The sequence below is a fragment of the Cuculus canorus genome, chromosome 27, assembly GCF_017976375.1.
Source record: "Cuculus canorus isolate bCucCan1 chromosome 27, bCucCan1.pri, whole genome shotgun sequence".
NCBI lineage: Eukaryota > Metazoa > Chordata > Aves > Cuculiformes > Cuculidae > Cuculus > Cuculus canorus.
Genome location: NC_071427.1, coordinates 5,207,728 through 5,328,009, shown reverse-complemented (window position 1 = coordinate 5,328,009; position 120,282 = coordinate 5,207,728). Strand labels below are relative to the sequence as shown.

Genomic DNA, 120,282 nt, shown 5'->3' with positions numbered 1-120,282 from the left:
CCCTGGGCTGGGCTGTCGGACTGCGGGAATGGCACCAGCACTGCTGCAGACCGAGCAATCAGATTATTAATTTCTGCTCCTCTCTGCTGCACAGATGAAATGTTTTTCATGCCGGGAACTACTACTCAAAGCCTTTGATACCCAGGTTTCATTTCAGGTTTACAGCAGGCAGCGAGGATGGAGGTGGCAGGAATGGAATCCCACTCTGTTCACTGCATCGTTCCCACTCCTTTAAAGATCCCCGTTTTGGAGAATAACGGCCAGTTTGGAAAGCCACTCACAGCCCGCGCGCTCCGACACACAGCGGCTCTGCAAAGCCCAGGCAACACACGCCCGAGAGAAGCCGGTTACCCACCCACAGGAGCTGGTTTTCTGCTCCTGCTGTTCAGCCATCCTTGCTGACAGCCTACCGAGTAAAAAATCCTTCCCAAACATCAGATCTGGCTGTGATCGCAGACACGGCTCAAGCGTTAAGTATTATATTATAATATAAGGAGTCTCCGTCACCAAGGCTGTTTGCCAGAAAAGCTCAGACTGATCCATAGCCGCTATTGCTGCCAGGCTCGGAAACCGTGCGGTCACCAAGCTCGGAAGCGGCGCAGTCGCCGGCCTGACACGACCCACGTCCCCAAAGGATTGTGTATTATTTTTTACATGCTCTCTGGAAGTGGGGAGTCTGCCAAGAAGCCAACCGAGGCCCAGCCCTATGCCTGATAAACATCTCTCCAGCTGGATTTCCCAAGCTTTTGGGAAGGTTAAGCAATCCTCCCTTCACAATGTCTGCAACTCTCAGAGCTATCGCTACCTAGAACGTTATTCTGCAGAGAGTGGCACTTCGGAGCCCGGTGCGATGCGACGGAGCTGGGGGCTGGAGTCGCAGATTGTACGCTAGTCAGAAATCAAACCTGTCCCTCCACGACACGGCACAAAGCCCCAGGTGATCGTTTATTCTAAATATCACCTATCCTCAAAGCGGTTTGAATGAGGATAATTCCTAAATAAACTCAAGAAAAGCAAAGCCTGCAACTGCCAGCAAACAGCTGCCGCGTGCGGGGGCGACTGCTGACCACTGAAGCAACAAATCCGAGTGCCGGCCAGGGCCGGAGGTAACATTCTTCCACCGGGTCAGAGGTAACGGCAGCGCCGTGCGGCACTGGAGGCACTGTGCTCAACGGTCACGCGAGATAGCGCAGGAGGTGGTGGTAGTTACAGGATTCAGTCTCTGTTCTGGCAGTTGAGCCTTCAAAATAACAAACACCGGTGAGATGATAGCAGTGAAAAGTTAAAACAGCTCGTGGCTCTGAGCCGATTTCCTAGCAGGCTGCTCGGTATAGGGACTGCTGCTGGCGCGGAAGGGGGATATTTTCTTCCCACTTCGAGTAGTCCCCTTTCAGATCTTTCTAATTGGACTTCTAATTTATAAGTACCAAAAAATTATGGCCAACACATAGCTGATGGCCACATTCAGCTTCAAATTTGTCTGCAATGAGGCATCAAGGCTTTTGCAAGCTAGAAAAAGGATTTATTTCAAGTGATAAAGGGGGAAAGTATTAGAGACAATGAAGCATTAATGTTGTATCATTCCAGCATCTCACGCACAAGACCATCCCAGTGTTACATCCAACCTCTGCTCTAAGAGCGGAGCTCGGCGCCGAAACGCCTGCAGAGAGAGCAGTAAACAATCAGAATTAAAAAATAATTTGGTGACACAGCATTTGCTAATGAAGCGCAGTGAAACGTCAAACATCACAGCTGAGGGAAAACAACCGGGAAAAACAGAGGTGTCTATAAATGGTTTGCTACAACTGTAAATGTCTATAAAGCTCAAGCGAAGGAATAAGTTTGCTCAAACAGAATGAGTGTTTACATGGATGTGTGCTGGAAGAAAGAGCTGTGCTCCCGAGCACAACCCCCCACGTGATAAACCATGACTGCATGGCACACGGCACTGCGAACAGCCGGAAAAACGAACTGAAATACTTCGTGTACTGAGGACAGCGAACGTTTTTAACACAGCTGTTTTTGTAACGAACAAAGAACAACTCTGAAAGAGCAACGCATCTTCAGGACACGATCAAAGCAGCACTCGGACTCTCCCATGTGCTCAATCCTTATGACAAATGGTGCTGACCCACATTGCCCTGCCCAGGGCTGCAGAGCAGATCCCAGAGCTCCGAAAGCCCCTTGGGAGTCCAGAGAACCACAGGGATGGCAACAGTCAAACACTGTCCACACCTCAATGGCAGCACCTTCCAACCAAGATTCCAGCAACGACAGCGTGGATGATGCAGAAGGGTTTGCTTTTAGCTTATCCCAAACACTTAAAAACATCTCTTATGCTGTCACAAAAAAAACTGGTTTAACTGCAGGCTCCAAATAGTTCTAGCAGTAGTAGTGCTTTAAATTCATTCTCGTTTATCCCATCTCTGCTTTATTACAGTGACCTCCTCAGAATACGAGTCTGACACAAACACGCCCAACCGGAATCATTTGTCTCAAAAGGGAAAGGCTGGGGTTTTTTTATTATTTTTTCAGCTTCGTTTGCCCTCATCTTACAGCGAAAAAGTGTTTGTGCAGGTGAGGTCTGTGCCACACGGAGGGTACTGCACGTACAGCTCCACAGTGCCAGGGTCACCGTGTTTTGTTGATGCAACAACACTAACAGAACAGACAATGAGCAAGTGAGAACATTTGCACGTACAGAAAGGGAGGCAAACATCGCAGCAGGAGGCAACTCGAGCCCTTCTATACCAAGACTAAAGAGCAGAAGACTGCCAAATCCAGTCCCAAATACCCATCGGGGGAAAAGGTAAGCGCGAGAAAAGCTTTACCTGTCGATAGTCTGAACCTGAGCAACTCTGTGGCAGCATTCTCTCCTGCACCCTACAGCTATGTACGTAATAAGGGTGTAATTAAATATCCTGTTGGCAGCAGGGTCCCACCTCAGTACCGTAAAGCCGTGGAGACAGGAAAAACTCTAAGACTTCAACTGCTACTGATACTCATATTGAGTAAATGCCTTTTAGGGATCATAACGTGTGCCACAGCAGCATTAAACCCAGGACTGTATCTCTCCACTAATGAACTTCTTAGCAGCTCAGTGTAAATTGTCAACTTTATCCCAGTTCTCTCCTTCGTGGGAAACAATATAAAAGAAGGAACCAAATATCCATGTGTAGAAAGCCTGCCCGCAAAACCATCCACTGAACCTAGCAGCCCTTGTACAGACAGGATGGGTGGAGAGGAACGGATCGCTGATGACTGCCATACCAACTGGGCTTTCCAACAGCATTGGGGCACTTTGAGGAAAAGAAATGTCATTTGAGTTTGGGGAAGATTCTGATAAAGAGAATCATGCTGATGAATATAAAACAAACTACGATTAACATTATCCACAGGAGCCAATTGACCGATTTCTTCGCGTGCTGTTCAAGGCGGTCCGACTCATCCTTGAGCTTCTCAAAGTTCTGGTCCGCCATCCTGAGCGAGTGCGACAGCGTCTGGGGAGCAAAGAGAACACACAGGGTCGAACTCGGATTTAGGAGTTCTGAACCATCCCTTCCAACAGAGAAAAGGTTCGGTTGCACTACAGAAGCAGACAGGCATTGCTTCCAGGTCTCCCCACTCTCATCTCCCCTGGAACTGAGTTCCAGGCACAGTATTTAACACACTAGCATTTCAACCTTCTGAGCTGCGCAACTGAGAGTTCAGCACGTTAACGTGCGCTACCTGGTTATCTTGCTTTATCACGTTCTGCGCAGCCAGAGTGTTGTTTTTGAGACTGCGAGCCAAACTTAGCATCTCTTCAGCTAACTTCTCCTGCATGTCCTGGTGGTGCTGTAACACGGCATCCAGCTCGACTGCTGACTGCTTCTCATCAGACACAAGGCCTCTGCAAGAGCATGAGGAAAACAACTGGGGATTTGTGCTTCCTTGGGGGGTGATCTCCCAAGGTTCCCCCAGACTCCGCAACTCTGACAATAAGAACAGTTAAGTCATAGAATCATAGAAGAGTTTGGGTTGGAAGGGACCTTAAAGCCCATCCAGTTCAATGCCCCTGCCATGGGCAGGGACACCTCCCACTGGATCAGGGGCTCCAAGCCCCATCCAACCTGGTCTTGAACCCCTTCAGGGATGGGGCAGCCACAGCTTCCCTGGGCAACCTGTTCCAGGGCCTCCCCACTCTCATAGGGAAGAAATTCTTCTTTATGTCCAGTCTAAATCTGCCCCTCTCCAGTTTATCCCCACTGTCCCTCGTCCTGTCACCACAAGCCTTTGGGAACAGCCCCTCCTCAGCTTTCTTGCAGCCCCTTCAGGTACTGGAAGGTCACTCTCAGGTCCCCCCGCAGCCCTCTCTTCTCCAGGCTGAACAACCCCAACTCTCTCAGCCTGTCCTCATCTGGGAGGTTCTCCAGCCCTCGGATCATCTTTGTAGCCTCCTCTGGACCCGTTCCAACAGCTCCATCTCCTTCTTATGCTGAGGATTCCAGAACTGGACCCAATCCTCCAGCTGAGGTCTTACAAGAGAGGAGCAGAGGGGCAGAATTACCTCCCTAATCAACCGAAATCATTATATTTAGGTTTCTGCCAGCAGGCGCTTCACCCAGGTACGCCTGAGATTTAAAGGTCACTGGGAAAGCAATTTCCAATACACAGAGCATCAGAACGAGATATCCCGACTTACTTCCGTTTCCTGATGTTTAACTCTTCAGAATCTGAGGGAAAAAAAGAAGAGCATTAAAATTGCATTTTAGTATGTTATAAATTCCCACGCAATCACAGGCTGAAGGAACAAGTTCTCTGTACGAGATTTTCACATGCCCAAATCCTACTCATCCCTCTGCCCCAGGGAACAGGGGTTTCAAATGCCCACCTGCTTCCCACAGGGAAAAGACATCAAAGGTATGGTTGAGAGAACAAACAGATGAATCACATCCCTGGGGGCACGGTTTAAGCCCCTGTGTCTTGGTGTTCTCTTTCAGGACACGTTAGATTGGCCCGGCTCCAGCCACTGTACCAGTAGCTATGGAAACCACAAAGTAATTCCTACCCACTCCCTAATGGATAACGTGGCTGTGTATTTAAGAGGAACTGAACAACGCCTACTCCGAGCGCCTAAAATCACATGATTTGCTCAGAGCAGAAGAGAACAGGAGCAGCAATAAAGGTAAATTGTCCTTGCTAATTCTATAATTAGAATGTCGGGTTCTGTACGAAGTCTAGGTAAATAGGTTTCTGCAAGTCCCTGCTCCACGCCGATAACTGCACCGAGGCTTTCATCTGTTAGGGGTTCTGGGTTGTTTTAAATCTACTATCTTGAAAAGAAGTGAGGCACTACATTAAAAGCACGTTTTAATCATTCTCCAATACCTGACCTTCCTCCTTCCGTCCCCGTAAAACTCAGGTTAACTACAACTAGAGAAAACAACAATTAAACTCACCGTCGATAGCCAGGGGGTCCTGGGAGACAGAAAGAGAAACAAAACAGAATATTACAACGGGACAGCAATAACAAACGGCCCTCCGGGCCTGGCATAGTGCCCATTCCCAGATTTAAACTATCCAAACCAGAACAAGGTGACTCCCCGCCCAGGCTGGGACACGTCTGAAGGCAGAGCCACCCCCGGCAGATGAACGCAACAAGAGAATCTATAAAACAGTAAAGAATCAGCAGCACCAAAACATACCGTACCAAGCAGCTCGCTCCTCATCTTGCCTGTGCAGCGAGCCTTTGTCTGCAGATGAACTGTTTTAGTAGCAGGGGTTCTCTCTTTGGTTGTGGTAGGGGTACGTCCAGGGGCCAAGAACTGATTTGCCAGAGCCTTTTCAGTTGATGAAGACTGAGAGGAGAAAGAAGCATAAAAAAGTCGTGAATATCACATTCTGCAGTGTACGATCACCTGGATGCGTGAGACCAAGAGCAGAGAACAATTCAGTCTTTCCAAGCTGAACCAGCAGATCTTACCAATTTCTCAGCTTCTAGAAGTCCCTTTAGGAAATCCACTTTGCGTGAGTATTCATTCAGCAATTCTGGGGCAGGCTTGCTGTTGGTATTGAAAAATAACAATATCAAACCCAGAAGTTAGCAGTGTTTTCTGCTGTTCAGGCGACTCTCTAAATAAAAGAAAATAAAATACCTCCCTACCTCCAACAGTGAGTTCTATAAAGCAGCATCTTTTAACAGGAGCCAGAAAAGTCACCTTTTCCCAGCCCCGTGGCCGGGACAGCGTGCAGCAGGGGCACTGCTGACAGACGGGAAATGTCTGCGAGCACACGGAGCTGGTGGCTCCTCGCTGAGCTGTGCTGGAGCTGCTCTGTGAGCACCAAGTCTCCCCCAGTGACAGGGATTTCCTGAGGGCAGCGACCTTCCAAGTCTCTGAAAGGGCTCCAAGAAAGCTGAGGAGGGGCTGTTCCCAAAGGCTTGTGGTGACAGGATGAGGGGCAATGGGGATAAACTGGAGAGGGGCAGAGTTAGACTGGACAGAAGGAGGAATTTCTTCCCTGTGAGGGTGGGGAGGCCCTGGCCCAGGTTGCCCAGGGAAGCTGTGGCTGCCCCATCCCTGGAGGGGTTCCAGGCCAGGTTGGATGGGCTTTGGGCAGCCTGAGCCAGTGGGAGGTGTCCCTGCCCATGGCAGGGATTGAATTGGATGGGCTTTAAGATCCTTTCCAACCCAAACTCTTCTATGATTCCCAAGGTAGGAATCTCTCTGCCTGGGTGTTCTCTCTGCCTTATAGATAAGAGAATAAGGAATCCCCCAGCCATCCTGGCTCCCAGAGCGACTCACCCTGCCTGCTGCTTCAGCTCATGCAGCATGACTTCCAGCGCGGCCACATACTGCGGACGAAAAAGAATTTCAGCAAATCGGGGACAAATGTTCTGTCTGATCCACCAGAGGCTGTGCTGCCTCGGGGAGCCCTGCACGGGCCGGAGAGTTGGATGGGGAGGGATCTTGTGGGGTTCAGCAAAGGCAAAAGCAAAAGGTCCTGCAGTTTGGGAGAAACAACCCCACAGATGGAAAAAAGTTTTGCTGTGAGGGTGGGGAGGCCCTGGCCCAGGTTGCCCAGAGCAGTGGTGGCTGCCCCATCCCTGGAGGGGTTCCAGGCCAGGTTGGATGGGGCTTGGAGCCCCTGATCCAGTGGGAGGTGTCCCTGCCCATGGCAGGGGTGGGACTGGATGGGCTTTGAGGTCCCTTCCAACCCAAACCGTTCTGTGATTCTCAGCCACAGCACAAACCGCAGCCCGGGAAGCTGCACCGAGGCGCGAGGGCAAAGCTCTGCAGCTGGCGGACCGAGGGGAGCGGCTGCCAGGGAGCCCCGGGCCCCGCCCTACCCACCCACCCCCCCCGCTCACCTTCTCCAGCCGCCACTCCGCCGGGTCCCGCCGCTCCGCCGCCAGCGCCTCGCACCGGCTCAGCAGCCGCATCAGGTTCAGTTCCAGCCGCGTCGCCGCCATGGCGGGCGGGAAGCACCGCGCGGACACGTCCGGGCGGGGCCGCCATCTTGGGGCGGAGCTTGGGTACGACCGCCATCTTGAGGAGGGCGGGGAGGAGGCTCTGCCGCCATCTTGGGGGGACGCGGCCGCCATGTTGGGGCGGGACTGAGGGGGCGCGGCCGCCATCTTGGGGCGGGACTGAGGGGGCGCGGCCGCCATCTTGGGGCGGGACTGAGGGGGCGCGGCCGCCATCTTGGGGCGGGACTGAGGGGGCGCGGCCCTGAGGTTAAATGGCTGCCCCAGGGAGCAGCGCCCTCACTCGCATCTTCCTCTTCTCCTGCCCAAGCTCAGGGATAGGTCCTCTCTCTCCCGCTCTTTCCCCAAGGCTCTGCACTCCCTCTCCCTCCAAACCCCAGGGATCAGCCCGCCCCTCCCTCTCCTTCCCAAGCCCAGCGCTCCCCTCTGTGAGGAGACCTCAGAGCGACCTTCCAGTACGTGAAAGCTGAGGAGGGGCTGTTCCCAAAGGCTTGTGGTGACAGGACGAGGGGCAATGGGGATAAACTGGAGAGGGGCAGGTTTAGACTGGACATGAGGAGGAATTTCTTCCCTATGAGGGTGGGGAGGCCCTGGAACAGGTTGCCCAGGGAAGCTGTGGCTGCCCCATCCCTGGAGGGGTTCCAGGCCAGGTTGGATGGGGCTTGGAGCCCCTGATCCAGTGGGAGGTGTCCCTGCCCATGGCAGGGGGTGGAACTGGATGGGCTTTAAGGTCCCTTCCAACCCAAACAATTCTGTGCTGGATTTTGTGCCTCTCTCCCGAGCTCAGTGCTCTCTCCCCTCTTTCTCCAGAGCCCAACATTGCCTGTGGGATCACCTCTCACCTCACCGAGGAGCCCCAGCATGTTGGGAAGCACCAACAGAGGTGATGCCGTCCTTCGGAAGGAACCGTTCATCAGGCATAGACCGGGATAGACCAAGATGTGTATTTTTAAAAAGTGCACTGTATTAATAAACATTTTTATATATTTTGGTCTCAGTTAAGGCTATAACGACATTAACGGTTCTGTAAACGACACAGAAAGTTGTCATAACAATGTAAAAAACATAAGGCGACACACACTGATCCAAACTCACTGTTGGTCCCACGAGCCTGTCCTAAGGCAAAGGGAAAAGGCACGGCAGCAGAATTGGGGGACATCATTTATCCTGTACACTCAACCCATGTATTCTACTCAACATCAGTTCTATGTTCGGTTTTCTTTGCAGGGTTTTAATTTAAAGAGAAGAATATTTGCTTTAAGCAGCTCTGCTTAACCCTTTCAGCACTGTATGTTTCCAGGCTGCCTTCCCAGCCGCCACTTGGGACACGAACAAGCTCACAGCCTTCAAAGGGTTAAAGCCAAAGCTGCAGTCAACTTCAAAGAAGTCCAGACAGCTCAAGTATTTCACTTCTCCATACAGGGAATGTGAGAATAAGGGTCCGAAAACCTCCGTTTTACTTTTGCAGTTGGTTCATATTCATCCAGGAGTTCCTGAGCGTGGGCCACTGCAGACCCTTGTGCAATATACACAGAGTGGATTTTATCAGTTCGCCTTGCTGGCTGCTCCCTCCGTCTCACCGTTATCGGAGACTCTTTGTTAGCACAAATCCTGCCCTGGGATTCTATACATTTGAAAATCCCAGGAGGAAGTTTGATATTTGTGGTTGGCATCACTGGAGTACGGCGGGGCACTTTAGTCTTGGACAGAATCAAAGAGGATCTGTGTCTCAAAGACAGGGACACAGAGGAGGAATTTGAAGAGGTTTGCAAAAGAGAAGGCACTTCGCAGATGTCTTTGGCAGGCACGCTGGTGCTCTGAGCACGGCCGTGTGATCCCATCATCGCTTTAAAGAAATGAGATACTTAGACACTGAAAGCAGGCATGAAAACAGAACTTGATACAAGCAGCTGGGACCAGACACCATCTGGGCACTCAGCTGCCTGCAGCGAAAGATGTAGAATAAAAAAAAGCACACACTACCTTAATACTGACCTTCGGTTTCCACCCGTCCCGTCCTCTCCTCCAGCAGGCTCTCTGTGCTTGCTGAGGTCTCAGAGTCTACGTTTTCCTCATCAGAGCCTCGCTGATCGAGCTCAGGTAACCGGTAAGTTATGTCTTCCCTACACAAAACAGAGGTCAGAGCACCTTACAGACATCACTGCTATTGAGCAACTCTATACATCACAGCTTTCAGGTAAACCTTCCTGCACACAGTCATCAAATATTAATTCTCACGGTGTTTTCTCTTGGCTAGCCTTTTGCATCTTCCTTTTCCCCATTCATAAAGGGCTTTAAACCAGAGTTAACAAGATAATTTTGGACAAAAAGTTACCGATTTACTCCCTGCAGTACCTCCAACTGCATCACCTACAAAGAAAAGTTTTTCAGAGCTGTGACTCACTTTTCTTCTTTTATCGACTGTATACGATCAATGAGAATCTCCTTTTCCCGGTTATCGGCTTCAGAAACTTCCTCTTCTTCATGCAGTGAGTCCAGTTCTGAGTTGCCACTGTCATTTCCTTTGCCCTGTGAGCTTTTACTCTGCAAGACAAATTTATGTGTAACGCTTCTCGGTCATCAGAAGCCACACGCGTCTTGACTGGTTGCAAGGTGGAAGAGAAATGAGCGATGCAAACAGAGCTGGCGGAATTGATGAGGAGCTGTTAGTTAATCATACAAATGTTTCAAAGAGTAATAGACATTTTTCTCTATTCACCTGCTTTCTGGAGTTCTGTTGCCTTTTTTTTAAACGGTAGTTTGATTTGCCAGCCTCGGCTCAGTTTTAGTAGTCACTTATAAGTAATATTATTACATCCAAATTACACTCAGAATGGCTATAAAATACCAGTCATGACAGAACAGGTCAGCAGCCCTGCATGCAGGCTGGGGAGGAAAGGGCACCGATCCATGCAGTCTCGGTTGTTCCAGAGTGTTTTAAATCCAAGTTATAATACATGTAGTGAGTATTTTAGTCATGCAACAGCATAAAGTAGAAACCACACCGAACATGCACTCTGAACACAGTGTACATACCAGCACCCCCTCGTAAGGGGAAGAAAACCCCAGTTTGACAGGCCAGAGCTAGAGAGAGATGAAGACCAAATTCACTATATGCGGCTTCTGATCAGACAGTTTGGTTTAATCAGTACAACAAAACCAAAAGTACTGTTTAACCCTTACAATCCTATACTTTTCCAGGCTGTCTTCTCAGCTGCCACTTAGGAGAACATGAGCAAGCTCACAACCTTAATAGAATGCAGCATATTTTTGTCCACCATCCATCTCTGGAGTAAAGGAACTGCTTTGCCACGGAAGAGATTCTGCAATCTTAGTTCGACTGATCGAGTTACACAGGAACAGATTTTGACCAGGACAAGAGCAGATCCCCACCCCTGCACCCCTCACTCAAACTGAGACTCCAGGCAGCTGTGTATTTAGCTCTTACCTACAGCTCTGGGCAAGTCCAAATCCCTTTTCTTCTTATCTTCCAATCACCTTTGACTCAGTGGATGGGATGGACAGGATAAATAAGCAGCACACCCCTTCCCAAGAAACCAGTGGGTCGTTTTCTGCTGGATAGTGTTATTCTGCGGTTATTCCAACACTTACCGTGTTCTGCCGCAGCAATGAAAGTCGTCGAAAAGCGATGCTCTCCGCTGCTTCCAGATGATTTATTTCATCCATTTTTATCTTGTACTTCCTTATCTGTTCCTTTATGAGCATCTCCACACACCTGGACAAAAGAGCAAGAATTTATTCAGCAGCCTTACACTGTTAAAAGCTTTGGGGATAACTGCGGTGGGATGAGCTGCCTCTCTGGGCTTGGGGGCATTTGCCACACACACACACGGATGGGATGCAGTCAAGTGGCCCAAGGGGAGCCTTAGAGGGGGTTGCACGCATGGCAGGAGTTGCACAACTTGTAAACCTCAGTTTCTCAGCTTGATAAGAATAATTTGTTGTAACAAATGCAGGTAGTTGTACTGGCTCTCCGCCATATCTCAAGTTACTCCTTTGTAGCAGACTACTAAAACTTACATGGTTGTTTTTGAAACATCCTTCATGCTGGTTAAAGGGTCAGAGGTATCGGGACAACGCAAGAGGCATGGAGCAAAAACAATGGCCAAGGCATTGGGTGACATACGATTGACATCTTCGATCAAAGCCACTCTGAAATTCGATGTTCAGAACACAAAAAGATGGTTTAAGCAAACTTTTCTAGAGCATAAGCCATCTGATCAAGCTTTGCCAGAGTTCCCAAATAACCCGCGAGGAGGCCTCTAGGGCACCAACTACAGCAAGGAAGTTCTAACATTTCACACCTACTATGTAGACAGTTTCACACATCAGAAAAACGAACAGGAAGCCACACAGGTTAAGCTGGTTCAGTAGTGTCTCAAAGTACGTCTGGTGATTCAGTGCCTCCTCTTTAAAAACCCCTTTTCCCTGTGTTCAGAGGGCCAATCAGAAAATTCACAAGTTCCTTAGATGAGAGCAGCTCCTCTCATCCAGTGTACCAGCACTGCGGATCCCTGCTGCCAAGACTAGTGTGTGTGCAAGCATTTATAATCCTTATGCACTGCCTACCATGTACGCTAACATCCTCGGTTCACTACATATCCATCCGTATATATCCTGGTGTCCAGACTCAAGAGTCTTTCAGATCCATCTTGTACTCAAAGCTGTTCTTACCCAATTTGCTAAAATACACCAGGTGGTAGAAGTAAGCACACATCTAGTTTTAAGCATAACTATCAACTGTACTTCTTTCATCCCCAAACCCGCAGCAGTCCCTGCATTGACACTCAAGAGGGTGAAGATCTTAAAGCTTCCAAGAGGGACTCAGGAAAGTTAGATGGAGTTTCTCTCCAAATGAAGTAATTAAACTCATTACTTGACCAGATGGAAGATGAGTCGCTCCAAGGTGTTGTGATTTGCTTGTGGAAGCTGTTCAAGGACACTGTAAATGGCACAGAGTTGCTCCTGTTTTTCTGGTAGTTCTGCACAAGGGGAGAAAGCGCAAGATAATTGCTGTGTGATGCTAGGAAAGCCACCAAGGCCTTACTGACGTTGTCTCAGACTGTCTGCAACAGGTAGAGATTAAATCCTTGGCAGCCACACCGTCATTTCATTTACCTGGATGTTCACATACCCCTCACAGCACTGCAACCTTCCTGCTTTTTCAGCTGCTGCTGCTCTTAGGAATCGCCCAGTGACACAGCAAGGTCTCCAGCCTTGGGTTCTTACACCCATTGAAGCTAAATTAATCTGAGGATTTGAGATATTTGGCTGGCTAGATCTGGTCCAAAACATCAAGGAGAAGGAAAACACACTGTATGAAGGGAAACCCAGTCAAATGCTTCCTGTTTTTAGAAAGGGCAGCTGTGGAGTGACACCACGCTACAGAAAAAGGAACCCCAACGCAAGGTGAGATAAGTGAGAGGAGAAATTCCCCGAGAAGGGTTTTACATAAAATGCCTACAATCATCACTAAGGGTACTGGAAGGAAGCCGCTCAGCCAGCGTGAGCACCTCAGAAGTTCTCTTCCCAAGGACATGGTAAGCTAAAGAAAAACAATTGCTTCCAACTTCTAAAACCTACCTACAGCTCGGAGAAAATCGTTGTACTGCGCCGATGTCATCAGTGGATCGGGCAATTCCCGTAGCCACTGCTTAAGGATCCCTGTAATGGTGTGAATAGGGTAATTCTCCAGTTTCACCGAGTTTGGATCTGAAAAGAAATGTTTTAATTCTAGCAATTCAACCCTGTGATGGACACAATACAACCCCTAAAGAAGTAAGATTAGAAACAACCCCATCTGCTGTTTGATGAATCAAAGTGGCAATTCAGAAGAAAAAGACAGACTGTTGCTTGTCTCTTCTATGTGCTATGCAGCTTTCTCCAGCCAACAAAAATACAGCCTGCAAGGCCATCAAAATGCGTTTTTTTTTCCACAACTCTAAAAAGTAGCACATTTTTTCAGCAGAAGAGAATTGCAAGGAAAACAGGTATCACATAAGGACGTCAGAGGGCAGACAACGCTGCCTGACCTGCTTGCAGCAGCTGTTTCAGCTCCTTCATGCGATTTGCTGATCCCGATTTCCTGTAGATGCCTTCTGTGTAGAGGCCGTGCATCTCCACATACTCCAGTAACTTCTCCATGACAACGGGGACTGAATTTCTCTCACTGGTGAGGGAACTCACACACACTCCAAAGTGACGTGGTTCTGTGTCCTGTTCATTCTGGAACCGATACAGGTCAAACACCATGAGCATCTCTTCCCAAGCCAGGAGATGCCATTGCTACGTACTACAATTAGCTCTTACTTCCAGCAACAAAAGCTAAGCATTTTATCAGAATCTTAGAACCACGGAATGGTTTGGGTCAGAAGTGACCCTAAAGCAGTATTGCGTACACATGACTTGTAGTATCATAGTAACACACTCCAGTTCTACTGTTCTTACCTTTTTTCCACATGACGTACAGCTGCTCTGTATTTTGGACATACATTTCCTGTGACAAGTCAACTTGCACACTAGAGAGAGGAGCAATCGTTACAAACATTCCAAATCACAGGAAGATGCAAAGTATCTTGTCTTCCTCGCTGTATAACCTGCACGTGCTGCTCACTGAGCCCCACCTGCACCAGCCAAAGCTACCGGCGCTCTGCACGTGCAGCGAGAGGCCAGAGCGAGGTACTTTCACTCACCGCTGCAGAGACAGGCCTTCTCCATGGGCCAGATGTAGGACGAGCAGTGCTCGCACGACTGCCGTATGCTCACTTGGTAGTTTGTGAATACGTGGCCATTGTGTTCTTCAATCTGGTGGGAGACAGGAAGAAATGAATGGCTTCTGTTTGCCTTTTAAATTGTTATTATTACTAAAATTATCTAATCCCATCTTAGGTTTTCTGCTTTTGTTTTACAATTACAGCTGATGGTTTTGACCTTGAAACTGAACTTCACTATCTCAAGGCAGCTGGGTTTGCCGGGTCATTCCACAATTGACTTGCTGCCTTGGTTGAGGTTAAATTAGCACAAAACATAAGCTATATGGTTTGTTACTAATATTCAGTAAGTTTCCTTTAGGCAGTCTCATTATCGAGAAAGCCATTATGTTCTAAAAGGTGCTATGGACAAACAAGGAACTGCTGGAGTTCCACCTGCCTCCGCATAAGCAAGATCTCTGATTAATGGAAAACAGTTTTATACCGTGCCACATCTTATAAAAGAGGCAAGTGATCTAGCATGCAAAATAAAGCAGAACTTCAGTACAAAATCAAGCTCTTTCAAGAGTGTTTTTCTCTGAGTTCTGCGAGTGCAGCTGAGGACTTGGATTACTGCAACAAGAAAGGTACTTACTGCCCGATCTTGTTTTCGTTTCTTCTTCTGGGCTTTGGTTTGCTGCATGGAGCACAGAACTGGCGTTAAGTCTTTGAAATTCAGACATTCCATTCCCTTTTTTTTTTTTTCCTATGCAGTTTCCCAGACCCTACTTCATCTCCAGACGTTTGAGACACCACGCTGCAGCTTCAGCTCGGCACGAGAGCTGTCTGAGCTCACGCTGTCAACTTCCTAAAAGCCAGCTGAGCTCACTGCCCAACGACAGAGCAATTCCATCGCTAAAACTTTCAGAACTCTTACGTTCTCACCAAAGAATATGTGCAAACACTTCAAGATTTTGAAAATACTAAAAGTTAAATAACGACTAACCCCAAAAAGGTTTATCAGCATCCAGAATTTGTTATATGTGTGATTCACGTATGGGAAGTGTTTCCCATATAATGAAGAACACTATGGAGAAGGTTTCTGAGGTAATCCAGGATTCTTATTCTAGGAGAGCAGGATTGTCTTATCATCCCATAACCCAGTAAAAGAGTAAGTTTTATACCTTGGGCTGCTCAGATTCCTCTTTTTTTGTATATCCTCTGATAAATTCATCAAGAAGGGACTGGAAGAGATTCAAAACCAGCTTGACTTCTTTCTCTTCTCTTTTTTTGGCCAGATTTGTAACTAGAAGCTGGTAATTTTCTACCAGATCTTTGTAGCCAACGTGGATTTGCCCATTCTAGAGAAAAAATATAATTCAGAAGACAGTCTTTTTGGGTACAGCTGATACAGTTTCAGATTTTTATGGTTTTAAGTTCAGAGGTAAGAAAGTACACTTGTGATTCAAGCGGAAGACAGCAGCCCAAGAAAGAAACAAGTGAGCATGCTTCCCCACTCTGCTGCAGAAGGGCACTTGGCAGAGACACAGCAGTGATGGAAGAACGTTGGAAAAGCTTCTGACCCCTCTTTTGCTGTTTAAACACAGCAACCTGAAGAGGATGAAGACAGCAAAACCCATCTATTTCTAAAAATAAGTTACGGATGAGTTACTGAGAAAAGGGAAACAAAACAGTCCGATTAAGACTACAGAAATGTATAACGTTCTTTTTCGTGTAAAACATTCAGCTTTGAATCCTATGCTAAGAGCTGCCTTATTGCTTTGTTAGAGACCTCTAGGCCAAGCTTTTAAACCACACACTCAATTAGTTTATTACCTACTAACTTTTCACTTCATTGAGACTTACTACTTACAGGAGCAGAGTACATGGTCTTGATGTTTCCTCTAAACTTCTCTGTGGCTTCAAAAAACAAACATTCAACCCCAGACTTCTGGGAGCGCAAGTCGTTGATCTAGAAGGCAAAGACACCTGCATCAAGTTTCATTAAAACAAGAACTTCCAACCAGTGTCAAACTTCAGGTGCTGGGCTCAGTCATCTATCCCAGCCACAAGCAGGACAATGACCAGTCCAATGATTTAAACCAACATTTTGTAATGCACTGCGAGGATACAAAAATGGGAGACAGGTAGGCTCTAACGAGCTCTCTACTTCCTTACATGAATGCCACCACGATTTAATGTGACACATTCAGACACTTAAAGGAAGGAATAGAAGTCTTAATAGAGACCTAATTCAGTCAAGCTGTCAAATCAATTCCCCTTTGCTTTAAACCATAATACAAACCGGCAGCTAGAAAAGTAGTCTTTAAAATTCCACACAAACAGTTTTGTGGTAGTTGAGTGCCTGTTACCTTGTTTAGGAGGAACTCATCAAGATGTTTCAGCTCATTGGCATTTGCGATCTCACGGACCATGGAAGCTCGCCAGTTCTGGGACACACTGGAGATCTTGCTGATCTTTATGGTACGGTTCTTCTTTGTCTTACCGCCCTCTTTCACATGGCAGTCCCCGGCCTGGGGGCGACCTGGCTGTCCAGAAGAGGCTGGGGAAGACGTTAATTTGTACATTAAAGCAGGATGACTGGATTTCATGGCATTTGTTTCCTCAGTAGCTATGCAAAATATTACAGAAAAGACGACATTAGCGAGCTGGGGATTAAGTCACAGAAACTCACCTTCTGAAAGCTTCTGGGTTCCTCCTGAGTCTTGAAAGAGAACACAAGAAACAAGGGAGAGGCCTTCTCCTTCATCGATCACATCAGGACTCTCTTTTGGAATTTTCTTCTCTGGCTTTTTCCCCAAAAGTCTACGCAAAGGACTTTTAAAAGCAGACCTGAGATAAAAGCAGATACAAGTTTGTCACAGCGGTGGAGGCTACAAGAAAAGGCTCTTTTAACAGCACAGCTCTCGCCCACACAGGATCAACCTCTGCTCCACACACTTACTCTGAGGTCCAACCCGCAGAACACTGAGCAGCAGACGAAGGGTACGCTGGTATTTACTAGATCGGAGCGCTACTCTCAGCATACACAACACCTCACGTATCCAAGGCATCGCCTCTGGCTCAGGGAGCCTCTGATTGCTGGGATGCCGGAAGGTGGAGGAACAGGCCAGGGAAACAGCACTACAAGCCTGCTGGGTTATTAAGTTTCTCTTGTAGCGTTTTGCTTCTCAGCCTGCGTGGCAGCTCACTACACAAACCTTTGATCTGGGCCTGTACAGTGGTTCTTAGATTAAAAAGAACCAGTTCAAAGACAAGCGTTACGCAAGAAACAGAGAATCTCTTCCTCTGCAGGTAGTGGGGTCAGCTATCATGCTTACAGTGAGGTGAAGACCAAAGTCACCCAGCAAGGCAGCCACTCCCACAGCTGATGTCAACACGTGTCCCCCACAATCAGAGTTTCAAGAAACAGTGGAAAACCTCCCCTTTTTACCCATTTTCATAAAGGCGGGTCAGTCCCGCGCAGAACACGTACTTGGCATCTGTTTGCTGACTGGCTGATTGCATGGAAACGGCTGCATCTGAGGGAAGGAAGAAGTCACTGGGTTTCTTTTGCACAGGGTATTTCTTGTTGTCTTTTTCTTCTTCTATCATATCTGGCGATTGCTGCAGTAGAGGAGGAGTCAAAACCAACTACATATTGAGTGAAATAGGTTCTTTAAATGGCTTTAAAAATTAGGATAGTGAAAAAATTTTGCTTTGTTGAAAAAATACCACTTTACCCAACAGGTATTGACTTACTATTATAAGATCTAGGTATATTTAATGATTTGATCAATGATCCATTTATTAAAAAATAAGTTTACAAATTGTTGTATAATATTTGCTAATGACATTCTCTTACGTGGGTATCAAGTCAAAAAAAAAAACAACCTGAAAGGAACATAGGCATGCAGAACACACTACAGCTAACTGGAATTATCACAGGTTTGACTAAACAAGATCAATCAAGTATAAATGTGCACAATAGCATCAGTACCTGAGTCACGGCCACAGACTGGGCAAAAGTTGAGAGGTCACTTAATGATGATGAGTTCCCCTTCTTTCTGTAATGTTACAAAGATCAGTTTCAGATGACGTATTTTATAGAAACCTCTTAATGTTTATCACTATTAAATAACTCACATACGAGCATTAGATATAAGAGAGAATCCTGATGAACTCATTTAACTCACTTTTAAATGCAAAAATGTACTGAACATGGGAAAAAATGGGTCAGATTTCCTGCCATACCAGCGGGATGATGCTTGCAAACTACAGTCACTAAAATCTTCTTTTCATGGACAAAAGACATGAAAATAAACTCCAGGCACTCTAACTTAAAGCCCTGGCTCTCCAATTTTAATTCAGCAAGGCAAGCTTCTGAAACGTTCTACCCACACAGAATCAGCTGCAGGACTGCGAGCCAAGAAAAAGCAGCAGTCGGTCATAGCTCTGCTTTCCTCCCGTAACACGCCCAGACACAGAGGCTATCAGGAGTTTGCCATCTCTTTTTAAATATTATATAAACCTGCTTTCTGAAAAAGTAACAATATTCAGGAAGCTGCCCTTACTGTAGCTGATCCTGAGGAGACTTATCCGTACGTGTCCTTTCATCCAAAGACTGACTCAGCATATCGTTCTGACCAGCATCAGACTGTCTCTTTCCTTTCCACTTCTCTCGCTTGAATTTTAGTTTCTCTGGGTCATCCACATATCTCTGGATTGCCGAAGAAGTGGGACTATCCAGATCTTTGGTTGCCTTTTGAGCAAGACGTTTGTTTTTATCTGTCCAGCACTCGGTTGGAATTTGAAAGCTCCCGGTAGCAGACAGCGTGTTACGAAGATTCAGCGCAAGATTTGTCGGCCTTTCAGGGCAGCTAAAGCTTTGGCTGCCTTTAATCTGGTTATTTTGTGTCCCTTGTGCTTTCACTCTATTAACTACTTTACCATCTCCTTCATCCCCTTCTGGTACAGGTGGCTGCTCAGGAACAGAGCCGCTCTCTGTTTTCTCACTCGATGGCGGTGTGTTTGGAAAAGCTTTTTCTTCACTCGGACTTTTCCCTCCCTCGCTGCTTCCTCGAAGGACAGTATCTTGTACAGTGAATTCCTTTGGCTCTGGAGAAGTTTCTCGGGCCTCTTCAGAAGAGGTTTGTTCCTCGTGGCACAGTAATGATGCTCCTTCTAAAGAAAACAGGAGATGCTTATTCTGTAACTCGTTATGTTCCAGCCCCCTCTGCCGACGGGACTCGCGTTTCTCCCGGCTGTTTGTTACTTTCTCTGGGCCCTCTGTCACATTCTTCTGGGACATCGAGGCTTTTTCAGATGCACTCAGGGTCTCAGATTCCTCATTTGGAGCTTGATCTCTGTCTCCAACAGCTTGATCCAGCTCTGACTCGTGTTTCACAGGCAACTGCTCTGTCACTGGTTCACTGACCTCATCCTTGCTCTCAGCATTCTCTCCATCTTGATTTTCCTGCGTTTCTCTCTGCTTTTCCTCAGCTTTCTGCTTTTCTATAGCCATTTGCTGAAATCTGTGAAAAATTTGTAAGACAAACAGAAATAATTAATGCACAGCAGTCAAGGGAAGCACCCAGCTGTTGAAATGCAACCTGAACAGCAGCACAGACACAAAACCCAAATACAGTCCCCATATGCCTGCACGGAGGCCCCTTTATGAGGGCTGATGGGCACCAGTGCAGCTCAGCTCAAGCACCGGCGCTTCACCATTCCCGCACCACGAGCCAGTTCATACCGACTGCAGCACTCAGTAAACAACTTAGACAGTTATTAGCAAGTCAACTCATCACACAAACTGAGCCTGGCAAGTGAAGCCAAGAGGCTAAGTGGTTAAAATGCCCGTTTACATATCGTATCGCTCCTCTTCCTTTACCTCTTACGCTGTAGATGCCCCCTGACCATGGCTTGCAGAAGACAAATTCTCCTCTTCTGCTGGAGGTAGCGTTTTCGCTCCCTGTACCTTCGCCATGCTGACTGAATATAAACAGCAGCGCTATTCCTCTGCAGCACCATCCTGACACAACGGGAACGCCAGCAAGCCTACGGAGGGAGATTTTCAATGTAAGAGAGGGGTACTTGAAGGTTGGGAGTGTTATTCGGGGGAGTTTGTTTGTTTGTTAGGAAAAGAAGATTGGGAATTCTCAAAGATACCTGTAAAACAATGGCTGCCTGCCTTGTTCTGAGAAAGCGCCTCCTTTCTAAAACCATCCGGAGCCAGCTCTGGATGAGAATGATTTTCCTGATCACTTCTTTGTGTAGTGTATCCTGTAGCATCTGCCGCTCTGCCTCTTTCATAAAAACCTGCTCAGTTAAAGAAAAGTTCATCAATAAACAGTTCAGAGGAGCTTTTCAGCCCTGACTGGAGATATCTCCACAAACTAAAAAAAGAGAATGGTAATACTCATCACTGAGCCAAACCTTATCAGCTGACAGCAATGAGCACGTCCAAAAAGTAAAAGTCCTTTTGTTTTACCAAATCTCAGTGTGGGTTCTACAACACACAACAGTCCTCACAGCCTTCAAATCACAGAACCCTTCTAAAATTAAGAGACTGACTTGTTTGACAAATGCCAACGACAACAATTGCCCCAAAGCAATATCCACACAACACAGAATTGTGCTGGATTGCAAGGAGACAGGTTGCCGTCAAAACCAACGAAGCAACTGCTCACATCTGCTTCAAAATTTGCAAGAATCAAACCAGCAAACTTAAATATAAGACGCAGAAAAGAGTAACCCCTGTAAATGAACTGCACTAAATTTTGCCATGTACATCAGCATTTCTTAGTGGCTTATGGAAAGTTTCACAGACCTTGGTCATCCCTATTTGATAGTAGTTTTCATCCAGTTTTAGTTTATTCAAATAAACACAAATGTCTTCCTTCAAGGCTTTGGCATTTTTGGGCAGTAACACCTGAAACTGGTCAATGAATTCCTGTGAAAGGCAGAGACGAGAGATGAAAGTTAGAATGCAGTTCACAAGTCGAGAGTTTTAACTAGATTTCTGAAAGTAAGCTAAGACATTTGAGCCATAAAAGTTGGAAAGTACTTGTTTCTCCCTCCAAATTAAGCTCTTTTTTTACTCTGTAAAATGCAGTCTTCATTCAACCTCCAACTAACAGCAGGGATCACCCATCTGGGATGTACAGATCGCTCACACCTGCACAACACAACCCTTGATGCTTTCCTTCACGCAACAAGTAGAACAACTCACTGGTCAATGACTTGCCCAACAGCGACTACAACTTGTTACCATGCTGGCTGACAAAACTACAGCAGATTTTTACCGTTCATCCTCAGTGATCATGAGCGGCACGTGAAGAGAGACAAAGACACCAAGGCAATGTGTGTGTTCCCAAACAGCGCAGAGATTTCTGAAAGCGTAATCTGTGTCCACGCACCTGGAATGTGTATTTGGCACTGTAGCCAGATCTTCTGATCCGCACAGTTTCCAGCATGCCAGTGTATCTTAACTGTTGTAGCACCAAGCTTTCATCAAAAAGCATCTCTTTCTGAAAAAGACGAGCAAATCAACAGCCAGTGAATGCCCAGAGTCCTATTTCTGTCCAGCAGAGAGAGCATGTTCTGGTTTTACACCCTAGGGAACTTTCACCTTCACAGAGAACTCGGGAGATTTACTACAGGGCTGGAAGACAGATCCCTGGCAGTCAGATCAGCTCACCTCTCCTCCTAACGCAGCCTTACCTTCTCAGCATTGGAGCGGATGCAGCGGATGAAGAACGGCTCAGCTTTACCCAGGGTCTCCAGTAACTTATTAAGAGAAGTCTGAAATGAAATATTCAGAAACATTTTTCTTCTTCAGACATCAGCATTTGGAGTTGCACTTGACAGCAGTATAGTTTCTTCCTCAGAAATAAGTTTGGTTTGGATCTGATGACTACACAAAATCCTATGTCATTCAAGACTGAGGTTCTCCCGTACTGCACAGCAGATCCCTTTATTTTTTACCTTTTCTCAAGATAATTAAAGTGGAGTTTGCAATGCTGTAACGGTAGCACTAGATCTACATAAAAGAGCGAGAATGACTGGTACAGAGAACAAACATTTCAGAGTATGAAGGTGGTCTTTGGACACAGTATAATCAAGTAATAAACCTACTTCAGACAAATCCCAAGAATAAAAATGACTTTGTTTCAAGTAAGATGAGCTCAGATCAGATCACAAAGGTCTGTTACTGTGAGGAAAGGGTGCACCCAGAGGTGTGTACCACCCCGTCAGTCACCCACCTGGAACTGGGCGCTTATGCTGGGGGGTTTCTTCTTCTTGTGTAAGTGCAAGAGGGATTTTGTGGTTCGATCGTGCAGAGTCATGCTGACTATGAACTTCAGCGATCTGGAATCCAACAGGTTCTGGAAGAAAGGTTTTATAATCAAGTACAAGTCTCTAACCGAAAGGGCCACGTTTCTGTCTGCATGAACATGAGTTAAGAACAAAACCAACAACCTAGAGCTCCGCACACAGTAACACAACACACTGCATGATTATTTCCATTACGGACCAAAGCAGCTTCTTAAGAATAAGACTTCTCCACTGCCCCATTCCAAGAGTATAAGGTGAACAAAGTGAATTACATGATCCCTGTGTTTGCCCTCCATGACTTGATTAGAAACACCTTTAACCACGGTACCTCCAGTTGAATTAAACAGATGTCAATTCATTTGTTTCCCTATTCAGCAATTTTGACAAAGGCAAACATTCACCCATCCTTTAGATTGCCAAAAAGGAAGTTTTGGAGGATAAATGATACAACTTTACTACCCTATGAAACAGTATTTTCTGAGTTAGTTCTGTCAAACAAAATGAATGTTCACAGTGAAAAAAAAACCCAAGAAACCAAAAAAGAAATCTAAATTTACTGTACAACTTTACCTTGGGAATGATCTGCTTTTGTTTGACACCTTTACTTTTCCTGTTAAAACAATAAAGATCGTTTGAGACAAAAATGCATATAATTTTGGTTATTTCAGCAAGCTGTAAGTTGAGGCAATTCATGAGGCAAGGTGAAGGGCAGAAGAAAACTAGCACAACAGTAGCAGGGTGTACTCATGCATGTCTCTTGCAAGTGACTAAGGCAAGAAATGCAAACTGCTTCACAATAAGAATATTTATGTATTGTTTTTTAAACAAATTGGAGGGCATTGGAAGCTTTAAAAGGTGAAATATTTCCTCCAGTGTTAAAGCTATTACAAACCACACTAGCACAGATAATTTTTGTGTGGGTCTCTCCTGTTTCGCTAACCACACAGGCACTGAACTCTCACTGTGCTACTGAGGCACTGAGTAAAAGTACTTGATTCAGAAGTTATCGCTGCTTGCACAAAAGCCCAGTTAAAGTTCTGAACTGCTCACAGAGGGAAAACACACCCCAGCACTCCACTTAAGAGTTTGATCTCTCTGAGATCACCCCAGAATGTCCCGGGGAGCCTCACAAACCCCAGGCACTGTTCACCCACACACGGGCTGGGAACTCGGAGCAGAAGCTCTCAGAAACAAGGCTGCAGCTCATATCCTCCTAATTGTAAGCATGTTAACAGAAGGCATGTTCCAACTCCACGCCTCCCATGCCATTCTGGATTTCACAAAATCATTAGTGATAACTTGTGAGAGATTTCACTGTCGAAGCTTGTACTATGTACTTGGGATTTTGAGCAAGTTTACATGAAAAGCAGGTTTAGCTTTCAGCCAACGCAATGAAGCGCCAAAGCATTCCCCATAGCCTTTGTATTTCTTAGATGGTATTTCTTTTATTCTTCATTGTCTTGTTTAGTTTTTTGCAGAAGACAAACTTGGGGTAAGTGTATTTTTTATGGACTAGGCTAACTGTTTGGTTACCGTTGCACTTTCCAAGCAACACCTACAGCACCAGAACTCACGGGAAGTGGGAGCGGTGTTGGAGTCGACTGAGTGACCGAAGCAGCTTACAGGGATCATCCCCCTGCCACGGAAGTTCTTTTATACTTGCGATGATTTGTTCATGCATGTCTCTAAAATGATGCACAGCAAAACAAAGATGGCAAACAAAGACACACAGCCATGAGAGGGGAGGAAAAACAGGAATTAAATACCCCAGGGATCCTATCACCAAGTGTGCTCCAAACAGCAGCAGGTCAATCCCAGACTACTTTTTCCTAAGCTTAAATGATTCTGATCTCATACTAAACTTACTTCGCCAATTCTACCTTTTAATATAAATTCTTGACTCATCAATTCAGAAAACAGAGGGAAATTTAGCAAAACGTACTTAATGTGCAAGGAACCTTTTCTTAAGCTAAGCAGCCTTATCAGATAGATATAAGCTTCATTATAATCAAGCAGTAAATATTTTTATAGAGAGACTCTATTACAAAAATGAAGCTGGTTAAGCAGATTTACATCAGACAAATTAAAAACCAGCTATTACAGGAATACTTGATGAAATTTTGGTTTTCATTTCCATTTCAAACTCATTCACAAATTGAGCTTTTCAAAGTAAGCCTGGGATGGTCCCCAAATCGTGGCAGATTCCATACTTGAAGCATGCACCGTGCTGGTGAAGCATTGTGGCTTGGCACAGAACTTACCTTCTTTACTCTCCAGAGAGGCACAAACCAAAAATAACAGAAGCATAAGAATCACTTCTGACTGTTAGATGCTATCACCATTCTGAGCTGCTCACGGAGGCAGCAAGGCTATTACAGACAGCTGCTTCCTTCTCTTGCTGCCTCTGAACATTTTTGAATATCAAGATTTGACTCAAGATCTCACAGGGAAACAGTTTTGTTATGCTATGGCCAATCCTCTCACCCAAATTGTATTTTCATTTCTTAGCTGCCACAAGCGACACAGACTGTCCAGGATGGAGCAATTCTGAAGCAGCATGAAATCACAACTCAGCGTGTACTTCACAGCTTCACTTTGCAGTGAGCGTGTTCAGAAGGTTGGTCTGCTCAGGAATGTGCCTCCCTGGCCTTTGACTGCAGGTCTACGTCTACTTACTTCTTGTTTTCATAAAAAGAAATGATGTCTTCAAAAGCATTTATATCGAAATCCTCAGAACAATCAAATGAGAAATCAAGCATTGAGTAGCTGAAAAAGGAACACGTATAAAACCTAAATACTCCATAGAAAGGCAAATACGCCTCTGCAGAGCAGTTCTTTAAGACTTGCCCGGCCTCCTAATTATGTCACAAGGCTGCAGAACACACGAGTGCCGCTACGAATCATTCAGTGACAGACTGGCTGCAGAGGAACTCATACTGCTAAAAGCAGCACACAAAGCACAGAGAACTCGGATCCCAGTGGTAAAAGCACTGAGAATATGTCACTCATGTTTGGTAGTACTGGGTCTTACATAACGTAAGCTAGAGTATTGTTTTGATAGTATTAAAAAGGCCAAACAAAACAAGACAGGAGAAATAAAACTGGTTATCCTTGTGGAAACATCTACTTGACGTGAAAATGTGAGTTGGCAATTCCAGTCATTTCCCTGGTAGGGATTAAGTATGTGTTTCTCACCGATAAACTTTTTCTACTGGTGTATTTGATCTCTGGAGTTCTCCAAGGGGAACTCTGGGTCCTTGACGTATCACTCCTGTTATGAAATAATCAAGAGGTTGGATTTTGACAAAGATATGAGCATAACATAAAAAAATCCCCAGCAACTATAACAAGCAAAAGAACTCTCCAAGGGACTGGAGTTTTTGCCTAGTACTTTAGCTGTCGAGCTAGACCACTTCTTCTCAAGCTCCCTACTACTAGAAAGTAACTTGCAGCTGCTCAGAAAGGCTTATAAAAATCAGTATTTAATCCTCAATACTCATCTGGAACTTTAGGGAGGTCTGAGAAGATTAAAACCAGTAACAAGACAAGCATGCATACTAGGAACATCTTCCCAACTTCCACAGAACCTCAAATTCAGCACAGCCTGCTGGAAACGGTGCACTTATTGGAGGAGGAAGACTGAGAGATGTCAGTAAAACAGCGTCGTTCTTTGGCATGTGAATGTTGAGCTATTTTCACAAGTTAGTTTTGTCCTTGGTACCAAACCAAGATCACACCTGGACGATAAGGTTTTGCTGCGAAATGGTTCTGTCAACAAGCAGTAACCAATTATACAGCATGTGAAAGCGTTTCCAGGGCATTTTTTCCCATCATACCTGCAGTCTTCTGAGCTCTCTGGCGTCCAGCTTCTGCAAAGACAGCCATTGCTCGAATAGCTGCCCGCAGAACTGCCCAGCGGAACACAGCCACGGGGTCCATGCCTATCAGCTCCCGCACGTAAGCGCTGTCACTGCTTCGCAGCAAAGCAACAATATCTGGTCTCATGTAATCCATATTTTTCTCCCTGAAATCCTGCAAAAAAAGGCAGATTCAACCACAAGCTCTCAGGAAAGCTGTATTTTGACTCATAGAATAGTTTGGGTTGGAAGGGACCTTAAGATCATCCAGTTTCAACCCTCTGGCCATGAGCAGGGACACCTCCCACTGGATCAGAGGCTCCAAGCCCCATCCAACCTGGCCTTGAACCCCTCCAGGGATGGGGCAGCCACCCCTTCCCTGGGCAACCTGTTCCAGCGCCTCACCACTCTCATAGGGATGAAATTCTTCCTTATGTCCAGTCTAACTCTGCCCCTCTCCATTTTATCCCCATTGCCCCTCGTCCTATCACTACACGCCTTTGTCAACAGTCCCTCCCTCCAGCTTTCTTGTAGCCCCTTCAAGTACTGAAAGTCGCTCTAAGGTGTCCTCGGAGCCTTCTCTTCTCCAGGTTGAACAACCCAACTCTCTTAGCCTACAGAGGGGCAGAATCCCGTCCCTCAACCCGCCGGCCACACTTCTTTTGATGTGGCCCAGGATATCTGAGGACACAGCTGATCCAGCCCATTCCCAACAAATTTTAAATCTGACAGAAACTATCAGAAAAGTAAAAAATATTTTTTGTAGCCATCAGATCTGTCACCTACTTTGATCTGGTATTTAACTTTCCCGGCAAAGTGTCGAATAATAAACGCAGGCTCCATTACTGGGGTTCCAACAAAAAACTTGTTCTCCTCATGCTGCTGTTTGAATTTTGCAAGCAGAGTTTGGTTGGTGGCATGTGGGAAGCTGGGAATACAAACCAACAAAGATCAGCTATTTTTCAGACACAGGTACGTTTATTGGGGTGCAAGGTGACAGCGAGGAATGCCTACTGATCCTTGGGGAAAGATGGGATTGTCCAGGATCCCTACACTAAGGCTGACACACCTGCTTTGAACCTTAGAGGGTGGGCTCAACTTCTGGACCACAACCAAACAGCTCCACACACAGCAGAACAGTCTGAGGTTTCAAGTGTCCATCAGTCCTTTCTCCCACTTCACCAGCCAAGTTCAGCTAATACCACATTAACTATTTACCACATTTGCTACATAACATTCCAAGCTTACACATGCATTTTACTGCAATCGTAATCCCGTGGTAAAACACAAATGCAAGTTTCTAAGTCTATTTGAGCCAAAGCTCAATTTACATCACCCCCACAATGGAGTCATTAGAAGCAAACTAGATGTAGATCACAGTCAAAAGAGAACCCTTTGTTTCCCATAACATTCCTCTCCTTCTCATTTGTATTTCTCTTCCCTTCTCCAGTCCTTCCCTCCTCCCTGCCACACGCTTTTTTTTTTTTCCAGAAGATGTTTGTTGCTTACTTGCTTTCTTCATCCAGAAGATAGAAGAGGCCAGTGGGCTTCTTGCTGATTAAGTGAATGCAGGCCACATTATCAGTATAGTCAATATTGTGCCAAGTGATCCCTTCACTCTTATATTCCTCCTGTGTAGCTCAAGAAAATTCCCTCATCAGTACAGTGCCCTGACCTTCAATGTCCTGTGGTCTAAATGCTTAAAAGACATCCTGGAACAGCTACAGCAAGTTAGGTTTGTGAGTTCAGGCAGAAACAAAACTGAGGACAATTTATAAATAAGAGCAGAACAGCAGGCACATCGGGTCAGACCAAAGGAACTCTAAGAAAGTCACTCAGCAGCGGGTGCTCGGGGGAAAACTATTTGAAAACCAAAGCAGAGCTAAGAATGTTTTGCTGTGCCTTCCCTGCAGCAGCAGCCTGTGAACTTCAAATTAGACATTCCACCTACATCATTACGTTAAACCCCTAGGGTAGGCATACACTGCAGGAATTTAAGTCTGGTTTTCTCTCCCAATTTCCAGAACACCAAGCTCCAGAATTTCCAGATCGCACTGTCAGACAAATAACAGAAGTTTCAGACAGGCGGTTAAGCCCTACACAACATCAACACTGAACTTCCCTAAGGAAGCAGCATGTGTCGCTTCAGGTCATGAAACTTGGAGCTCTCTTTGACAAAAGAAGATGAAGCTCTTCTGCTGCAATGACACTACAACAAACGTCTGCCAGGACACGCTTCCCATGAAGATACAGAACCAAAACTATAGTTTTCATTAATGCTGTAAATGCCCACCAAAGAAAAAACACCTTAATGATAAAGTACCAATGTAAAAAGATATTGCAAAAAAATTAACTAAATATGTTTTACATTTAACAAAAGACAAAGAGCACCTCTCACTGTTCTATGATGATAGGAAGTGGATTATTTTTAAGGAGGTAGAATTCATCTGCCTAGAGACAGACGGCTCAGTGTGCACTCTACATTGCAGAACTGAAATGCCGTCTTCCACAAACAAAAAAGCCTTTCTTTAAAAGAGATATAGAGATCCCCCTGAGGGCCCTCATGCTGCAAAAGATACAGGAAATTGGTCACTCCAGGATTAAGCTTATTTGGAAAAATCGCATTAGAAAAAAGAAAACAATCTAACTATTTACTCTAGTGAGCCTGGGGAGCGTCTGCTGTCCCAAGTTACAGAACATCATGTTTACATACGAAGTTTGTATGTTTGGTAATTCTCTTCTCTTTAAAATATTGCTTAAAGTTATCAACATAGAGTTGACAAAACACCACATACTACAGACTGCTTCTTTCTCTCAGCAGTGACCTGAGAGCACTTGGGCTCACACCAGAAAAAATCCTACTCTAGAGCAAAAAGCCCCAAAGCTCAGGCTAGAATGGGGTCTCCCGGAGCACTCTGAGATGATATCCCCTGTGAACACATAAGTCAACATCTGCCAGTAATACTGATATTTCAGAACCACCACCAGTATTGGTACACAGCTATATCCCTGAATGCAGTCAGGTGGAAGAAATAGGGGCTGGTTATTAATTACGTACAAACAGACAAAAAGAAGAGAAACTGTTTTCCAATCATTAAAAACAAAACCATAAAAACCTGAAACACCATCTCAACGCCAGACTTGCAATCTCGAAGTTTAATCCGAGCTCTGTCTGGGGTTGCACGAATATCTTTTTAGTTTCTTGCAGTCAAGCAGATACTTAACACTAGCCCTCTAAAGAAAGACTTTGCTATCGTTAGGTTATGTAGGCCCTCAATACAGCAAAGCTGCAACCTTCAAACAATGCCATAACAATTACTTGCTTTATTATTGCTTAAGTAAGACTTCAGGAAATATATTCAAGCAATTAAATTACACCATGGCGTTTTGCAGAACGGTGGCTAAGTTTGCACACTATATGAGCACGTGGCAAAACAAGGTTTTTGTTTCAGCAATTCTGATTTCTTACCTGTTCCAGTTTGAAAATATGCTGATTGAAATAATACTGGAGCTGCTCATTCGCATAATTTATACAGAACTGTTCAAAACTATTGGTTTCAAAGTCTTCAAATCCAAAAATATCAAGTACACCAATGGACAAACACTGAAAGAAGAGGTGGAAATCTCGTTAAGCCATCTGTCACGCAGTGCCCTACCCCAGAGCAGCTACAAAGAGCCCTGCAGTGCACGGTGACAGATGCGGAGTACATAACAGTTATGCTGATTGTGCAAACGGAGATGATTAAATATTATCAAGAGATTTAGCACAGACTTTGAAGAATCAAAGTTTATCCCAGATATTTGAACATGTCATCTACACCGCTGTCTGCGAGCTCTAAACACACGCAGCCTGGTTTCTGTGAAGACACTCACTGTAACAGACTCCTCCATGTCCTTCTTGTTAAGGAGCGCATGATTAATTCGCAGAACGATCCAATCAAACAGAGCACTGTATAAGGACTTCGCCATTGAATCACGAGCTGTGATTGCCTGCAGATGAAACAACGGTCATTACTTTGTTTAAAAACAGCATTTCTATTTCAGACTAGTGTCAAGCAAAGGTCACAATCCTACCAGGGACAAAGAAACCCCAAACTGTCCGTTACAGCTAACTTCTACACTTCCAGACATCCCTCACCAAACGTGACAGTGTACCACGTTAGCTTTTTTGTAGCCAGAAAAGCGAGTTTAATTATTTAAAACAACACTACTAGTGGTCTTTTACTCACCTCATTGAGACTATATGGCAAAATGAGCTTATCGTTAGCGGTCACAGTTTTTCTTTTTGTTAGCACTTCTACTAGAATTTCTCGTTTCACCTTCAAAACAAGCAAGAAGAAAGAGTTATTGCACCCTCAGTAATCCGATAGCAACGGTGCACATAAAACTTCCTCACAGAAGCCTCTTTGACAATAGCGATATTTATCATTCACCAACAGCTTTACAAGTTCTTCAACTTCTTTATATCATTCTCAGCTTAGATTCATTTTAGATGTTTCCCCACAGTGGCAAAGAACACAAATGTTATTTTAGAACACTAAATTTATTTGTGCTTAGCTTTATAATTATTGGGTAAGCAAATTTCACATTCAAGCCCTACCCCAATCCCATTAATTTCACCGATTTTATCCATTACCTCCTTATAATACAAAGGTTGCAGAAATGCAGTAAACCAGATCGAGACATAGCAAACTGGCACCAACATACACAAGTAAAATGCTGAGGCAGACGATGATAAAAAGACCTATCAAACAGAGCTAAAGAGCAATACTCTACTTTCAACAGCTGGGAAAGAATGTCCAACACCTCGGGAGGTCCTACTTCCAACCCTTCATCACGGCCTGTAGCTTTCTTCTTGTATGTAACATTGCCCAGATAAAGAATAGCTGAAAGGATTGAAAAAATCCTAGGGAAGAAAAACGGAATTTGGTAAGAATTTTTCCTACGAGTCCATTAGAACTAGTTAGGAGATTGAATTCTATTTCAACATCCTCAAATACTCATCTCTCCTTGCTTCCCACTGGACTAAATGTGACCCCAGCACACAGACAGTTTATTGCAGTTCACGAACCAGCTATCAGTAACAAAGCTTAAAGGATCATACTCACTGTTTTTTTGTTGCTGAAAGGAAGCCAACCATCTCCATGGCTTGTTTTAATCTTTCAAAGTCATGTCGGAGATCTTCCCCATCTTCAATTTTCAAGTTATGCTGTGAAGGGAGGTTTATAATTAAAGGCAAAGAATGAAGCCCAGACATCACAATAAAACAAGTACAATCTGATCCGCTTTCTTTAACAACACTTTCCAATGTGCTTGTAAATCCCCGTTACAGATTACCTGATTGAGGTAGAAATAATCTTCAGGTTGCTTGAGGTGAAATTCTTTACGCTCTTCTGCATTGACTCCAAGTAGCAAATAATAAAAGACATGGTAGTTCCTAAAAAGTCAAGATATTTCTCTGTCATGAAAACATAACCATTTTGCTTTTATTCTATGCACTTTACATGCTCTTAAACTCTCGCATTGTTTATAATTGTGTGGATAAACTGTACCCATCTCTCACCTTTCATCTTTTTCTTGAGAAACCAGGCGAGATTTTTCAAGCAGGTATTTTTCAACAACAGCCCTAAGGAGACAGGAAAAAATGGAAAAATTATGAGGGCAAAAGAAGAGATCTCACAAAGCATCCAAGAGCAACTGCCAAAGTTCACATAACGAAACCTGCACTGGGATACACAAGAGAGAAGCTCAGTCACCATCTCAAATCTAAACCAAAATAATCAAGTACGCGCTACCCTGCAATTGGAACAAAAACAACTATGAGGAGCCACCCATCTGCAGTGCTTGTTTGAGCAGACATAACTGGAAAAGGGCAAACAACGCTTGAGCAGTGCTGATGAAGGACTGTAAGCAGAAACAAGTCATGCAGAGCGCAAGCAATCTCTTATCTACTCGGAGATTAATGGTCTTCTGACGAGGAACACAAAGACTGCAAGACCTAAAAAATACCCTGGATAGCCAACTGATTCTCAATCTAATAAACTGCCTATGTTTTCAGACACATCAGTCTGACAAACCCCTTTCTGACAAACTAATCTCCTAAAGAATACTCCAAACTCCTTGACATGGAATACGATGAACGAGGCCGAAGTTTGTACAGCTTTTTCTCATGCTGAAGACAAAACAAATGTATTCAAGTTGTACTAATCTCCTGGGCCAGTCTGACTTCATCTGAAAACTCTTCAGATTTGTTCAGAAAAACGCCCAAACCAAATGTGGTACAGAGTCCCCAGTCAGTTCTGCTATCAGCATTTTGTGAGCTGCAAACACGAGGATGACCCAAAGAAAAGATACTGTATACACACATGCACACAAATCACTAATATTACAGAGAAGTTTTGGGCAAACTCCTCAATTGAAGTGAATGCGTCCACTGTTAAAGCAGAGCAAGGCAGAATCTTCGATTAATGATACAGAGGAACTACAGTAATGTGACATCATACATCCAGTATGTGGTGAACAATATAAACAGACTGCTACGACTCAGCTGTGATTGTTAAATGCTAAAAAATAAATGTAGGTATAGACTATTTCATGTTTGTCCTTCGGACAGCAGCACACAACTTCAAATTAGTAAAATCATAATTTTATGGTTTGCTTTATCTCTGTAACTGCTGTTTAAATTGTTTCTTTAAAATGGCTTCCTCAAATATATTTCACTTCTCTCCAACTCCTCTTAAATATTCAGATCCTCTATTTTTAATTGCAAAATGGAGAGGGCAATGGGGTTATGAAAAAGCCCTCATTTTGCACGAGTAGAGAGATGCGGCAGCCAATTCTTAACCCGACAAGGTTGTACAGCAAGGGAAGATTACAATGCAGCACCTGATCGTTCCACAAAGCTCAGCCAGGGTCCTGGGAAGCTGTTGTCATGCAAGAAGAGTCTCAATAAGGTTTCATATACACCAGAGCCTTCACCAACTTCTGCAGGCACAAAGCTCACCCTGAGAACCACCTCGCGCTGTACTTACCCCCGGACAATACCGTTCTCTAAGTAGTTGACTTGAATAAACTTCCCAAAACGACTGGAGTTATTGTTATGTGCTGTTTTTGCGTTTCCAAATGCCTGTAATAAAGCAAAAGCAGTTCATTTTCAATTAAAATAAATACATCAACCCTGAGCTTTTCAAGCTCTTCTGTTCATCGTTCAGGCTCCTGACAGCTTGCAGCATACACTCAGAATCCTACAGAAAAGGCAGCATTCGGGTACCCAAAGGACTGCTCAGGGAGCCTCCGCTGTGCCTCACGGATCCATACACACCTGTTATTTGCCCCACGCAATAATATTTGGGACTCTGAAGGAGGGGGAATAATAAACTAAGAGAAGAGGAAAGGTAATCACAGCTGCAGAGTGCAAGTCAGCCTCACTCATCACCAGTTATGACCTTGGAGAGGACATTTCGTAGGAAGACAGCATGGTTACCATTAAAAGAGAGGCCACAAACTACACCCTATTCCCTGATGTGTGGCTCCCACTCAAAAATGTCAGAATACATAGAATTTCCCTTTCAGGGAGAACAGACTGCTAAGATCTCATTCCTAAAGTCAGCCTGTGAATTTTCCAAGTTGCATATTCAAACAACACGAGAAATACAAACAGCAACACTTTAGTTTGCAGAACCTAGTCATGGTCATTGGCCACCTAACTCCTCTCTCCAATACCGAAAAATGCAGTTTTGTTAGAAGGTGTCAGAAAGGGGAACAAACAAGTACAGCACCAATCGCAGTGGTGCACCTTTAATGCTTCTGCGTGTATCAGGAGCCCTCTGACAGATGCTGGCGCACACAGAATACAAAATATCTCTGCGTGAGCCACACTTAAGAACTAGAAAAAGAACTTATTACTTTTAAAATCCCAGTAGAATTGGTTATTGGGAATGTCCTTAACTTTATCAACTTTTAGCTATGTGTTCTTAGCTTAGGACAAACTTGTCATGCATCTAATATGCAGGTGGAAGCCAGCATATAGAGAAGAAACCCCATGTGAAATGCAGTTTATAGAATAATAGAACCACAGAATGTTTTGGGTTGGAAAGGATCTTAAAGATCACCCAGTTCCAACCCCTGTGTTTATCCAACTGTTTGGATAAACACACCGCTCGGTGTGGGCTATCATGAGCAATTCGGTCACAGATATTTCCTCTAGAAGCTCTGAGCAATGAAGGTCTCCGTTAGGAAATCCGGCTCCCCTAATATAGAACACTTGTGGAATGATGTCACAAAAATGCCACCCTCTTCCTCCACATGCACACATACATCCGGAGCACGAAGGACACTGAACGTGGATCCCGGACACAGCACAGAACTAAGCTGTGCATACATAAATCTGCCCAGTCACAGTGTGTGTCTTATGGGAGCACTGCTTTCATGGAAGTCACTTTGTTCGTATATTGAAAGTACTCTTCTTTTTTTTTATTTTGGCATGTTTCAAACTCCCTTACACGGTTGTGGCTGCAGCACAGCGTGACACTACTGCTAAAATGGGTTCTCAAAGCTCTTGCACAAGTAGGTTTCCACTGCCAGCTCCCTAGCGCTTGGAGAATCCAAGAAACAACTTCTAGCCTAAGAGAATACCCGTAACTCTTAAGACACTTTTTTCTGACCTCAAGGAAGAGCCTGAAGGAGCTTTTCCTGTGCAGGGTGAAACCAACAGGGTGGTTCTGCTGTAATTTCAGAGCAGTCAAGGGGTTTCTCGGGAGCAAGGATCAGTGCCCTGCAGCGCCGGCTGACGGCCGAGACCAGGCTACATGTGTTCAAATTTGAACTGCATCCCCACTCAGGCTTCTCAAAGCAAGCATTGACCCATCACCACTACCATTTTCTAGCTACTACCCAACAAGCTGTCACTCAGAATTTTTTCCAATCCCATTTTGCACACACGCATATTAACGTGTGCATAAAATCCAGCCCAACTCCTCCCAGCCACCAAACACCACCAAACCAAAAGTGAGGGTCCAGTAACATCAGCGCAGCAAACCGTCTGCTTTATACACCACAGAACCCGCTCCTGTCCCACCATGGGGCTCAGTGGCACTCTGAACACCACCGTCCATCTGCCTGTTTCTAAAACTCCCAAGGAATCCATTGGAACAAACCTTGCCAGGCTGCGGGACAACAGACCGGGAAATTGAGTCTGGAAGAACTTCACTTTCAGAAAGTTTTCTCACCGAAGCAAGCAGTTAATGACCAGCTCACAGATACACCCAAGAAACCAAGACATAGAAAAGCTGAATTGACCACATTATGTTTAAATAATAAATATTTTGGCATTATAGAGTTAAGAAATCCCATAACTCCGGCTTCCTGAACAATTTTTCTTAGTGATTACTCATGTAAGCACTGAATACAGTTTCAAACTAAAGGCCCTTGTGATCTCATGTGTCTGGTATTTGGTCAGAGCATACAGAAAATTCTTAAAAGCTGATCTAATATTATCAGTTTTTAGGAAACTTTTCATGTACTGAATGGTTTTCTCATAAGAGCCTTTAACATCTACAACCTTTAAAGAACATTCCAAGTCACTTAACATTGAGTGGGGAATTTTTTTTGGGTACCATTTAGCTTCAAACTCCAATCACTGCTACCATATTCTCCAATACACCTCGACAAGTTAATTCTGTGACATTCCTGCCTAGAATCAGAAAGGTGCAAACATTTGAAATGTTAAACATTCTAGTATTCACAGTTAGATATCTTTAACCACCCAGAGCTTTATCCTAAGAAAAAGGATTACAGAGGAGAATTAAGCTCCCTCATTGCCCAGGCATTGCTCTAGATGGGAAGTATTCACCACAGATAATTCTGGTCAGGTACTCTAAACACAGCTCAAATTCAGCTGAAACCTCCCTGGTTTGCCCTTCCAAAAGCCACCTCCTCCTTTCCAAAACAAATTCAGACGATGTGAGAGGACAAGAGATTTCCAGCTAAAGAGAAACAACCATTTCTCCAACCAAACCCATTCACCATTTTCCCTTGGGAGTCTACAAGGAGACAGATGAAAACAAATCCCTAAACCTACGTCTCTCCACACAGAATATTGGCTCTATGAAAAGCGAGTGAGTTAAAAATAGCAGAGCAAGGCCAGCAGGAACCAGAGTGGGGCTACCCTATTCTGGGAGTCAGGAAGCCATCCAACCCATCCTCTCACCTTGGAACGCAGGAGGCATACACCGGAGCCCGCAACACAAAACTCCAAAACACGGACAGCTTTAAAAGTGTTTGGGGGAAAAAAGTCAAATTCTCCTTTTATTTGCTGCAAAAGAAACCTCAACACCACTCCCTATCACCTACCTCAGGAACACAACTGAAAATCTCCCCGAGTTCTTTGGTAAGGATTGCCAAAACCTGAGGAAGTTGTCAGGGTCTCTGTGTAAACCACTCTCATCTATGGCAGTTCCACCGCTGCACGGACCAAGCCTTTACTGTGCCAAATGGTTTTGCAGACCTAATTTCCACCCCCTGGAAGGGGAAATGAGCTTCAGAGTTGGACTCAGTTTAGCAGTGGCCTTCACAAACATGCTGTAAAATTCACTAACACCAGGGCTGCAGCGCTCAGGGGGATTTCGCAGCTCCGATGTCCGGGGGAAGTCTTGGCAATCCACGTGATGAGACTGTATAAAGAACAAGGTGATCTTTCCCCAAGAGATGTGTGCAGCAGAGAAAAGTACACAACAGCACATTTCTACCAAAAAAAAAATAGTAACATCCAACCCACTGGAAAGAGGAAGTTCCATTCCTCCTCTGATTATGACTCTTAAGACACACACATGCAGATAATAGCCCCAAAACAACTACTTTCCCTTTGAGAGAACAGACTACACCCACTAAATATATATGCAGGCTTTTATGGCAAACACAAATGAAAAACAGAGCCGAAGTCCTGCTCAGCTCAAGTCCATCCAATACCAAACCCACAAGCACAGCGAGGCTCTAAGAAAGCAAATAGCAAATTGCTTTATTGTGTTTTCTGTAGAACGGTAGAGTATGAAAGCTTACTTTCTACAATGAAATCTAACAAGCTTTTTAATATACTGAGTTCTAGAAAACCTCATCTCTCCCCAGACCAGATTTTGCTGCCAATATTAACGTATATTTACAACCGCTTCTCTAGAAGGCCACTTAAAGAAAGATCCCTGTTAGGCTTCCTGCTTTATTTGGGCCTTAATTCTTCTCAAGGAATGATTCAGGGCCAATAAGAGCTCTGGAAGAACACATCCAGACGGAAATCAGTGATGCTGTTCAAAAGGATGCACAAAAAGCTTAGGACAACTCCAGTATTCCCATCCGTCCCACTGCTCCTCAGTTCTCACTGCAGAGGGAAATTAACTTCCAGCAGGCTAACAGAACACCTCCTCCTGCCCTAAACCTGATATGAGGCGTTACGACTGACAGCAGACAGGAAGCCAACAGGAGCCTCGCTGCCACAAGAGGAAGCTCCATGTCCCTCTTACGACGCTCTCCCATCCCCTTGCTCAGTTTTCTGCCATTTCACTAAATTAACTGTTAACTAAATTAACTTGAAGACTCTGATAAATTAACTTGAGATGTCCAAACTAAGTTCAGAGCTTTAGGCTGCAGACTCTGCATTTCTCATCTGAATCATGTTTGGAGACTTTTCCCTCCGATGAGAGGAAAATAAAGATTTCTTGGAAACTTCTGAAGTGGCAACGGAAAGGCTTAATTATCTTGTTCGAGATTCTCTAAAATCAATACCAATTTGATTCATTACTGCAAATTTGACCCAAATAACAGTTCCCAAATATAAATTCCTTCTTAGAACTTCAATCATAAGTAAACTGAACTTAACAGCCAACACTGGAAGGCAAACTCCAAGTCAGGGAGTCGTACTTTAATCACTAAATTTAGAAAAGGATGCAAAGCCACCCGCATCCATAAACAGAGCCTGTCTTTATCTTCCTACCAGTTTGAAAGGAACTGCTCTTCACTGGAGATGATCTACGTTAGCCTGGAGAAACAAAAGCAACCAAGCTGAGCACAATTCCTATACACTGAAGGCAACCATGTGCCTCACGCACTGTTAAAAACCAGCACAGTAGACAGCTTTAGGCTGCGCTGAAGCACGGTTCTCCTGTGGAGGCAGCGAGCCTTTTGGATTCTTGCTCTCCAGAAAGCCGAAAGCAGGGCCAAGCCTCATCTACATTAGTGCAAGCTACTCCAAGATACCCTAAGAAGGAATCTTAATAAAGAGCTCAGACTCTGGCATTGAGATTGAGCCAGCGGCTCCTGAGGATGAGAGATGAACCATGACCAGCTCTCTTTTCATCTCCTCTCACTGGCAGACATTCTGTTGGCACCACAGTTACACTACACCATCTCAGTGTCATGTATTTCATTTTCATCTGCTTGTGAAGGTAACATCAAGCGACATTTAAGGCCTACTCTCCTACCGTGGTACACCTGTAACTGTAATCATCAAATTCTAGAAGCTGTGAAGAAGGAGCTAAATTAATATCAGCAATAGTTTAACTGCAAATTACTTACAGAATTGAATAGAGATTAATTAGCCAAGAGAAATGGGATTCGGTGAGGAATATGTTTCCAAGTTCACCAAGTATGTGATGGTACAATTACAAACCCACCTCCCTAACACACTGACGGCACTCACATCTCTGTGCTAAAAATGCTCACTTTATCTCCTTGAACTTTCACGTAAGGTCAGCCTATAAACAGACACATTTTACTGAGATGTCAGGAAAATAAGAGGTTGCTGAAAGGGGGAAGTTCTGAGCCAAACTGCAACCAGCTTCTACAGCGTGAAAGTCAGGGCAGCAGACTTCAGTCCAGAGCACATTTTAGTCTTTCATGAAGACTCGAAATAAAACTTTGACATTGAAAAGAACGTTGTCAAATAGTTTAGACTCCCTACAAAATCTGCAAAAAATCCCCCGAAACGTCCATTTCAGAAAAATTCCCTTTCAGCACTTCAGTTCCCTTCGGTAAAAACCCAAATGAGTCACCGCAGTTGGATTTAGAAGTGACCAACTCTTGACAGAAAGGTCTGTTGGCAGATGAACTTCCACAAAGCAAAGGAGCTCTCCGTGCATTCCTCCCCAGACCAGGATCTGACTTGGCTCTTTAAAACTACGCTCAGTGACTGGAATTGCACAAGAGGATCCACACTGGGAAACATGGAACCTTTGCTGTCCACTGAATCCACTCTGCAGTAACCGAAGTAGTACAGTTTCATATTACTTCTCTTTTTGATATGCACTGAAGTTAAGTGAACGGAGAAGTTTATTCCCACTGTGCCAAAATCACAAATTCCCTGGGATTCTTCACCTCTGCAAGTTTCAAAAACGTTTTTCTCCATCATTTTAAGTCAACGAATAATAATTTTAATACAAAGACATATAGTCTTTGTATTAAAAAGATGCTGAAAGAGGTTTTAGGATTCACATGTTCCCACTTTTTTATATGCGATTGTCAAACTCCTTTAACTGACTCAATGTGTGACTGACCAACACCCTCAGAGAAGCAGAGTAAGAAGCTTCTCTGAGAATTTCAGAAGAGCCTCACGTTTCGGACAGCATGTACTTCAACAGCCATGTCAGAATCCATTTGGCAACTCTGTAAGCTAAGCTTTCACTCAGTCATCATATTTCTAGCTTGCAAGACTATTTCCTCATGAATGCATTACTAAATGCTCAGCAGCAGTCTGAAGAAGTTGACGTCCAAAGGAAAAGGTTTCACTGCAGGAAACCAACAGTGTCTCTTCAAGAACATGCCAGATGTAAACGACATTTACCTGTGACTCCAGCAGTCATTAATTCTAATTTGGAATCAAGGGATGTGTGCATTTCTCACCCAATGAGATTCCACATCCCCATCTGCTTAGACCCAGCTGTGTCACAGCCAGCAGAGATGGGTCGGAAACAGTTAAGTTAGCAAAGCAGCCAGCTCAGCTGATCAAACAGTGCTTTCCACAGTGACCCCTTCCTGTTTTCTGTTTAGAGCTGCAAACTTCAACTCCAGCAACCAACAAACCTCAGACAATTTTACTTCTTCTTTCAAGCAGCAGAAAGCAAGGCAAAAAAAGAACTTGCATGTATTCCTCATTCTTTATAAACATGATTTGAAACCTTTTGTATAGATGCTTCATTTTAAAATTTAACTTCATGGCTCTTTCACATTTTATCTGAAAGCGTAAAAAACCAAGCTTTTTTAACTGAAAGCACTGTTACATCTGAGTATATTTAAACCTACAAATGGCAATGGCTGTTTTCAAGCTTCTGGCTGTTCAAGACTTTATTACAGGTGACCGTTACATTCATCCCAGCTTTCAGAGCTTTTCCTTTCGGATAAGAGGGTAAAAGGGAGAGAGTGAAATCTAAAAGCTAAAAGTTTAGGTTTCTCCTGCCGTTTCCTAACACAAGACCTGTGGTATCCCTTCTCAAATGCTTAGTTTTGCTTTCTGTTAGAAAAACTGTAGCCATTAAGAGCCAAAACAACTCACACTTTCACCCCAGCTAATAACACTGCTCTCTTCAAAACAAAGAGCTGTAGAAAGGAAACAACTCCCTCAAAAAGTGAGTTTCCAAAGATGCCGCAGGCCTTGCTTACACAGAAAAGCAAGATTACACTGAGCAATTGGGTTTCAGTGGAACAACCCTTTTACGAAAACATTCACTTACAATTTGACTCAAATGCCATCAAAACTTTTAGGAGGAAGACACAGGTAACCTCTGTCCTAGACTATCAGTGTTTAGTGGGGAAAAGTTAAGCCAAATATAACTTAAAAGCAACAGGAAGCCAACTGAATGGAAGGGTAACTAAGGAAAATCAATTAGAAGCAGTTGAGCAACACAGCCAAGCACCAATGCAGCTCAATGATATTTAGAGCCCGGCCTAAGCAGGTGACCCCGACAGCAGTTAGCTGAGGTTTTCAAGAAAAGGTTTTCACAGAAGGCAATTTTTAGCATAAATTTACCTCCAGAACCGGTCCGGCTCCTAGAATAGTTCTCTCCACACCACTCGCGTACCCTTTCTGGCTCAGTGCTGTGAGGCAGTGAATTAAGAAGTTTGTGCTTTGAGTTTTGCCAGACCCGCTTTCACCCGATATAACTATGCACTGGTTAACATGTTTTTTCAGCATCGTGTGATAAGCCACATCAGCGATGGCAAAAATATGAGGCTCCAGCTTCCCAAGCTGATGATTCTCATACATCTTGACGTATTTAGGATTATAAATGGGCAGGAACTTGAAGGGATTAATTGCAATGAGAATACTTCCTGCGTAAGTATAAATCTTGTGTTTTAGAAAGCGGCACTTGAGATTCTCTAGGATTGCTGTCTCTGTTAGGTTGGGAAGGTTGCACAAGTCATCAAAGTCCTCGTGATGCCATGGAAGAAAACCCCTTTCAACCAGTCGCCGGGCATCTGTCTCCTTGGAAAGCAACTGCATCTGGACATATTTAATGGTCCCATCAGTGTTCCTTTCTTGCAAAAGGAAGTAGTACCCATCCTGTTGCGGATGCTCATCCTGAGCGCGACGAGGCCAAAGTAAAACTCTATGAACAGGAGAATCATTTACATCAAGCACCCATTCTTCACCACCCGATTCTTTCACCTCCACAAGCACATAATGTTTTGAGACATCCAAGTTTAAAATATTTATTACATCCTTGATGACATCTGAAGACGTGCTGTCCTTGGTTGCTTTCACTTTGCAGCAGGGAGCACTTTCTGTCGAGAGTTGGGGATAAATATGAAGATTATAGGCTGCCTGTGCCTGGCAAACTGCACTGTCGGCATCTTTTAAACTCATTCTGCCCCCAAACGGGCTTCAGTCTTCCACCTCTGCTCAATGTGCAGTGCCCATTGTCTAAAAAACATAAAGAGACAGAACACAAGTCAGATGTTTAAAAATGTGTACAAAAGCTATTGGGGCAAGGTATTATTTTCTGGAGAATAAATTGATTAAATAGTCAAATTATTAAAAACCAAATCCACTATTTATGCACAGCAGTGATCTTTTTCAGTCTGTTTAGCCTGCCCCATGGGGTGGATGGCTGTCACAGTATCTCTCCTCTTTCTACTTTGCCTTCTAGCCCCATGCCACCCCTCTCCCTGTTGTGGCAGCACAAGCATCCATACGGCCACAGAGCAAACTGAACTGGGATGAGTGTCCAAATTAAAACTTCCTTGTTTCTCCAGGTTACTTTTAACCCAGATCATTTCCCTGACCTGTTTTGCTGTGCGGCAGACAAACATTTATTCATCCTCCCACATAAACCCTCCCTTAAAGCTGCTCGAGCAACACAAGGCAGAGACACGGTTTGATCACTTCTTAACTCGGCAGTGGCGGCGCAGAGCAGCCACGAACCATGGCAGAGGGAACAGGGCAGAGGTGTGCGGAGGAAGATGGCTCTGACTTCAAGATCCGCATGCCTTCTTCATTTCCCCCAACTGAGCTTTCTTCACGGAGGGTACAGGATTCACCCCACTCAGTTTTAATAGAGCAGTGCCCACAGCTGACCAGGGCGAACGCTGCCGCCAGCTCCTCCTAACTTTGTGCACCGTGGTGATGTCCTGAACACACACAATTTACCCCAACAAACTGCAAATTTCACTCGAGTCAACCACATCCTTGCTACAGGAAGGTTTGAACATGCTCTTTACCTTCCGTTTTAGGCAACAAAGTAAAATTAGCCTCATTACAACCACTTCTCAGTTCAGCTAACAAGATCCCCAATAACCCACTTAATTCACAAGCCTTTGTACCTCTCCCAACAACACTTTCCTTGCTGGTTTTCAGGAACCTCATATGCACAAGTCTCCAAAAATCAACAATTCTGACTGCTTTTTCCTCCTTTCAGCCCCGATGCAAGCCAGGATTCTAACTTTAACCTAACCAACCTCCCAGAAGTCAAACTCCTCTCTATCACCAAGTCAACGTGCCTTTCCCAGAGATCTTTCTCAACACCCAGATCACCACGACCAGGCTCACTTATGTGGCTTTAGTTAAACAGTTAATCAGCTCATCAACAGGCAGTGCAAGGAGAAGGAAAATGAAGTACTCCTTTCAACAGTATGTAAAGCCTCATACCCAGAACATCAGTTCACTTTTTGTTTCAGGAACGAAGTGTTCTAACTACACATTTCCATGCTGAATAAATGTAAAAAAAAAAGATAGCAAATGCCAATGAAGTTGCTTTTTGCCAACTGCACAGGAACTTGCGTAAGGCCACAGACAGCAATCATTTCAAATGAAAATTAAGAGAGTTGGAAGCATTTAGCTGCCACTTCTACTGCAAGCAATGAATCACTGCACAGAAACATATGACAGGGTTCTGCCTCACCAACGGCCTCAGAGCAGAGAGCTGTGCCTTAAGGGAACTCTGAGTAGTAAGTGTATAGAGGGCTTTGTTATGCAAGCTGGATCATTTTTAGTGGCTGCTCATCAAAAGGAAGGCTCAGAAAGCCACAGACAGCGAGACAACCACAGCACGTCGCTGGGCAAGCTCTGTGATCCCTCCCAAGATTGCTTATGTTCCCCATTAAATTCCACTATTCGTTCATTAAGGAAAGCTTACTGGAAGAACCTGGTCGGACAGAAGGATGGACCAGCGAGCTCCAAGCCCTGTTTCCTGTACTAACTATCACTGACCAGTGGCTAATTCTGAAGCATCACTTAAGTAATTACACAGGTGTGAAGCACTCAGTCTATAAAAGTTCAAATTACCCTAGCATTCAGTAGAAACTGCTGTTCATGGGGAAGATGAATCTGGAGTAGCCAGAAAAAAAAAACAAACCAGCACTGACCATTTTCTTCTCCAGCTGGCAGCCAGCGCAAAGGAGACAGTCCTGGGCAGACTTCCTTCTTTCTTCCCAGCAATCAGTTTCAGACACCCAGTCTGCTGCGATAGAGGAAGTCCCCTGGGTAAGCATTTTTGCCAAAACAGCATCCTACAGAATGTGGCATTTACTTTTTGCTCACACAGAAGAGCTGAGCCTAGGAGCTGACCTCTTGTGTTACTAAAACACATTTCCTACCCTCATCTCATGTCAGCTACAAGAGAACCTGGTATATCGCTCAAGACTCCCATGTTACCCTGTCCAGAGAGGAAACCGGAACACAGACAGCCTCTTCTCTACCAGTGAAAAACCCAGGCCAACTAGTGAGCAGCAACGCAATAGCTGGCAGTGCTGCCCAGGTGTGTACGAAACCAGAAAGAGAGAGACCTCTCCTCCTGAAAAAGTCCGGTTTCTCACAAAGAAACATGCAGACATCAACCTTAATGTATTTACCCTCCACAGAGATTTCTAAATTATGCAGTCATCACATAACTTGATGGAAGTTCAAGCAGGCATCCATCACTCTACAAGACTGGTTTAGAAGATAATCTACAGCAGGAAGAACTTGCTGAAACGTGATTCCAACACAGTCACATTACCAGTAAACAGAGAGACACCGTAACACCGCCCTGTTTTAACCAGCCCTGAGATGCAGACACCACTTGCTTCCTTTCCACATTGCTGAGCTATAAGACTACTCTTTCACTTAACACAGATCTGCTGCTTTTAATCATTTAGTATCGAGTACAGTGCTTTAAGAAGAAAAAGGAAATTAAATTCTAAGAGTCACTGAAGGAAGAGCAACAGACAGTTAATGTTAATTCCTCTGAACCAATTCTGCTTTTGCTACTTATAGTTTATTTACCTGAAAATGCACTGTGAGTCCCAGATGAAATAACACAATGCTGAAATCCTTCTGTCCAAGAACCAGAATAAGAACATTCAGTCATCACAAACAGCGGTTTGAGGTAAACCTGTTGGTCTCCAACTCCCTGTGCTCTTCTCAGACAGGATATCAAACTTATTTGATAATAATACTGCTTCAAAAGAGACCAACTTCTGACTTCATACTGAACGATATGTCAAGCCATAAATTAAAATATAAAAGCAAGGAGCATGCACTGAAGACATGATTAATTGGTTACCTAATGAGTCCCAGTATTGGACTATGGAGAGGGTACCATCAAGCAACCGGAGGAGAGGATTCTAGTGAAGTTGCATTTCTGGCAAAGTAAACATTTTCATGATGTTTCTAAAAGAAAGAAAAGGGATACTGGTAAAGAATGTGTCACAGGGAGACGGAGAAGGCAGCAAGTACTCACAAAGCTAGGTCAATTATATTGTTCAGTAGCATAGGAGCAAGGAAGCAAATGCTAAACACATCTCCGCTCAGCTTACAGACTTATAACTTCAAATTTATCCAAGAAATTTCTGCACCAGGGGGATGGAATGGGAGCTGTCCTGGAACAGGCTTGAAAAGCACAGCGAGTAACCTTTTAAACGTGGTATTCTAACATCATATCACAAGTCTGACAGCAAATGTAACCCCCAGATAAGCATGAAATGGGCATTTCAGTAGGCGGTCGCATTACCCTTGTGCTCCAAAGGTATGAGACCAAATACCACATCGAAAATCTATCAGAAACTCAATCAAGAAGCTGATATGAGAACAGTAACAACAAATCTGACAGAAAATACTCCCTTACAGCAAAACACTCTGAAGCTTTGTCTGTAAGAAACACATGGAGGAGACTGATAGGGGTTTGAGTCCTTGCCTGGGGAAGGAGAGTTTGGTAACAATCACCAGTCTGGAGGACAAAGGCGGAACACAAGGCAGCAGCTGGAATTCAGAGCCAGACAAACTCAGGCTAACACAAGACACAAATATCGCCAGAAGGCCACACTACACTGCAAAACCGACACCACCGATAGGGCCTCATTGCTAAAGTGCCTTTTAGACTATCAGCCAATTCCCAGCTACAGATGTGCCTCTTAATTAGGTACCACCATCTCATTTACAGCAAGAGTGGTCTGAACAGATGACTACGAGGGCTCTTTCTGATTTTATGATCCCTAATTGTTTAGAGAAAAAAATATAAGCAATTGAAATCACTGTAATGTGGCTTATCAGGGAAGCATCAGCCTGAATTCAGGTGCAGAGAATACTGGAAGAAAAAAGGAGAAATACAAGAGCAGAAGGTAATAATGAAACCAGCGTGGTCAGCATGCAAAACAGCGAACTCGGGAAAGCAGCAGTCTCGCACCACTGTCAAGTTTGTTCTGTAAATGGAAATTCTGCAAAGTTACCCCAACTCCTTTCAGTGTTCTTACTTATTAGAAGCTCATTTCCAATGCATGGGAAAAACCAAAGCTGTGTGGCAGTGGGAGGCAGAAGCTGGTACTGAGTGCGCATCTACTCATTTTAGACTCCTTCCTGTTTCCTTAAAACATTTTACCTTGCACAAGGCTTTTGTAGCACAAGCGTACAACTTCACAGCACTAAAATTTACTAAATAAATCATCAGCACATACAAAACACACACGCTTCCAAGGTAACAGTCTAATGCCACGTTTATTTTTATATTACCTCTCAATTAGTGCTTTCATATGCTTACAAAATAACCCCCCAAGGGGCTCACCAAGCAATAATCTCTGTGAACACGAGGCCGGATGGTTTAGCCCATCATTGGAGGGTTGGTTATGCTGCCACTTAAATCACCAAGTAGGGCAACACCACAGGTAACCACTTCTATGTTTTGTAGAAGAAACAGTAGGCTAAAGAATTTATCATCAATCTGTAATTCTGCTTTCTGCTCAGACAACATTAGCAGAAATAGAAAAAACAAAATTCCAATTCTAGATGGTCAATTTGATGGCATTTTCTAAGCGTTTCAAGTCCTTGTTAAGCCAAGTAATTTTTTAGTATGCATTAAAGTCAACACTGTCTACTTATTAATGTAGTAAAATTCTAGAAGACAACTTCACCCCAGCCAGTGCAGGGAATCTGTTTAGTTTAAATAAGGCCATAATTTGAAGCCACATATTTAGTCAGTGAATCATAGTAGAGCTAAAAAGGGAAAGCTACCATTACAGCAAAATTGTTGAAGATTAACTTTAAAATATCCCAGTTCTTCACATTTTCATGTACATTTCTCCAGTGCCGCATTCCTCAAACGAAAAGATTCCCGTGTCTCCCATTGTCCATCAAGCAATTTTCAGTACAAACAAAGAAACATATCACATCTAATTGACCTCTGAAATTCTTGACCACCAGTATCACCAATGACCATCCAGGAGAGACCCCTCTGTCCGAACAAACTGAAAATATTCAGTAATTCCAAAAATATTCAGCTATTACTTATCCTTGATTTCCAAAGCAAGTCATTTCCAGAAAGGTAACAGGCTACAGAGACACTCCAAAATGTCCATGACTGTGTGCTCCAGTTAAGGCAAAGGACTCAGCCCTTATCCCACAGCCAGCCTATCGAAGCAGAAAGTGGGCTGTAAGGCAAGTAACTCAACAAGAAAAATATCAGAGAAATCGCCTCCATTGCAGGCAGTTCCTTCTTTCTCCCCCCAGAGACCCTGATCCCAACCTACGCCCCCACAGCATCCACAGCGCAGACCTCCGCTTCCTCTTAGTGACTCAGAGCACAATTTAACATGGATCCCTTATCGGGCTCACCGTGACACTAATGGTCTATAACATTCTACTACCTTACAAACCGTGATGTCAGAGGTAAAGGTGTGCACTCAAGTATGATTCAGAGGAAATCAAAACGTGGCCCTGTTGAGAAAACAAGGAATGAAGGCAAAACAACCTTGTGTTAGAGGTGAGGAAAGTACACCAGAAGAACCCTGGAGACTGTCCCACCGCCTTTTGTAGTTTTCTTAATTTAATCCTTAACAGCATTACAGCTGTCAACAAGGGAAGCCAAAACCTCACTGGTCTAACACTGCATTTACACCAGTAAGAAACTTTATTAATAAACTTTAGGTTGAACTTTCATGTGAATTAGAAAGAAAAAGAAAAAGCATTCATCAGCAGAACATGCACATTTAAAAAATGCCTTTAAAAACAGTTTTATTGTTAAACATTGATGGTCTTTAAAGGAAGGGCAGATTTTTCTAGGATCTGCATTGTGTTTCATTTGGTAATCAGATACAAACAGTGCAATACAGCTGAGATAAAAGCAACTCCACAGGTCACATTTGAGTCACTTGATACATTAAGAAAACCTGATATACCAGAGACAAAACCCCTGAATTCCCATTTTCTGAAATAAAGACATTCCTAGGTCTTTCAGAAGGCAGATCACCTATTAAAACAGCCATCTATTGGAAAAAATACATCCACATCAGCATCTCTGGGTTTACTTCTTTACATTGGGATAATTAGGTCTTGCTTCTCAGAAATGAAATTTATAAACACCTTCAACCTTCAAATTCACAAAAAAAGTACCAAACCACAGACTTTTTGTTGAGTCATAACCTTTTACTCTTCTCCTTGGCTGTGAAGATAGCCGATACTGTTGCATCTTTCAGGAAATTTCCCTTTGTAAATGCCCAAGACATGGAATCACAGCATTTATCAACTAGCTAAGGAAAGGTCATATTTAGCCCAAGCAATACTGAACTACGTGCGCGTGAGTCAAACAGTTATTCATACACAGGATTATTCAGGAGGTCTAATGTTTGAATCATTCTTTGTCAGAAAACTCACTCGGGACAAAGCATTACTTTCTAGGTGGACCTCATTTAAATTTTTCATCAGCTGCATTTACTCTTCCTCAATTATTCAGTTCTATAAGCATTTCACTGCCCTGTCACTGCAGAAACAACATTCAGCTACTGAAAAAGCTTTTTGTTGAGACAAACATTCAAGCAGGGCGACAACAACAAAAACCTCCAAACAACCCAAACTACCCAGTTCCAGTGCATTACTGCAGTCACTCAGGATTATGTTAATAAATAAATGCTAATTATTAAGGAAATGGCCTTAAGATGCAACATCCTGAAAAGCAAAGATCATGCTACGGGACTTAAACTGTAGAGCAGATAATCTTGCTAGTTCAAAGATGAAACCAATCAAGATTAATTCTTCTCTAAAGAGCCCTTATGAATATTGTTGCTAACATGAATACACATGTGCATTAGAAGTTCCCCACAGTGCTTCCCCTGCATTACACGGATCTGTTCTTGACAAGACTCTGAGTTAAGACACCAGTGACTTACTAAAACTTGCTGGGTGTGACAGCAATTTATTAAACCGGAATGCAGGGTTACCTCACACTGTGACTTCAGGGCAAGTACTTCTGCCGTGTATGCCAGCTAACAGACCTGAAAATCTGAGAGCTCCCAGTTACCTATGACAAACTCTTATTTGCAAACAGCTAGGCAGACAAACAGATACCAATCTCCCTCCAGGAGCAATGTGGGAGGATGCTGATGACATCTTGGAAAGGCTAATTACATCTGCCAGAAGCCTGAGATCATCTCCAGCCCTTTCCTACACTGCCACTCGTTTCCAGAGGGCAAAATCAGAGAATACTGAACTCATTTGCATGCCAAGTACTTCTCGCTTCGCACAACCAGGACCTCTAAACAAAGCTGGGTACGAATTTCACCAAGATACTTACAGATTAATAGAAAACAAGGCTAAAAATTACACTGCGGGGTCACCCTGCATTACAGTCACACATACGTACAGTCGCAACAGTCACAAGTCAGGACTGTTCTCTGCCACTTTGGGTCTACAAGCACCTAAAAAAATTACGTAGCCAGCTTGCAACAGTTTTGCTTTTCAGAGATTGCAAAACCAGACTTACCAAAAAGACACAGCTCTACCAAGACAGAGGCAGCTGGAGGCACACAGCAACCAGACAGCGATGGTCACCGCGATAACGCACAACCTCAGCACAGCAGCAGCGCTGATACCAACAAGAGTTGCCCCAAAATGAAACAAAGCAAGAAAAGATCACCCTGGCAAGCTTTTTTGAAAGATGCTGTAAGATTCGTAGGAAAGATTATGGGCTGTTCACCCTGGAGCTAGCAATATGAGTGAGAAAGTAGAATACTACTTGGCTGAACGACGAGGAGCAAAAGACAGAAGTTAAAAGTCGGGGTTCACAGATCCAGAGGAAGGAACCCCATCCCACCTCTTGCCCTCAGGGCACCTCCAGCTCTGCTGACGTGGTGTAAGGACCACCACAGCACCCAGCCCCAGCTCCTCAGGGGGGCAGACACCCTATAGCGCCCAGCCCCAGCCCCTCGGGGGGGGCAGACACCCCATAGCGCCCGGCCCGAGCCCCTCAGGAGGGGCAGACACCCCATAGCGCCCGGCCCCAGCCCCTCGGGGGGGGGCAGACACCCCATAGCGCCCGGCCCCAGCCCCTCGGGGGGGGGCAGACACCCCATAGCGCCCGGCCCCAGCCCCTCAGTGGGGGCAGACACCCCATAGCGCCCGGTCACACCGGTCCCGTGAGGCGAGACTCGATCTCAGGCACCTTGGTGAAGCGGTGGAATCTAAAGGCTCCCGCTTACCCCTAAATGAAGTCCAGCCTAAAGGCTCCCTCTCCCCCTGGCGCCCGGCACACCAGCCCCAAGAGACCCGACCCCAGCTCCTCGGGGAGGCGGCAGGGCCCCCTCAGCACCCGGTCCCCAGAATCCTCGCGGACCCGGCGGGGTCCCACGGCTCCCACCCACCGGAACCACCGCACCGGCTCGGGACAAGACCCGTTCTCTCCAAGGCACAACTACAGAGCTCGACCAACCATAAAAAAACCGAAAAGAATGAAAGAGAACCGGTACCGGGCGCAGAGCCGCCCCGCGCCGCCGTTTACCTCCGCCCGGCCCCGCCGCAGGCCCCGCCGAGGCGCCGCTTCCGGGTAGCGGCGGAGCAGGGCGGCGCCCATTCAGCGCCGCGCGCGCACTGCGCATGCGCGCAAGCACCCCCCTTGTGCTCCTTTCCCCCTCCCCGTTGGGCGGGAAGCGCGAAGGAACGCCTTAGGGGGCGGTTGGGGTGGAGGGGGAGAGGTGGGGGCGGTGAGCTCGGAGGAGAGAGTTATAGAGTGATAGAATCGTGGAGCCATGGAATCATAGAATAATAGAATAGTTTGGGTTGGAAGGGACCTTAAAGCCCATCCTCTTCCAACCTCCCACTGGACAGGGACACCTCCCACTGGATCAGGGGCTCCAAACCCCATCCAACCTGGCCTGGAACCCCTCCAGGGATGGGGCAGCCACAGCTTCCCTGGGCAACCTGGGCCAGGGCCTCCCCACTCTCATAGGGAAGAAATTCCTCCTTATGTCCAGTCTGACTCTGCCCCTCTCCAGTTTATCCCCATTGCCCCTCATCCTGTCACTCCAGCCTTTATAAAAAGCCCCTTCCCAGCTTTCTTGTAGCCCCTTCAGGTACTGGAAGGTGGTGGGGTCTTGGTGCTGGAGCAGCTCCATCCTGGAGCCAAGTCTTCCAGCTCTTGCAGCTCGTTCTCCTTGCCTGCCAAGTTTCATACCCTGGTCTGAGAGCGCAGCCGCCTCCTGGGAAGCTGCAGACTTGCTCAGATATTCTCTGCGGAGACAGGGTGACCTTGGGAGAAACAAAGCTGCGTTGGCATCTTAGATAAGCTGCAAGAACAGGCTCCTGATTCACGGCGGGGAGGTTGTTTTGCTGATTCCAACCCAAACCATTCTATGATTCCCAACAATTTTAACTACAAGACATTGACATTTTTTGAACTTAAAAAAAAAGACTTTCTGGCAATTTTTTTTCTCAGCTCTAATGCCAGCATAGCCTGAAGTTACAGTCTGTTAACTATTGTGCGAAACTCAAGTGTATTCCTGGGTTGCAGATTCCACCTCGTGCCCCCAAAGCCGCTCTGAACTGCCCCTGCAATGCTGTTATTTTCATTTAGGACTGAGAGCCCAGCTATGCTAAAGGTTTTCCTGATGGTAGTAGATGTTTGCAGTGGACACTAACTACTAAGATCATGACTTCATTTCTAAATGAAAATGCTCTTGGGCGACGTTACTTTAATGTTATCGTCCCTGCAATAGTTTTCCCAACATCAGACAGTTAAGATTCAGATGACAGGACACTGGGCCATTGTTTGAGCAATGAAGCTGGGGAAGGGGCTGGAGAACAAGTCTTACGAGGAGCAGCTGAGGGAACTGGGGTTGTTTAGAAGAGGAGGTTGATGGGAGACCTTATTGCTCTCTACAACAACCTGACAGGAGGTTGTGGAGAGGAGGGAGCTGGGCTCTTCTCCCAAGTGACAGGGGACAGGACAAGGGGGAATGGCCTCAAGCTGCACCAGGGAAGGTTCAGACTGGACATCAGGAAAACATTTTTCACAGAAAGGCTCATTGGGCCCTGGAAAGGCTGCCCAGGGAGGGGGTGTAGTCCCCATCCTTGGAGATCTTTAAAGACAGGTAGATGAGATGCTCAGGGACATGGTTTAGTGGCAGATAGGAATGGTTGAACTTGATGATCCAAGACGTCTTTTCCAACCTGGTGATTCTATGATTGATGGGGATCACTGCCTGCCGTTGCCCAGCCCTGAGCAAGGATGCTTACTTTCTCAAACGACTTTTAGCCCTCCCTGATTCCCCGGGGGCTCCATCTCCTCCGCGCCGGCAGGAGGCGCGCGCGGCACCGCGCGGGAAGGGGGCGGGGACGGGGCGGTGCTGCGCGTGCGCGCGGTTCAAAATGGAGGGCGGCTGAGGCGGCGCGGGAGGCCGCTCGTGATTCTATCCCCTTGCTTGTTGTCCTTTGCCACCTCCCGCTTTCTTTCTCTTTTTTCAGGATGTCCGTGCCGCCCGGCGGCTCCGCCGCTCTTGGAGCGGGGGGAGAAGCGTCTAAGGATAAGCGGAAAGGTAGCGAGGCGCGCTGAGGCGGGCGGGGCCCCAGGAAACTCTCTTACGGGTCATAGCTTTCTGTTAATGAGTCACTAAAGTAAATTTGAGAGGTAAAAGCTTCCCCGAAGCAAGAAATGTCCGTCTTGCTTCGTAGTCATAGAATAGTTTAGGTTGGAAGAGACCTTAAAACCCATCCAGTTCTACCCCCTGCTATAGGCAGGGACACCTCCCACTGGCTCAGGCTGACCGAGGCCCATCCAACCTGGCCTTGAACCCCTCCAGGGATGGGGCAGCCATAGCTTCCCTGGGCAACCTGTTCTAGGGCCTCACCACTCTCATAGGGAAGAAATTTCTCCTTATGTCCAGTTTAAATCTGCCCCTCTCCAGTTTGCCCCCATTGCCCCTCGTCCTATCGCTACAAGCCTTTGTAAACAATTCTTCCCCAGCTTTCTTGTAGCCCCTTCAGGTACTAGAAGGTTACTATGAGGTCTCCTCGAAGCCTTCTCTCAAAGAGCCTAAGGTGGAGAATTGGGAAGTGGTTGGTGTTGGAAGAGTTCTCCCTCTCCTGTCCAACCCCCAGGCTAAAGCACCCTCACATGCACTTACTGGAGTGTGTCCAGGCAGAGTTTGTATATCTCCAGAGAAGGAGGCTCCACACCTTCTCTGGGCAGCCTCGTGTATCCTGGGAGCAGAGCCGTGTTTCTTCCTGGCCATAAATCACCCTGTGACAGTCTCCACTGTGACAGCCTCTACTGTGCTTGTTACCCCCTGTGGTGCATGAAGATCCCTGCAAGCACTCCAAGTTGGGGCCTGACTGGACTCTCTTTGACTCTTCTGTCAGGGGGAAGAATTGTGAAGTCTCGCTACCTGCAGTTTGAGAAGAAAGGCACCAAGAAGGTACTTGGACATATCACTGCTGGGCTTGGGGGGCTGCCAGCAGAAAGTGGAAGGGGCCTGAGGTGTGGCTGGGATATGTGGCAGGGAGACCAAGCAAAAAATGGCTTTGCTGGGCCTGTGAGGGAGTTCTGGTGTGTTACCTGGTGCAGATTGCCCAGGGAAGTGCTTGAGTCCCCATGCCTGGAAGTATTTGAAAGATGGATAGATGAGGTGCTTAGGGATATGGTTTAGGAGTGGGCAAGTACAGTTGGACTTGCTGATCTCTAAGGCCTTTCCAACCAAATGATTCCATGACTGGGATGGGAACCTGGGACTTGCAAAGCACCAAGATGCCCTGGGATTGCAGTTGTTTATTGTCAGCATCCCAGTCAGAGGTAAGGTATTGCTGGTCACGATTACTGTTGTGCTCAGTCTTTTCTGTTTCTTGATTGTCAGGATTCTTCAGCGAATACCTCTTCAGCAAATTCCTCTTTAGTGTCTACTGCTAAACCGTCTGCTGCTAAACCAACATCTACTGATAAACTATCTTCTGCAGCTAAACCACGATCAGTGCCTCCTCTGAAATCTAAAGCTTTTGCGGGTATGTCTGACTAGAATTTGAAAGCTATTCTTTTGTGAATTTGTATTTCTAACCTGTGGAACTCCTTAACAACTCTGAAATGTTAAGAGGTGATATTTTGTATTTGTTATATCACTGCCAGTTATCTGTGTACAAAAGGAATTAGGAAACCTGGTGTGGGATTAAGTGTAAACTGAAGTGTGTTAAACTCTCGTCTGGACATTGTGATAGAAAACTAATCTGGAATTGAGTGAGTTGTCTGAAAGAGCATATCTCTCGTGTTCTGCACAATGCTTGGAACTACTCTTTTACTGCCCTTGCTGTTGCCCTGATTTTTTTTTATTTAATCTTTTTAGTAAGTTCATTTTTAGTGGCTGAAAATCCCTGTCTGCAAAACAGTCCATTTTTGTTCCTTTTTGCAAAAGTTTTCTGCTAGGGTGGTAACTTGACTTAAATATCCTGAGGAAATAACATTATTCCCTTTTAACATTTGAGTGTTGTTGAACTGTGAGATGTTTAAGAAGATAATGTTCTGAACTACCTTATCTTGGGGCATATTAGGGAGTATAAAAATGGTATATATAGAGTTAACATGTAAAGGTTGGCACAAGATTGCCACGTATTAGTAAAAGTGTATATAATTGTGAACTTGTGCAGAATCTGTTCTAATTCTTTTAGTCTGATAACAGTTTCTTTCCACAGATGTTACCTGTAGCTCATTAAATCAGAGTAGCTTTGAGAAAGGTAACTTGCAATCCACTTTATTAGATGGAGACAAAATTAGTCTACCGGACCTTGAACTTTCAGCTATTAATGGTAAGCTTCCACTCATAGTCTATTTGTTTATTATTCGTTATTTTTAATGTGTGTGTTGCAATTTAATGACAAGTAACCCATATATTCTGCTATATTCACAGAAAGATTTTGTTAAATAAGGTGAATGTTACTTGAAGTTTCTTTAAGCGGAGTTAATGAGACCTTCAGGGTCCATTTTTAGTATCTTTTGGGTGCTTTGTTCTTTTTGTTTAAGGTCAAATATCGAAGAACAAAGTACCCTCAAGTCTTTGTTCCTCTGACAGATGGGTGTTAGATTAACAACCTTTCTGATAATTGTGTCACATCTGTCTGTAACTGTTACTGAAAGCTAAATGCTGCTGTGATCCACGTATCATCAGAATCAGAAATCAAGCATGAGTGTTCTTTACGTAGTGATTTTGGAATTATCTTTGTCATGAAGACCCTTATGGTATGTTGACTCACCCTGTATAGTTTGGTAGAAGAAAGCAATAAATCTTCTATTGTGATGCAGGTAAAACTGTCTCCGGAAAGATTCCTGCTTCAAATTCTACTGGCAAAGCCAAGACAAGGAGAGATCAAAAACCCCAAAATATGGTGAGTCTCACCGCTTTCATTCATTAAGCAATTTATTTTGAAATATATGAAATGAAGATTTTCTGTTGTCTTTAATATTGATGACTACTTTGAGGTCTTGTGATACCTCAAGCCTTCTGGCAGAGGGTAACTCTTTTACTGCTGGCAATGTTTTTGTTTACTGGATGTGTCAACACAGACTGAAGCTTTGCTTCTGCTTTTTGTGGTCAAGAACCTGATCTAATTGTAACACCTCTGCAAGGCAATTCTTTTTTTATATTCCTGTCCGTACTGTTTAATTATATCACGTTATCTTAAAATATTTCCTGGTGATTTTTTTCTCCAAAAACTAGCATTGATCCAGCCTCATTTGGAGTGCTTTATCTGGGAATTGCGTTCAAGATAGCACTGAAACTTCAAGTTCTCCACCAGTATCACGAGAAGCGGCTGACAATGTTATAAAAAGCAGTGGAACAAAGACTTACTTAACTAACAAGCATTGTTTAAAAACTCAAACTGTTGTCATTGAGCTGACTGTTGCTGATGGTGTTTCTGGGCACAAACTGGATTTTCAGTAATTTATTTGAACCTTGACAAATTAACTGTTTATATACTTAAATTGATCTATTTTATTTTCTGTTCTGAAGGAATGTGATTCTCAATCTGAGATAGAAGAACTGGAATCTCTGACACTGCTTTTAACTTACCTAAGAGTAAAGGTGAGTGTCAGTCAAGTATTTCGTGTTTCAGGTAGAGGGACTTGATATTGAATAATTGTTTAACTTCTTGTCTGTTTTTTCTTCTATAAAGGTAGATTTTTATGACTTCATCTGTTTATGGCTGTAAAACTGTATGACTTGCTTTGAAAACTCATAGAGATAATTCAGTGCCTGTTTATTAAGCTGGTGCTGGCTCTTCATGGAGTGGGGTCATGCAGGAGTGCGAGAGTGTGTGGGTTTCAAGATTGTAGCAGTGGCTTTGTTCTCTGTTCACGCAGTGCTGTACATGTGTGTTTTTCCTTGTGAAAAACACTAGTGGATGTGGGGGGAAGAAGGTGGAACGGAGGCTTTGATTCTAATGTACTGTGCTTCTTGCATGAGGTCTCTTCATTCTTTGAAGCTGTTTGACTTAGTCTGAGGTTTACCATTGTTTCTTCAGACTATGTTAATTATTTAGATATAGTGTCACTTTAGCTGTGAATGTCTTTTGGATATAATAGGCAGGAAAAAATCTTGCCAAGCTGGAGGAAAAAGCAGAAAAAAACTTGATAATGTTGTGTGAAGAGAAGATGAGACAACAGGAGAAGCTCTACGAGTTGAAGCGTGAAATTCTGCTCAAAGAGAGAGAGCAGAAACTTGACGAAGCATTAGACAAACAGGTAGGCTTTGTTAGAATTTATGCTTCTCCAGTCTTTAAAGAAGCTCACTTACGAGGTAGTCCTTTATCCAGAGAGGATTTCCCTGCCTCTGTGGCTTGTTAGGGTAGAAGTTTATCAGTCTTAAACAAAATAAATCTCTCCTTCCTGTTGCAGCATACAGTGCTTTACAGTAGCCTAAAAAATACCTTTGGTTTTTGGTTGTCCCTCGTTGGACAGACATGAAGGAGAAGTTTGAGCTGTTGAGCAATGGGCTGCCAGAGTGCTTTACAGATCTGCGTGGGAGATGCAAGTGTCTTAAACAGATGTGAAGATCCTGCAGTTACAGCTAAGGGTGGAGCTGAGGTGCTGACCCTTAAATGAGAAGGGAACACCATCTGTTCTTTGTTTCTCTTATTTGCATACATTAGGCAGCAATGGTTCTGGCCTGGTTGTAAGAAGGCAAGTTTCTAAAGAATAATTAATTTTTGAATAATTAACTTCCGAAACTGAGCCCATGTTTGCTTTTAACAAACACGCATTACAAGACTCTTTTCTTTTGGAGAATACAAAGTATAAAACACTTTGCCTGCTATATTGCTGATACATTTAAACTGCAGTAACAAGGGAACCTGGTGTTGACCTAGGTGTTTTCAGATGGTAGAGGAGAAGCTGTTAAACAGCATGATAGGAGAATTGTACCATAAACTTCTTGAATTGCTCTGTCAGCGAGCATTTTTGGGGTGGCATCTGGGGGGTTTTATAAATTATTTTTCTCTGTTTGTACTAACAAAATGGCTTTTGAAGAAGTGTTGGTTTGTCATGTCTCTTTCAGCTGGAAGTGCTTACTCCCCTTGTTCCTGTTTGTGAACAGTTTAAAGAGCAATATAAATGCTTTGCAGCTGCCCTGGATGCCACTAGACATGAATTACCTATAAAGAATATTCACATAGAAGGAGATATGCACGCATACCTTGGTATGAAGTTTACTCTCTGAAATCATTTTTTTTTGTATGCTGAATTTCTTGCACTGTTATTGCTAGATCTGTCTGTGGCCACTGTGAAGGAATCTTGTCTGCTCTCAGAGCTCATATGGACACTGCGCTGCAGTGTTAGTCACATGTTTTACTATAAATCTGTTCTCTGTTTACTTGTTACACTTAAATTTTTTTTTATCTTGTGACAGGTAAAAAGTAACTTTCTAAAGTAGGGCAGTCTCCATGTAAATGTTCTTTAGCACATTTCTGTATCTTTTAACAGTATTCATGGCATTCCTCCTCCTTCCTTGTCCCTCGTGGGTAAACAGGTTGTAGAAATACTGTGATTTCTTCTCTCTGTGTCTGAGAGATAGTCACGTGGATGGATGTGCTTGGGTTTCCTGTAGAACCAGAGCTGAAATATATTGTGTGATCTCTTGAACTGGAGAATTTTGGTTTAATAAGTGAGTACTCGTGCTTTGTGTTGAAGTCTGGACAAAAGGTTAAGTTTTTAAACTGCTGCTCTGCAAGAAATGAGTTTTTTAATCATGTTAATAATCTTACTTGCACCTTAAAGCGAAGAGGTTTATTGAAGAACTTTCAATTCTTGTGTGAAGACTTGAAAGGAAATAAGTGCCTATTTTTCGGTTTAACACTAAAGGAGAGGACTGGATAAATCTCCTGTCAGGGTACAGGCCAATAGCAATTTATGTAACTGGCCAAGTTATTTTGGATGTTTAAAGCTTTTTTTTTTCTCTTGCATTTGTCTTATAAAAACCTTGGATATACTCTAAATGAATACTGCTTGATTAGCAATTTTAATAGCCTGTTATTGGTGTTGATCTTCATGGCTAAAAGTAGTTTGGCTTTCACATTTTTCTCACAGTGTGTTCGTGAAAGCTGGATGAACAGTAGATTTCTGTTATCTGGTTCACTTGTCTCTCTTCAGTACTGTAATACTTCAGCTGATGTTGTGTTTACTGCTGCCACTGCATGTGTTTTGGAATAATATTTGTAACATCTTGTGTTGTAGGTGAGCTAGAAAAGGAGTTAACTGTCACCCAGGAACTTCTGACGGAACTTACACCAATCTGCTCAGATGAAAGTGCAAAAGCACTTACTGCTCTGAAAGAGCTTAAAGAAGTGTCTCAGAAAATGAATAAAGAGCTTCAAAGGTATTTACATCTATCGGGTGAAAAAAAAGGCTCAATATTTGAAGGAAAATCTGTAGATCGTGCCAGAAAGTGCTAATAGTCCACCAATTAGTCTTCCTCCAATGCACAAAGTTGGATTCTGTTTGTAGTAGACACCTATATTTCTGTCTCTTCCCTGCCTACCATCAAAGTAGAGATGCTTGAGGGTTCTCTTGTGTGAGTGTGTGTTTGAAGATTGATAGAGTTCAAAGGCACCCATCTTCCCCTCCTGCAAACTGCCCCTCCTCTCCTGCACACTCCAGCCTTTGGGAAGAAAATTAACAGTTCCTTTTTACTCTGGTGTCTGTGTGGAAGGACAGTGACACAAACATCCAAGCATGTAGCCTTTGGAGACAAGCAGAAGTTGTTATCCTCCAGAGTAACTGATTTAGCTCACTTCTTCTGTTACAGGAGCTTCACACAAATGCAGAACCTGGCATCTGAAGCAAGTAAAGAAGTTTCTCTGCATAATCAACAGATATGTGAAGAGAATCATGGACTAGATGTAGTGAAATGCTGGTACTTCGACTGAGACTATGTATCTTACTAATGAGTGGGTGCTAAATCAATGCCAGCACACCTCTTGTATGAGCGTATAGCTTGACCAGATCTTCAGTTATACTAGAATATGAAACCAGCAACATTTGTGCCTACTGATTCAGGAAAAGGAGTTTTGTGTGCTTCTATAATGAGACATCTTTATTTATAACGTGGATTTGTCACGCCTTTCACGGCACCTTCTGCCTTGACAATACTGAAAGGTAAAAGATAAGAAATGCCATTCTTGGTAGATACGGCCTGTGTGTTCTTAAACTTGCTGGTTTACTTTCTTGCCCCTGGCTTCAAGTGCTGTGACTTGCATCTCTCCAAGTGGTGTTCCTAGCAGGGCAGCAGATCAGAATACACATGTGGAATTGTGGACGTGGTATTTTGCCTTCGCTGGCCTCGTCAGAGGATCTGTCAGAATGTGCAGCAGGGTCACTGGTCAGCTGGGGAACGTGTTCTGGAGGAACTTTTACTGCATTTCTGGATTTGCTGACAGGAAAAGTAAAGCGGTAGCAAATGAGGCTGATGATTGGAAGGAGCCTGGTCACTCATTACAAGTGAGAAGTTTTGATAACTTGATGCCTAATTGTCTTGAAAACGGATTATTAAAATCATAAATGCTTTTATATTAACAAGATACCTTCTCCTCAAGGATTCTATTATTTAATAAAGACTATTTTCTACTACCATATCATTAGCCTTCACATTTGGATATCTTCACTGATCTCCTACAGCAGCTCTTTTTTCTGTCTGGGCTTACCCAGGGCCAGTACTGCACTATGCACAGTGTCAGGAGTGCAGGCACTAACCAGTGCCAACAGCAAGCCAAGAAGACCCACTGGCACCCAGAGCGCTGAGCTAGGAGATAGGTTTGAGGTTTCTCTCCACGTTCACTAACTACTGCATGCCTGAGAGTGGGATCTTTTGTGAACGTACACACCAGGTGTGGCAGGTTTTTTCAGCATACTTTCCATTTCTATGCATGGAATGCATTTTTCTCAGACAAACGTGCTGTGTCCTGTATTTTTCACCTGTGGTTTCTCTTCATCTGATTATTTGTCAAAATTCGTGCTTTGTATTGGCTGTGCAGGGGTTTCAGGGTTCAGCTTTGTCTATGAAGCTGCTCAGAAACACTTGGAGTAGTCTGCTTGCATTCCTTAAACTGCTGTTCAGATTTCCTTCCTGATATTACTCAGGGTGTAACTAGATACTTGTCTAATTTTATTTAAAATTAGGAGTAAATTAAGCTATAGTAATAGGATCAACAAGATGTGCATTGCACCAGATGACAAGTCAATAGATAAACTAAGAGCCTTCTAGTCTTTAATTTTGGTGTCATTTCTTTCACAGCAATTTATGCATGAGCCAGTGGGAAAGCAATGAGTTCTTTCAAGATACCCAGCTGCTATTTATTCTTCCTCAAGCATGTTAGATGAGCTGCCCCTGTTTCTGCTACCATTCAGTTGTGAGTCACTGGTGCTGCATGCAAGAGGACCATGAGCTGCACCTATGAAGGTGGCCACTGGATGGGGAACTTAGCTACGCAGTCATGTCAGGCTCTGTTTATTTTTGGTGGATGGAGATGTTGGTAGAAAGGCTCCGGTTTGAAACTGCTGGTCAAACAGCTGTTTGCTAGGTTTGGATGGTTGCTGGGATGTGCCCTCATGCCTTTAACCTGTTCGTTGTGTCATTCTGAGATTCAAAGATAAGAATGAACTTCTTAAATAGGGGGGAGGGAGGAAATGAAAATCCTGTTTATAGCGTCCTGATAATTGTCTACAGACAAGTCAGAATTTCTTTCCTAGGATTTCTTGATTAGTAGAGTTTATTGCTGGCCTAGAAGAGAATTTCACTAACAAGTGGAATGCTGTTCATTCTTCTTCCTGAGAAGGGTGGTGGAGAAAGGTTCTGCTTGCAGCTCCCTGCGAACCCTGCTAAAGTCTCTATCTTTGGGGTCGCAGTTCGTCCTGGCTGCTGCAGGTGGCAGCCCCTGTCTGCACAAGCGGCCCGAGGCACAGAGGGAGGCCTGGAGCCAACAGACAACTGCCGTGAAACAATCAGTGCTTGGGGATGTGCACTCATTGTTTCCGGAGAATCGGCATTGATTTGAGCATTCTGACCATTCTTTTCTTTAAATCGAATACAATTCTTTCTGCAAGTGGGTAGATGAAGCAGCTCAGCCTCTTCGGTTTTCAACTATTTGGAACTGAGGGTTTTCTGTCTTGATTTTCTTGAATGTTCTTTCTAAGTGGTTCTGGTTTGGCACTTTCCAGAAGTTTTGGGTGCCTCCACCTTGAAACAGGCACAGAATTAAATGCTGTCGTATTGAGCGCTGTACAAGCAAAACAACAACAAAGAACAGCAGAATCACTGGAGCGGAGCTAAATGGATGTGACAGCACTTATTTTGTATTTCCCATTTATTTTCTGACAATGTCTCATGTTCTTAACTGGTTGGAGTCCTAAACAACTTATGGGCTCCTTTTATTCGTGTCATCAATATCTTCTTTTTTTTTTTTTATTTTTAACTTAGAATTAGTAATTTTCCCTTCTGTAACTTCTGCCAATGTAGATTTGGGTTTTGTTCTGCCTGAACTGATGCAGTACTTCTTACCTCTGTATTCATCTTTTAGGCCAGGGCTGCTCATTGACCAACTGTTAAAATTCATGTGTTTCGAGGGATTGGGTTGTTTTTCTTGGGGGTGGAAGGGCTACGTTCTCTTCCAAAAACTAAAAGCATTTGTGAAAGGAACTGGCTGGGTAGGACGAGGAGCACAGAAATGTAAGTGTATGTCCCCTGCAAAAATCTCTTCTTTGCCAATTGCTCTTTAGGCAATTATTTTAACCAGTTTTGCACTGTACGCATCGCCCTGCCTGGGTTCAGGTATTCCTAGGGGAGCTCTGACCGTGTTCTCTTCCGTGACACTGGTGTTGCCCAACTGTTCTGACCAGCCACTCAGGAGGGCTGAGTCAGACGGGTTTTTGCTGTAACCCGTGTGCTCCCTGCAGCCTTGTCACCAGGGGTGAAGGTGAGGGGGCGTCCCTCTTGCTCGTGCTGCAGTGGGGCTGCAGGCCAGGGGAGAATCAAGGCCCGTTTGTCTCCACCACCCCCAGCACTACTGTTCTTAGCGTACACTGGCTTCAAATGGAGCTGGTTCTGTGCTCATCAGCAACAAGTAAGCAGCTCATGACCCCAGCAGATGTTTCTACATTTTAGGCTAATGAGAACTTATTGGATTACTGCAGTCTTCCCTGCCTTGGAGTACATACCACTTTGTCGGAGATCCGGAAACTCGTACTGAATACAATAAACGAACTGCTGGCTGGGCTGTGATTGCCAGGAGATGAAAAGAGTTCCCCAGCAGCAGAGGATCCAACAGCTCTGAAATGCACCACTGAGCCACACCAATTAAGAGCATTTCCAGTGATTATGTGAGCATTCTTGTTCTTCTCTCAAATGATTTTTTAGGTTGTTTCTTCCGCTGTGTTGGCCTGTGGTCTGTAAAGCAAGCACAAGTATGGAGAATGAAGTTAGCAGAGTGGTCTCAAATCCTCTGTTCCTTGAAAAATACCCCTGTGATAACGTGTTCCCTGCTCTTTCAAGATCTTAAATGTCATGTGTTAAGGAAGCAAACACTATTTACCTCACTAATTTTTTGTTTCTATAGGTAACATGCTTGGAGATGGCCCATAGGATATAAAAATTTAATGCGTTGCTCTAATATCTGCTATATGTGAGGGTGGGAAGTTAAACAGCCACTTAAACCAGCAGATTTGTCAGTACCACTTCAATGTTTTTGTCAGGAATTGAAGTGCTGTACTACTCTGAAAGACCAGCCTCCTCTATTCTGAGGATGATAAATAAGCATTTTTGACATAACTATTTAATTCTAGTCTCAGTATCATTATCCTCTTAACGCTACTCAGATTATATCCTTATTTTAAATGAGCTCTTTAATCATCCTTCCCTTGTAATTTTGTTCTAGAGATGTTTGTATTCCCAGGAGGCAGGATCAGTTTTGTTTCTTCTACTCTATCCGTACTGATGTAAGCAGACCTGGTCCCCATTGCTGGTAAGCTTGCAGGGGTACGACAAAGCTATAGGGTGCTTGTTTCACAGCTCTCAGTTTCTACATTAAATTTCTGTGTTTGGCTAGGAGGCTGTCGCAGAGACACAAAGGGAGAACAAAACTGGGAGTTAAAGCAATGGGTGTGGGTTTTTTTACCCTGAATATAACACTATCAAAATTAACTAAGACCTTATTCTTATCTGGTGGTGTGTCATGACTGACAGGAGTGACTTTCGTTTGGGAAGGGGGAACAAATGATTCTGGCTTGCCTGGAGCCAATGGCTTGTCTGTTTTTAATTTTTCACTCACCTACTGAAAATCTGTGCAGGGAAGGGGCTGAGTCTCTATCTCTGGGGGGATTTAAGAGCTGTGTGGATGTGGTGATATGGGACAGCTAGCAGAGCTGGCAGTTTGAGGTTTGCAGTTGGACTCGGTGATCTTAAATGTCTTCTCCAACATAAACGATTCTGTGAAACCTAGTGCATACTGGACTTGATGCAAAATGAGATCATTAATAGCCACGTTTGCTGCAGCATCTTTTCTTACGTGGACAATTTATGCATGTGTTCTCAAAACTTTTGATTGTTACCTCTTGTGCCTTTAGGTCTGGTCACCTCTGTGCCCAGGCAATGCTAACAGTCATGCTGAGGCCATTAACAAGGGCTAATTATGAATTACGTGATCCCACCACTTTATTATGTGAGTAATCTTACTGATTTGAATTTTGAAATTGAAGCAGGGGGAAAAAGCAAAAGGAAGCAGAGCTGAGAGCAGCTGTACTCGGGAATTGGTATTATTCAGAGCTTGGTGTTATCTCTGTTTTTTGACAAATATCTGTCTGATGATTTTAGCATTGTGCACAGTTTTACTGGGTAAATGGGATGTGGCAGGGAGAAATTTTTCTTCTGCACAGTAACGAGAACACGCAAGCGGTCAGGATGTAAATTAGATCTGGGCAGAACCGATAGAGATGCGTTCACACTTTCTACACACTGCAAGTCCCTCCCTCCCCTTTCTGCCACACTAGGGCAGCCATGCTCACCCCCTGTGCACTTTCCACCTGGACGAGTGCCTGAGATTCCTAAAATTTCATGAGCAGAATTATGTTTTTTGTAAACAAAATAAAAATCCGAGCTATGTGCAGTGCGAGTGGTGGGTGAATATGGCTCATAGATGTGCTTGATGAATAGTTTTTATACACGAGCAGTTCTGTAAGAACTCCCTTTAAACTCCTAACTTGTCCCAGATGCGGGTTGCAGGCGGCTCTGGAATTCCAACACCTGTTGCATCACACTGAATAGGATTCATTTTGGCAGGCACAGAAAATTCCATTTTAGTAACTAAATAGTTTGAAATGATATCTAAAGCCTCCTTTTTTTTCAGACCAAGCTGATTCCAGCTTTATTTACAGGATTGCACATACTTGCATAATTAGAAGATGGTTTGCAGTCTTTAGAGACTGTAATTGCCTGGTATTTCTTAAAGTCAGTAAATATCAAATAGAAAATCTTCAATTTGGAAGAAATCTTGCCTTTAAAAGAAGTTAGCAATGGTTTAAAAAAGCTGTACTGCACATAATGGTAACTTTGAGCTGTGATTTCTGATGTGTAGAAACACACTGGTTTGTGTTCAGAGATAGTGCAGTGTTAGGAAGATGATGAAGTTCCGTTCCCCAGCAGCGCTGCATTCATCGACGTCCCATACTCAGAGCTTTTTTGAGTAGAAAATGTAGGCGATGATGGAATGGATGTTTAGTGGCACTTTGTGGGCTTTCGGTATATTCGCCAAAGATCTTGGGCATGAGTTTGTACGGAAACTTTGTGGGTCTAGGGTGTAAAGAGGTACGAGTGATTGAGTACAGATAGAGTAGGGTAGAGGTAATGATGTGTTATAAAGCGTGGTGCTGGTTTACCCCAAACACACCTGGTCCCGCTGGGATCCAGGCTGTCTGTGGCGAGGCTTCTAGGAATCATTCCTGTTACCTGTGCGCAGCCTTTACTCAGTCACTCTGTGACACGGCATTGATCCTATCCTCTGGAATCCCTGCGGTGCTTTGGCTCTGCTCTCCCCTGGTTTTGGGGCGCTCTCTTCGGCTGCCCCCAGCTCAGGCTGGTGCGGTGAGGGCTTCCGTCCTGCCTCCAGCCCTGCAGCTACGAGCTGGGATGGAGCGGGCAGAGCGGGGCTCGGAGATGGAATGGCGCTAGCCTGGCTTTAGAATTGCCGTTGGGAAGCGGCGCTTTGGCAGCGCTCGAGGGAGCACAAAGGCTCGGTTAACGGGACTGGAGTCCCGGTACAGCCCTGGTCCGGGCTGAGGGGACCTTTGGGAACCCCAGTACCGGCACCTCGGAAGGGCGTGAGGCTCGGGAAGGTGAACTGCGGACGAGAGAGGGGGAAGGAGCCGCCGGGCTCGGCTGTCGGGGCTGCCGGGAAGACGGGGCTGCGGGGCGGGAGGCGCGGTCCCGGTCCCTCCCCCGGTGCACGCTGTCAGGAGCCGCAGACAAAGAGCCGCGGCTGGGGCCGAGCGGGCACCGGGGCCAGGAGAGGGCGGCCCGGGGGCGGGGACGCGGCGGGGGCGGCGGCCAGAGGCACCGGGGAGCCGAGCCCGGGAGCGGGGCGGCAGGGGCTGCGCTGCCCGCGAACAAAAGGCTCCTCCTGCCCCGGAGAGCGGCGCGGCCGCGCGGCTCTGAGCCCCGCAGCATCACGTCCCGCGGCTCTGAGCTCCGAGCCCCGCAGCATCATACCCCGCGGTACCGGGCTCCGCAGCATCGAGCCCTGCAGCATCATGTCGCGCAGCTCGGAGCCCCGCAGCCCCGTGCCCGGCTGCGCCTGGGCGCTCCTGCTGACCCTCTGCAGCCTGAGCACAGCGCAGCCCCGGGAGCGGCAGTGAGTACCGGGAGGGAGCTGGGGGGACAAGAACCCCTCTGCTTGTCGGGGGGCCCTCACCAGCTACTTAGCGCCTGTGGGAGCCCCAGGCAGAGGGTCAGGTACCCACCGGTGCCACGGTAAGCAGCCCAGGGGAAGGGGGAAAGATGCAGGCTCCCTGGGAATCATAGAACAGTTTGGGTTGGAAGGGACCTCAAAGCCCATCCAGTTCCAACCTGCTGCCATGGGCAGGGACACTCCCACTGGATCAGACTGCTAAAGCCCCATCCAACCTGGCCTTGGGCACCTCCAGGAATGGGGCAGCTACAACTTCCCTGGGCAACCAGTTCCAGTGCCTCACCCCTCTCACAGTTCCTCCTTATGTCCAGTCTAAATCTGCCCCTCTCCAGTTTATCCCCATTGCCCCTCGTCCTGTCACCACAAGCCTTTGTAAACAGTCCCTCCTCAGCTTTCCTGGAGCCCCTTCAGGTACTGGAAGGTCGCTCTAAGGTCTCCTCAGAGCCTTCTCTTCTCCAGGCTGAACAACCCCAACTCTCTCAGCCTGTCAGCAGCAGCTGTGGGGCTTTGATCTGCCAACAGTTATTTAAGGAATCCGGGGTGGTGCTCAGGGGCTGTGGTTGTGCTCGGGGTGGGTGAAGGTGGTGTTGGCTGCTCCCAGAGAGCATCTGAAACATTCCTGTGGGGAAAAACCATCCAGGAGAAACATTTCATTGTGGGGAAAGGACCATGGCTTTTAGAAATGGAATCCGCAGCTTGTTCCAGTGTGTTGAGGTTAACTTTGATTAAGGTTTGCTTTGTTCTTTATCCCTTGCTTGTTATAGCCTGTCAGCATCGCGAATAGCTGCGTTAACCGAGTGCCGTGGAGAACTGATTTTCACTTGCTTACTAGAAAGTGTTTCTGTTCTGCCAAGTTTTGGTGTAACCTGACAGAATGTACCTAAAGGATCAGTCCAGTCACTGTCAACTGTATAATTGCCAAGTTAAATGTTTGGTATTTAAATGCCACTTATTCTGTGATTTAACTGTGTCGAGGGAGTGATAAGAGCTGCAGCATTGAGAACAATGTGAATACATGTGCTTCACATATGGCTCTGCAGCGCTGTGCTGGTGTGACAGTTTGAATCCAATTGTTTCATAGTGGATGCAGATCGTGCTCTCTCTCTCCCTCTGCAACTGCATTGGCTGTGTCTGCCTTACCAATAATTTGCCTGCTAAATAGTAACTTTTTATTTCTGTTTATTCTTGTTCTGATGAATTTTCAAACCTGGCAGCCATAAGGTTTTGAATCTGCAAGTACCCTGGGCAGTTAAACTTGCATGCCACGGAGATCTGAACTTCCTTCAGGGGTAATGGGATCTCCATGGCGATGCAGCCTGCTGGGAGAGGAACATGGGGTTGGAATTTGATAAAAGATGACTTGGGGGTTGTAAAACACCATCATCCTCATCCCAGAGTGGTAATTAATCACAAACTAAGGCAGCCTGGCTCACGGAACTGCAGAAAGGCAAGGGCTGAGAAACTGTGTTTAAGAGTCATGTGAGGAATTGCCTCATTTAAAAAACCCTTTTGGGTAGAAAAACACCCAGAAAGGTGTGTCATGAAGAGAATGTAACTGTGTTGCTTGCAGCCCAACACATGAAAGAGCTCTGAGTCTGTAATGCTTTTAACTGACAAGTTCATGGCACAGTGCCTTTGCAGAGGAATGGTACAGATTCCGTTCAGGAACAGAAGGATTGCAGAAGGTACGGAAGTTCGTCTAGGGTGGCTTTGAAACGCTGTGTCTGCCTTCCAAAATAATTCCCTTTTGCCTTTAAAATAATTCATTGTTGGTGAACTTGCAGGATAGAGTTGGTTAAATGAAAAAGTACTAGCAGAATTGAGAATTTGAGCCCAGTTTCTGGGCTGCCTCTACCTAAACAGGAAGGTTAGAGGTGTTCTGTGTATGTGAACCTGACCTTGAGGAAGTGTTGGGTATCATCAACACTGAGAGTTGCTTCTGTTTTTATATATTGATGAATGATGAAAATGGAGCCATGAAAAATAATTGAGGCAAAGATGTCAGAAGTATCTAAATGGTTTCAAAACAAAGTATAATCTACAGAACTCCACTGGAGGTCCAGGTACCTCCTTGTTCTTTCATGAACTTCCAAGTTTTTATGAATAGCTAGTTGTGTGTTTAGTTTGTTTCTAAATGAATTTATTCCTATATGATAGATACATACAATAAACATCAATATTACTGCCTTTACTTAAAAACTATGGATTTGTGAGCCACTTTGGCTCTGTTCATGTCTGTGTGCATTCTGTGTTCATTTTATGCCTCTTTGCTATAGTCCTGGACTGCTGGTGATCACAAACATGACCCTATAGGGGCAAATGTGTTACAGAGGAGTGTGTTTCTTTCCAATAAAGATCCCTCTCTTGTTGCTGTTCTTGACCGTCCATTTCCAATTTTGTTCCTCAGGGGCTATTTGATTGCGGCACCTTCTGTTTTCCGATCTGGTGTTGAGGAAGCTATCAGCATAACCATCTTTAACTCTGTCAAGGAGACAACAGTCCAGGTGCAGTTAGTAGTCAAAGGAGAAACTGTGTCACGAGGTCACGGAACAGTTCTGGGTGAGTTCCTGCTATTCTGAACTTGAGAACCAGTTAAGAAGTTGGGGGGCTCTGGGGGCACGACAGTACCTCTGACAGAATCACTTTAGGTCATAATGGAACTGGAACTAAAGTACTAGTTAATTTATTAGCTACTGCTAAACGTTCTCAGTTGATTGTGCTAATGGGGGTGTTGATGTATGTGAGCTCAAGGATCCCAAGTCAATAATTTTGGAATATCAAGGCATAGAGACCCTGGGTAACTGATGTTCAAGAGTTTTAAAGTGCGTGTCTTTCCTTTTGAAACCTGAATGTTTGACGCTGAGAAGTGTGTAAGGAATACAGTAAGTGTTGGCTTTACGGAAAGATGTAGAATCTCCAGCAGCAGTGTTATATTCTGCCCTTGTTTTACAATGAGCGCTGAAACTACAATCTCCCATCTCCAGGACTGAATATTGCTGAGAGAGGTGGCAACGTGTGCAGCTGGATAAGTCTTTAAAATCCAAGACAGATACCTCTCCGCCCTGTTTGTAAAGACAAAAATTGTTTTGATTATGTCCGACTTGATACTGGATGGGTTTACGTTAGTGAAAATGAAGTCCAGTAGTGCTGTTCTACCACGGTGGGTAGTGATGTAAGCTGTAATGTAGACAAGGCGCAATCAGGCTCTTTACCCATTGTGGTTTAGTCTTTCTGCGTGCAAAACCTGCGAGTTACAGTATATAAAAGCCGTTTCCTTTCTTGGAACAGGTTCTCTGGTTTTATCCTCCCCTTGTCTTTGTAACTGGCTGACAATTGCTCAGCAATTCAAAGGGAGCAATACTTACACATGTGGGTAACACATGCTAAAGAGAAATCTTAGGTATGGCTCTATCCAGCAATCAAAACAGATCCTACGAGCGTGTGTTTGGAGAATTATTCAGGTCCCCAAAGAGGCCAAGTCCTTCTTACAGCATAACACCACTGTAAGTGGGATGCGCTGTGCTAAAACCCCAACCTTGGTGGTGCTCCCTGACCATACAGCAGTTTGCCTTGGGCAAAAGTCATAAATAACTGGACTGGATTTGTTTTGGAGAACTCTCCTAGGTCTGACTGACTCTCCCTGCAGATTTTTACTCAATGCAAGAAAATTACTTCAGGTGAAATCGGGATGAAGGGATATTGCACTTAGCGGCTCCATGACTTGATCTCCTTTCGCAAAACTGCAGGTGTCTAAAATGTTAGTGCCTTAGCTTGAGAAGAACAGCACTCACCGCTCACTCACTCTTTCTCTCTCTCCTTAGATAAAGGAACAATTAAACTGAAGGTGAGTATCAATTATTTCAAGATGTTTTTTGGTGCAAACATGAGGGACTTGCCTCTGACCACATCAGGCATTGCTTTCTAAGCAGCTGAAGCACAAGTGCAGGTCGTGTTGCAGTACACGCGCTGAGGAAGAAGCAAGAGAAGGAGTGGGGAGCGACAAGAACAGATCTTAATCCATCACAGCTCATCTGTCAGGCCTGTACGGCACTGAAGAAAATCAATATCTGAATCTGTGGGTCATTGCTCAACATGTACTTTTTCATCTTTTATTTCTCTGAGCAACTGGTTGAAAATATGCAAGCAAGCAGGTTTTGCTTTTAGTTTCTGTTCTTTTCTTCTATCAGCAGAGCCATGCCTTCCATAGCAGGGTTGATTGCTCCACGTAATGCATCTTCTTCAGTGGAAGGTGCGCAAGTAGATCAAATATCACTGTGCTTGAGTGATAAGGAAAGGATAGAAGAAAATTTCCTGCCATGTTTTTAGCATGATTTGGCCTCCTTTGAAGTTTTTAGATTTTAAAAGACCCAGTATGTTCTTCATTTTCTTTTATTACTCACACATAGTTACACTGAAAGGCAGCAGGTGGCTGTTCTTTGCTTCCTTCAGTGTCAGTTATATCATCAGAAAGCTCAAAGGCTTCTCTGTGTCTTCTTCACCTCATGATCTGTTTTCTAGGTGCCCTCAGAACTTCGTGGACAAGCACATCTCAAAGTCTGGGGCAACCGGCACCTGGCAGAGGAAGGCTACATTTTTCATAACTACACCACAGTCACCATTGATAGCAAGGGCTCTTCGGTGTTCATCCAGACAGATAAACCTGTCTATAAACCCAAGCAGAAAGGTAAAGTGACTTGGGAGAACTTCATAGATGCTAGAGCTGCTTTCAATCGAACTTTTATTTCAAGGGTGAATTCTAGAACGAGAGATTATGTTCCCTGTTAGCTGTGATGACTGATAAATGTCCTTCTTTTCTTTTTTAGTGTTGATAAACCTCTTTATGGTGACTTCTGACTTGAGACCAGTCAATGACAGGGTAAAGAAAACTGTTTTCTTTCACACTGTAAAGTATGATGGAATGCTTGGCCACCTGTATTTTATTCTAACATACATTTACACAGACTTATAATTGGATTTTTTAACCTGTTTAGGCATATCTTGTGTCTGCTTGTTATTATTTGAGTTAATTCTTTTCATTTGGCCGCGTTCCTGTTGAAGGAGAATGCACACCTCTGTGGTGCTGGCAAATACAACAGAACTGCCAAACCAGTTAGTTTCAGAGCCTTGCACTCTATTTAGGTAATACACAGATATGCAAACTAACTAATAACTATTCCAGTTAGATGAAATGCATGATTCTCAGGCTTCTCTTACCATAGAAGAGATGTTTAAACTTTCTCACTTCATGCATCATCCCTTGCTTATGTCGACTCAGCAGTTCATCACAAGAAGCACAGAAGTAGCTTTGTTTCTTAAAGCCTTATATTCTTTATTTTCTTTTCTTTCAGATTGAAGCTTATGTGGTGGTGAGTATCGACCATCTGGCATGTATTCTGTAGAGAGAGGCACAAGATCCTTGTAGGCTTAAGAGGAACAAGTAGCACTCCTGTGCCTTTTCATATCCATTATGGCTCTTTCCAGCTGTAACCTATGCTGTTATCTCTGTCCCTGTGTATTTAACTGATCTTTGTCTTGCTTTCCTGTTATCATCAACAAATATGCTTGTTTTCTAGTTCAGTTTCAGCAGTCCATTCCCCCTTTTCAGCCAGAGAAGGATGGGCTGGTTTCACTGGGGTTCATAAATGTACCCGTCCCACTCAATTTCTGGTACAGACACAGTCCTGTCCCTCACAGGGCCAGGCTGATACAGCAGGAAATTCATGGCAAGGGAAGGGGTACCCCTGTCTTCTTCCTCATGAGGTGAATGAGAAGATCCTTCTGTCTCTAGTTTTTTGTTTGGTTTTTTTTTTTTTTAAACCGTGTGCTTTCTTTAGCTGTCAGCAAGCAGGAGAACTCACCCTCTTCTCTTGTTTGCATTCCGTCATAGATTTAGTGCCGACAAAACCAGTGGCATTAATTTCATCTGACTTAATAATCTAAAAACCATCTTGCTGGTCCCTCTGAATAGTAAGAAAGCATCTTCAGAGGCCAGTTCATCCCATCCAAAATGGGTTTCTTAGGATAGGTAGGAGATCTGCCGCTTGATGGTCTTCACTTGTGTGGATGGTTATAGAAGCAGTGTCCTTAAATGAGTACTGATCTTTAGAAAGCAAATACACTCTGGGAAAGTACCTTCTGAGATGTTTCAAGATGTGATTTCCATGTGATCTGTTAGTAAGTGTATGTATTGCAAAACAAAGTTCTTTGTTGCAAATAGAGTTAAGTATTGTAGTGATAATAAGTATTGATATTCATTTTCACTGTGCTGTTTCTCATTCCTAAACTACTCTGCAGGATCCTCGGGGGTCTCGTATGATAGAGTGGAGCAATTTGAAACCATTTTGTTGTGGTAAGTTCTGGATCATTTGTTTCTCAATGTAGTGTTATTTACCCTTGCTTCTACTTATACCGAGTCGTGTTCAATAAGCCTTGGCAAGGACGGAGTTCATGGAATGTTAATTTCCTTTCGTAGGTATTGTAAATATGAGTTTTCCTTTGTCCGATCAGCCCGTGTTTGGTGAATGGCTCATCTTTGCCGAAATGCAGGGATACACGTATAACAAATCCTTTGAAGTTCAGAAATATGGTGAGTTGTACCCAAATCAGCTCTAACGACAACCCAAGCATGTTTGGAAGAATGAAACATTATCAAATATTTTCACTAGAGATGAAACACTTGATAAATAATTCAGTTAAAACGCCATCAGGAACCATTCTTTAGAGGCGATGTGCTTCAGAGATATGGACACTCGCAAGCCCTTTGTTCATGTCTTCCACACCTCATAAAGTAAAGGACCTGAGATGTGGTGTCATATCACATGATATATTCATGTAACTGATTTAATTTGGCTTTAGAAAACTCTTTAAGGTGCTTTCAGTCTGTCAGAGCTTTTCTTCCCTTCTCAGAGCCCTCTTTGGAAATGTGAGTTCTTTGGTTGCTACCCACCTTTTCAGCCTCAGCATCCCTCTGTTTGATGAAAGGTGGGCGCCGCTATACCCAGCACCCCATCATTGGCATCTGCCCAGTCACACAGGTGTTTACAGACACTGATAATTGCTCATAGCTCGCCTCTATTCCCAACATGTTGTGGAGGAGTCAGTAGCGAGTTGTTCTCTTTACCCTGTACATAAGAGAAAAAACTTGGGCTCAACTCCTGGCACACAACTCCCTCGGAAAAGAAGTAAAAATCTAGGGGTCTGTTGCAAAGGTAGTCTTGCCATGGTGCTCTTGGTTTGCTTCTCTCATTGATTCATTTTCTGCTGAGGGCTCTCCTGTCTGACGCTGGCTGTGCTGCCCTCATCCTACCATAAGCAGTGATCTTGTGGGAGCTGCTTGTGCTGTTGCTCGAATCTGCACCATAAGATCTTCCTGAGAAGATTCTGTTGTATTTCTTTTCATTGCAGTGTTGCCAAAGTTTGAGTTGCTGATTGAGCCCCCTCGCTACATTCGTGACCTTTCACTCTGTGAGAAAGGAACAGTCCATGCCAGGTAGGAACGTGCCCCATGTGAAGTTCCTTTATTGTAGGCTGTAGCACCACCACAGGATGAGGCAGTCACTGGAGCTTGGATCTCATCTGCTGAAGACTTTTCTGATGGTTTCTGGTCATCGTCAGAAGCTTTCCTGTGTAAGAGCAGTCATAAAACATGCTACGAAGAACACGCTGGAAAACCTTCTGTGATTGTTTTGTTCCTGTTTCCTAGATGTGCAGGTCACATGGCACTAGCCTTGGGATAACCGGGAAAACAGAAATAGCTGGAAGTTATGAATTATCTTCTTTCCATTTCAGATATACATTTGGAAAACCAGTGACAGGAAAGTTAATTGTCAATATGACTATAAATGGGGTAGGGTACTACAGGCATGAAGTGGGCCACCCTGTCCTCAAGACCACGCAGGTGAGGGAGAGCATTGAGTCAGCTGTGATGAAATGCCTGATCTGTACTCTTTGAAGTTAACACCACAGCTCTCTTTTATGTGACTGATGGGAGATCAGAAAATAAACAAATAAATGCGATAATTTGGTCCAGCATAATACAAATATTACATTTTTACATGGTATGTTTATGACTGGGGGGGATGAGAATTTCTTGCGTAGTATTAACGTGGCTTTAGATTGTATGGGGCTGAGGGTCAATATGAGAATGAGGGACTGTGACAGAGTGAGTCCAGACTGTGGATAAGGGAGTTAAATGAAACTGGTTTTTCTTTCCTCCTTCCTTCACCCACTCCCCAATTAATTCCCTCCACTGAACATCTTTTAAAAGCACTGCTGCAAACTCCTAGCAAGTGCCTGTGCTTTAGATTTGGCTTCTAGGTCCTTTTTTGAATGCAAATGCGAATTTGTTTCTGTTTTCCCACGTGCTTCATAGATTGATGGCTCTGCTGTTTTCGATGTGTGTGTGAAAGACATGATGCCAGCTGATGTTCCAGAACATTTTCGAGGCACAGTCAATATCTGGGCCACAGTGATCAGCTCTGATGGGAGCAAGCAGGTTACGTTTGATGACTCAACGCCTGTTCAGAAACAGCTAATTGATATCAAATACTCCAAGGATACCAGAAAACAGTTCAAACCTGGGCTGCCTTACAAGGGAAAGGTAAGATTAACAGTAGAGACATGGACACGGGGCTGGGGTGAGGTCATGGTGACTCGATCCCAGGATGTTGTGCCAAGTTCTAGTGTTTTTCCCACCTGCTGTTTTTGTTGTTGACTGGAATTGCTTATAATGTAAACCCCCTTGTTTTATAAATTAAACGCTTTGCAGGTAGAAGTGACTTACCCTGATGGAAGCCCAGCTGACAGAGTCACTATCCGAATTAAAGCAGAGCTCACACCAAAGGACAACGTTTATACAAGTGAACTGGTATCAAGAAATGGCCTGGTGGAGTTCGAAATCCCCTCCATCCCCACAGCTGCCCAATACGTCTGGCTGGAGGTGGGTGAAAGCTCTTTATAGGATTAGCAGGCTTTAATGTAACTAATCTTGTCAAACCTGGACTTCATAAATCACTGTTACAGTCAGGAAATCCATGCCTTTTAGCTTCAATTTCTTGATTTAAATGCAGCAAATGCTTGCTTGTTGTTTTTGCTATCAATGGAACTGATGTTGATAACCATCCTGAAAAAATGCTTCTGGAAACACAGCTTAACGTAGTAGTAAGGGTCTGGTGTTTGGAGAGCACTGTTGCTGTGTAAAGATGACAAGAGAGGAACAGCTAGAAAGCGTAAAATGGGAGATGGGATACAGGGTAAGAAGGGAGTACAGGTCAGACTTTATACATGCATAACATTCAGATGTAATTTTTTTTTTAAGACCAAAGTGACAGCAATTGATGGGAAACCATCTGGGGATCAATATCTGCCCAACTACTTGTCTATCAGTAGCTGGTACTCGCCCAGCAAGTGTCACATCCAGCTCCAGGCACCAGATAAGCCTTTCCAGGTATGTTAGTTTTGTATTCTATCATGGCAACAACTGCATTTCTTGACTTAAAGTGCTTTGTTTGAATTAAGTATTTCTAGCATTCTCTGTCTCTAGGATTCTGGACTGTTGTTGCTTGGGGAAAATGACTGGATTTAGTTCAAGCCAACAAGTACTGAAAGATCAGAAGTGAAGTTTGTAGGAGTTGCTTAATTACTGAAGACCCTTATTAGGGCTATGTAGTCTCACTAGAGCTCCCAGTTTTAATCTCGGCTGGATCTATTTAGTCCTCAGTTACCAAGTGATGGATGTAGTTGTCCTTTCTTTTGTAGTTTTTGTAGAAGCCTCTCTGAAAATGTAGTCTCTCCAGGTAAAAGTTGTCATGATCACTCTCCTAACGGACAGATCTGATGTAACAGTGTTTTCTGTTGCATATTGTTTTACTGAGAGTTTTTCAGGACCCAAGAAGATGCCATGAGGGTCTATGCATTTCTTTGTGGAAAAAAAAATATGGGTTTTGGCAATATACGCATTTAGATTTCCATTATCAGCAGATGCATCAGGTTGGATCCAGACTCTGTGTCCCAATAAGAGCATTTTTTTTGTCATTGCATTTCATGGTAGTTTAATGGCTAATTAATCTTTTACAAGTTTCCTGAGGTATGGAAAGGGGATTATACACTGCTAATCTGAACACATTGTTCTTATTATAACCTGATTAGAACTAATTCTTCTGTGGGAAAGCTAGGAGCTGGATGACCAGCTGATGTGGGAACTGTTTCCCTGCTTTGCCAGCTCTTACTGGGTGTTCCAATTAGCTACATTCATTTTTTAAATGAATTGCTTAATCATTTGCACTGGGGAATTCTTAATACTTCAAATATTTAATGTCACGAGGCATTTCTTGGACTCTGTGGTATTCTTGCTGTGTTTAACCATTAGCAGCTCCTTGTGTTCAAGTCCGTGCCACACTGGTTTGTGTCGTATGTACACTCTGGCAAGGTAACTCTGTTAGTTCTGGAGAAAGGGAGTTTTCACAATATTTCATTTCACCTTATTCAGTCTGAATACTCTTACTTGGTTATTGCTTTAACGGCTGGAGGATCAGGAGTGGAAGCTGCTGAAGAAATTCTACTTAATATGAGCAGTAGCTGCTCAGTGTATCCCAGCGGTGAGAAGTTTGTGTTCGTAGAGGAGTCTGCTGCTCCACAGAAGGCTTATTACTCAGCCAGACCCAACAGTCCTAATCCTGATGTTGATCCTGTTGGGATTGGCAGGTTTGGGAGGGATTGTCTTCAGGGGATTCAGTTCTTGGCGAGTACCTTTGGGTACAGGACTGGTGAGCAGAAAGGACGGTCAGTCAGTGTGCTTCTCTAAAGCCAATTGCAGGCATTGAGTGAGCTTACCCAGAAAAAAAGCAGCTCCCTCCTCATTTGTTTGTATGTTTGACAACTCCTTGAGTGCCAAACTTGCAAATTAATATCAAGACTTGTGTAATTTGAAAGCATTTCCCCTCAGATCTGTTCCCTGTAATTTCATGCCACAGGGGTTATGTTTGAATTAGTTTTGGCCATATGAAAGTAATCACCATGTAGAATCTCAATTAAACTCGAAGATGATCAGACACCCATCTCTTTCTTTTCTGGGCTGGGCTGCTGAAGGGGTGTCTAAAATTCAACCAATTCTGACAGCTGCTCTGTGCCGAAAGGCTTAACTTTCAGGATTCCAGAGATTCCTTTATTGTTTTCATTAATGCATCCAAACCCTGAGCCCGTTCTTCTCTTGGACAAGCAGGGAGTGAAGAGCTGAGCACAGGCCCTCTTTAATTTGTGAAAAGTCCATGAAAACAGTGCACGTGTAACGTACTTTTTGGTGCCTGTGTTCCTTAGGAGTCCTGTCTCTTGTGGACTGAAACCCAGATAGATTTGTATGCTTTGCAAATAACAAGACTAATTGTACCTTTGGCTTTTCTGTCTCTGGGTGCAGGTAGGAGAGGAGGCTTCGATTGCAGTGAAGTCCACATGTCCTTGCAACTTCACTCTTCATTATGAAGTGGCATCGCGAGGCAACATTGTCCTTTCGGGGCTGCAGACCTGGAACATCACCCAGCAGAGAAGCAAAAGAGCTGCCTTTACTTTTGAGAAGAACATTGATATCATACGCTTCCCAGGAACAGGTAGGAGCATCAGAAATGCAAACTTTCCCCTATTTTCAGGGGAAAACACCTTTCTGCAAAACTAAGTGTCCTCTTTTTTGAATTTGATGCTGCTTAAAGGGCACAGAATAATTTTGTGCAAGTAAAATAGTGATAGCCATTGCATACAGTCATATAGAAAAAAGAATTAATTTTTCTAAGAGAGAACTCTTGGAGTTTTCTCTAGTCTTTCTCTGTTAAGAAAACTCCAGTCTGTCTTAATATGCTTCACTTGGGATTGGCTGGGTAGTAGGGAAGTGTATGATGAGCTGGTTGAGCTTAAACGAGGAAGAGGGCGTTAGATGGGCTGATAGCATGGGTCAGGCTAAGGGAGAAGATCATGCAGTTAGCATGGGGAAGGAAAACAAAGTATGGAGTCCTGATTTGGGCAAGGAATAACAGGAAGATGCCTGTCTGAATTCAGAGAGCAGGGTATAAATAATGGTAGGCTTGGGAAGGTGAATCCAATAGCTGCCATGTTGGTTTTGCTCTGTTGGAAGTGTTCAAGGTCAGGATGGATCAGGCTTTGAGCAACCTGGTATAAGTGAAAGATGTTCCCTGCATGCAGCAAAGGAGCTGGAACGACGTGATCCTTAGAGGTCCCTTCCAACCCAGTCTGTTCCCTGATTCTGTTTAACTGCTGCTGGTGAAATGATGCTCCATAAACTAGAGAGTCCTTTTTCAGACTCATTTGTACTTCTCTTGGCATCATCCTGCACCAATAAATACCTGCTTGTTTATTGTAAATGGCTTCGAAATTTAATTGTCCATTTCCTTGATTTTTGTCAGGAAAAACTCTGGCCAGTCACTCTCTATCCAGCCTTTCCTTACTGCTCATTACACTGTGGGTGCCAATTGCCTATCAGCTTACGCAGGGAAAAATAAAAGCAAGGGAGAAGATGAGTTCAAGAAGGATATGTTGAACAGGAGCAAGGGAAAGATGCAAATCTTTGGCAGAGAATTCTGTGCCTCACAGCACATGGATGGGACAGGAAGAGGGTGCTTTTGGTAACTAATTCTGCACTTGACACAATTTTTATGTTTTAGCACCTACCAGTGTCCCTGCAGCAGAGGCTGAAGTCTGCATGACGTTCCTCCGGTTCTCAGTTGTTCACAGCATGGCTCCCTTAGGCCGTCTCCTGGTGTATTATGTCCGGGAGAACGGAGAAGGTGTTACTGACAGCCTGCAGTTCACTGTGAAGTCCTCCTTTGAAAACCAGGTATGGCAATGCAGAGGGTGCAGAAGGGGTGGTATCTTGTTACTCTGTTATTTTGTCTGCTGATTCTGAGTCAAGATAATGGGGTTTACTGTTCAACACCTAGGTTGCAGTGACGCTCTCAGCAAATGAGACCAGACCTGGTGATGTTGTGAACATCAAGGTCAGAGCTGCAAAATCAAGCTGTGTCTGCATTGCCACTGTGGATAAGAGTGTCTACTTGCTGAGGACAGGTTTTCAACTGACAGCCAGTCAGGTAAAAGAAGCTCTGAAGGCACTGCTGTCTCTTTATTAATACTGCTCTCTGCACTTACCCTTTCGTAGGCAACCTTTATCCCTGAGGACAGCAGCCTCTTCCCTTTCCTGACAGGTTTTTCAAGAGCTTGCAGAGTATGATGTATCTGATGCTTTTGGAGCTCCGAAGGAAGAAGGACACTTCTGGTGGCCAGGCATGTCCTCACGTAGACGCCGTAGATCTTCTGTCTTTCCATGGCACTGGGACATCACCAAGGATGCTCGCTTCGCGTTTACAGTAGGAAGAATCAGCCTTACTTCTCTGTGGAGTGTTTTTTACTTTCATGTTTGCAGGATCATTTTCAGCTCTGTAGGCTGTTGGTTTTTTCACATTAGAGCTGTTTCTCTAGGGGGGTAGGCTGAAAAGTAGCTTGTGAGAACAGAATATACTATTCCAGCAAAGATACTAGAGAAATGTGCTTTGGTTTTGTCCAGTCCTGATGAGAGGGCAGTTGTCCTGTTATGTGAAGGAATTCATGCTGATGAGCTGGAGAATCATGCAGGGGGCCAGCAGGTTCTTCCAGTAAAGATGAGCTTGCAGGTCTCTTCTGCATGACTTTGACAAGGAAGGAAGGTGGAGCATGAGTCTGTCCTTTCCAGCTGTCCTTTGGAAATCCTTTAGCCTTCTTTCCTGCCCCAGTTCTGCCAGTTTCTGTGGCCACCTCTGCGAAAGATCAGTGATATTTTCTTTTTATCCTTGCTCAGGATAAATGCCATATATTTAAGTAATTGTTTGTTTGTTATCTTTCAATAGTTAAACTTGACCAGATTTAAAAAAATCTTATCTCCTTCAATCTGTGGTGTGTATTTCCATCGGCTTTCAAGCTGAGTGTTTAAAACAAGTTAATTATTTTTTTTAATATACTCATGAACTAATTAATTTCTTGGCTTTGGATACTAATGAAGCAGTCTTTTTAAGCTAAAAACAGGTTACTCATCTGTAGGTTTTAAGACATACTTCTATGTTTCTATTAGCGTCTTGTTTTCCTTTTGAATACAATTATTATTACCTGATCTGTTTGAGAGGTTCAGTTGTTGGCCTCTTTCTTCCCTTCCTGCAGCTGAACAACAGAGTCCATCCCCTCTTTCAGGCTCTGCTGACATCCGACCGCCTTGCCTACCTCACTAGTGCAGCACGCAATCCCTGTTCCCTGATTGCCTGAAGCTGTAAGGACGCTCCGTGGGCAAGGCCACGCTCTACGTGGTTTCTTATGCTCCTTACATAGGCTTCTCCTCGTTGTTGCTCTTTAAGGTAGACTGGCCTGGAGAACCAGTGTCACAGGCCTCATGTTTGATGTTCTTCCCCTTTTCAATCCACATAACTGCTATCGATAATGATCCCTTCTCCCTTCAGATCCACTATCTTTGTTCTTTGTCCTTGCTGCAATTTTAGCTGGATTGTTCTATTCTTGTCTTAAACCCCAGAGGCTTCCACCTATTCCCCCAGTGCCTCAATCTCTGAATCAGAAGCACTAAATCCTTGTTCCTGTCCACCGCTGCAGGAGTCACTGCTTCTCCTCTCCCTGTGATCTGTCAGGGGTTTTGTTCTGATGCTTCTTTTCCTTACCAAGAGGTGTAAACTCCTGGGAGAAGATAATGTCTGTTAATAGCTGGTACATATGTGGTGATGTGTACCTGACTGGTACTAACTGGATGTGTGTGCAAAGAGAACAAAGCTCACGCTCCCTTCGGTGTTTGGGAGCTGCTGTCTCTTACGAAGACTATTTAGGGGACAGGGTTGGCAGACAGCTTTCTTCTGAGTTCTGTATTTTCACTGTGAAGCTCTGGACTGTTTCCATTTTGCTTGGCATTCCTGGTAGCGCCGGGCAGTTATGTCTGATGTGAGAGCTGCCTGCTAACTGCAGCAGAACACACTGGAAACTTTTAGGAAGGGTAAAAAGCTGTAATGTAATATTCTAGAGGAAAAATACATGTAATAATTTTTCACCTGTAGGTGCCTGGCAGTCACACATGCCCGGTAATGTTCGGTACTGGTTGAAAGGCATTTTCCAAGCAAACGAGCTTTCTCATAAAGCCTCTGCCTGTGAAATGCCTGTGTATTCTCACATTAATATCATTTTTATATAAAGTTTTTAAAAAGTCTCAAGTTTTAATTGAAAATTACCCTGTAAGTGTTGGGATGTAGTTGGGGGATTCTAGTCTGAAAAGATTTTTTTGGTACATGTTTAATTCTTTCTTTTATTTTTCTCTTGCTGGTTTTTGTTTTGTGGTCTTCGTTTTTATTGTCCAGGAAACGGGCCTGGTTGTAATGACTGATATCGTCAGCTTAAACCACAGGCAGAATGGAGGCATGTACACGGACGAGGCTGTCCCGGCTTTTCAGCCGCACACTGGGACACTGGTGGCTACGATGCACTCTAAAATAGCACCGAGGTAATGTTTCTGTTGTAATGCATATTATAGTACTCTGAGCTATATTTTTCTATACTCGCAGCTGTTTTCCGCTTCCATGCCCCCAGGAAATTGCTTGGTTTAGACAAGGTGGTGGTGAAGAAACTCTTCCATTGTCTTCATAGACCTAATAAAAATTATAACTGGAACTACTTTGTAATGTTTAAATTAATTTTAGAAAAATGCAAAGTAATGGTCTTCAATGATCATTTGAAACTCTGCATATCTCAGTTTTCTGTGAATTCGTTGCTGCTTCTCATTATTTGTCAAACAAGGGCTGGCCTGCAGAACTGCTCCTTGCAAATGCAAGAGAAGGAACAGAGTGGAATATTAAGGAGTGACTGTAGTAACTGCTATTAGTGAGGCCATATCCTGATATCGTGGGAAGTCTCATGTCCTGTATGTTCCCTTTGATTTCGCTCAGCAAAAAACCATTTCTTTTCCAAGATTATATTTGTGCTAGGTTTTTTAACACTGATTTATCAGTTACTGTTAAAACTGTCTTATCAAAAGAATTCATTACCAAGGGAATTGTTTCTTTTTTTTAGCAGAGCAGAGAAGAGAAAAAGAACCTTCTTTCCTGAAACATGGATTTGGCACTGCCTCAATGTCAGGTATAGACATACCTGTATGTATATTCCTCAATTGCATAAAACAGAGCTCTGTAAAACCTACTGGAGTTCCATTAGCCTTCTCCGATATGTCTTTGCTTTTTTTCATTATTGCTTTAATCAATTCTCTTTCATTGTAACATTACATCTGGTCCTGAAGCGTGTTCACAACTTCAGGTCGAGCCTGTCAGTTGTCGTTACGTTGCAACCCACGTGTAATTCACTTTGGTGTCACAGGTAAAGGAACATCTTCAGGGAAGGAAAGGAGTAATGGGTTTGTTCAGTATGTTTCTGTCTTTTATTCACTTACGGGAAGGGTGTAGCAAGAAATTACTGAAGAGGGAGTGAGGATACAAGTTTGGAAGGAGCTGCCTGTTGTGTAAGCTTGCCTTGCGTTAAATGTAAGTCAGACTGCTGTTGCAGTTAAAACGGACTGTAAGGTACAAGACAGTGATGCACTTCTAGCTCTGTGCTAAAATCTTCGTGCGAGTCAGAATTCTGTATGCCTTGGGAGAGCGAAGGCCATCAGGAAGTCTTCCCTGGAGCTGACAGTCAAAAGGCAAGAGCAGCCCCTCAAAAGTGCCAGTTTCCATTTACAGGGAGGGCGAGTTGGGTCTGGATTTGTTTGGACTCTGGAGTCATCCAGAAATGTCAGCTTCAGCATGTGCTGGTGTGTTTTGTCTTTTCCCCCTCCGTTCTAATTGTTGCATGTGTGTAGTGGGAAAATGGTCCTGGAGTAAAGTGTGTGAGGAGATGGAGGCAGAGTAGCTGCTTCTGTAAGTGCTGGTACTGCCTAACCACGCACTGGTTATTGATATCCTCTATATTGTTTGCTTTTTAAAGTGCACAGAGCCCTTCTTTCATTTTCCTCTGATGCAAGAACATCTCCCCCAAACCTTAATTTACTGCCCAAAAAATAGTGGTTGCAGCTTGGCACAACTGGAACTGAAAAAAAAAAAGAATAAACGGATGAGTAAGCTCCCAGAGCAGCCCTTCTAGGAGAATGTGAAGCAATTAATAAAAGGCTTCTCCAGGTTTGCAAGTAAATTTCCTTCTCCCTAAATGGTTATAAATTAAATTTGACAGGAACTTGCAGCAAGTGTATTCAAATCTGTTCAATTGAGCATGAAATATGCTTTGTAGAAATACACAAAGAACTCCAGAAGTGCCCGTTTGGGCCTCTGCAAGCTGGGGCAGTTAATTATAAGTGGGAGAGTGTGGAATAAAAAGTTGCAGATTGTATTTTCTCCACTTCATTTCATTAGAGACGACTGAAGCAAGCGTTCCTTGATTTCCACCCTTTTGAACAGGAAGGTTTTTTTTTCTTCTTCTACCATTTGTAATTACAATATCCAATCCTCAAAAAAGAAACAAAAGCCTAATGTCAACTTCCCAAACCCATTCTAAACATTCCGAGAGCCTGGCTGGAGGGTCTAATGGCTGGAAATGTGTGTGTACTTTGGCCCCCCGCCCAGAAGAGTAAGGGCCCTCATGTGTGAAAATAATGTTAATGCTGGTTATGGGCTGAAATCCCAGTGGAAAGAACTTCAGCTGCAACAAATTGTCTGGTTAAGCAGGCTGGAGTGCTGCCAGTTCTGGAGCTAGGACATCCTCCCGCGTACTCTTCGGGGCTGAAGTTTAATGCAGGTACCAGCTCCCTAACTCCAGTTGGGATGAAGACCTAAATATGAAGAAACTAATGTGCTTAAAACAAGTTAAAATAACCTGGTGCTGTTGAGGTTAGTGCATTCCCCAGGCCCTGCGCTCTGTAGTTTGAGCTGTGGAACCACATTTGTTGCCCGGGGTCCCTGGGGACTGACTGGACCCAGCGTGCTGCTTCAAAGGTATCGTCAGCTCTAGGATTTGATCAAACTCTTGGTTTTAATCCTTTCCTACTGTACCATGAACACCCAGACCAGGACACGACACGCTGCCTAGCTCATCCCAGTAACCACAGCTTAGGTTCGTTGGAGACTGCAAACAGTTGATTTAGACAGTGCAAATAAAGATGCTTCTTTGGTGCCCAAAATGTGACTGATGGTCAGTGGAGAAGCTGCAAAAGCGCAGTTCTCCACTTTGTCCTGGATGTGAACTGGGAGGTGCTGCAGCGTTAGGAGGGAGCTATGCTGCAGACTTGCAGAGCTGCAAGATCTGAAGATCTTGTTTTCTCGTTTCCATGCCAGCTAAGGTGCACGTTGCTCTCAGAAGATTACAGAGCTGGCAGCATCGGTATAGAGCTTGGGGAATAAATAAGAGCTTCAGAGAAAACAACCTTAGGGTGTACTCATAACTGCACCAATCATCCTGCCAGCTGAGCCATGAAATAGCTTTTGTTCTGGCTTTAGAGGAGATGTTTTCTGTTCTAGGCAGCGCCAAAGCTTCTTTGCAGGAGAGAAAGAGCAAAGGCTGCTGAGCAAAGTTGAATTTCTATTACTCTGAAGCATGGAAGAGGATACCAGGTTTATGATACCCTGCTGCGGAGCATGCAGTAAAGCGAAACACTCAGAGTAGAAATTGGATGTATAATAATTTGTTTCAATCCTCATTGGAAGAAAGTTCACGTTTTTGGAAATTTTCTCATCAGGCATTCTAAAAGTCAACCAACCACAATGTATCTGGATCAAAACGTGCTCCCCTGGACAAGCACTCACTGAGCTTGCTGTCTGGCAAACTTATTGTTTGCCCTTCTGTGATGTGGTGTTATATAGAGGGGCACTGGGGTCCACCCAAATTAATTATTGTTTCAATAGCTCTGAAATAAATTATTGCTGGACTGTTTTTACCCAGGGTTCTTACTCTTTCCTCTAAGAAAAGTCACTCCGTGATGATGCTGCAAATGGCTGTAAAGCTTTTAATCCAGTAAGGGTTTGTCTGTCAGGCTGTTTTGCATGAGCAGCTTCTTGCTGGTCTGTTCCTTATGAGCGTGCATGGGTTTCCAAAAACCTGACAGAGAACGTGGAGCCTTTTATAAGCTATTGTTCAAAGCAGACCTCGTTGTGATGTTATAAGTTTGGATCTGGAGGGAATTCCCCAAAGTGTTTGACTCTATGTGCTTCCTTCCAAAGCATCTCATTAATCTGATCAGCCCGTGCTCTTCCTTGTTCTCCTTGGCAGCAATGTATCAGGCGAAGCACAGCTGCACGTGGAAGTGCCCGACTCCATCACTACGTGGATAACAGAAGCTGTGGCTCTGTCTGAGGAGAAGGGTTTGGGCATTGCCAATCAAACAGAGCTGAAGACATTTAAACCTTTTTTCATTGACTTCACTCTGCCATACCATGTCATCCGGGGAGAGCAGACCAAAATCCCACTGACTGTCTACAATTATCTGCCTGTCTGCGTAGAGGTAACTGCCCTCTTTCCTCTTGCTAAGTCCCTGGGTTTGCGGCTGAAATTTGCAATAAATGGCATTTGAACGTTTTCACAGGTCTATGTGAAGATTTCTGTTCCCAAAGGCATAAAGTTTGTTGGGCATCCTGGGAAACACCATCTGACAAGGAAGAAGTGCGTTGCCCCAGGGGAAGCGAAACCCACCTCTATCGTTTTGTCCTTCAGTGAGCTGGGACTGAGCAACATCACTGGTACTACAGACCTAAGAACAGCTTGTGCTTGAGGGAGTTGTACAAGTGTTTCTTTTAATTTCTCTTTCAGAAGAAAATCCTTATTTCCTAGTACCTCCAGGTGGGATCATTCTTTCCACTTTCTGCCCATGTAGCTTTTCAATCTCATTTTTTTTTCTTGGAAGTGGATTCTGTGGCTGTAATGTGCTGAGGAGTCTGTGTGAACCAACTCAGAGGTTCACCAGGCATCAGCTTTCCTGTTGTTTGCTGTGGGCATGTCAGATGTGGACCTGTTGCATTTCCCTGTGATCAGTGTCAATTTTAAAAGAGGAAAATAACAAATTCTGTGCATCTTTCAAACAAATAATCACAGAAAAAATGTGCAACACTGGGAACTAGGAAAAGGTTTCTCTGTTGCACCGTGACTGTCCCAATATTGTCCAGTTTTTGACGTGACTGTTCAAATAAAGATAATGCGAGAGCTGTAATTACGAAACACTTGATATATTGTTAATCGACTGTATCGAATTAGTTTAGATCTTCACTCAAACTCCTGAGGATCTTCCTATCACAAAAAAAAAATCTGTTTCTTTTCCCTTCTTTTTCTTAGCAAAAGCTTTTGCTTATGGTGGAACCAATTGCTGTCAGGAGGGGATGCAGACCCTAAAGAATGGCAGGCACTCGGAGGACAGTTACGTGGACAAAAAGACCCCAGTGGGAGTTGATTATGTGCGCAGCAGTGTTATTATTGAGGTAAGAAAATGTGACTTTGTAATCATTCAGACAAAATAAAAGTGCTCGGGCAAATCATGAGGTTATTAGGTGGTTAATGAAATACGAGTAGCTTTATAAAGATCTTGAAGTTCATTCACTGTATGTTTGCATAACTGGAAATGATCCATTTTTGCGGTGCGTGTACAGAAAAGGCCCGGTTTGTTCTGAGTTTGTGCTAGTGAACCTTCAGTTCTGTTCTGAAGAAAAAGGGATAGGAATTTTATCAGGTACGCTTGGTCTATCTAAAATACATTGTGATGTGGGACTCGCTGGTAGTGGTTGAGGATTTCTAGCTGATGACAACCAGTGTCATAACTTTTGTACAAGGGATATAAAACTGCACAGCAGCAGAGTATTTGTGTTTTGTAAGTAAAGCTGAAGTGCTGTTCCTGCTGACCCAAGCACTGTGTAACGTGTATGGATTTCTGTCTTTGTGCAGCCAGAAGGACTGTCTCGAGAATACACCTATAGTGTGTTCTTCTGCCCAAATGGTGAGTTCGCAAATCAAGTGAGATACTCATTTTGTTTGATTTAGTTATAAGTGGAAACATGGGGCTTCAGCTTATGGAAAAAAACTAAAATATCTTTGTTTCCCTTTCTCTGTGATTGATGAGCTCTAGTGAGCAGGAGGAACCGTTGAATAAAGAGCCTTTTTTACCTAGCTGGCTAATTATGAATTTGCTGTAACTGCCCAAGTGATTTCTGGAAATGGCAATTGAATTCCTTTATTTTTGGAACAGTTCAGGTACTCAGCCCTGTCGGCAGTAGCTGGGACTGTGGTGTCAGTTGTGTTTTAAAATTCAGTTCTGGAATCAGAATGTCCTGCCTGCCTGAGAGCTGGATTGCTCAAAGTAGCTCCAGGAGCTAAACAGGGGTGCTTTTGACCACTTAGAACTGAAAAATGGCTTGCGGACTTTCTTAGAAATCCACCTGAGCAGTTTGAGTCGAGGGATCTTCTATATTGGAAAGGGATATAAACAGAAGATAGGTAGAAACATCCATGTATACTTCTACAGTTTGTGTAAGAGAAGCTGGAAAAAAGAATATGTGCTTGTGCAAGGTCTATTTTTTTGAGGATAGTGGTTAGTGGTGGGTTATTATTGAAGTACGTGAGTTCTGATTCTTACAACATTCCATTATTTTTCTGACCAGAGAAAATACACATTTCTACACCTAACAAATATGAGTACCAATACGTGCAGAAGCCTGCCCAGATGACACACTTTGACATTGCTGTGAAAGCACACAACGATGCTCACCTGGCCCTGTCCTCTGCTCCCCATGACATGGCAGAGATGACAGAGATTGTCATTGGTGGACATCAAAACACTAAAACGTGGATTTCCATAAGCAAAATGGGTGAGCCAGTGGTCAGCAGGGACACAGCTGGGATCCTTTCCTGGGACGAATTCCGCAGCTTCTGGATCAGCTGGAAAAATGGAGTTATCCAGGTAGTGAATTTGTCTATATACTGGTCTGGAAGTCTCTTGCTTTCTTAAATAGCATTTAGGCACATGTAAGGCAGATTTTCCTTAGCCCTGTTGAAGGCAAAAGCTTTGTTCCTGTTGCTTTGTCTGTATCAGGTCTTGAATGGGCTGCTTTAGTCGGAACATATCTGCCTGCCACATTGTGTTCAGGACGTCAGTCTTTGACGTTTTAGTGCTAAGTATGCCAAAAATCTTGGAGGCCAAGCCTGTGGAATTCTTATTAAACTTCTTTGGGTTGTTTTTGGGGTGGGAAGGAGAAAGGTACTGTTCCGTCTGCAATCTGTCCGATGCACACAGTGTTTACGGGGTTCAAGGACGCATGGCAGACTGCGTATGTGTGGGTTCTTGGAACTGCATAGTGTTCTGTTCCTTTCAGGTTGGCCATGGTACTCGGGTGCTAAATGAGTCTATAATTGTGGAGTGGACAGTCCCCAAACAGCTTGAGGTGAAGTACATTGGCTTTTCCACAGGCTGGGGGTCAATGGGAGAGTTTAAAATTTGGAGAAAAGAAGAGACTGATGAAAATCACAATGAAGCATTTACTCTTGGAGTTCCCCACAACATAATTCCAGGATCAGAAAGAGCTACGGCTTCAATAATAGGTATCGATTATGAGGAGGTATCACTAGGTACCAGTTATCAAATATGAAGAGATGCTCCAGCTGTTGTTGCTTCTGACCAGGGTTTGAATACAGAGCAGTTAGGACAGCCTCATGTGGTTCCAGAGGTGTCTGCTGCTTAAGTCTGGGACAAAGAATTATTTTTTTGTCACTTGTTTGAACCCTGTTTGAGCTGACAGAGACTGAAATGACTGTATGTTTCTATGAAAGCTGGAACTGTGGGAGGGCTCTGCAGAGGCCCTGTCTGTTATGGTTCATCATGGTCATTTCATAGCTATCATAGTCACAGCTTGTGCTGTTCTAAACTAGTAGCTAAATTGGGGACTCGTGGATAATCAGACTCTGAAATGTGAGAATTCTTCATTCCAACAAGAGCTTCAAGGGCTGAGACTTAACATTTGAAGGAATTACAACTCATGATACAGTTTATTTAAGCTGATTCTGTGTAGCCAGTAGGAATTAGTGGAGTCCCGGGGGGGGTAATCATAAGACATCAAAAGGAAGTGAAGCGTGATTCCTTGATGCTGAATTTATCTCCTCTTTTCCAAACAGGAGATGTGATGGGTCCCACATTGAACAACTTGGACAATCTCCTGCGATTGCCATTTGGATGTGGGGAGCAGAACATGATCCATTTCGCTCCTAATGTTTTTGTCCTGAAATATCTGCAGAAAACTAAACAACTTGGTCATGATGTGGAGAGTGAAGCTACTGATTACTTGGTTCAAGGTAACTTGTTGCACTTCCAATTTGTTGGAGGAGTAAAGGCATGTAAGTGAGAAGAGTTTTACTGGTGTCACGTTGTCCTTTCTAACCCAGAGTATCTCAGGTGATGAGGATTTGCCATTCCTTGCAGGATAGTCGCACACGTTGAAAATATCACTTAGATATATATATAAGGTTTTTGGCTCCAAGCTCTACCTGCTAATTAACCCTTACAGAAGGAATCCTCAAGAGCTTTAATTTTTTCTGTCTTTGTTGGAGTCCCACCAAGCACAAGTTTTAGATGAGGAAGTCTGTTTGCTCCCTCCAGAAGGTTTTTGTGAGTTACCAAGCCAGGAAACTTTCATCACTGAGTCATCCATCACAAAGAGTGCTGATACCCATCAGTTCCTGTGCATTCAGTCATTCTGGAAGTGGCCTGAACTAAACTAGGCAGTGATTTTTAGTGCTATAGAATCAGGTGAACAGGTGAAGACTAGAAACATTTCAGTGAGCCCAAGCACCTGGAGTTATCTCCGTTCCCTGTGAGCATCGGAAAGCTCTGAGCAAGAAGAAAAAGAATAGGAGTCATGGGCAGTCTTTACTCAGGGATTGTGGAGCTGCTGGTGTCTGGAGGGGCCAGCAAAGAAACTTCACCTCTGAAAATGAAAAAGTAATCCATTCCTATTAAAATGTCATACAGTGTGGAATAAAATATCTACTCGTGTATCAGAGGGCTAAGCCGACACTAAATAGCTTTAACATGATGGTCCTGCAGGTTTGGCCTGTCTCTGTATCAGAAATGCCCATTTTGAAGGGTTTGATCCCAATGGGCGTTGCAGAGCTTTATCCAAGTGTGTCTGTTCCTTGGTAGAGAGGCTGGGGAGATTTATTAGGACAGGTGATTCATAGTTATAAGACAAACAGGCTTGAGTTTGACAAATGGGAAAAGCATTTTGTCTTTATTTTCAATCTCAAAAGACATTCCAGCAGACAGTTCTTACCTTCAGCATTCAACTTGTTAATCACTTGTCTAAACCAAGCCTTAAATACAGCCGGAGCAGCTCAGAAGTGTTCCTATGTGTTAAGATCACAGCTGGTGTTGCCATGTTACAGGAACTTGTCCCAAGCAACAGTTTTGGAGAAGTGTCTGCATCCTGTTATATCGTTAAAGGAAAAGAAAATTCATCTCCATGCTGCTTTCAGTAAAAAGGAAGGAGAATTGGCTGTATGCTGGAGTAACAATCTTTCTTTTAATGCTGCATCTTTTTGGAGGTGTAAAATTCTTAACATTTCTGCTGGCCAAACTGCAGGAGCTGTAGCCTCACAGACATTGGCCCAAGTAGATTTCTGAATAAGCTACAGCATACACTGAACTGGCTCGAACACTCACAGCAAACTAAAAGGTTGCCTTGGGCAGCAGAATCCCTTACACTAGCGCCAGATGGTCTGAGTCTTCATTCACTTTATGTACTTATTTTTCTCTGTGTGAGGATTTTGGACTCCCCCAATTCTTTTGTGACTTCCAGGCTACCAGCGCCAGCTGACCTACAAGAGACAAGATGGTTCATACAGTGCTTTTGGCGAGAGGGATTCCTCAGGGAGTATGTGGTGAGTTGCTATTTAAAACAGAGTTAGAAAATTCAGTGTTTGCTAAATGGGAAAAGTACACAATTGGCAAGGAAAGAGTGACTTTCCAGCATCCATCACGATATCGCACACAGTGGAGAATAGAAGTAATACTCGGGGACTACAGACTTACTGTTTCGTAGAATCGTTTAGGTTGGAAAAGACCTTTAAGATCATTGAGTCCAACCCTTACCCCAGCACTTCCACCTCTGTCATTGAGCCATGTCCCTAAGCACTAAATCCACGTAGCTTTTAAATCTCTCCAGGGATGGTGACTCAGCCCCTTCCCTGCGCAGCCTGTTCGGTGCTTGGCAAAATGCTGCTCTGAGGGTTCATACCGTACTGCTAGGTGGTTAGAATTGTTTCAGGCCTCATGGGCAGTTAGGACAGTCACATCTGCTGATCCATCCAGGCAGTTAAGGATCAGACTTGGTCTCCTGGAATTGAAATAGCAATGGACAGGGCATTTAAGCACCTGATTTCTCTGGGGAATGGAGCTTCATCTGGAGCGCATACAGAGAAACTTTCTGTCTCTAGAAGTGGCAGAGGCTGTAGCAGGGTAGGGGAAAAAGATAACCTAGCCAAAACAACCCTAAAAACCCCAAAGAAGTCTTTCTCCCGAGTGCTTTTCATTCCCTCATGGATAAAATGGAACGGTATGGATTTATGCCCTGGGAACTGAAGTGCAGAACCTTTCAGTCAAACAGTGGAGAGCCAGAAATGATAAAACAGAGCAATCAGCTCATCTCTCCAGTGTCCCCTTTAGGAAGGCCTTTGAGGTTATATGCTACATCTCATGCCTTGGTTGACTATAATGTCTCGGATGTAGAAGATTCTTGTCCTCATTCATTTGCTTGTGCTGTCAGTTGGCTTCTCCATCTGTTCTGTATTTTGCTTTAAACTGATTTTCTTTATGTACTCATCTGGGGGAAGGACCACTCGTGAGATGATGCTGCCTCACTGTTTCTGAGATAGTAAACTTTTATCTCAGATCTGGCATCTCCCAGTCCCTAGCTGTAAAAGATGGTGACACAGAATTACTTCACACTTGAACGATCCCCAGGCCACACGCTCTCTACCCTCCCATTCCTCCGGGGCTTGTAAACGGGATGATTCAACCTCCCAGAGCTGGCCAGAGTTCACACTTGTTGCATGTCAGAGGTTTAGAATTCCAAACCCATTTCTGTTGCCTGCTTAGGTCCTGATTCTGTATTAAGTCTAACACAGCTGCAGACTTTAGCAGTGGGGCTGGATTTTGGGGTTCATTTTTATTAGCAAAGACAGTAACAAAAATCAGAAAATTTACTCCTTTCTTTTCTTTACAAATAATTCCGTATTCATGAAATGTTGGTTCTTTATTTAAAAGTTTTGATAATGTGGGGAGCAGATCACCTATAAAAGGGAGCTGAATTTCATGGTGAGCCATAACTAACATAAATATACCTTCCAGCTGTACTTATTAGTTGAATTTGTTGACCCCTAATCCTGCTCTTATCCGGAAGTTTGGACAGCCTTCGGGTAGTCTTATCCATCATTGTTTTTTAACAATATTTAGTTTTCCCCCAACGAGATTTTTAAGATTTGTGCTTACTAAGAATGTTGTTTTCCCCTTACTGATCTATTATTCTGAATTCTTTTCTCGGTAAAGATGATAAATTCGTATTTACAGGCTAACAGCTTTTGTCCTCAAGTCCTTTGCACAGTCGCGTGGGTTTATTTTCATTGATCCGAAGGAACTAACGACTGCCAAAGACTGGATCATCCAGCACCAGAAGGAAGATGGCTCTTTTCCTGCTATGGGCAGGATATTAAATAAGGACATTCAGGTAAAAGCTGTACAGACTCAAAATTGTGCAATAGATGCGGTTTTTAAGTTATCATAGCACAAAGTGCTGCAGATTCCTTACCCTCCTGATATCAATATTGCACTGGGAAGTCTGGAATTGGAGAATTTCAGTAACAAACAGTCTGTCAGGACGTATCTGTGTGCTGTCCCGTGGGAATGGAAAGGAAGGTGGCAAGTCTTGCGGTAGGCTTCGGAGTCATGTCTGGAAGTGTGAAGTTCTGGGCACTGAGTATGTTCTCAGGTGATTGCTGGGAAAGGGAGCTACGACGCTGGGTTGGGTTCCTGAATTTTGTACTCCTTACGTGCAAAGGAAAAGAAGTTCTGTGCTGCCACAGCTTATCTTATAGTTGGAACATCTTTGTCTTGCTTCAAGAGTCTGGTTATCCAGCGTCCTCTTCTCTAGTTTTCATCCAGTGGTTTGTGTTTGCTGTCCTCCAGGGTGGAATCCATGGAAAGATCTCCCTGACAGCTTATGTGGTTGCAGCTCTTCTGGAAACAGGTGTAACTTCAGAGGTAAGAAAAACTGAGATAAAATAGCTCTTGCCTCCTTCTACATATTCTGAAAACTTGGGGTTTTTTTAAATGTGATTTTACTGCTGCTCACTTTCAAAGGTTCTGGGCTCCCTAAAATGAGAGCATCCGGGTACCAAAGGCTGTTGGAAAGCCTTGAAGCTATTCTAAAGATAAGGAATCTGCTCTGCAGTTATTCAGACCATATCCCAACCATCAGCTCGAGGCTAATTCAACAAAAGCAGAACTCGCCCCATCCCCCAGCCTCTCCCAGGAATGGTTGCAAAAACTCTTTTCTGCCTTGATTTTTGAGGTGTGATTGCAGCCTGTGCAGATACTGGTACCTTGCCTGGATATACTCAAAACCCCTTTAGTTAGCTTCGTGCTCACAGCAGATTAACTGGGACTGCGTAGGCTTCGGGGATCCAGAGAGTGCGTGCAGTCTGCCCTTTGTTGCAGTGGCCAAACTGCTTTAGATTGCAGTGTCTTTTGGAGAGCTGCACTTCTGTAACAGACTGGACTGAGGGCTCCGAAGAAAGCTGTCTCTCTTCTTTGTAATGAGACAGAACAGGAGCCCTACAGGAAAAAAGAGTAGCAATGCAGGAACGTGCAACTCTGCTGCATGGTTTCAAAGTTGGAAGACAAAATCACTTCCAGTACAACTGGTGTTTTGGAGATTCCTTATTAAAAGCCATGGTATAAAACCAGTGCTCTTCTTATCTGCTCAATTTTTTTATCTGCATGCGACTTCACTGGAGATTAATATGACGGGAGATGCTCAGATAACATCTCAGTTAAACATTCCCACTAACGGTGAGTGGGGAAATGTCCACTTGCAGATGCGCTGAGCAAGTCATGAATACAAAGAGCCAAGGGGAAGCAGGGTGGTGAGCTCCCGGATCTGTACAGGGGCAACTGTGAGATCAAAGCAAGGGGTACAGTGGCTGTTGCAGCATGTCTTGGTGATCTCTACTTGCACAGAAGGATTGTCCGTTCAGGCAAACCCCAGTGAGTTTATGGAGACTTTGAAACAGCCCATGTAAATAGCAGCATCTCTTCAGAAAGTCTGTGCTAATGTCAGCACTTCTGACCACATCCCTGAAGAGCCCGAAGAGTGAGACTGTGCTGCTGCAAGCACATCCCCCCTGGCTCCCAGCCCTTGTTGGAGTGGAGGCCTTCAACCTTACGGAAAATTAAAAGAAAATAAATTGGGAAACCCTCCATTGCTCACAGTACATTTCTCCCAATGTCCCCCTCTGAGAAGTGATGGGATTCTCTCTTGGGGCTGCTGTGTGTCAGGACAGCCCTAGTGGTTTATTTGCTGGAAGTGCAGTTTTTGTGGATCTAATGGCTTTCCTAGAGGAGATTTGCAAGTGTTGCTAATGATCTTAGCTAGGAAATGAGGAAGGGGAAGGTCAGTGCCACAGGGAAATGAAAGGAAACCAAATTACATCAAGTCCAATTAAATTGTTTCTATAAATTATCAGAGCCACGTTCCTATATGGTGAGGTCATTGCGGGAGTTAATAAAACATGTTTGTTGGCTGCAGGGACCCCTGGGAACCTTGGCCTTTATTATCCTCTGGCGTCTGCTAGACGCTCCAGAGTGTCAGGACCACAATCAAACATCCAGGAGAGAGCTCGCTTCTGCTCTGTTCATCTGCTGCCTCTCAGGGGCATGAAATCCCTTCAGCTTTAGGGGGAATAAATGTCTCTCAGTGTTAGTGCCGGTCATTCTTGCTATGCGATTTTCCCCCTTGTTTGAATCTGAGATGCGTGGCTTTTCTTATGGAAAGGAAGGTGTTGGTGTCGTTCTGCAGAGCATAAATCACATCTTTCCTGTGGTGTTGATTTTTAGTGGACACAAAGTAATGAGAAATAAAGTGACTCTAACATAGAGGCTGGCAATAAGTCTGGACTCTTTCCCCTAAATACAGGAAGAAAGAACAGCTGTTGAGAAAGCCAAACACTTCTTAGAGTCCAACTTGTATTCAGCAGAAGACCCCTACACCACTGCCTTGACTGCGTATGCGCTGACGCTGCTGCACAGCCCCTCTGCCGCTGCGGCGCTGCGGAAGATGAACAGCATGGCTATCACACAAGGTACCACGCTCGTGCCTCTGACCTGGAGAATCCTGGAGCTGGCAGCCCTCTTATGGGAACATGCTAATAGCCCTTGCAGCTCGAGTGAGGTATCTGAGTTACTAGAGAAGAGGCAGCCTGTGAGATGAGATCTTCCTCATGGCACAGTTTGACTTTGTAAGGAAAGGGTTTTCCTGGTTCTCTGGGGCTGAGCCCCTTTGTCCACTGTGGGAGCTGATGCTGGAGGAAGGCAGGGGCACCAGGGGCTCTGCAGCGACTTCCCTGTCCATATGACAGTTTGCCTTGCAACATCCTGTTCCCTGATGCTGTATTTGAATCCAAAATCGTAGAATTACCTGATTTGTTGCATTGAGCCATCTCTGTAATTGCAAAAGGAGCCTCTTGCTTGGGGATGCTTGTCAAAATGGAGGGACAGTGCAGTTCACGGCATCAATCTGTTCTTTGCATCAATACAAGAGTGAACTCGACTCTTCCAGTGTACAGAGGCTCAGCTGCAGGCCTGCTCGAACATCACACGTATCCCCCTATCCTGTTTTCCTAGACGGCTTTACGCACTGGAGCCTGACGGGAACTCTCGTTACTGATGAAGATGCCTTCATGGGATTTAATGACGGCCTCTCTCAATCAGGTACCTGTACTGCAAAGACAGGGATAGGGGATGGGCTGCAACAGCGGGAATAGAGATGGTGTGCATTCATGTGACTTGTTTATATAATGCACTGAAAAATTCCCCTTACTGTTTTTTTTGGGTTTTTTTGTTCCTTTTTTCCTGTTCTTTCCCCCCTTCACTCTGCAGGGTTTCTGGGAGGACGTGACGTTTTGCTCCCCAAAGTAAACTTCTTCAGATAAGGTATTCTGAAAATGGAAAAAAAAAAATCCATTTAAAATTTTTTATCCTGTCCTTCTTTTTCAGTTGTTTCTGCAGAAGTGGAAATGACATCTTATGCCCTTTTGACATACACACTCCTAGGAGATGTGGCCTCTGCTCTCCCAGTAGTAAAATGGCTCTCCCAGCAGAGGAATGCACTTGGAGGGTTCTCATCCACTCAGGTGAGCTGCCTCCAAAAAGGGTGGCTTCATTGCATGTTGTCAGTTGTAGAAATTAGTTGATTCAGGAATGGTCAGTGCAGAGTTTCCTTCTGGAGTCGAGGCAGAAATTTTCTGTGTCCTATTAAGAAGGAGAACTTCCCAATGCTCCTTATTGCTTCCTTCTCAGGCTGATAATTTGAAGGGAGCCCAGACCGTGTCCTTACAGAAGTCTTTGACAGTAAAAAAATTAACAAAACCTGATAATTCTTCTTCTATCTAAATTAATAAGGAAGATTCTGCTGCCAGGAGTTGGTGACTCTACAGCTCAGCGCTTGTTTATAAGTCTACTGTGTTCCTGTATCTTCCTTCTTCCAATCTTTTCCTCTTCCAATCCCTAGGACACGTGTGTAGCCCTGCAGGCTCTGGCTGAATACGCTATCCTTTCCTATGTCGGAGGAGTCAACCTTACCATTTCCTTGGCTTCAACTAATCTTGACTATCAGGAGACGTTTGAGCTGAACAAGATGAATAAAAAGGTCCTCCAGACTGCAGTGGTAGGTGGTTTTGTGCTAATGTAGCCACAGTTTTTAAGTGATTCATCTGAGCTGGGATCTGAATGACAGTAGCAGTAATTGCTCAGTAGTGTTAAAAGCACAAGACAAGCACTGAGATCATGAGACTTTCGCGGGTTTTGTGGCTGGGTTCTTGATGTGAAGGAGGCAGCACTCAAATTTAAAGGTGTTTTTCACCATAACTAATGCCTGATTCTTATTTAGTGCTGCTGCTTGTTCCTATCATTACATGCAGGTGGCTGGAGGGAGTGAGCCACGCTTACTTCATTTCTGTGGTCTGCTTTATAGCCAGGAAGATATTTTGTACAGAACAAAGCTAGAGTTGATATTCATTTTCATTCTGAGTGTCATGTCTTGTCTGTGTCTTAACTGTGGAATCTTCCCAGATCCCCAGCATTCCAACGGGGCTGTTTGTGAGTGCCAAGGGCGAAGGCTGCTGTCTGATGCAGGTAAAGTTGCCATGGGGCTGGAGAAAGCATGCGAGCAGAGGATCTCTAAACTCAGTCGGTTTGCCGCTTTTTTTAACCCCAGTTTGCTCTGAGGGAGCAGTTTCACTTTGCGTTTTTCTCAAAATAATTATACAATAATTGCTTTTATACGATAGTTGCTGTAAATCATAGAAGGAAAAGCGATTGTACTGGGGTGAATCTGCTTTGATGTAGCTTTACCTCTTTATAACTGTGATGCAAAGCCTCTGCTGCCTGGAAAGACCTGGTGTTTATGCGGGTCTTCAGGGAGTGTTCGTAGATGTTATGAAATGTTGGGGTCTAATAAAATCCCCTGATTTGTTTTTTTCTCATTCTTCTCCCCTCTTTCTGCTGCAGATTGATGTCACTTACAATGTACCTGATCCAATTGCCAAACCAGCTTTCCAGCTCCTGGTTAACCTGAAGGAGCCCAAGACAGAACAGCATCTCCAAGCTCCAAATCTCCTGCGATCTGTCTCTCCAGATGAGAATCGCTCTGAAGCCTCACACAGAGAGAGGGCACTGGTGGATGATGATGACCCGGCTTCAGATCAGGACCATCGGGAGTACAAAGTCATCCTGGAGACGTGCACCAGGTAGGAAGTGCCGAGCAGCTCAGATGTAATTCATGAAAGAGGACTTTTGCTCCCCTGTCAGCTTCTGCCTCGTTCCTTCCTGTAGAGGCAAAGCCATAGTGACTACAGTCCTGAACACAGTTGTGATGACTCTGGGCAAAAATGAGATGTTATCTCTGTCCACGCGCTTGCACTGGCTCTCATGGCCGTGCTGCTGGCAGATGCGTTGCCTCTGATTGCCGCAAGCCTGTGAAATCCTGAACCTGGCATTTTTCAGCCTAGTTGAGTTCTTCCTCCCTCCCGTGACAACAGCCAGTCAAACCCAGTGTCCCAAAGTGTGCTGGGGACAGGCTGGCTGTGTGTAACACAAAATCAGTTTCTCAACCTCCTCTCCCCCTGCCTAAGCACTGCAGCTTGTACTGGTGAGGGAGGCTTGTAAAGTCTTGTCAGTCTCTTGAAGATGCCCGTAACTAGGGAGGCTGCCCTGCGTCAACACAACCTTTCTGTTATTTCTGAAGCTCTTGCCCTGGGAATTACTGGAGCAAAGACAGAAATTTGAGAGGAAGCCCAGTACGAGAAGATTGATTGCTTGGAAAGAAAACTAAAGCAAATGAAATCTTCCCTTTCCTCCCCTTCTTGCTGTAATGATGCTCCTTTAACTCCTTCATCATCGCATTTGGACACTGCAAAGAGGGGAGTGCAGCTAAAGATGACAACTGAAATATTTTGAGTTGAGGGTTTTCTTCAGAATGCGATTGTTTTAAGCATTGTGCTCAGTGAAGTTCTTCGGATACTTCTGGGGAGAAAAGAGTATGGGAAATGGAGGGCTGTGATGTGTAACGGAGAATGGGAAAAATGCAGGTAAAGGGATCCTGTGGGATTTTAGGGAGTATGGTGGATGGAGTTAGATTAGAATTAACAAGGTTTAGTGTCTTGGGGAACTGTCAGCCCTGAACTGTCATCCACAGAGCCAGCGGGATCTGCTCACAGCCCAGCTCCGGCTACTGGGCACATATGAGCATGGGTGGGGCGTTACAGCCAGGCTGGCTCCATGCGGTGCCTTGGCAAACTTGCCCGAACTGGAGGGCTCCAAGGAGAAGCCTCCAAAGAGCCCTGCAGGAGCCAGTTTGGATCTGGCAAGTTTGTCCCTGGACGCTGCCTGATGAGTTTTCTCAGTGCTGGGCAGGAGCTCATGAGGCCTCCTGGGTCCAAGCTCGTTGTGTTTGTTGCGCAACTGAAGAGTGAACAGGTAAGCTGCCAAGGAGAGGTTAGAGCTGACTGTGAATGAGAGCAAAGAGAACGTTGTTCTGGGATTAGCAAGGGCTTCTCTATTACAGTGTCAGCTCTTCTGCCCTGCTGCAAGGCATCAAAATCTTTTGCCCAAATAAACTTTCTTGCCACCCCTTCCTGTGTGGGGTCGGTTTTTTATGTACACGTCAGCAGTACTAACTCTGAATTTCAGTGGGTTTTGGGATCTCCATTCATGTTGTAGAGGACAATGTTGTTATGATTCTTTAACTCTAGTGACTAGAGAGTGAGGTTGCTGACTCATTAGCCAAGATGAGTTTCTCAGTGTCAATGAGATGCTGGAGGGAACTGTTCATTTACAAAATTCCAGGGCTGAATGACTGCCTGCGATTGGGAAGTCGCATTCCTCTTGTGCCACAATCCACTTACAGTCCTCCCCTTAGGTAAAAGCAGGAGTTTCTTCTACTCCAGGCGTTTATTCCCTTTTACCAAGTGTATTTTCTGTGATTAACTGAAAAAATAGGTAAGCAGCACAACAGAAAGTGACAGCCTTCCCTCGGCTTTTCTGCCTCCTTGTGCCTGGATGTCTCCTGCATCTCTGCCCTCTGCAAGTAACACTTTATTTTTGGTGAATGGAGGCAGAAAAGAGGATTTTGTAAAGCCAAGTTGACTGTGGCTTTCAACAAATCCTTTCAAGAGTGGATCCTTTTGATATTTCCCATCTGAGGTTTATTTCAGTTGCTTTTCACTCTGAGATGCCCACGTTCCATTTGTTATCTTGGATCCTGAGTTTGTTTACTTTCTTTTTGTTCTCCTGGGCAGATGGCTGCACTCTGGATCTTCTAACATGGCTGTCTTGGAGGTGCCATTGTTCTCAGGGTTTCGTGCTGACATCGAGAGCCTGGAGCAGGTGAGGTGGTGTAGTGGGAGGGTGAGGCATCGCCTTGGGCCAGGACCTGGCCCAGTCTCCTTGGCAGGAGTTCCCTTTGGGCAGTGCATGTTAGAGCACTGCACACAAAGACAATTGAAATTTGAGGGGAGGAGGCAGGAGGTTCCACTTGCCAAAAAAATATTTATCCAAAATGAGTGAACGGATGTTCTGGGTGAGATTAACAAATCTACCAACCCTGACCAAACGAAGGTTTATTGCTGAGCACAGTGCACCGTAATTACACGAGACCCGTTTGGAAAGGCTGAAGTGCAAGTGTGCTCTAACGGGAGCTGTTTATGGCTTCTTAGCGGGCTATGTTATCTCCAACATCTGGATTCCATTGCTTTGGAGGCTCTGTGTCTTGGAATTTTTTGCCTTTTTTTTTTCCCCTTTTGGGAGAGCATCGTGTTTATTGCAAGGCAAACTGAGGTGGATGGAACGTGCCTCTCGCCCAGCCACCCTCTAGGGGAGATGGACCGTCCTCGTCAGCTTTGCTTTGTCTTGTGGAAGTGTTGCAGTGAGTGTACTGGTGGGGTTTGTGCTGCAAATAGATTCTAAGGACTAGTGACTAAAGAGGTGTCAAATCCTTGAGAACTGGTAAAGAGCTAAAAGATATCTGTGGTGAGGGATAAAAGGAGTATTCGGAAGGGAGCCTGTTACCATCTCATCTCCTCCTGTTCAAGGTGCTAGGAAAGGTCCTTGGTACTGCTTGCAAATAAGTTACATCCACAGTAATTTACATGAGTAATGGCAGAAAAACTATGGATGGAAACCTGGCTTAGGAGCAAAGAACTCAAAATGGGACAGGAGGAGGACAACAGGATATCTTTATGGCGTTAAACTCGGGGAATATTTTATCAGCAGAGGAAAAGGATGAGTAAAGGGAGGGAAAGAGTTGAAACAAAGAGTGCAAAGAGTTTCATTGCGGAAGAACAGAAGAATTATTAGGTTAAGTAATGAATCCCCGTACTCCTTTTTTCCTGAGATGGGCGAAGAAGATACAACCCCTATGGTTTATTCTTAGCTATCAAATTGTACCCAAATCATGCTGACAACAATGGAATTCTTCCACTGAAGAACAGTACTTGTTTCATCTTGTGTTTTGGCTCAGCAGAACCCTGTCCTTCCTACTGCTGCATTTTGTTGTTGCCCCAGCTGTTCCCCTCTGCTCCTGGTGAGGAGGGGTAGGACCGTAAATCATGTTTCCCTGTTCCTTGTTTGCCCTCACAAGGGAGCAGTGTGCGCTGCACAGTCCCACCTGCAGCGCCGGGGCAGCGATGGTTAATGAATGCTCTGGTGAGGGCAGCCCCCCGGCTGTGCAGCCACAAATCCTTCTAATAATGCTGGGTGTCGACAAGGTCAGGAGGTTGCCACAGGCTGGTGTGTATCGCCTGCACCAGAAAAAATGCAACTTTAGCTGAGCTGAGCGTTTCCCGGTGGCGCCAGCCTCTCGGAGCCCTCATAAAAGGCCTGTCTGCAGCCATCCACTGCTGAGTAATAACAGCCACCACCAGGCCCCTAAAATTATAAGGACAAATTAAATTGGCCCTTTCCATATTGTGTGGGACTTAAACACATGTTCCTTTGCTTGTTACAGTAATAGCAGGAAGCCCTGGGCAGGGTTTTACAGCTCGGAGCGCCGCGCTAAGATATTCACGGTGAAGCTATTGGTAGCAGGGTTGGGTAAACTTCAGCAGGAATGCTTTTCTGTTCATGCCATCCTTTCTAACGCATAACACGAATGATGCTTTGTTCTCCTTTCCACAATTTTCATTCTAAGTAACTTAGGAATATGAAAGAAGAAGCCAAGGAAATATTATCCCTGTGTCACAAAAGGGGTTGCCTGGCTGAGAGGCTGAAGAAATCAGCCACTTTGGAGAGTAGCATGAAAGTGTCTGTTCTGGCTCAGACTTTACTTCCCAAACTGGGATTAAACCACAGGAGTCCTTTTCCATAGCCCATCATCCTTCCCAGCTTCTGGATTAATCTATGCCCCATCCTTGGAAGTGTTCCAGGCCAGGTTGGATGGGCCTTGGGCAGCCTGATCCAGTGGGATGTGTCCCTGCCCATGGCATGGGGGGTTGGAACTGAGGATGATCTTTGAGGTCCCTTCCAACTATTCTATGATTCTATGGGTGGATTTGATGATCTTAGAGGTCTTTTCCAATCTTAACGGTTCTGTGATTAAATGTTGTTGACGTGGTAGATGTGTTCTGAATATAATTTATCAAACCAGTGATGATCGATCGACTGGTGGTGTACAGCATGGCAGTCGTCATTTTGAGGTGTCAGTATCTGGAGAATCACTCTTTTGGGAATTTTAAAATAAGGCTTTGTAGCATTAGATCAGATGGTGGAACTTCTGTTTTGGTGATGATCCATTAGCGTTCCGTGGCAGGGCAATGGTCACTGGGCTCTCTGAGCTGGTGCAGTAACTCCGTAACCAAGGGCTCTGGCACTGTCCTGCACAGACGGTGATCGCAGGTACAGGCTAGACTGGCTGTTGGCACCAGGGGATGGGCTGGAGAGTTTATCCAAATGGCTGGGGTAGATCAGGGGCAGCAGCGCCCCAGGTGTGGGAAGCACTCTTAGATTGTGTCCTGATACTCCTCAGACTGTCCCAATAAATACAAGGCTTAAGGAGCGGTTGGCTGCGAGTCCGACTGGTGCGACACAAATCACAGCTCTCTGGTCCTCAGAGGGAGAGGAGATGGGAGCAGAGGCCTGGCCTGACCCCATTCGTCGAGCCAAGGATGCCTGGGGCTCTCTCAAATGGCTGCTCTTTTCAAATGTGAAGATTAATTTTCCTGGCAGAAGAATGTTTTGAATTTTTCAGCTGGTGGGAGAAGGGAACCTTTAATACTGGGTGTGATCCAGCAGTGTAGTTCCTTGGTGTCTGAAGGAGTGCAAATAGGTGACTTTAGCAAGTGTTTTGAGGTCTCTGAGCTCTTGTTGGAGCTTTGGTAGTGAAAGCAATCAGAGAGCTTGTCTGTTAAATTATGGATGATAGGTCAGGCATGGTCAGAGGGGGGAAATGTGCCAGGGATCGGGGAGAAACACTCAGCACTGTGAATCTTGCAAGTGTTCCTCATCAGGGCACAGAAAGAACAGGGGTGGGTTTTCCCTCAGTTGTATGGTAGTAACTGCAGTCCTCTCTGCGTTCCCACTCTCCTGCTGAAACATCCTTTTTCAGCAGAATACCCTGAGTTTTATTGGTCGATCAGCTTTCTAAGCAGTCTGAAATCTTTCTTCTTCTCTGGTTTCACCTCATTTTATAGAAAGCAGTTTGAAATTAAACTTGTTGATTCTTTCCCCAGTTATTGATGAACAAGCAAATTGGATTAAAAAGATACGAAGTGGATGGAAGGAAAGTCCTTTTTTATTTTGATGAGGTAAGGACTTTGTTTCATATATTTGTGTTGCATTTCAGTGAAAGGCAAATGCCTGGTGGATCAGGCACAGATATGGTGTGGTGGTGGTCCCTCACGGGTGAGGATTTCCTTTCAGCTTTAACTGGCTGATGCTTGAGCCTCTTTTGAGACTGGTGGGTGTTGTGGGCTTGGTTGGAAACCAAAGCATAATCGAGGCAGGTGGTGAGATTCAGCCTGTATAGAATTTCTTCCCTATGAGAGTGGTGAGGCATTGGAACAGGTTGCCCAGAGCAGCGGTGGCTGGTCCATCCCTAGAGAGGTTCAAGGCCAGGTTGGATGGGCCTTGGAGCCTCTGATCCGGTGGGAGGTGTCCCTGCCCATGGCAGGGGATTGGAACTGGATAATCTTTAAGGTCCCTTCCAACCGAAACTATGCTATGATTCTATGATTAGCAATATGCACTACTTATATTTGTCTCTCTCTTCACCTAAAGTGCAGCTTTTGTTTAAATGCCACTTCTACATCATTTCGTACAGATTCCCAGCCAGTGCATGACCTGCGTAAAGTTTCAAGCTTTCCGAGAGCACATTGTTGGGAAAACAGCTCCTGTTCCTATCAAAGTGTATGATTACTACGAGCCAGGTACATGCTACTTTTCCTGGGGGTTTTGCCCAGTAGAGCTCCGGGCGTGAGGCTCAGTTGTGATTTCTCATTCTTGCTGGCCTGCAGCTTTTGAAGCCACTCGTTTCTACAACGTGAGTGAAAACAGCCCCTTGGCACGGGAGCTCTGCGATGGGCCAACATGCAATGAGGTGGAAAGCTCTGCTAGCCAGTGGGTTGGTAAGTGGCACCAAAGCTGAACAGGCTTTGTGGAAAACAGAGCCCACAGGCAGACTTGCCAGGAGTTCGGAACTCAAAATTATGCTTACTGAAATGCTCTATTTCACTATCTGTGTTAGAAGGAGTTTCATAAAGGTTTGTGGGGTAGCAGCATTAAACTTCTGACAGCTCAACAGACCCGCGTAGTTGGCCCTTTAGCCCCTAAAGGGACTGTTATTTGCTCCATAACAGGCAAGATACGATGTATAAATCAAGCAGAACCTGCTCAAGGTGAGGTCTGTTAATAAACATAGAGGTAAAAGCTCTTTAAAAGGAAATTTGGTTTTTGTTCTCTGACGTATCTGGCTATGGTGTTCCACAACAGACTGTCGTAAGATTGGACAAGGTCATGCATCAGTGGAAAGAATAATTTTCCCCAGAAACTCATTTCTCTCCTCTGTTGTACCCAATAGTTTCTTTGTCCTACATCTGGAATCTGCTGCCTCGTGGTTCTTTCAGGAAGATAGCTTGATTCCCAGAACATTTTATTCTACCATGTTTGTATATTCCTGAGGGAAGTCTTAGGGAGTTCAACACAAAAACTGACATCAGAGAAATAGGAGAAAGTTGCCATACCATCTTCCCTTCTCCGTGTTATGCAGAAATAATGCTTTGGATGTTTTTGTTTGCTTTCCAGGCTTTGTTCACTCTGGACCATGCAATAACATTTTTGGCTGCTTGGAGGACGAGTATTTTGAGCAGTGCATGTGTTCGCGGGACTGCGGCTATGACGGGGAGCCTGTCTGTGGGTCGGATGGACAGATTTACCCAAACCATTGCCAGATGGAAGTAGCATCATGCAGGAATAATACAAGGATAGAACAGATGCCCATGGCCCAGTGTTCTGTCTGTAGGTTTCATTCAATTCCCTTTTCTGTTTCAATCCGTGTACAAATCATTATCTGAATGAGTGATAATTACATGTGCGTGGTAGGGAGAAGAGGAGAATTCAAACACCCCTGTGTATTGTGTTGTTACTCCCACTACAGGGGATTAAATTATATGAGCAGCTGCCCTCCTGCTTAGCTCAGAATAACTGGCTTTCTGTTATCATGAGTGTCTTTCACAATCGGAGTGAACTTCAGACAAAATTAGTGATACTCTTTTATCTGAAGTAAATAATCCCAGATTAAAACAGCATCCATGAGATGTAGCATTCTTTGGAGACTCTGCTTGGGCTTTGGGGATGTGCAGTGTGGGTGCTCAGGAATCACAGTGTGTACCACCTCTGGAGATGCAAACATCTTCTAGAGATTCATTATCAATTCCTGAAAGGAGGTTGGAGCAAGGTGGGTGCTGGTCTCTCCTCCCAAGTATCAAGCAATAGGACAACAGGAGATGGCCTCAAGTTGCTCCAGGGAACATTTAGACTAGATATTAGGAAAAAATTCTTCACTGAAAAGGTTGTCATGCGTTGGCAGAGGCTGCCCAGGGAAGGGGCTGAGTCACCGTCCCAGGAGAGATTTAAAAGCCATGTGGATGTGGTGCTTAGGGACAGGGTTTAGTGCTGGATTTGCCAGTGCTGGCTTAAGGGTTGGAACTGTTGATCTTAATGGTCTTTTCCAACCTAAATGATTCTGTGATTAACAAGTCTTATAACCAATGGATTTATTTTTATTTACAGCCAAAAGTTTACCAGAAGAAAGGGAGACGCACTCCCACACAGCTGAGCAGCCCAGCGTTCAACAGACACCAGCAGGTAGCGTCACACCTCTGTGTTTATCCAGGGCTTTTCCTTTATCAAGGCTAAAATTATCCTGTCGCTATATGAAAGAATGTATGGCTCAAGCACACGTAAGTGAAGATGCTGAATTTCTTCATCTTTTAGAAAGGAGAGAACATTCAGGCATCAGAGAAAATTAAAAAGTCAAGGAAATTGAAGATAATAACGATTCCATGCAGATTAGCTCGTCTAGTCCTTTGCCTTTCAGGAAATGGTGTGTGATACCTGCTCTGTTCAGAGCATGTGCAGGATTTAGGTAATTTGCCATAGGACTGAGCGAGTGACCCTCGTATTTTCTCAGCCTTGGCGTGTTTGAATAACACGCTCTGTGTTAATCTGGAAAGATCCCACTTTAAACCAGGCTGATGTAACGAGTTCCAATGAACAGCTAAACAACAGACCAAAGCACTGCAAGAACTCGAATCCAGGTGGATTAAATTTGTCTCTAGCAGTTTTGTGCAAGAATTGAGCTGGCAGTCTTGATTCTCAGCGCTGCTGTTTGGAACAAAGGGCCTTAGTGAGCGAAAATGTTAAGGTCAGTAGATGGAGTAGCCAGGAATTTGGCTGCTCATTTTATTTGATGCTTATATTCATACACTTTTTTTCCAAGACTCATGTCAAACTTGCTCCTGGCTCACAATAAATCTCACCAAGAAGCAGTGGAGGGTCAATAGAATAGTTTGTTTCATGCTGTTTCTAGTAAATAAACTGGACTAGATTTTTCCTGGCTGCTTTTCACTCATTAATTTTCTTTCCTCTGGTCTCTAACTCTCCTAACAAATTGGTAAAACCAGTTAATTCTTCAGGAGAAGACTCTTTGCCTTCTCGTGTATTTCTGGTGCAGCAGCGTTCAGACTTGCACATGTCCAGCAACAGAGACACTATCCTGCTCTTTGCCTTTCCTCTGCTCTGCAGAACTGGTGGGTAGTTTTCTTGTTAAGGTGCAAAAGCCTTCCATTCTTAGTATTTCTACAGGTTGTTCCATCTCTGTTTGCCTTCCCTTTGTTTCTGCGCTTGGTGTGAGTGAAAAGATTGCTGCCGTTAGAATAACTGCGAAGAAGAACGCTTGTTGCCTTTTATTCTGTTCAGATTAGATGGATTTTGCATGGAAACTCTTTGCAATCTGAACCTGTTAAAGCAGTGATCTCAAACTGGGGCACTGCTGGTGTGAAAGGGCATGTGAAGTGTTTTGATGCTGGTCTGCAAAACAGGCCTGCAATTACTTTCTTTTCAAATAAAAATTTGTTAGTGAAAATATAGTTACCTGGGCAAAACCATGTGGAACCTGACAGTGGTCCAGAATCCAGAACTCCTCTGAACACTGTGTGAAATAATCTGCTTTGAAGTATCTGAGAAAAATAACCCTTTGGCTTCTGTTGTGAGTAGATAAGAGCAGCGTTGGCTCTGTAGGCTGTCGGTAAGAGCAAAAGTGGAAATTCTGATGTGTGGCATTTTATAGAGATGTCAGATTAACAAACCTGCATGGCGTAAGGATGTGTTTGTCAGAGCACAAGCGTTTAGAGCTGTCTTTGTTCTAGGATCTGAGGGTTCACGTTGAGGCTCTCCTGGAAGGCAGACTCCCCTGAGCCAAGCAGCTGTGGCAGAGTGAGCATTCCAAAGTAAAACGGACTAAATCCTGCATCAGGAAAAGCACCCAGCATGTGATTTTCATTAATCCTCTGGGCTCCTCTCAGGTCAACCACACGCTACATGAATCAGTTTAACAAATGAACGAATCCCCGCTCGTACGCGGGTCGCGTTTGGACTTGCAGGTCGCGTTTGGACTCACTGGTCTGGTAGCATTGAAGCATGTGATTGGTTTAAGTTGGCTCAGGTGCTCTGCGCTTCCAGTGAGAGATCCGATGAGCCATGTCTAAATCTGCCATTTCCTAAAGGATGCAAAACTCCAGGAGCCAAATCAAGCTTCAGGCAGGTTGGTGGAAGCAGCTCAGTGTGTTAATCTTCAGGAAATACCATTTTCTTGGAGAACCTCGTGGTGTTTACATTGTCTGAAATCCTCCTGTGTCTGCTGTGTGACCTGTGCTGGCTGCGCTTGGTTTGATCGATGCTCTCGTTGTGAGCTCCTGTGTTACCCCAGCAACGGCAACAACGAGCGCCAGCTTCCTTCCAGCAGACAGTGGGGAACTCCAGAATGCATTCAGGCTCAGTGTGGCACACGCAGGCTCGCAGTGTAATCCATGCACGCCCCTCAGTTTGCTGGAGTAAACCCCAGCTGTGGAGCGATGCTGTTCAAGGTAAGCAGTTGTGTATAGATCATCCTGAAAAATCAGCATGCTGTGCTTCTTGCGGCACACAGCTGTGGTCAAAGCGTTCTACAATGCTTCTCAGGAGTCTGCAGCAGATGTTGCAGCGAGGGAGGCTGAGATTTCGTCTTAAGACTGTAGCCTTTTTTTTGTACAGATGGGCAGATCCTCTTTGCATCTTTAGCAAGGTTCTGGTGATCAAGAGGGAGGTATGCAGGGTGACAGGACTTGGTTGAAATAACTCGTTTCTGAGTCCCCTTCCTCAGCTGCTGTTTCTCACACTTCAATTCCTGAGACTCAGGGATGGAACAGGTTTTGGATGAGTAGCATAGACCCACCTCTGTCTCGGCACTGAAGCTCTGCTGGTGTACTCTCACAGCCTCTTCCAGTCATATGTGTTTGGACTGAAGGCTGCGGGAGCAGGATTTTGGTTGCTGCCTGGAGTATGGGGATCTCAAGTGCCTCTGCCTGTAGTGTTCCTAATGTCATTGTCACACTAGGCTGTGAAATTAGGGATGGATTTCAGAGCCTCAGGGATCCTCAGTAGCTCTTATATCATCTCGTTGATGAATCATAGAATCACAAAATGGTTTGGGTTGGAAGAGACCTTAAATCCCATCCAGTTCCTCCCCCTGCCGTGGCAGGGACACCTCCCACTGGATCAGGGGCTCCAAGGCCCATCCAATCTGACCTTGAACACCTCCAGGGATGGGTCAGCCACAGCTTCCCTGGGCAACCTGGGCCAGGGCCTCCTCACTCTTATGATGAAGAAATTATTCGTTATGTCCAGTCTAAATCTGTCCCTCTCCAGTTTATCCCCATTGCCCCTTGTCCTGTCATCACAAGCCTTTGGGATCAGCCCCTCCCCAGCTTTTCTGTAGCCCCTTCAGGTACTGGAAGGTCGCTCTAAGGTCTCCTAGGAGCCTTCTCCACACCGAATGACCCCACGAAGTGATGTGTTGATTGTTTCTGTAGATCATTAATGCTCTTCTGAAGTGTCCTACGTCTTGTCTGCCAAAAGCACCGAATGTGTGGCCACTGCTGCTGGAAGACAGTGTGTTGGTATTGTGGTGATGTTGTGATTCGACAGGTATTGATGGAAACACGGTACCGGTGCGTGGAGCAGCACTCCTCAGTGTGCCCGATGTGCTCTGCGCCCGCAGCCCAGCCGGCTTTGCGCTGCCTGACCCCGGCCTTCTCCCTGCAGCTGGGCTGTGTTGTATAGCTCTGCTCTTGCTTTAGAAGGGCCGGTAGCTGGAAGAACATTCTGAGTGGGATTATGATACTTTGATTTGGTGGGAGGGGTGCTATTATTTAAGAAACTAAATGCCATCACCAGCTCTGAGCAGGAACATCCGAGTGAACTCTGCTCCCTGGTGGAGTCATCTCAGAGCACTCCCCGGCAGGCGCGTTATTCACGGGCCTGCTGTTCCTCTAGGATGGGTTGAACTGGCGAGGGGCCATTTTTCCCTTCAGCCCATCAGTGTTCAGCAAATATTGGCTTGGGCACAAACATTTGGAGATGGGGGAGTGGTTTGCATGCAACAGGAAATGTCAGCCTTTCATCTTTGCTTTGACTCCAGCGCTGCATTCCTGGGAATAGTGAAGTCTGTGATGTTAGTTCTGTCCCTGGTGGATAGCAATCATCCATTCATAGAGCAAGCTCATGATCTGGCAGGTTCGTGCATGGAGAAGGCCAAGAAGAAGCAAACACAGAGACTGACTCTGCTTTCAGGCGAGTGTTCCCCTGCCTGGGGCTGAGCCCGTTGCTGGGAGGATGTGGGAGGCAACAGGGAAGAGCCTTCAGATTTTTTATTTCTGGAGAACAAACAATTTCAAAGACCTTGATGAGTGTTCTCAGTAAATAAAGCCAACTTTGCAGGGGGAAGGGGAAAGACTTTTCCTCTTTGCAACAAGTACATCACAACGATTGCTTTGGTTTGAGTTAGAGCAGCTGATACAGAATCCAAACAGGAAAGATGGACTGGGCTGGCTTGAGGAACGGTTTAGAAAACAGGGACCTGTTTGTATTCCTAGGGGTTTTATCTTGCAGTCTTCCCCTCTGGACAGTGTGCAATCACCCACCACAGGGAGACACAGCCTGCTTTGAGCAGGGCCTTGGGCAGCCTTATCTAGTGGGATGTTGGAACTGGGGGGTTGGAACTGGATGATCATTAAGGTCCCTTCCAACCCAAATTATTCTGTGATTCTCTCTACTCTGTGTCATAGCCAGTATCATAGCATAAGACTGGAGGGAAACCAGGGAGAAGTACCTGTTTCTGCCTGCAATGTGTCTACTCCTGTCTTAAATGCTGGAGGTTCCTCAGTGGGCTGTGACTGTGCTGAAGCAGAAGGCTCTCGGCTATTGCTGGCTCGGGCTGAGGGAAAAGAGAACGGCTTTGGTGTTGGCTCCTGGTCTGCTGTGCCAAAAATCTGTGTTCTTGTTGAGTTAAAAAGAAATCTAGCTGCTTACACTGATTTGTGTCGTGACATGCACCAAGGAAACCGCTCTGACACAGGCTGCCCTCTAGCTTTAACTTGTGTTCATAGAACGGCGCTCAAAGAGTGTGTGCGTTGCACATCTTTGTGAGGATTGGCCTCCCCTCAGCCGAGGCGCCTGCCTTGGACCTCGGGGAAAGAGAGGGGTGTTCTCGGCGTGCAGAGAGACTGTGACACCTGGTGTTCCTCTTACTTTTCTCTTACTGTATACCAGTCTTGGGGTGAACAGGTTCCTAATTAAGCACCTCATTAACTAAGTATTTTAAATGAGACTTTGAGGTGTTTGGGTTTTTTTTTTCCAAATTATGGAGGCCTTTATTCTTTTTCTTTTTCCCTCTGATTCCTCTCATTTTCCCCCCTGCCTAGATCTCAGACTGGGAAATGGAAAATTCAGATTTGCGGCAGCTTTTCTGCTTGCGTGTGGGTCTAAGCTTGCATGTGCATTGATCGATGCAGCCTCTTTTACTCCTGTCAGGCACTCATTCAGCCTGGTTTGCCTCCCTGAATAACATTCCTTTCCTTTGATGTCATCCCCCTCTCTATGATGCGATCTGTGATGCTGTAAGGCAGTCTCTTAGGCTAAAGCCCAACCTGACGTGTTTTGGTTTCCTTTCCAGCAGAGGAAGGCCCTCCGCTGCAGACAGATCTCTCCTACTACTCGTATGAATACGACCCAGACCCCTACGTGTCGGAGGCTGACGTCTTTGAGGTTGTGGCAGAACTGACAACAGCCAGCACATTAAAAGAAGGGGACAAGTTTCAAGAAGTGGTGACCACAGTAGAATGGTGAGCAGGGGACCAAAGCTCTGGTTTGAGAGTCAACATGGAATGCCCTATTGTGGAATGCCCTACTGCATGTGCTGGGTCAGATGCATCCAATTCCTAGAAAAGGGCATTCTGACAACTAACTCGCTCACCTCGTGAGCGAGGAATCTCAGGAGCAGCAAGGAATAGCAGGAGCAGGATCTTGCTAGGGCAACGTGTAAAAGTCTTCCTGACCAGAATGTCTCTATCTCTCGCAGAATGAAAAAATGACCTTTAAAGCTTTTTTCTGCCCACCCCCAGTGATGTTTCAGAAAGATACATAATGGGAAAGTGACTTTTCTCCATCGTGTTCTCTCCTCCACAGAAATAGATAATTTAAATCAAGAGAAGAGGCCCAGAGTCACCTCCTGTACGAGTTTGTTCCTACAGACGACCTGCTGCACAACAGAAACCGAATGATGACTACTTCCCGATGCACTCAGAACTGTAGGCTTTGCTACCCCGGGGGGGCTGGAGCGCTAACGGGGACACTCAGCCTTATTTTTCTGTTATTTTTTCTGCCTTTTGTACATCCCCTTTGGAGCGTTTCCAAGGATGGGAGACCAATGTGCTGTGCCCTATAGGTGAGAAACACAGGGGCTGGAATTCAAACGTATAGACCATTTCAAAGTGTTTTCTCTGCTATCAGGATACTGCGATTGCCATTTCCTAGCTACATTTAGAAGCCAAGTCCAGGCCTTGTGCTTAGCAGAACTGCTGTTTGAGGAAAGATGGCTGAGAAATTTTCTCTCAAATTATAATAATAAATGTCAGTGTGTTTTGCTAATTACGACTTAGCAAGAGGCTAATCATCTTCCCGGCCCCTCTGTGTGTGCACCCACAACCATGTCCCACAAGAGGAAAACTTCCTTGGTGGCTTCTTGTTCGAGACAGTTCTTGGGAGGTTCATTTTACAAGAGAAAACTGTGATTCCCTGCAAGGGCCAAAAAGCTGGACTGTTGCCCACGGGGCTCCAGGCTTCAGGTGGGGAGGGTGCCACTGTGACAGGAGTTGGGTGGGAGACCCCTCTTTGTGTTGCACTGTGCTGGCGGGGGCTCCTGCAGCCTGCTCAGCCCCTTTCCTCTTGTAAGAATGAAGCTGGCCCAAGGCGAAGTCCTTTTAAACGCTGGCTTCACCCAACACCTTTATGGTGTGGGGATCCTCCCACTGGGATCCCCACACCGTGGCTGTTCTGGATGTGCCAGTCTGTGCGAGGCCCTGGTCTGCTGGCCAGTACAAATCACTGCTGTCACAGACTGGACTCCCTCAGACTGACCTGCCCGAAGCAGTGCGGTAAAACGCAAAACAAAAGCTTTGTGTTTCCAAAAGTGCAGGAGCCAAGTTCTTTTGGTTTCCCTTCCAGCCTGGAGCAGCATTGTTCTCCTCAGAGAAGTTGCGTGCAATTGCTTGTTGTGAAATAGCGTTAATATTTTATCTTCCCACTTCTATTGTTACCAGGACCCCAAGTGGGGTGGGAACTCCTTTTGAGGGTGTTTATTGGTGCATGGAAACAGGAAAAAGTCCAGCTCCATTCATTTTTAGGGGAACCATGACAAGAACGTATCCAGGATAGACATTCCATTCTAGAATAAAGGCAGTTTTATTCCAGAAGAATGTCCGCATGGGGACAAACCAGGAGGTATCCCAGGAGTTGGGCATGTGTGGTTTCCAGTCCTTTTTTGTCATGGGCCAGATATTTGCAGAATGTGGTTGCCATGATGAAGGTCTGGGTCGTAAGTTCCCAGAAATTTTGGAACTGCTTTGCTGGCATGTTCCCAAGCCTTCCTCCTTTTAGGATCTGGACGTGGCTGCTGCCCGTGTACCACTGCTGTGCAGCAGAGAGATTTGCCACGTCTCTGCAGTGTGCGTGAACAGACCGTGTCCGCACAGCGCAGCGGAAGCACTGGCGGCTGCATTCCTGTCTGGCAGGTAAATAAATGCTTTAAACTGAATTCCATCTCCTGTAAGGAGCTGGCCGGACAGGCGCTGGCTATTGTGTACACACACAGGACTGAGTCAATATTTATCTCCTGGGTAAATAACAGACCTGGTGTGAGCAGCAACAAGAGGTTTGGGGTTTTTTTTTTTCTTTCCTAAATATCAAAGCTGCACAAAACGAACCCTGCTGTTCCCTGGTTCCAGCCTCAGCTGCTGAGGGCTTTGAGTCTGGGCAAATGAGACATTTGGTCACCCTGATAATGGCTGCATGACCAGCTTCCCACAGAAGATGGGACCTGAGTTCTGGATTCTTCAGCCTCCTGTTCTCTGTCCCTTTCTGACTTTAGATTTCTGGTCTCCTCTGTTGTATGCTTTTGAATGGATCTTTGATGTCATTTTATATTGTTTGGTCCTCTCTGGATCCTTGGGCAGTCAAAGCATCACCAGTGGGGACAAGGAGAGATGTGGGGAGGGAGTTTCAGCCAAGCGTTAACCCTTACTGACTTCCCTTTCCTCAGGTTCTGTATGTGCTATGCACTAGTTCAAGCTGCAGACACCTCCCCATGGCTGCCAGCTAAACAATTCTTCCTGGGGGTGCCAGCGCCTCAGTCCTGGCCTTGTTCGGAGGGCTCTCTGTGTGCCCAGTGCTCTTCCCCTGTTTGAGGCAGAGGGGCTTTGCTTCTGTTCTTCAACAAGGAAAGCCAGAGGGACTGGGACCCTCCACAGGCAAAGGCAGAGCAGCCTTTGCATCCTCTAGCAGAGGCAGAGCAGTGCATGTGAGGGGTTGTGCCAGGGCTTCTGGATCCCAGAGCCTGCCATCACCCGGAGTGCTGCTCCACAGCTCTGGTGCTTGCAGGGAAACCACCTGTCTGTCTGCTCCTGGCAGCCTCCACCTCGTCCCAGCCATGCCCCGTTGAACTCAAGCCTTTCTCCAGTTCAAAAAAAGTACTGAAAGTACCCTTGAAGTACTTCTGTTCCTGACAGAGTGGCTGTTGCCCTGGCTGTGCCCGCTCTCCTGTGCTCAGGCGCTGGCCCGTCCTGTGCTGCACCTACGGCAGAGGCGCTCTGGCTTCTTACCGCATTTCACCCCCTCATAGACCTGTACCAGCGAAAGTTCTAGGACCGTTTCTGTCTTGTTCACACAAATCTTAGCAACTCTGACTCCAGAAAAGGGTTTGGTTTAGATTCTGATATATATTTTATTAAAAACCGATTTTCAGACAATCTTGCCTGCCTCTTATTCGCACTGTAGGCTGTATGTTTGTTTTGATCATAGGTTATGGTGAGGACAGAAGTCACGACTGTACCAGCAAAACTAAAGAATCCAGGAGCTCTAAGGAGTTTTATCACTCATTTTCTACCTTGTTGCTTTCTGGGACCTGCCCTGGCGGTGACGGAGAGATGAGCCGGCTGCAGTTTGTCCAATCTACAACAAGTTCCCGTAAACAGCAAGCTCAGTTGCCTGCTTCCAAAGAGACAGCTCTTGGTTGTGTGGGGCACGACACAAAGGAAGAATGGAGTTTCTCAATTCCTTCTTTAATATTTCCCTTCAAAAGACACAATTTTTTCAGAAAATCCATTAATACAACATTTGCCCCAAAGGATGGTGGATGGCCAGGGGCATTGGCAAAAGCAGGGATGAGTGGCTGGGATTTTTGCACGTGGCACCAGCGAGGGGCTGAACTTAGGCTGGTGTTGCTGCCTAATCCAGCCTGGGATGTATTGTCTAGAAAAGCCAGGGCTCTGTGTTCTCCTGACAGAACATTTTAGCTCAGGAGAGCACCTTTGCCGTAGGTACCTCCTAGAACTTTTGTAATGTTTAGAAATTCAGTTTTGCAAGTGCCTGTTCTTTTTCAGTTGTAGGTGGAGGGAATACGTGGTCAAGGACAGCGAGCAAGTCAGTAGCAGAGAAAGAGAGAGCGTGCGGAGAGCGATCAGGCTTCAAGGAGCATTAGGAAACCAGATGTAGGTGTGCTGGGAAGAGCATTCCTGGCAGTAAGTGACCAACTGAGAAGTTGCTTGTAGAATCCCAGTAGCAGATCAATACATGTTCAGCGCTCCACGTCCTGTCTGGACTCCACACCTCGCCAGGAATCTCGTGGCTTAGGTCTGTTCAGTTTTAGCTATGCAGACAGGAGAAAGGACTTGTCTCCTGGGAGATATGGCTCCCTGCTCTGGGTAAAACTTGTGAGACCCCAGCGCTGTCTTTCTCTCCTCCCCACTGTGCACTGCAAGTGCCCTGGGAGCAGGGAGTGGGAATGGAGGCTTACACCAGAGACTCCTTGGAGCTTTTCTGAGGGAGGGTTTCCTTGGACGTTTTTAAGGATGTGGTGGTTTGTTTCCTGTGACTGAAGAATCTCCTCCTCACCTTATCCCGAAAATCTTCTGAAACATAGTAGTAGACAAAGGGATCGGCGCAGCTGTTGAAGGTGCTGATGGCCAGGCTCACCATGTAGCTGATGTACAGGTTGCCGTACAGCTTGGAGTTGTAGCTGGAGTAATGGACAAGGAGGAGAACATTGCTGGGTGTGTAGAAGGCCACAAGCGTGAACAGCACGAGAGCTGTTAGCTTCACAGAGTAGGAATACCGCTTCCCGCTGTCCAGGAGGGTGTGCAGGACTGAGCAGTAGCTGAAGAGCATCACCACTAGAGGAACAAGGAAAGCGCAGGCGATCAGGCAGATGAAGTAGTAGAAGTAATACCCGTCATCCTCATGCCTGGGGAGAACGTCGTGGCAGAGAGTGATGTCTGCTCGGTAGAGGGGATACGACTGCTGCTGCAGGGTGAGGGGCAGGGTGAGGGCGGCAGCGCAGAGCCAGATGGCACTGCAGGTGCAGGCAGCGAAGGCAGGGGTGCGGAACGAGCGGGAAAAGAAAGGGTGCACCACAGCCAGGTACCGGTCGACACTGATGCAGGTGAGCAGCAGCACCGAGCAGTACATGTTCCCGTAGAAGAAAGCTGTAGTGAGCCGGCACAGGCCTTCCCCAAAAGGCCAGTTGTTACCCAGGAAGTAGTAGAAAATCTTGAAGGGCAGCACCAGGATGAGCAGCAGGTCTGCTACGGCCAGGTTCATCAGGAAGACCGTGGAGGTCAGCTTTTCAGCCCTGGTGGCCAGGACCCACAGGGCCAGCCCGTTGGAAGGCAGCCCCACCAGGAAGACGAGGGTGTAGAGGCAGGGGATGAGCCGCACGGTGACCACGCTGCCCAGCTGAGAATGAATGGCCTCATGTATCAGCAGGTATGTGACGTTGTTTATGGTCGCCTTTTCCCCAGGGATGGCTCGGGGACACGGTGTGATCTCTGGCGTCGTCACCTGCTCATAGGTGCTGTTCTGGGAGTAATCTGTCGGTGCAAGAGTAGACTATCACTCACTGTTCATGCAGTGATTTGTACACCGCACGGCAGGGGACACCTGTACCACCCCCACCGCTAAAGGGGGCGTTCTATGGTGGGGTGCCTAGAAGTTGGAGCATTTGGTAAAATGCTGCTGTGTGGTTGGAAAAAGGTGTCTGACGGGATTAGGGACACAGCAGTGACTATCGGTGGTCATACTAAAAAGGTACATAATCCTGTTCTGTGGTTTCCTGTGGGTGACAGGTACTTGCTCAGTTGTACGGTGATCAGCAGGCCTGGGGACCCAGAGAACGGTTCCTCTGCCTGGCTTTCAAAGAATCCTGAGCTCTGGGGCCACGCCAGGGTAAAGCCGTGGCTATGGCCACTTTCTGCTAAAGGTTCTGGTTTTAAGTGCTCGCTGTTTTACCTCTCCTCTATTTTTTTCTTCTTTCTAGTTCCTTCCACCCCTGCTTCTCTCTCTTCTGTGTCACCTTCTGTCACTTCAACCCGAGTAGATGTGCATCTCAATTACAGTGTGCTCCCTTGTGATAGCTTTAAAAAAATGAGTTTTAAGGGATCTTAACGAAGTACCGAGTACCCAGCACTTGCAGAAGCAGCAATTTTTCACCCAAAGGTACACACTCACCATCGTAGTCTGGAGAGCCCAGGCAGAGGCCCCAGAAGGCGCAGCCCAGCACAAGCCTGCACGGCAGCCGCCGGATCCCGAGGGTCCCCATCCCGGTGCAGAATCCAGCGGTGCTCTGCTCTGTTGGGAGCCCGGTGAGAAAGGCAGTGTTAGTCACCCTGCCTACGCATTTCCTTCTGTTAGTCCTTAACTCTCGGAAGCACCGGGCTGTCCCTGCTGTCACGACATGCACGAGAATGCGTTGCCCATGCAGAGCCTCAGCTCCAGCACCAAACACAGGACAGGGAGGGGCGTGCAGATCCTCATCCACAGTCAATTGGGGCCGTACTTCATCATCAGAGCTACATGATGGTTGGAGTGACTCATTTGGGCCTCCTTCCTGCTCCAGAATATTCCTGGAAATAACAAATGTGGTTGGATTTGATGCAGTTTGAATTTGGTTCATTGTAAACTGAACTCCTGACCTCTTGTGTCAGGCATCCTTCCACCCAAGTGGCTCTGTGTGAGATCCAAGGTCTTTTCCCACCCCCTGGTTCCAGGTGCTTTCTGGCAGTGCAGAGTGAGAAGATATCGTCTTGTCGCAGAAACAGGAATGAGGGGCAGGAGAGCTGCAGACCCAGTGAAACCTCCCCTCTCCCAGGGACCATGCAGGGCTCTTGCAGCTTCGTCTTGTGGCCGTTAAGGGGTTTTAGCGTCTGTCTTGCAGCCCCCAGACCAGGCTGGGCATTTCAGAGTTCTCTTACGTTTTCATTTCTGCTCCTGCTTTGTGGTTAAAGAGGAAACAAAGCTCCCACACCTTTGTGCAGCAGTTGATTGAAACTCCTGTGGGTCAGAGCTGATGGCATTTGAAAGCGCTAGCACCAGCCTGCAGTGCCACAGTGTACAGCGATAAGCGGCACGGCCTCCGGTTGATGGAGACGCTCTGCTTCCGCTGATAAACCCCCAGGAACAGGGGCAGCCACTCCACGCAGCAGGAAAGGGGCCTGGCAAGGGCGCACAGGAAGGCTCTGCTGGTGGGTTGATAATAGTGGATTCCAGCTGCTCTTCTCAAGCAGAGCTGTTTTTCCAGAGATGTGCAGTCTCCACTTGGTAAAGCCCTAGGAGGGTTGGGTGCTGTGTTAGCTTCCAGCTTGGAGCGTATATGCTCCTCATATGGAGGAGACGACTCATAAAGGTGTCAGAGGGATTGGTGGATGTTGCCTGATCCTTTAGGATCCTTTGCTGCTTGCTCGCTCCGCTTCTCTCCTTGAGTGTGCAGTCCCTTCCATGCTCTGCCTTGCACAGCATTATCCTCCTGCACGAGGCCAGGCTGAGAGAGCTGAGGCTTTTCAGCCTGGAGAAGAGAAGGCTCTGGGGAGACCTTAGAGCGACCTTCCAGTACTGAAAGGAGCTGCAGGAAAGCTGAGGAGGGGCTCTTCATCAGGGAGTGCAGGGACAGGACAAGGGGGAACGGTTTTGTGCTGAAAGAGGGGAGATTGAGATGAGATCTTAGGGAGAAATGTTTTGCTGTGAGGGTGGGGAGGCCCTGGCCCAGGTTGCCCAGAGCAGAGTTGACTGCCCCATCCCTGGAGGGGTTCCAGGCCAGGTTGGATGGGGCTCAGAGCCCCTGA

The 120,282-nt window shown here is 45.1% G+C and overlaps 5 protein-coding genes across 15 annotated transcripts; 2 read left to right on the top strand and 3 right to left on the bottom strand.

Annotated features, from left to right (window-relative positions):
• Positions 1–1,426: 1,426 nt before the first annotated feature.
• USE1 (unconventional SNARE in the ER 1) lies at positions 1,427–7,505 on the bottom strand. The gene is made up of 8 exons (XM_054050245.1): positions 7,352–7,505; positions 6,786–6,835; positions 5,966–6,044; positions 5,688–5,840; positions 5,442–5,460; positions 4,685–4,715; positions 3,730–3,892; positions 1,427–3,500 (listed from the first exon to the last, which is right to left on the bottom strand). The coding sequence occupies exons 1-8, from the start codon at positions 7,451–7,453 to the stop codon at positions 3,318–3,320; spliced, it is 780 nt and encodes a 259-aa protein (XP_053906220.1). The 5' UTR covers positions 7,454–7,505; the 3' UTR covers positions 1,427–3,317.
• Positions 7,506–8,397: 892 nt separating this feature from the next.
• On the bottom strand, positions 8,398–51,205 carry MYO9B (myosin IXB). Of its 10 annotated transcripts, XM_054050220.1 has the most exons (44): positions 51,092–51,178; positions 45,395–45,501; positions 44,217–44,311; positions 41,383–42,276; positions 33,407–33,501; positions 31,939–32,001; positions 31,713–31,812; positions 31,484–31,584; positions 31,152–31,281; positions 30,605–30,694; positions 30,249–30,365; positions 29,845–29,979; positions 27,885–28,006; positions 27,162–27,303; positions 26,355–26,550; positions 25,714–25,789; positions 25,195–25,284; positions 24,093–24,203; positions 23,089–23,128; positions 22,446–22,568; positions 21,904–21,984; positions 21,600–21,710; positions 21,011–21,133; positions 20,350–20,499; positions 20,072–20,238; positions 18,753–19,712; positions 18,179–18,245; positions 17,675–17,805; positions 16,874–17,031; positions 16,551–16,741; positions 16,052–16,150; positions 15,363–15,539; positions 14,834–14,875; positions 14,182–14,293; positions 13,937–14,007; positions 13,522–13,714; positions 13,073–13,201; positions 12,366–12,471; positions 11,510–11,641; positions 11,081–11,204; positions 10,505–10,552; positions 9,873–10,012; positions 9,464–9,591; positions 8,398–9,314 (listed from the first exon to the last, which is right to left on the bottom strand). In XM_054050220.1, the coding sequence occupies exons 4-44, from the start codon at positions 42,217–42,219 to the stop codon at positions 8,875–8,877; spliced, it is 6,648 nt and encodes a 2,215-aa protein (XP_053906195.1). In that variant the 5' UTR covers positions 42,220–42,276; positions 44,217–44,311; positions 45,395–45,501; positions 51,092–51,178; the 3' UTR covers positions 8,398–8,874. The 10 variants fall into 10 exon arrangements, with proteins under 10 accessions (XP_053906195.1, XP_053906194.1, XP_053906197.1 ...); XM_054050219.1 differs by lacking the exon at positions 44,217–44,311; XM_054050228.1 differs by lacking the exon at positions 44,217–44,311 and having other exon boundaries at positions 9,178–9,314; positions 9,452–9,591.
• A 1,738-nt stretch (positions 51,206–52,943) lies between these two features.
• HAUS8 (HAUS augmin like complex subunit 8) lies at positions 52,944–61,088 on the top strand. Its single transcript, XM_054050538.1, has 10 exons — positions 52,944–53,123; positions 53,947–54,002; positions 54,438–54,582; positions 55,264–55,377; positions 55,871–55,953; positions 56,580–56,651; positions 57,152–57,310; positions 58,122–58,263; positions 59,297–59,438; positions 59,868–61,088. The coding sequence occupies exons 1-10, from the start codon at positions 53,054–53,056 to the stop codon at positions 59,986–59,988; spliced, it is 1,104 nt and encodes a 367-aa protein (XP_053906513.1). The 5' UTR covers positions 52,944–53,053; the 3' UTR covers positions 59,989–61,088.
• A 5,567-nt stretch (positions 61,089–66,655) lies between these two features.
• On the top strand, positions 66,656–115,913 carry CPAMD8 (C3 and PZP like alpha-2-macroglobulin domain containing 8). 2 transcript variants are annotated; one of them, XM_054050381.1, is made up of 43 exons: positions 66,656–66,954; positions 69,419–69,570; positions 70,833–70,855; positions 71,530–71,695; positions 71,835–71,887; positions 72,360–72,377; positions 73,306–73,360; positions 73,484–73,597; positions 74,416–74,500; positions 74,800–74,908; positions 75,383–75,610; positions 75,779–75,949; positions 76,328–76,456; positions 78,422–78,611; positions 79,677–79,849; positions 79,953–80,102; positions 80,217–80,378; positions 82,392–82,534; positions 83,104–83,166; positions 86,278–86,509; positions 86,591–86,744; positions 87,334–87,476; positions 87,937–87,988; positions 88,650–88,948; positions 89,361–89,586; positions 90,157–90,333; positions 91,836–91,917; positions 93,605–93,761; positions 94,220–94,294; positions 96,228–96,393; positions 96,935–97,021; positions 97,307–97,443; positions 97,821–97,976; positions 98,381–98,443; positions 98,819–99,057; positions 101,107–101,194; positions 104,533–104,607; positions 105,123–105,228; positions 105,316–105,426; positions 106,103–106,315; positions 107,090–107,164; positions 112,569–112,737; positions 113,081–115,913. In XM_054050381.1, coding segments are annotated over exons 1-43 (5,568 nt in total). In that variant the 5' UTR covers positions 66,656–66,853; the 3' UTR covers positions 113,082–115,913. The 2 variants fall into 2 exon arrangements, with proteins under 2 accessions (XP_053906356.1, XP_053906355.1); XM_054050380.1 differs by having other exon boundaries at positions 83,101–83,166.
• F2RL3 (F2R like thrombin or trypsin receptor 3) lies at positions 115,909–119,732 on the bottom strand. Its single transcript, XM_009562811.2, has 2 exons — positions 118,673–119,732; positions 115,909–118,035 (listed from the first exon to the last, which is right to left on the bottom strand). The coding sequence occupies exons 1-2, from the start codon at positions 119,115–119,117 to the stop codon at positions 116,960–116,962; spliced, it is 1,521 nt and encodes a 506-aa protein (XP_009561106.2). The 5' UTR covers positions 119,118–119,732; the 3' UTR covers positions 115,909–116,959.
• Positions 119,733–120,282: the final 550 nt, after the last annotated feature.

What these genes read in the sequence shown, in the direction of transcription:
- F2RL3 (XM_009562811.2), bottom strand. Translation starts at nt 119,117, where the DNA reads ATGAACCAAATTCAAACTGCATCAAATCCAACCACATTTGTTATTTCC. An exon ending in GGGCTCTCCAGACTACGATG is followed by an intron (nt 118,036 to 118,672) that starts GTGAGTGTGTAC and finishes TTGCACCGACAG; the next exon opens with ATTACTCCCAGAACAGCACC.
- USE1 (XM_054050245.1), bottom strand. Translation starts at nt 7,453, where the DNA reads ATGGCGGCGACGCGGCTGGAACTGAACCTGATGCGGCTGCTGAGCCGG. An exon ending in GAGCTGAAGCAGCAGGCAGG is followed by an intron (nt 6,045 to 6,785) that starts GTGAGTCGCTCT and finishes CAATACCAACAG; the next exon opens with CAAGCCTGCCCCAGAATTGC. An exon ending in TGATAAAGCAAGATAACCAG is followed by an intron (nt 3,501 to 3,729) that starts GTAGCGCACGTT and finishes TTTGCTCCCCAG; the next exon opens with ACGCTGTCGCACTCGCTCAG.
- MYO9B (XM_054050222.1), bottom strand. Translation starts at nt 42,219, where the DNA reads ATGAGTTTAAAAGATGCCGACAGTGCAGTTTGCCAGGCACAGGCAGCC. An exon ending in GTGCCAAATACACATTCCAG is followed by an intron (nt 21,134 to 21,599) that starts GTGCGTGGACAC and finishes TGCCTTTCACAG; the next exon opens with GAATTCATTGACCAGTTTCA. An exon ending in CATTGCTGCGGCAGAACACG is followed by an intron (nt 10,553 to 11,080) that starts GTAAGTGTTGGA and finishes ATCTCTCTCTAG; the next exon opens with CTCTGGCCTGTCAAACTGGG.
- CPAMD8 (XM_054050380.1), top strand. Translation starts at nt 66,854, where the DNA reads ATGTCGCGCAGCTCGGAGCCCCGCAGCCCCGTGCCCGGCTGCGCCTGG. An exon ending in GCGCAGCCCCGGGAGCGGCA is followed by an intron (nt 66,955 to 69,418) that starts GTGAGTACCGGG and finishes TTTGTTCCTCAG; the next exon opens with GGGCTATTTGATTGCGGCAC. An exon ending in AGTCCTCCTTTGAAAACCAG is followed by an intron (nt 79,850 to 79,952) that starts GTATGGCAATGC and finishes TTCAACACCTAG; the next exon opens with GTTGCAGTGACGCTCTCAGC.
- HAUS8 (XM_054050538.1), top strand. Translation starts at nt 53,054, where the DNA reads ATGTCCGTGCCGCCCGGCGGCTCCGCCGCTCTTGGAGCGGGGGGAGAA. An exon ending in AGAAGAAAGGCACCAAGAAG is followed by an intron (nt 54,003 to 54,437) that starts GTACTTGGACAT and finishes CTTGATTGTCAG; the next exon opens with GATTCTTCAGCGAATACCTC. An exon ending in ACGAAGCATTAGACAAACAG is followed by an intron (nt 57,311 to 58,121) that starts GTAGGCTTTGTT and finishes TGTCTCTTTCAG; the next exon opens with CTGGAAGTGCTTACTCCCCT.